The following is a 121,896-nucleotide window of genomic DNA, read 5'->3' as shown; positions in this document are numbered from 1 at the left end:
CTAGACTCTCTCCTACTACAATAAAAGTGTAGAGGAATGCATCAGAGCACTAGCGTTCTAGATGCAAATGTTGAACTCTACAGATGTTACAGGAATTTAGTTGTGAAAGATATGGAACACATTTTTCAGCCCCACAGGGTTTGTGGGGCTTGAATTTGCACTATCTTAGAATAGTTTATTCTGTCTGAGTGTTCATTCTATCAAACCTTACACAGTAGCATTACATTTAGGCAAAGAAATTTGAAAGACAAATGATTATGAGTTAATGATTCACTTTCTTTCAAAGAGACTGTTAGAACAGGGGTCAGCAAACATTTTCTTAAAGGACCAGATAGTAAATATTTTAGACTTGCAGTCCATCTAATTCTGCAGTTAGGGAAAGCAAACACAGATTAAACATAAATAATGGGTATGGTTTTGTTTCAGTAAAACTTTATTTACACAACAGGAGTCTGCCCATTGACTATACAGAGTTTGTGGACCCCTATGTTAAATGACTCCAATTTTAATGGGATAAACGAAATGGATGAGATAAATTTCAGGTAAATTTGGCAAATTTACCTCTTTCCTTTTAAAAACTTTTTTTTTTAACTATAGAAATATCCATATTTCTGTACTAATATAATGACTTAAGAAAATGACAAACTCTAGCATGCAAATTAAAACACATTTGGCTTTGTAATAAGCTGAACAACTTAAAAGAATCCTCGTATTTATTTTTTACACAGCACAAATGCAGGTGACACACAGTTAGTCCATATTTTCCCACAAAACTTATAAAATTAACAACTGAGAGTCTAAATTCTTATAATCTTCTGCATCGCTCCTAGCTATACACTGTATGGAATCCATTCCACAGCAGCAGAGGAGAACCTTAACTTTAAGCACCAAGCTTCCAGGCATTACTACAAATATCTTCTTTTCATTCCCTAGTACATGCAGTCAAACTGCCTATGAATAAATACCTGAATTACTTTAGTTTCAATGGAGAAAGGAAAACAGCTGGGAAGCCAACATTATTCTTAAGTCTAAAAGTGACTCCACCTCTTTACCTTCTATTTTCTTCCATAAACATTTTAACTTTTAATGTAGTTATATTAAAAAGGAACATAAATTTAATTATGAACATAATCCCTTTCAGATTCATCTAACAGTTTAGGATGTTCATAAATCCAGAGGAAAACAAAAAGATGATCTCTAATCTAGTATAATCTGGCAATTTTTATTTAAACTTAAATTTAGAATTTTATAGCAAAGAAATACAGTCTGTGTGTTCAAATTAAGATTTAAAAAATCCTTAATTTATGAATATTAAGATACAATGCGAACCCTAATACATTTCATAGAAGTGTGTGTTTTCTGAAGCAGGATTCAATGGGCATTTTTAGATTTTGCTCACATCAGCCCTATATACCCGAAGATTACTGGATCCACTAAATGGACAATGAAAACTGGTTGAGGCTGCTGCTTAATGCTTCAACAGGAATCTGATACACAGACACAGATTTCATTGTTATAGTCAATGCAACTGAAGTCTTCTTTAAAACTGTGCTCCTGATGGGCTGAAGATAGAGTAATGGACTGTTAGTTCTTTAAGCCAAAAATGCATGGATCTACTGTACAAAGGCTTCATTCTCTGCCTGTAGTTAGCAACTTGAGGGCCTTCTGTAGATTCTGCACAGCAGTGCTGACATCTTCATATTGCAAAGCACTGCCAGCATATTTGCAGTATTTCTGGGCTCTAGCAAAGTCCTCTGGAGTTAGACGGATATCCCCTAGAAGAAACACAGAGTCATTAAGATATTTGTAGGAATCTAAAAAGTATCCTGTTAGGTTAGCTAAATGCTTACATTTAAAATTATAGAAAATATTTAAGGTTATATAAAAACATGAAGATTTTTTTCAACCCTAGGTGTAAATATTTAAGTATTTTCATGCTTTTCACTTTTTTCCTTATTAACATAAACCATACATATGCCAATACTAATAACTTTTTTGAAAAGATTTTTAATCTGAAGTCAGACTAGAAGTCTTTCTATTTTGATAAATTAATAGCAAAAAAATTATAATCTGTGTAAAAAAAATGACAGTAGCTTTGGTGTTTATACTAGAATAGTTAAGCCTCTCTTTTCACACACAGACTAAACCATCTGACCCTCATCTGAGCCAGAATATAAATATAATTCTCCATGAAAAAAAATAAATAACATTATTTTTAAAAATTACATAAGTCATTTAGCTTTTTTAGCATGAAAATATTTTTTGTGCCCCCATATAAAAATCTCTACAGTTTAATTATCATTAATATAAAATTAAACACATGAACAACTTTTATAAATTATGTCCAAAATTTATTCTCAGCAAGTTTTCCAGTTACACATATGATTAATATGGGTAGACCCTGACTAAATAATCTGGGTAAAACAAAAAAACAACTTTACTTAAAGTTTGAATATATATTTCTAAAGATGAAATTAGAAACTGACTTTGTGTCCTGACTTTTGAAATACCATTTTCTTCAGAATTCTTTATAAGGATATTAAGAACTGATCAGAAGGCTGGGACACAGAATATAATAAACAAACAATATATTTCAAATTCTATTTCTATACATACATACATATATGTATGTATGTATATTTTTAAAGACTTTATTTATTTGACAGACAGATCACAAGTAGGCAGAGAGGTAGGCAGAGAGACAGGAGGAAGGAGGCTCCCCGCTGAGCAGAGAGCCCCATGCGGGGTTGGATCTCACGACCCTGGGATCATGACCTGAGCCAAAGACAGAGGCTCAGATAATATATTTTATATATTATTTTATATTTATTTTTAAAATACTATTTTTTAAAAGATTATTTTAAAATATTTTAAAAATATATTTATAATATATTTTAATTCAGTTTATAAGCATGTACTTATAAACAGACTATCTTTGTTTAGTTGCTTTTAATTTTGCTATTACCTAGGTAAGGATTTCAAAGTAGGTAATGTCTCCAGGTATCTAGACTCTAAATTCTGATCCAAATCATTATTTTCTAAAATTTTCAAGAGTTCTGAAACAATGCATCCTAAAGTTTCTAGGCCAATGCCAGGTACCTATAAGTACTGAGTAACTTTAATGAATGAAAATAAAAATGCTGTCTGTACATTATTTCCTATATTTTAAGACAGAGTTCATTCAGAATTAAACATCAATGAAATTTCAGATTTTAAGATGATACACATAGATCTACATTACAGTAATTAGACCAGTGTGTTACATAAAAAGTCTTCAAAAAGTTGTTGAGCATTATTAAAGATCATAATGGTTGGTTTTTACTGTTGTGAACTAAGAGGTTATATATTCCAACTTTGACAGACCTTGTTTCAATTTTCCTGCATTTCAGTTTGCTTAAAAAGCAAGAAATACAAATCAATAAACTAGTAAAATGCTATCATTGCAATCACCACATTGCATCACCACTGCAATGCAATCACCACAAATCTTAGTATTTTAGTGTCTTGGCATTTGTTACCCATTAAACCTAAAAAAAAAATTATCCTGTTGTTGTTCTGTTGAAAATTTAGTCAGGACACTTTAGGTTTTTTTTTTTTTTTTTATTGAAAATACCTACTAGATTCTTCAACGGTTTTTCCAAATACATTAAGCAAGGTTCCAGTCATGTAAAGCTATACACCCTATCTAGGTGAGGGAGACACCGTTGAAAATCGAGTTTACCCCACTACTCATTTTGTGCTTTAACAGCCTGTTTTCTTATCTCAGGGCAATCTTTAAATATATAGAGCAACCATACAGAATTTATTGGACCTGCTAGAAGAAGTCCCCATGGTTAGAACTCTTATTTTTATAGCATTAGCCTTAGCAATGTTTTGCTGACATGCCACTCATTTATTAATGAAATGTATGTAGTGGAAAGAACTCCATTACCATCTTAGTTTTTATAAACCAAACTTATCCACCAATGATAAAACTATTTTAAAACACAAATACTTCACTTTTCATGAAATAACAATTTCAATATTCAGAAAAAGTGAATGAAAATATTTTAACAGAAAAATATTAGATATGTAATACATATAATTTATAAACATGTATGAAATTATGTAACTATCATATAAAATATAACTAGATAATAACCAACGTAAAGACTCAGATACAAAATATAAGTTATAGATTTAAATAGAGATGCTAGACTTATTAATTAAAAATATAAAGAACTTAAAAAGCCATGTCAAATACTTGCGTTTGCTATTCTGTAACACTTTAGGTTTCCTTTCATTTAACAAATATCATCTAATTGGGTGCCTGGGTGGCTCAGTTGGTTAAGTAACTGCCTTCTGCTCAGGTCATGATCCCAGAGTCCCAGGATCCAGTCCCACATTGGGCTCCCAGCTCTATGGGGAGTCTGCTTCTCCCTCTGACCTTCTCCCCTCTCATGCTCTCTCTTACTCTCTCTCTCAAATACATAAATAAAATCTTTAAAAAAAAAAAACCCAAAACCAAATATCATCTAAGAGTCATTAATAATAAGACATGTGATTAAAATTTTAAATTAGGGGCGCCTGGGTGACTCAGTGGGTTAAAGCCTCTGCCTTTGGCTCAGGTCATGATCTCAGGGTCCTGGGATCGAGCCCCGCATCGGGCTCTCTGCTCAGCAGGGAGCCTGCTTCCCTTCCTCTCTCTCTCTGCCTGCCTCTCTGCCTACTTGTGATCTCTGTCTGTCAAATAAATAAATAAAATCTTAAAAATAAAATAAAATAAAATAAAATTTTAAATTAAATAAAAAGAAAATCTACTTAATTATGATTCTTTTAACTTAGCATTTGAAAACTAGATAGGGGTGCCTGGGGGGCTCAGTGGGTTAAAGCCTCTGCCTTCGGCTCAGGTCATGATCCCAGGGTCCTGGGATCGAGCCCCGCATCGGGCTCTCTGCTCGGTGGGGAGCCTGCTTCCCTCTCTCTCTGCCTGCCTCTCTGCCTACTTGTGATCTCTGTCTGTCAAATAAATAAATAAAATCTTCAAAAACTAGATAAATGGAAAATACATAAAAGGAGAAGAGAACAACTGTTCAATTTCAGTATATACAAAATAGTAAATACTGCTTAGTGCACCCAAATAAAAGCTGTTTTTTTATATTATTAAAATTTACTAGAGGCCATATCAGACAGACCAGAGAGCACACAGTGGACCTAAAAGGTGTCTGAAGGATTAAAGAGGTTGTCTAAAAGAATCTCTTTTCTGAACTCTAAGCTCAGTACAGTTGCCGATGGCTTCAGAGAAGACTCCTCATCACAGGGCTGCTTTTCTCCTCCGCAAGCAGTACAAGAAGGCAGAAGACAGCTAGAGCTATTAGTCAAGTTCCCATTCACAGCAGAAAGAGCCTGTGTCAGCACTGGATCAAAGATAATCTTTTTGGTTTTAAGAGAAATCCTTGCACATTCAGTAGACATAAGCATCCATTTCTAAGACTGATTTACCTAATGTCATGATAGATCACAGAATACTTAATTTTAAAAATTCCAAAATGGGTCCTTTGAGATTCCTACTTACCTAGGTAATTTTAAAAATTCATGTCAGGAACCTTGGATATCTGATCCTAGTGTACTCTACTGTCCTCTGACTTGAATGGAAAGCATGGGCAGAATCATTAGGGAATCACCTGATATGCAGTAAATCTTGTAGGTAAAGATAAAGCTCAGTACAGAACCCTTATATCCAGGCATTACCAAGATATGTTCCTTAGATATGGCAACACTAGAATGATTAGAGGTAGAATTTGATTAGGTCAGGCGCTGTGCTAAATACTTTTCAGATATTCCATTTAATTCTCAAAAAAATTCATGAGGTAAGTGGTTATTCATACTGTAATACTATATAGAGAGATGTAAGTTAAAAAAAGGAAATGTTCTCCTTCAAGTAATTTCATTCTCCTTTCCACAGTAAGCCACAAATTCACTACAGAAATGTTTAACATATTAATATTAACACACATACACTATGGGTATTAAAGGTGATAAGTACTAAGCACTAAAGAGAAAAATCTAACAGGAAAAGGATTCAGGAAGTATTTATTAGAGGTGGTGGTAAAGAGACAGTGATGGTTATGAAACGATTAGTTCTGATCGGAGTATCATCTAGAATTTTTCAATGTACTTAAACATATACATCCATGCAGGAAGATAATTTTAGTATTTTTTTCCTAAATAGGGTCATACTATACAAAATGTTCTGCAACCTGTTTTTTGTTTTTGTTTTTAACTTAATATGCTTAGGAGATCTTTTCATGTCAGGTACTATATTGTGTGTGTGTGTATGTGTGTGTATTTTAATATCTCCTCAGCAATCCATATGATGAATGAACCATAATATCCCAATAAGCACTTAAAAGATTATTTTCCACTATTACGATGATGTTGAAATAAAAGATCCTTGTAAATTTTGTGCCCATGTCTGAGTATTTTCTTAAGATGGTGGAAAATAGCAGGTTCAAAAAAATTACATTTGCAATTCTGACAGTGACCTAATACTGCTGAAAAAAACTTTACTAATGTACATTGCCCACCAACAGCATGCGAGAGTCATTCCTTAGGTCTTCAATGACACTATAAATTATTGATCCTTTAAAATATTTTTTTATCTATTGACATAAACCCAAATCATTCTAATTCTCAACTTCCCTAATTAATAATATGGTTGGGAAAACTTTCATGTGTTCACTGCATACCTGCATTACTGATCATATTCTCTGCCTGTTTTTTCCTACCGAATTGAGTTTCAGTTGTTCATTTGTAGGAGCTCTTCATATATGCTCTGGACATTACTTCTTTATTTTTAAATCTCAATTTCTCCTGGTTTATTAGTTGCATTCTGACAATGTAATGGGGAAGAAGGAGTATTCTGTGGTATGAATTTATCATTTTTCATTTGTCAAACCTGTTAAGATACAACTAAATCAGATACAAGTATTGAGAGATAGTATCTAATATATATTTTTTTCTCATAACCAATTTTTCTTTATTTTTTTTAAAGATCCTATTTGAGAGAGAAAGAGAGAAAGAATGAATGGGGAGAGAGGCAGAGGGAGACGCAGACGCAGACTCCACACTGAGCAGGGAGCCCAATGTGGGGCTTGATCCCAGAACCCTAAGATCATGACTCCAGCTGAAGTCAGACACTTAACTGACGGAGCCACCCAGGTGCCCTCTGGATAACCAATTGTTCTAACATCACTTTTGAATATATATTCTTGCCACACTGATCCAAACGCCACATTTATCATTAACTTAATTCCTATAACGTGTGGTCTACTTTCCAGAGTCCCTACTCTGTTTCACTGATCTATCTATTTCAGACATTTTCACATCAGATTTTAGGTGGATCTTTTAAAATTAGGTGGGACTCCAGAGGGGAGTCTGGAAACCAAGTTTAACAAAGAAACATAGTATCCATTGGGCAGGTTATTTGGCCTGTCTACTGATAAGATAAATATTTTCCACTATGTTCTTGGGTATTTTACCAGTTTGTAACAGGTTTCTTTTTGTTTTTGTTTTCAACTATGGTCAGTTCCTCTTTTTGGATAATCTAATCATTTAGTATAGATAAGGAAGATCATAATCATAAGACATGGTAATTTTGGACTAAAGTAATCTAGTATCAGCTTCCTGATAGCTTTAGCTATATGTTTGTGCCACTATATCCAGCAGTATACCACAAAAAAGGAACTGTAAAAAAAAAGGGGGAGAGGAAATGCCTTCAGATTTAGATATTTTTGATAATATGAAACAATCTTGGTTCACTGGAGAATCTAGTGAAAACAGACATTCAAAGAAATGTGTAAACATTCCACTATACAATACGTTTAAGGCATAATTAGAAAACAACACCCAAAACAAGAGATACAATATGTCTCAAAAAATCAGTCAGCTGACTTACCCTGGGAAACTGTACTGAACAGCGCAGGATCAACAGCCGGAACAGTCTGTGGAGTAGGCTGGATAGTGTTACTTGCTACACCTGCATCAGAAAACCACAAATGGGCATAAAAATTATACCTCTTAATTATACACTAGGAAAATATTTAAAAGGATCATGAAGGAATTTTCATTTCCTAATTACTTTTTTGAAATCTTAATGAATTTTAATCTGACATACTTATTTGATGTTGGAGCCTGGTAAAGAAAATATGCAGGAAAATATATTCTGAGTGTTTACATACACACATATCTAATGTAGACGGTGGCATGTCTGCATACTATATCATTTCATGCATTTTTCACTTACTAAGCTTTAGCAGTAATTCTCAATTAATGTTTCATATACACATGTGTATATATATACATATATATACACAAATTCATTTATAGAAAAAGTTAAAGAAGTGTAACTCCAAAGTCAGGTGACACACAAGTTTTAAACTGACCAATTCAATGACTATCTTTTGCTTGATTTTGGTAAGTGCTAACCAAATATACTAAAGGATCACCATCCAACATTAACTGTCCCCTCAAAACTTACTTTTAAAAAGACATAATTACATTAAAAAAAAATGGAATGCAAGATTTGAGAGGGATCTTCAGAGACTACCTAGTCAAGCCTAGTGCTTTGAAGGAGCTGTGCCTAAACCATAAGTAGGTGATGATATATTTCTCGTATAATGTTAAAAAAAAAAAAAAGTAAGTCTACAACCTGCTCACAGATCATTCTAGATATCAAGCCATCCCTTGCTAAGTAATTTGTGTTTCTGCCTAAATTAAAATTTTCGAACAAATCTCTTTCTCTATAGAAAAGGAGTAGTTTTATTGACCAGCGTATTGTATTAACTTTTTTTTTTTTTTAAGATTTTATTTATTTATTTGTCAGAGAGAGAGAGGGAGAGAGAGAGCAAGCACAGGCAGACAGAATGGCAGGCAGAGGCAGAGGGAGAAGCAGGCTCTCTGATGAGCAAGGAGCCCGATGTGGGACTCGATCCCATGACGCCGGGATCATGACCTGAGCCGAAGGCAGCCGCTTAACCAACTGAGCCACCCAGGCGTCCCTGTATTAACTTTTAAATGCTTATCAGTATATCTTCATATAATTAATTAAGTAGGCACTATTAATTAACAAGAACAAAACAGAATATGCAGAGAGAAAATTCAGTTATGTAGTAAAATTTTATTTGAGCAGTATTAAAAAAATAAGTAGTCCGTATTTTATCAAGAACTTCTCTGGTCACAGTCATTCAACTAAGGCTTGAACTGACAGCACAGGCTGCTAAACACGCCTCAAGCAGCAGTAAGAAGATGCTGCTTTCATCTGTCTTGATGCACATGAGCCAAGGCCTGTCCTTTCGGGAGCCATCATGACATGTTCCCATGGGGGCCTAGTGTACAGGCCCAACATAAGCTCATAAATACTTGTTAAATTCGTAAAAGTGGCTCTTAGTTAATGTTATTCATTTATTTTTTTAAGATGCCCAAATCTGTTTTTCTTTCTTTCTGGATCTGGAAAGGTATCATTTATCAATTCACAAGTGGACAGCAGCTCCGAAGACTGCAATATGTTGGGAGTGATGTGACCATAAAAACATTCACGTGGAAGAGTAGAACTGTGTTGGAAATTTCTTCCTTTCTATTATTTAACAAAAAAGAAGTGTCAAAAAATAACTTCTGGTTAACTTTTAAGAAGATGATTACATAGCCCATTAAATGGGATTAATACACATTCAAGAATTAAACATTACAAGATTTCTAATTAAGTGTCAAATTTAAATTGTTCTATAGTCTACATAGTCTGGGAATTTTGAAAAGGAAGAAATGGGTGTTGGTTAAAAAACTAGAGAAGATTATCCAGAATTATAATTAAAAAAGAACCCTTAAGGGAGTAGCATTTGGAGAGGCAGAGAAAAAGGGAGAAAGCCACACTATCTACAAGGAACACTATAAGCAAAGTCAAGAAAATAGGAGGACTGGGCTGAGTAAAACCTCGGTATAATATCAATGGAAAAGAGCGCTGACAGAAATGGTCAGGACGAAATATTAACAACTTTGGAAACTGTGTAGCAGGAAAACTCAAATGCAGTACTTCTCATACATAAAAGAATAGAAGAGCTAAGTTTTTGATCTACATATGATAAGCTGCATTTATAATCAAAAGGCCAGCATTAATTATAACATAATTCTAATATTTAACCTATTTAGGTTTATTACCGAGATCTTCTTCCTCAATATTTATAGGCTATAGAAAGCATGTGTTTCAAGAGAAAGGACAAACCGTCCATCCGATCATCCACAGTGGCTAAAGCACAGAGGCCAACACTCTGCCTGCTTCAACAATCGCTCTCGCTGCCCTCCTCGCAGCCCCTGTGCTTTTTTGTGGAAGAACTAAAAACCGTATATTAGTACATACTATTCTTTTCAGCTATCTTGAGGATTTCCCTTTGATAAAACTGCATCCTGGATCTTTATATGAGGGAAAGTAAATCAATCTTAAAGTGAAAAAGAGGGGAAACATCTGCTATATTTATAAACTAAAAATGTTATTTCATTTGCTATTAGCCAACTGAGAGCCTATTTTTTTAAACTGTTTTAAATATAATAGGAAAAAGTAGATGGTTACATAGCCCATGTTTTAAATGTAATAGAAATAAAAATCTGCCAGCTAAGAGGAGATTCCAATATCTCAAACCAATTTTAAGGGGCAAAATATTGTGACAAAAGTAGATTCTGATTTAACAGAGATTTAGTTTCTTGGAGGAAGAGACACAGAAAGGAGGTACCAAAAACACGAAATCAGAAAGATGTGGGTTCAAATTCTAGTTCTGTCACTAATAAATATGTTTATGTGCTTATTTTCATGGGATAACTGCTTAATTTCTTTCCAGTGTGTAAATTAGGGATAGCAATATCTAATATAGTTAATACAGTTGCTTAAAATTAATTTATAAAATAGCTATGATAATTTTGTAAATGCTAAGCCTGTAAGAGTGTACATAAAGTAACAAGACAGGACCTCACCCTAAAGAAGTTCCAAGGTTTTTGGTTTTATGTGCTCACTCAGAGGAACAAAAAAGAAAAAACAAAACAACAAAAAAAAAAACACAACAAGGCTCAAGCCAGAGTTAGCTGGAGCAAGATGAAATGTTCATGCCAGAAAACTTTCTAATAGAAGACTACCTCCTCAATATCTAAGTCTATGTACGTCAAGGATATTCTAAGCAGGACATACTGTCTGTTAGTGTGAACATATGAAACTACTAAGATGTTATCACTTATATAAAAGTAGCAATTTCATATTTTTTCACCCGAATACAGCCCTCCCAGAAGTAAGCTTTCTCTCTTCTATATACACACTGTATAACTATATATAAAATATATGTACATATGTGCTTGTACCAGAATTTTGCCCTACGATATGTTGTCTAACATGGTAGCACTTTTAGGCAACTTTTTTTTAAGGTCAATATCCTATCCCTAAAGGTGACACTTCCCTTGATTCACAAAATGATTTTAAGTGTTCATTAGCTTGCTCTTAAATACCCTGTATTTGGCACAGAGATAGGAAGGAAGAGAAAAAAAGGAAAAGGAAGCTAATTTGCTGAACACTGATTTTGTGATTAGGCACAGTTAGCAGTGAATTTTCAAACTTTTTCTCTAATAATTAAAATCACCATGAGAATATGATTTAATTTCATTTTAGAAAGAGGCAAAACCTAGCCTGAGAGGCTGCATAACATTGAGTTTGTGGTTTAGAAAGGAGCAGGAACTAATAACCAATACTGTTTGACTTCAAAGTGCATTTTATTCTCACTTTGCCCTTCTATAAATATGGTGTGTCAGAGGCTCCTGTTAGTGTTTAAATTCACTAGAAGAGAGTAGTATTTATCTAAGGCAAATGCATCTAAGTAGCTGGTATTGCTTATATTAATCTACACTGGAAATACTGAATATTTCTATAAGAAAATAAAATATAATAGTGTTCTGTGAAATTTTACTTACAAAACAAACTCAAATTGGTTTGTCTAATAAACTCATCATACAGACCATAAAGCAAAGCAAAGTCAGAGTAAAATATATAGAATGATGACACAAAAGAGATCAGTGTTAAAATAATCACATTCATCAATATTCTTTAAGACAAAAATAATAGTCATATTTGTAGATAATACAAAGTTAAAGGTTTGAAAATAGGAGGAAAGAAACAAATAAAAACTGGTGCTATGGTAGTTAAGTAGAAAACTTAAATGCTATTCAACTCATGCAAAATGACCTAAACTGAGGCTGAAAATTTCAAAGTCAATAATGGTGTGGTACTTAATAGAAACCTTAGAAATTAGGGCTCAAAGGATGATTTTCATCCTATGAATTAAATATTTTGAAATGTTTGTACAGTTTACTACCACAGATTACATTTATGCTGAGATAAAAGAAATATTTTAAGAACAATTTTTGGAAAAACTTCAAGATGCAAATTATGGCTTTAAATGCCCTTCTATTTGAAGGTAAGGGCAACACTTTGTCAATAATACAAGTAAATGGAACAGTATCTGCAGTTTTAAAAATTATCTTTTATTTACTGACACCAACTCATTACTAGAGACTAGTGTTGTTAGATCTTTTCCATGAGAAACAGATATACAATGCGGATTTATTCAAAGTAGCTATCACTTCCCTTTTTTCCTTCAGTCAAGTGTTTATAATATTAACCCACACCCACACCCCTTCTTTTCAGTTGTCTGTGATTCCACTGCTACTGAGATTGTGTGCCTCAATGTCTGCTCCCTTCATTAATAGTATCTATGTTGAGGGCAGAGATTGGGTCCTAAGGAAATAAGGCAAGAAAAATCAAATCTTGCTGACACAGTGGGACACTGATCAAAACATACTATAATAGGAGACCCGCATACCTCAGGGCTACTCTTGAACAGTGAAGGGCAAGGTAACAGACGGGAAGAAAGAGAAAATAGTACCACACATGAAAAGCACAGGAACTATTCTTAGTAAAAAAATATAAACTTTATAGTAATGTTTGTAAATGTTTGGTCACTTCTCAAAAAAACAAAAGGACAATTAACATTCAAACTTCAACAAAAAGGATGTAACATCGTTTTGTGGGCTCAAATAGAATTTAAAGATCTTACCATGCTTTATGACCATCATGCTTAGGCATAAACACACTATAAAGTGCGGTCCTCATTTATGAAAGGAGAGTTCAAAACTTGTTAAGCTTTAATTTCCTACCTGTACTGTGAGGCACTTCTGCCGGCGTATTAGCAGGAGCGTGCGCGCCGGGAGGAATCTGAATTCCAGTGAAGCTGCTTGACGGCATGCTGCTTGGATCATAAGCCGAAGATGATGGCTGAGGTGGCTGAGTTGGCAGGGATGTTGCTCCAGCATCTTCGTTTTCTTCAACGTCTACTGTATAATATATATGTACAGTTAAACTAGGTATTTTGAAAGAAAAACGCCAAACATTCTTATTTTGCTATACAGACATGACAAACAGATGTTTGGATGCAATTCTATTTAATGCAATTGATAAGTAGGCTCTAGCTCTTAAAATAATAGTTTTAATTGTTTTCTTTCCTTAAATCACTTAATTGTGCCTGACAATATGATTGTCACTTCAAGGTAACACTTTATAATTCTATAAAATCTTTTCTTTAAGCTTATGATAAATGATATTTTTGGCAAAACATGTCACATTTATACTATCCATAGCCTATTTTTCTGACAGCTGCCCTTCACTCTATTCATCATTCAACTAGCCATTAAATGATTACCTGTGTGTCTGCTGTTCAAAGTATTAGGTTAATCAACAAAAACAAAGAAATGAGATTTCACAGAGCTACCTGCACAGAAAGGAATAATAAGAGAATTTGTGTAGAATCACTTCTCGGCCTTTTGGCTAAGATTAAATGTAGAGACTTTGTGTTTTTAAGTTCTGAAATTCAGACTTAAAATATACTCTCTTATTAGCTGAATTTGAAAGCTACTCTGGGAAAATTAAATAGTGAGAGTCTATTTAAAATGACAGTCATTTTTGGGAATCCTCATAAATTAAAATGTAAGTGAGAGCAAGAGATTTCCGAAATCAATTTATTTCCTATCAAATTTTTAAATAAGTTTTTTTGTTTGATCATAATATATTACATATTCAATATGGATAATTTTAATCAACCAAAAAAAAACCTACCTATTCCGAGATACACATTTTACTAAGTAACCTTGTAGATGTATTTATACTTTATATACACTAAAATAATTTTCTCCTATATTAGAGAACTCTAACATTTCTATGTCCTGGGAAGGAGCCCCTCCCTCTACTTTTTAAAGGCATTAGAAAGTGACTAAAAGCTAGTAGAAACTAGAGTAAAGATGGCCCTTTGGAGAGAAAATCTCACCAGGTAAGGTTTGTTTTCATGTGGGTTTTCACCTGCACGCACTCAACAATCTGTGCAAAAGAAAGAGTTGCAGAGAAGTGAGCCTTGAAATGTGTGTATAAACCCCAACTAAATACTGTATGACCCTGAACTATGCATGCACACTCCAGGAAGATTCTAGAGGCTCCTGGTGAGAGCAATAGACTTAAAGCTGAAAGAAAGACAGGCAGTGTTTGAGTTCAGGCATGTTAACTTCCTGCTAGAACAAGAACCAAGAACTTGGAAGAGGAAGATGAGAAAATGCAGGGGAGCTACAAGATGTTATCAACAATAAAAATTAATAGAAACATGGGGTGGGTGGGTGGGAAGATTCTCAAATGACCTAGATATCAAAATTAGCAAAAAAAATCACATTAAAGTGGGTACTATAAATATGTTCAAGGACATAGAGAAAATTGTAGTCATAATGAAAGAGGAAAAACTAGTGGGACCTGGGTGGCTCAGCTGGTTAAGCAACTGCCTTCGGCTCAGGTCACGATCCTGGAGTCCCGGAATCAAGTCCCACATTAGACTCCCTGCTTGGTGGGGAGTCTTCTTTGACCTCTGACCTCTCCCCTCTCATGCTCTCTCTCTCTCTCCCCTTGCAAATAAATAAAATCTCAAAAAAAAAAAAAAAATCTTAAAAAAAAAGAAAGAAAGAGGAAAAACTCACCGGTGGGCGGGGGGACTGTAAGAGGAGACAAAAACAGATGGGACTAACAGAAGACAAATGATAAAAATAACAGAATAAATCTAGGATTAGCAATAATTACATTAAATGGACCAAACACTATTTTGAAGGCTGATGTTGATAGACTAAACAAACATATGAACAAAACCCAAATCAAGAAACACCTATATGCTTTAAGACTCAGACATGCTTATAGTAAAAGGATAAACTATTAAATACCAAGCAGACAAAAGCTGAAGTAGCTAAATCCAGTAACAGACACGTAACTGTCTCTCTTTGCAGATAACATGGTTATCTACAAAGAAACTCCCAAGAAATCTATAAAACCACCACCAGAATAGGTTAATTTAGCAAGGTTGTGCAATACAACATCATTATACAAAAATCAATTATATTTCATACACTAAAAGTAAACAAGGAAATGAAAAATGTCAAATACTTGGAAACAAATTCTAACCAAAGAGGCACAAAATCTCTACTTTGAAAAATACAAAATACTGTTGATACAAATTAATGAAGGCTTAATAAATGGAAAGATACACCATATTCATGTAATGAAAGACTCAATTTTGTTAAGGTATCCATTCTCCCTAAATTGATCTATAAATTCAGCGCAGTATCAAACCTAAGTTCAGCTGTTTTTTATTTTAATAGAAACTGAAAAACCTACTCCAAATTTATGTTGAAATCAAAGGCATAGAATAGCTAAGAACATCTTGAGAAAGAAGAGAAGAGTTGGAGAACTTATGCCACCTGACTCCAAGGTTTATTGTAAAAAGGTGGAGGGCCGTGTGCCATTGGTACCAACCAGAAAAACATACCAACGTAACTGAATAGAATCCAGAAACAGAATCACATTTAAAAGATTAATTGAATTTTTGACAGAGGAACCGAAGAAATTCAACAAGGAAAGAATCCTGAATCCAGCCTACCTCACACTGTATGCATGAAAAAATTTAAGGTCTTTCACAAACAAAAGTAATAGCTCCAATAATAAGTCTTCAGGATTAAAAATATGAAAGAATTTTTAAGGTAGAGATAGATAAAGATCTCATAAGAAGTAGCCATAAAAATTTTAAAATTATAAACTACATTTTGCCAGGATTAAAGATTTTTGGTAATTAAAAGAAGGTAAGAAAACAAGTAGGGAAGCAATAGAATGGTAGTAAATATGTGTAAAACATGCATCTAACAAAGAACTTCTATGCATAATTTGTAAATAATTCAATAATAAAATGACAGACAACCCTTGAAAAACGGGCAAGTTTGTTAATGGTCACAGTAGTACTCACAACAACTGAAAGGTAGAAACAACCAAAATGTTCTTCAATGGATGAATAAATACAATGTGTATAGGCATACAATGGAATATTATTCAGCCTTTGGGAAGAAATTCTAAAACATCTTGTAACATGGATGAACCCTGAAGACATTACAATAAATGAAATAAGCCATTCACAAAAGGACCGATACTGTCTGATTCCACGTACATGAGGTACCTAGAGACAAAGACAGAAAACAGAACAGTGGTGAACAGAGGCTAGGAATGGATAGGGTAAAGGGGACTTATAGTTTAATGGGTATAGAGTTTCAATTTGAGAAGATAAAAATATTCTGGAGTTAGATGGTGGTGACAGGCTGAATAATATGAATGTGCTTTTTATGACACTGAGCTGTACATTTAAATGATTAAAATAGTAAACTTTGTTATGTATAATTTACCACAACAAAAAAGAATGGGCAAAAGATTAAACAGACACTTCACAAATAAATATATATGAACATCCAGTAAACACATATAACAGAGTTCAGTATCATTTAGCCATTGGGGGAAAAATGCTAATTAAATCACAATGAAGAACTACTATATATGGATCAGAATGGCTAAATTTAAAAATACTGACAATACGAGGTGCTAGCAAGGATACAAAGGGACAGAAACTCTAATGCATGGCTGATGAAAGTATAAATGGTACACTGACTTTAGAAAAAAAAAAATATATATATATACACACAACCCAACAATTTTATTCTAGTTATTGACCCAGCATGATGAAACACATGCTACCTTTTTATATATAATGTGAAGTATGTCTAAAAACCAAATGCATTTAAATGTCAAGCAGCTTAATTCATCATAACCTCAAACTAGAAACAGCCACAATATTCATTGGCAGATGAGCTGATAAACAAATTATGGCATCCATACTACAAAATACTACTCAGCAGTAAAAAAGAGTGGACTATTGCTACGCAAGACACCAATGAATCTCACAGATACAGTGTTGAAAGAAGTTGGGTGCAAAACACCACCGTGGGATTCCATTTACACAATGTTCTCAATCAGACAGAACTAATTTTTTATTAAACAAACAACTAAATCAGTTGTTTCTCAAGGTGGGAATGGACTGGGAAAGAGTATGAGGTAATTTTGGGGGGTAATGGAAATATTTAGACGGTGTGCGTGTCAAAAGTCACTGAGTCACTGAACTATATACTAAGCAAACAGTAAACTTTAATTTGTATCAGTTAGATGTTAAAGACAGTGGGGTAATTTTTTATTAAAAACAGGGTATTTACATGGTCTCAAAGGGACTTATTCCCCAGTAACTTATTAGTAACACAAACAGCTTATTAGTAACAAAGGGAAAATCATTTTAAAGTGTAATGACCCAGAAAATACCACATTACTTGAGTGATCAGTTAATATCACCAATATTTCACCAATATTATACAACCTTCCAATGTTGACATAGGAGACAATCTCATCCTGGTGTATTTCTGCTAAGCATGTATAACTGTAATCTAATTATGAGGCAACATCAGGCAAACCCAAATTGAGGTACACTCTATAACTAACCTGTACTCTTCAAAACCACTGGGTCAAGAAACACCTAGAAAGGCTGAAGGACCATTCCAGGTTAAAGATAACTAAGGAGACATGAAAGTCAGATGCAGTGGTTAATCCTGGACTAGAGCCACAAAGGAGATTATTAAATCAACTGAACAGATTTGAATGAAGTACTGAGAAGCAAAAGAGCATATCTTCAACTCATTTTCAAATACTTCAGAAAGTGTATGTATGTAAAATTAAATCTTTTTATAGAGCCATAAACCATTTCTGAGGAAGTACTGTAAAAAGCTATGACATTAACACTAGATTAGGGAACTTTAAGATTACATTTTAGATGACTAATATATTGGCTTATTTTATATCTCCTATGTTCTCCAATTAGAGGTCTTAATTAGCAGCAAATATTTACTGAGACTAAAAAATGTTGAAGTTAACTGTATCTTAGGGCTTCCCCAAAGAGGGAAATTTTAAATTAGCAGAAATATGATAAAAGATATTACTTTTTTTATTGAATATAGGTTAATAACAACCACTTAAAAATAGCATCATTTTGTAGATACTGAGTTGACAGACATGCAAACCTAGAGTTTGAATGTTAACACAATTCCCTTCAGTTGAGCCTTTTTTTTTTCCTGGAACACTGTTTTTATACTAATCATATGGTTTCCTTATGTACTTTTTGATAATATGACTTAATTGCACACAGCAGTATTTTCAGAAGTACTTACTCTAAGGTGTAATATCCATTATTTTTTCTTACTCTAAGGTGTAATATCCATTATTTTTATGGTTTTACTAGAAATTTAATTCCAGAATAACAGAGAATTAGACTTTCGTTAAACATAATACATTTTACCCCTAGAGTTAATTTAAGAACACAAGAGAATATAACAGTATACTCGGAAAAGAAGAATCAAGGTTTTGAAGACTTTTCTCTTACACATTCAGATTTAAGGACATAAACCATTTAAGAGCCATAAACCATTTCTTTTTTTTTTCTTAAAGATTTTATTTATTTATTTATTTGAGAGAATGAGTGAGAGAGAGCATGAGAGAGGAGAAGGTCAGAGGGAGAAGCAGACTCCCCAAGGAGCTGGGAGTCCAATGCGGGACTCGATCCTGGAAGTCCGGGATCATGACCTGAACCGAAGGCAGTTGCTCAACCAACTGAGCCACCCAGACGCCCCCATAAACCATTTCTGAGCAGACACTGTTAGATGTTAGGACATTAACACTTGATTAAATTACCAGGTTACATTTTATTCTTTTGAAAAAGCATACAGTGAAAATATTCTCCTTTTTATTTTAAAGGATTATTGGTATTCTATAACTCCCAATTTTCTACTTAGAGGCTCTATAAAAACTGAATAAAAATAATGAAAGAAATTATAAGCTCCATGTAAGCTTAATTTTTGGAAAACATAACAAAAATTATATGCATCTAATTATCTAGTAAGTTAGTATTATAAAAAGCCTAAAACAACCATATCACAACAGAAGAGTTCATGATAATTATTAAAATGTATACTTTCAAGGACATAAGTTGAAAATGTTAGTATTAGAAGTCACTGAAAGAATATCTAGAAAAAATAACACTGATTATTTATTAGGAATATTAATATATCTAAAATGACACATCTGAAATGCTACTAAAGCCAAATATGTTTAAAACAAAAACATATTATTTGCATGGTGTATTTAAGAATATATGTATAACAACATACAAGAAGTATCTCCCAAATCAGATGTTAGAAGGTAATGATAAGTACAACATGATTATATTTACTACAAATACGTGTGTGTAAAGGTTACTTAAATATCATCAGGTAATAGAAGTGGTTCAGCTTCAATTTCCAATTTAATGTAATTACTGAATGTGAAGAAATGTTTCATCTTTGGCCTTAGTTCTTAAACTATCCATCCTCCCTGGGTGAAGAAACATTTTACTTTGGCTTCCTCTCTTGCTTTTAGGTTGACAACTCGAAAGTTCTTTTAGCCCAGAATTTTTTCCTGCAATCTTTAGATGAGTATGTAATTGGCAGCTGGGAGTTCTGCATGTAGTAATCAAATGAGCATCTCAGTATCTTTTCTTGATTTTTCCCATCAAACCTGCTACCTTGTATTAGTCATTTCTTTGAAAGGCTGGAAACTTAGGAATCATCATCCATTTCCTCCCTCATTAAAGTGTTCTAAGTTCTACTGATTACATTTCCTTCTCTTTATCCCCATGTCAATATCTCAACCAGGCTTTTGTTTCCTTATAATTTAGATCACTAATAGCCCCTGAATTCTTCTCACAATCGGCAGAATTATCTTTCTCCAATTCACTCTCAAAAATCACCCCCCCACACACACAGATTTTTACAGTCTTAGCCAAATCTCAATCTGCCTCCCTGCTGCTTTTGAAGTTTTTGTTTTGCTTTGTTTTTAAAAATTTGTACCATCCTTCCTTTTCATTTACCCAACTTAATTCAACTTCTCTTTTGAGACTCAGCTCAGGCACAATCTCTTATTACCATGTACTATAACTGCTTATTAAAACTTTTGTACCCCGTGAAGATGTAAGCTCTTATAAGGATCATGTCTTTTATTCATTCCTGGTACCTGGAAATGCTGAGAAAATGACATTAAAAAAATAAGTTTCTTTAAAAATGAATGAAAAACAATTACATTTTAAAAATGCAAGAATAAGGATATGTCCTGGGAAGTGGGAGTTCATTCCAAATTTAGGTCTATAAATCGTATCTGAAGCACAGAAATGTACCCCGTAATATTGGTACTATGGTCTCATGAGAATGTGAAATTAATAGTTTTAATGACTGGCTGAGAAATTTTCTTGTAAAACTGATTGAAGGGAAAAAATTCATCTGCTTAAATGCAGAACAAGAGCACAGACTTTAGAATTAGAAGGTCTGGGTTCAACTCCTGAGTTTCATTAACTAGTTATTAGAACTTGAACAGAAAATGCCCAGCTACCTTCAAAAGCTATGAGAACTAAATTAGCTAATAAATGTAAAATATTTAGCACAATGCCCGATAATACCGAGCGTTCCATAAATAACAAATATTAACATAAACTATGAAAGTACTTTACTAAGTGCTACATATTTTATAAGACTTCATATACATACATAAAATAGTTCTGCAGAAATTCAAAGGGGAAAACATCACAGATAGGCAGGATTCAGATAGGTAAAAAAAGATAAGCAATTTAGGAGGGAGGAATGGTTTTATAGTTAAAGAAAGAGATGAAGGTCTCTATTCATCCAGCTCTTAACATCTATGACTAAAATAAAGAGAATATATAGGTGCTATGAAATGAACTGTGTCCCCACAAAACTCATATGATCAAGCTCTAATCACCAATTTGACTATATTTGGAGATAAGCTCTTCAGAAGGTAACTAAGGTTAAATGAGTCATTAGAGTAGAGTCCTAATAGAATTGTGGCCTTATAAAAAGGAAAGATCTGTTTCTCTCTTGGTCATATGAGAACAAAGAGAAGGCTGATGTCTGAAAGCCAGGAAATGGGCACTCAAGAGCAAAAGAACTCTGCTCCACTTTGGTCTTGGACTTTTCAGCCTCTAGACCCCTGAGAAAATGAATGCTACCCCAGTCTATGGTGTTTTGTTATGGCAACCTGACCCACCCAAGACAATACAAGAGAGGAACAGAAAATAAAACTAGTAAAATAGGTTGATGCCACATTGTGGTGACTCTTGCTTAAAACCTGAAGATCTTGGGTATTTTCTTGTGGACACTTGTTAACAGTAGGACAGACATAAAACATTCCTGATTATGGTCAGTATTAAAGTAGGAAAGGAAGTATTTAAAAAACAGAGGCACTGGGTATAAAAAAAAAAAAATGAACAAAATACCAAAAAGAAACAGGACTCAGAATAAGAGGGCCAGGATTCAAGTTCTAGTTCTGTTCCATGATTCTATGTCCTTAGGCAGGCCCTAACCCATGTGGAATCTCAACTTACTCCTGTGTACAACAGTAATAACATAAACTATCCCCAAGGGATTTCCGAGGGTATGAATAAGTGGAAATGATTTGTAAGCTTTAAGGCACTATATGAATGCAAGGTATTTATTACAGAAAATGACTGTAAGAAAAATTCTATGTGAAAAAGACTGTTATATAACATTAGTTAAGGACATAACATGAAGTGTTTTTCACAAATAGATAAGAAAAAGTTAACTTGAAATGCCGTATGAAAGCTTGCATCTATAGAAGACAAACTGCAAAATAATTTAGAATATTCATATATAAAACTGTAGTGTACCTTTTTCACCAAATGGCATTGTAACATTTTAAATAGTCCTCTAAATAATAAACAGAACAAGAAGGTTTTCTTGTCTTCCTCACTTGTTCTCTCCTCCCATCTCCTTTGTCTTTTAAAGGCAGGTTTACTGAGGTATAATTTACATACAGTAAAATTCACACATCTTGGGTATACAGTTTTGACATAAAACTTATACAATGTATAACCACCACTTCTGGTCATCCCCAAGCCTTTCCCATGTTCCTTTGTATTAAGCCCCTCCCTCACCCCAAGTACTCAACTTACCTGATTTATGTCCCTAGAGCACCGCCTTCTCCAGAAAGTTATATGAATACAATCATATAATACATATGTAGCTTTCTGTGTTTGGCTTCTTTCACTTAGCATAATGCTTCTGAAATCAGTCCGTACCATATTGCTGAAAATATCAGTGGCTGATGGCATCTGAATTATTTCCACTTTTGGCAATTACAAATAAAGCTGCTGTTAAGTTATGTATAAGCCTTTGTATGGACATATGTCTGCATTTCTCTTGGGTAAAAAAATACCTTGAAGTGGGGCTGCCAGATATTGTGTCAACTGTATTTTTAATTTTATAAAAAACTGCCAAACTGTTTTCCTTTTCTTCTCCCATGAGTAATGTGTGAGAGTTCCAGCTACCTGGCTTTCTCATTAGCACTTGGGACTATCGGTTTGTTCAATTTTAGCCCTAAATTCTAGTAGGTATGATATAGCTTGCTATAGTCTTAATTTGTTTTTCCTTAATGACTAAAGATTTCAGCATCATTTCATGTGCATGCTTGCTACCCATTCATTCTTAACTGATCTATGGAAATACTCAACATAGCTGTTACATTTTGTTATAGATACTTAATATGTACCATATATTACTATGCAGAACTGCAATGTAACTGTCATTTGAAAAACTGTGAGGACAGCACATATATGTAGAAGTCACTAAAATGGCCCATAAGAACTAAATTATTAATTTCATCAGTGTACATTCATTTACTGGGCATTGAGAAAATTGAAAAAAAAATAATCTAAGAGGATTAATTCCCATGGAAGAGTAGTGCCAACAAGCCATCCCCAGAACCAGGAACAGCTGATTTCACGAAAAAATTTCTAGAAAACATTTAAGGGAAAGGAAATTCTAAGGTGATTCAAAATGTTCCAAAGCATAAAAAAAATACTAGAAATAATTCAGATTATACTTATGGAGTAAGCAGAACATTTACACCCCAAAGTAAAACTAGACCAGTCTTACTCATGAATGTCAATTCAAAAATCCTAAATATATAGTAGTGAACTGAATCCATCAATATAATAAAAAAAAAAAACCCAAAACCAAAAAACAGAGCCACATGAGGTTTATTACTCAATGTAAAGCTGGTAAGAATAGAGTAGTGAAATCAATCTATTAATATAAGCAGTAGTGAAATGAATCTATCAATATAGCAATTAAAAAAGCCCAAAACAGAGCCAAGTGAAGTTTATTAACATATGATGTATTATTTGTTTCAAGGGTACAGGTCTGTGATTCATCCGTCTTACACGATACACAGCGCCCAACTGAAGTTTATTACAAAATGTAGAGCTGGTTCAGCATTAGGAAATCTTTTAATAAATTCACTATAGAAACAGATCTAAGGATCTGGATTAGGCTGGTGTCAGCCAACTCTGGCCAACAGGTTGGCTGTCTGTTTTTGTTAAGTAAAGTTTTACTGGAACAGAGACATGCTCATTTGATTACATATTGCCTGTGGCTACCTCTGCACTGTAAGAGCAGCTGAGAAGTTGCCACAAGACCTCATGACCTAGAAACCTAAAATATTTATTATCTAACCCTTTAAGAAATGGTTTAAGAAACTCGCACATTGAATGACCATTTTCACAGATGCCTAAAATTTGTATAACAAAATACAAAGATCAGCTAGAACTTTAATGCAGATTACAGTGATTATTCTCCTAATAGTCAATTTCTTGTATGTCTAATCAATAAAAACAAGTGAAAAAGGTCCTTCCTTTTCTTTTCAATTACACACTAACTGAAAGGTGAAGTGAAATGGTAAGACCCTTATTTTTTCACAATTTAATTTTACAAAACTACTTATTATGTAATGGTGAATCTTTCATGCATTTATTAAGTCAAAACAAAACTCAGGTGCAGGGGCGCCTGGGTGGCTCAGTGGGTTAAAGCCTCTGCCTTCAGCTCAGGTCATGGTCCCAGGGTCCTGGGATCGAGGCCCACATCGGGCTCTCTGCTCAGCAGGGAGCCTGCTTCCTCCTCTCTCTCTCTGCCTGCCTCTCTGCGTACTTGTGATCTCTATCTGTCAAATAAATAAATAAAATCTTAAAAAAAAATTTACCAAAAAAAAAAAAAAAAAAAAAAAAACCAAACAAACCACCTCAGGTGCAGAAGTGTCTATATTACCAATAGTATAAAAAAAAGGAGGTTGTGTATTCCTATTTATTTATAAATTCATAAAAACCATCTGTTAAGGGACACAAAAAACTAAAACAATATAGTATTTATTTATCTGGGTTTGGTAGAATCTGGCCAAATGAGGGATGTGATGGAAATGAGAAATTCATTTCATATATTTTTTATATCCCCTATAAATTTTAAACCATGTGAATGTACTACCTACCCCTCGGACAAAAAAAAAAACACCTCACCTCAAATAGATACGTAAAAATTAATAGTGTCCTTTGTGGTTTGGGAATATTTTATAAATTATAAATGGATTACCTGTTCTATGTAAGAATGAAATCTGATTACAGGTAGGAGATGGCCAGGCCATCTTGTTGATAAAGACAGATATTAGAGCAGTTTGGCCTTAATCTCTCACTGTCCCTAAACTTATTTTACACCTAATTTTCATGGATTTTGGACCTGATGGAACAAAAGAAAATGTACTGTTTCTTCGAAAAATCATGGATAATATTCGGAACAATTATGATTCTACTAAGTCATTTTATTTAAATAAGTAAATACATACCATTATCTTCTTCAATTCCAACAGGCCCTGCTTGAGGAGTCTCTCCATTCTTTAAACAATTATGGATATATGTTGCCTTCCACCTTGCATATTTTCTGTGTTTCACATTCTAGAAGGAATATTTTTATATCAATATTAAATTTTGTATCAATATTAAATTCTAGTAAGAAGTCAAATAAAAAGATACATTTATGATAACCTATGGTATTTCTGAGATAAAACCCATTTTTACATGTTATATCTCTGAAACAATCTGGTAACCTCCCCATCCTACCACTGGATTCTACCAAATGTCTAGGGCTCAAAAGACCATAAAAAGCTATCTTCCTCAAGCACATACCTAGTTCTCGCTTATGATTCTGTACTTCAGAAAAGGTCTGCAATGGAAATATGAGAATGTCCATCAGCAAAACCTGTAAATCTTATGCACAGGGGAGAACTAGGCTAAATGAGGGAATTCCAAAATTAATATAAAGATATACAGTAGACTGAGCTATTTCCACCAAAGAGAGAAAAAATGGATCTGTACAAATCTATAAAAAAAATCTGTGAAAACAAAAGGAAAACTAAGATGATGCAGTGGCTAAAACAAACACTAGACAGATAGCTAAGCAAACTTGACCTTCTAACCCTATAGCATGCTACTTACCAGTTCTGAATCTCAGTTACCTCAATTCCAAAAAGGGGAAAATAATACCTCGTGGGGTTGTTGTAAGAACTGAAAATATCAGTAAAGAACCTGATAGTTGCCTTTTCTTCTTTTCTGCCTCGAAATTTATGCTACACACTATAAAATTAAGACAAAAATCTGCCTCAAAAATATAAAAAAGTAAATCTGTAAGAGTTTTGGAGAGGTAATTTTTAGTTTTATTTTTTAATTGACATTTATGATACTCAGGGACTGGTATCAACTGGCAACTTGTTAGAAATGCAGAATCTTTCAACACATCCCAGATCTCGTAAATCAGAATCTGGACTGCAACAAGATCCCCAGGTAATCTGTATGCACATTAGAGTTTTAGATAAGACACTTTTCATTATGTTGAAAACAACTGCAACGTGCCTTTTGCAAAGACCCACTAAGTCACTGGTAAGTACTAAAACAGCATACAGCACAGATACTTAGTTGAGTATCTGACGCAAAATTATCTAGATACTACTACAGATTGGTATATAGAAATCTAAAAGAATTAACCCCCAAATCTCAAATTACCGAATTTGTATCATATTTCCCTTTTTTTTTTTTTTTTTAAAATCAAACAATCCTCCATCTATGTTCTACTAAAAACAACTTTTCTACACTGATTACCATTTTCTTCCAGGTATGATTTTAATTTATTCTACTTTATAAAGAAACATTTTAGAAGTATCCACATTTAACTTTTCACTTCTTCACCAGTTGATTCACTCTAGAGAGAAAAAAGTTTCTTTTGTTTGATTTTCAGCACATAACAGGTCAGAGAATTTGAATGTGCCGTGCCTTTTAATGGCAGTGAGCCCACATGTACCAGCCCCCACCCCACTTAAGTTGTTAGTTCACTTAAGGAATGTGCTCAATGTCACCAACAGCCCTCTCCATGCTGGCAAATCCAACAGACACTTGTAGGTATTATCTTACCAAACCTCTCAGCAGCATACAAAAGATCGAATCATTCCAAACTCTGTGAAACACTGTCTATTACTGGTTTTTGTGACATTCTTGTTCTCCTGCTTTCCCTCCTGTCTTTGGCTACTAATCTTCCATCTCATCTCCAGATAAAATTACACACCCTGTACTAGCACATACTATAAATGGGTGGGCCCAATCAATGGATTAACATACAATTTTATTTTTATTTTATTTATTTTTTTAAATTTTATTTTACTTTTTCAGTGTTTTAAGATTCACTGTTTATGTACTACACCCAGTACTCCATGCAATACAATTTTAAATATGAATTATGTTTTTATATAATTAAATACTAGGAAAGCCACTTAACTAGTGAAGGGAATTACTTCAAGTTTTCAGTGATTTAAAGTTTCCCTATTTTTGGGAAAACCTAAGATAGAGATAATCTCAACATTTTTTACGCTTCATAAATAATTGCTTTTAGTTAAGACCTAAGATAGGCAAAAGGGAGATATAAAACAAGTCAATACACTGACTTCTGACCTTAGAGAGCTGATCATCTTGTTATGGATAGAGATTTAAAATACAAAACAATAGTACTATAAAAATATAGTAGGTAGAAAGTACTGAACTTGTTTCTTTGGTAAGTCCACAATAATGGACAGCTGATAAAGTAAAATGGTATGTTAGTTTGGTCTTGCGGGATGGGATGGAAAGTAGTAGTAAGACTATCGTGGAGAGAAGTAAAAGAACAAGCAAAGGAAGAAGGGCAGAAGTAAATGAAGTATTTAGAGAATGAAGGTGAAAAAGTAAATTTGCCACAGGTGGAAGACACCAGGGACCAGCTGAGTAAGTAAGATAAATCCAAGACAAGAGTAAAGTTGTGGACCAGCATGTTTATAGTACCTTACAGGCTCTAAAGCACTTACACATTTTTCTCTTAATTGGCCCTCATAATAACCTTGAAATTTAGGCAGGTCACAAGGCTCTGAGATATTAAAATACTGGGTCAATGAAGTAAATACAGTTTAACCTAGAAGTCAAGGCCTTCCACACTGTGGATACTGTTTCAGTCTACTCTACTTCCTACTATCTCCCCTCAATCCAGATGAGTTTCTTTCTCACCTGCAGTCTTCTCTCCTATTAGTCTTCCTATTAAACATGGTTTCCTCTTCCAACAAGAGTCTCCTTAGGCTCAGTTCAAATGTTTACTCTCTTAACAACTTCCCTACCAGCACATAAATTAATCATTTATTTAAGTCAGTTACAGATCCGAAGTGCTGGGGATAACACGATGAACAGGCAGGTCTGAACTTTGGAGTCCAAAATAAAAGGTAAGCAATAATTTCCATCACTGTACTATCTAAAGTCTATGATATTTTCTTCACCTTTCTCTCTTAGGATTGTGCAATCCAATATTATATATAGGAGCAAATGGCAGTACAAAAATAAATGACTTACCCAAAGTTGCACTATTTTGCAGTGAAGCCATCCACTCATTCAGGGCTACCTTAATATGCTACAATTAACACACTACAATTTTAACTCAGATGGGAATATATGAAATAAGGTAAAACTGGCTTTAAAAGGTCAGCTACTTAATGCATATTAATAGAGGCTATAATTTGGTATATATAAAGAGGACCCTTTTGAAAGAAAATGAATAAACTGCTTAGGAAAGTTTAATTTGCCTTCCTTTGGGACCTTTAAAAATAGGACAGATTTTTCTTGGCTCAAAATAATTTAACACCATCTAAAGACTAAGCTGGGTTAAGTTGTATTATGATAACTTTAGGAGGTTCCTTCATTCCTAATTTCACAGTAAAAAACAGGGTAAAGATGTATAAACCACGTTGAGTTCCTTCATTAGTATGTGAAGTTTAAAAACATTACTCTAACGTGAGATGGCTTCATTTTAGTAAATACATTTTACAAAATTTCCCCAGAGCAGATAAATCAATACAACCGTTTATTTTTTATTCCGTACTATTTTCAAGACACCACCACAAACTGGAACTTGTAATACTTCACAGAAAATTTTGGCAGTTGTACTCAAAATTAATTTGCTTTTTAATTTTGTTTTCTTTAAAATAAAGCATGCTAGATATCAAAGAATATTTGAAGAGGAAAATTTCAAGATGTCAATATTTTTGAGATCTTTTAACTCCTTTTGGCTGATTAGACATCCTTTCTGGGAAACAGGAATTACAAAAAGAACTTTTACTTTTGTCCCTGGCCTCTAAGTTCCTGTTTTGTAACTAGATTGATGAGAATCACTGACAACTGCAAATTTTGGCCACAAGAGTCAGTGGTGGTAAGAATTTTCATTTGATTTTTAAATCATGTGCATTTGCTATACTGAAGAATGACTGGTTAGCAAATGCCAACCAAAGGCTACAGCAGGGGTTCTCAAACCCAGTACATATAAAAATCACATGAGGATATAATAAAAAAATAAATTCTTAGTCCAAACTATGGAAAATCTGATAAAAATCATTTTCTATTATGCCAAAAAGCCACTTTGAAAGAGTATGCTCCCATTCTGTATCTTGGATTTTTGTTTTGAACCCACCTGGTCAAGTGTTTATTCCACTACAATTGCTTTTGTCAAGGTTACAGATTACTTCTCTCTTACAAAATCCAAAGTTTAGACATCATCCTACTTAACTCTATCAGCATGAAAGTTGAGCACTTCTTCCTCCTTGTAATGTCCTTTCACTGGCTTTCCTGGTTATCAAGGTCTGCTGGGTGTTTGTGTTTTTGTTTTGTTTGTTTGTTTTGTTTTTGCCTTGCTGGGTGCTCCTGATTCTTTTTATCTACAGAGTGGGGAACCCTCCACAGGCTTCAGTTCTTGGACTTTTCCTCTTCTCTTCTAACACTTTACCTGGATGATCTTGTTCAGTGTAATGGTTTTAAGTATCACCCTATGCTCCAAATCCTAAACTCATATTCTCTGCTCAGTTTTCTCTTGTAAACTTTCAATTCATCTCAACAATTTACTGTACACCTGATAGTTCAAAGCATTCAGAGTTCAACAGTAACTTCTGATCTTCTCCTACTAAATTTGTTCTTCCCCATGTCAGTACATGGCATTCTTGCAGTTGTTCAAGCCCAAATCACTGGAGTTATTTTTAGTCCTGTATTTCTCTTACAATCTACCAACAAATCTTTTAAAGTCTGTCCACTCTCCATTCAAAATATATTCAGAGTCCAACTACTTCTCACCACCTTTCCTACTGCAAATTTTGATCTCAGCCAGTATTACCTGTCACTTTATTTAAAAATGAACTAATGGGCCAACTTACTTCCATCCTTGACCACTAGAAATACTTTAATTAATTTATGAAATGCTTTAAAAATAGCACTTAAATTCCATCAATTCTAGCTGAACTCCTCCTCACCCTTACCTCCTATCAGTCTCCTCTCTCACTCCAGATTCAACTACACTATCTTCACTGATGCTTCTTAAACTTGAATAGACCCTCTTTACTACCTCAAAGGGTTTGCACTTTGTCCTACGAAGACAAAGATGTTCTCTTCTTGAACATCTTTACATTTCATTCTCTTATCTTCTTCAAGGGCATTGCTAAAATGCTGCTTCTCAGTGAAGCCATTCCCAACCACCCTACTGAAATGAACTTTCCTAACACTACCTTAAGTTTTGCTATGGCACTCATCATCTGACATACTAGACATTTTGATATATTAATTTGCTCACTGTCTCCACCAGAAGACTGGGATTCCCATGAGGGCAGGGATTTTACTCATTGCTGCATTACTTGTGCCTAGAACCATGCTTGATGTATAGCAGAGCTTGATATTTGATGATCAAGGAAAGGACAGCAGATTCTGGAATCCATGTTTTTTTTAAAATCAAATAGCCAAATGAATCTGAAGTTGGTTGTCTTGGAACCACACTTTGAAAAACACTGAACTAGAGTAAAACATTTTTGCTAATGAATAAATGTGAATATTATACTTGAGTACACAGTTTGACTTAGGCTTGCAAAGAAGGGTTAGTGGCCAGGGCAGAGGTTGTCAGTGAAACCCTCTGAATTATATGCAAAAATGCAATACATAAATGCATGGGAGAGAATCCATTAACATTTCAAAGCAGTTAATGATACAAAAGAAAGGAATTATCTCCAAATGGGTGGTAACATCAAAGATAATACTTAGATATTCTTAGTTCCTCAATTCTCCCAAATATAGTATATAAACAACAAGGGCTCTAACTCCCAAAACAATGGACAAAATACAATGAGAAATGCTTGAAAAATACATATTCGACAAATTTATTACCACAATGACTCCAATACTGAATTATATGTTGTCACAAATTACATGTATTTCCTATGGAGATTTATTGAACATTTAAAAAATATATAAAATAATACATACATACATATATATAGTTCTCTTCTCTCTCTCTATACATATAGTTCTGTGAAATAACTTTTTACGCAGTTTTATCAAGCTTAGGAAAGTTTTGCCATAAGTACAAGATACTCTCACATACCTATCACTTAGATTCCCCAAGTGTTTGCATTTTTATCTATCCATTAATACATACGTATTTATGCATATATTAATATGCAAATTGTATCACACTTTTTTTTCCTGTACCATTTAGGATTAAGTTGGAAGTCACTGTGCCTCTTATCCTTTCTTTACGCATTTTCTAAGATCGATGACCGTCTCATACACAATAGTTATTAAAATCGGGAAATTTAATACTTTATATAAGAGTATTCTATGACCTGCAGTCCGAACAACTTCTGTCAATTGTTCCAATTATGTCCCCCATAGTTACTACCTCCCTGGGTTTATATAATTTAAGAAGTTTGCATTATTTAGTTTTCATGTCTTTTTAGTCTTTATTTATTTATTTATTTATTTATTTTAAAGATTTTATTTATTTATTTGACAGAGAGAGATCACAAGCAGGCAGAGAGGCAGGTAGAGAGAGAGGAGGAAGCAGGCTCCCTGCCGAGCAGAGAGCCCGATGCGGGGCTCGATCCCAGGACCCCTGAGATCATGACCTGAGCCGAAGGCAGCGGCCTAACCCACTGAGCCACCCAGGCGCCCCTCTTTTTAGTCTTCAATTTGAACAGCCTTTGTTAATGTTTCTTGACCTTCATGTTTAAAAAAAAAAAAAAAATCAGCCCAATTGTAAAACGTCTATTTTTTAGGATTTGTCTGTTATTTCCTCGTGATTAGGTTCAGATTATGCATTTTTATCAGGATTAGCACTGAAGTGATATTTGTCTTTTTCACTTCATCTTACTAGAAAGCATATGGTATTGGTTGGTCCCGATACTGGTTGTGTCATGTTTGATGACTTGGTTAAAAGTGGTGTCAGACACCATGTTTCTCCATCAGAGACTTACTACTTCCTCCTTTAAAATAAGCAATTTGAGGGAATAGAGACTAAATATCCTGTTCTTCATCAAACTTCCCACCTATTAGTTTTAAACCTCATCAATGATTTCTACCTTTATCATTATTCTGTATTTATTAGAATTCTATTATAAAGGGCCTTCTGTTTTTCCATTATTCACTCATTCATTCACTCATCAATTCATTCATGTATTTCTCAGTATGTTTCAGTACAGACCCATCCATTCTTATTTTACTCGACTAGTTTTCATCTATTAATATCATTCTATTTTTTTTTTTAAAGATTTTATTTATTTATTTGACAGAGAGAGATCACAAGTAGGCAGAGAGGCAGGCAGAGAGAGAGAGAGGAGGAAGCAGGCTCCCCGCAGAGCAGAGAGCCCGATGCGGGGCTCGATCCCAGGACCCTGGGATCATGACCTGAGCCGAAGGCAGAGGCTTTAACCCACTGAGCCACCCAGGCGCCCCAATATCATTCTATTTTGATGCTCAAATTGTCCCTGACATGGACAGTGGAAACCCTTTCCAGCTGGTTCTGGATCCTTTTGACATGTCCCAAAGATCATAGGAAGATTTTACTTTCTGGCACAAGACAAAGGTGCAATTCATCTAACACCTTTCCTGACCCAGTCCTAAATTCAGCCTTTTCTGTAAGAGTCCTGGCTCTTTTCACAGATGAATGGTATTTGGAACCCAAAATAAGACACTGGGGTGTGCTTGCACTGCTATTTGGTGCACCTCTGCTTCCAGGTCCCTCTGATACAGACATATAAGAACTAAATTTTCTGTGCATGTATACACCCATCTATGAATGTATGCTCTATGTATATATACAAATATACATACTGTACATATATAGTTATAGTATACATATATACTACCTATACTACTACATAATCACTATACTACCACATGTATCTACTTTACTCTATCAAATATATTTAAAAGCATGAATAATATGGACATCTCCAATTCCAATCCAAAGCCATTAACACAACCTAGTCTTCTCCCACCCTAGTCTAACTTCTTTCCCCAGAAGTGAGAAACCTAGCTCTCTCAATATATTTGCTCATTAGCTCAATCGTAGAATACAGAGTAAGCAGTTTTAGAACTGCCAGCCCAACAGCATTAAGAACAATCAAATACCAACAACAGTTCAATATTTAGCTTTTTGCAGTAATATTGACATACCTTGAGATACATAAATCTTGTATATAATTTAGGTAGTTCTGACAAATAGATATACCTGTATAAAATATACTCCTATCAAAACATAACACTTTTGGTTTCCCAGAAGGTTCCTTTGTATTGGGAGGGAGACAAACCATAAGTGACTCTTAATCTCACAAAACAAACTGAGGGTTGATGGGGGGAGGGGTTTGGGAGGGGGGTGGGGTTATGGACACTGAGGAGGGTATGTGCTATGATGAGTGCTGTGAAGTGTGTAAACCTGGTGATTCACAGACCTGTACCCCTGGGGATAAAAATATATGTTTATAAAAAATAAAATTAATAATAAAAAAAATATATCTATCTACATACTATGTTCAGTGTACTTCTCGCCTTCCTCTAAGTCCAAGTTGCCACCTGTTATCATTTCCTTCAGCCTAAAAAACTTTGTTTCTGTGGTTCTTTAGTTCTTTAGCTCCTTAGAGCAGATTTGCTAGCAATGAATTAATTTGCTGAAAAGGTCTTTTATTTTACTTTCGTATTTCGAAGGATAGCTTTGTTCGAAATCTGAATTCACAGGTTTTTTTTTCTTTCTTTCAGTATTATACATGTCTATTTCATTATCTTTTTGCCACCACTTTTTTCAAAAAATGAGAAATCAACCACCCTTCAAAACAGTGTTACCTTGTATATAATGTATTGGTTGCCAAGACTGCTCTTTCAAGATTTTCTCTTCCACCACCCAACTTCACTGGTTTGCCTATATAATGTTCTCAGGTATGGTTTTTTATTTATCTTACTTGGGTTCACTGAACTTGTTGGATCCAATTTAGAAAATGTACGTTATTTCCTCAAATATCTTTTCTTCTACATTTACTTTCTGTTCTCTTTCTTGGGACTCCAACTGCACATGTTGGACCTCCATATATAGTAGTATATAGTATATAACACCCATCTATTTTTTAATAGATTCATGTTAAATAAATATATAAAACTGAGCTGTTTAGGATGGTTTCCATTAAATTTTTCATGTATTTGCTGATGCCCTTTGTAAATATAGCACAATAAAACATTAACCATCTAGCAGTAAAAGCAAGAACTTGTGTTTTTTAAGCATTTGCTATTTACTGAAGGCTTTACATACATTTCTCATTTGAAATTTAGGAGTATTTGACAAAACAGGTCACCACAATTTTCTTCACCTTATAGACAGGGGAACAGGCTTACATAATTCAAGTAATTGACCAAAGTCACACAGTTAATGAAGTTGCATATGGACTTTGGAGGCCAATGCCTATAGTATTCTTAGTCACATTATCCTAACACTGCATGCAAACACATACCATTCATTCACGATTAAGTGGTAATTATTAAACAGAAATGAATTCAAAGTATATGGAATTCCTACTCTAGTAAGAGAGATACTACCCTTATATTTTTCTGTTATTGTAAATGCTAAGAATGAGACTTTCAGTGTACATACAGTGAGAGCATGAAAACCTAAGGTATGGTGTATGTCCTGAACACATCCTTTCGTAAGCACATCATTTCTCCTGGTCTATCATGGTTTTCTAGGTTACCAATAAAATGTGGCTTAATTCAGAAAGGATGAATACGCAACTTTTGTAGCAACATGGACGGTACTGGAAGAGATTATGCTGAGTGAAATAAGTCAAGCAGAGAGAGTCAATTATCATACGGTTTCACTTATTTGTGGAGTAAAACAAATAGCATGGAGGACATGGGGAGTTAGGAGAAGGCAGTTGGGGGAAACTGGAAGGGGAGGTGAACAATGAGAGACTATGGACTCTGAAAAACAATCTGAAGGGTTTGAAGAGGTGGGGGGTGGGAGGTTGGGGGAACCAGGTGGTGGGTATTAGAGAGGGCACGGACTGCATGGAGCACTGGGTGTGGTACAAAAACAATGAATACTGTTATGCTGAAAAAAAAAAAAAAGATGTGGCTTAATTCAGAATCTTTCAGTACAAATGGATACTTTAAACAGATTACCTCTTTCCCAGCCTGCAATTCATGTATATAATCACTGCAGAGATGTTGCAAAGCTCTGTTTCTGAGCAGGGAGACTCAGATTGGTATGTAAACAGAATTCTCTGGGGGCTTCCAGAGAGGGCTCTAGATCAGTGCCGATCAAAATGTGGTCCCAGTTCCAGTGTCCAAACCGTTTATGAGTTTGTGACAAGACCATACAGAAACTAAAAGCCTTGAGGAAACCTATAACAAATTGGCTTGGATTTTACAGGTCTCCTTTTAAGTTTCACTTTTCTAGTAATTCAATAATTACTTGTATTTTACAAAACTGTTGGTTGCAACAGAATGGAAATTACAAAGGAAAAAAAAGGCTGGATGTTCATCACACAAAGTGATGTTCTGGGCCATAGCATGTGGGGACAAGTTACTTTTTTTTATTTTCCTGACTCTTGGTTTTCTTACTATAATTCAGAGTTGTAAAAGATGAAGTAAGGTATATCTAAATTGTTCAGGCATAGTGCCAGGCAAATGGCAGGAGTGAAATATCTTCCCTGTACTCTGTCATTACTATACCATAGGTCCTCATAATTAGCTATTTTGCTTCTCTTCCCACATTAGAACACAAGTTCTGTGAGGGCAGGAAAGCATACCATATTCATTTGATTCCCCTAAATCAGCAGAAACTCAGCAGATGAGAACAAGTATTATCTTTTACTTGTGATTTTTATGTTCTTCCTAAATTAGCAGTATTAAACCTAAACAAAAGACTTTGTTACAAAGAAAAAAGGCAAAATGCTCTCTGCTCCCGAACATGCTAAAAGTGAAACAAATCTAAAATACAATAAAAGTCTATCAACAGTATTGGCCATGAACAGACTGCACAAGATGCCATAGGAAGGAAACAAAATATTTGTTTTGAACATCCCTTGTTTTAAAATACAAAATTATAAATTTTACTATATATTCTGGTGATTTTATCCCTAAAACTGGGACACTGGTTTCTATATAGCTATAGAAATGCTAGAAGTTTATACAATAACATATTTAAATACTGAGATGGAAGTATAAAAGGCACAGTTAAAAGAGTTAAATAGATGGGGCGCCTGGGTGGCTCAGTGGGGTAAAGCCTCTGCCTTCGGCTCAGGTCATGATCCCAGGGTCCTGGGATCGAGCCCCGCATCAGACTCTCTGGTCCTCAGGGGGCCTGCTTCCTCCTCTCTCTCTGCCTGCCTCTCTGTCTACTTCTGATCTCTCTCTGTGTCAAACAAATAAAATCTTTAAAAAAAAAAGAGTTAAATAGGTGTAACTAAAACAGAGATAGGAGATGGCAGATAAAGTATCTTTAAAAAAGAGTTGTAGACTAAAGAAAATATAGATTTCATTTTTGTGCAACTATGAATAATGATGTGAAAAATATCAGGAAATAACCAAGAAAAATGCTGTGAGTAAAAGAGATCTATTAACATTTTAGAAGACTTAGGAAAGAATTTCTGTGTAAACAAATCTGAACATTATCTCCATCTACAGACAGAAAAATGAAAAGCTGAACTGCAGCAACATCTGAAATATCAACGATCAGCCATTGTTTTTTACCCTGAGATTTCACTCGGCAAAAATTTACATTTAATGCCAAAGAAGATGTAAGAGTAGAACGAGACAAAGTCCCCTCTTGAAGAGACTGCAGTATACTTTATTCCAAAAAATAATCCACAAAACTTAACGTAGTACGTTACACTATAATATTCACAGAGTTAAGACTCTTAACAGTTGAGAGAATAGGGAAATTCATGTAAGGGCAAGAGTAATGTAGCTGACTCAATGAGAAGGTAAGGCTTACACATGCAGGCTAAACACAACAGTTATCAATGGCAGAAACCGGACAGGCAGTAAGGGAGACCAGGCTGAAGAACATAAAAGAGGACTGGGAAGAAGTACCATAGATAGGAGCCTGGACTTGCAATGCCAGGAAGTGAACAGTCCCTGTTAGGTCCTTCAATAAAACAGTTAACAGAGGAAAATATGTTGTAGAGAAAAAGAACCCCAAATAGGAAAATAAATTAGGTAAACTGTAGTCATGTAGCTTGTGAACCAGTGGAATTTTTAAAAATGACTGGAACATTAGCTAAAAAGAATTTAATTAGAAGACTCAAAATCTTCACATACACGTCCTACAGATGGCCCCAGGTGTTCAGCTTGCCCACTCCCCATGTTGCAATATTAGCTTTCTTCTTCCTTCCTCCTACTAGAAATTTGTTTTGTGCTATCATATTTTCAGTGGGTCTTTTTCCTTTCATTTATATAACCTCCTAGAGTTTTCACCCCTCCTTTTGTAGATTCTAACCTAAAACTGTTTTTGCATCTCTCCTTTTCTTTTTCATCTTTGCTTTTTGTTCCTTTTTTTTCACCTCTCCCACATGTGGAACATACACTCCTAGAGACTGGTGGAGCTGCAGAGGACCTCAGAGACCTGCTCATCCAGGCTTCCCATTTTACAGAAGACAAAACAAGTCCAAAGAAGTAAAATGACTTCTTGGTTTAGAGTTCAGTGGGGCTTGCCTCTAATGACTACTATCTCTCTTAAAATAAATTCTCAGAGCTAATAGCAAAAAAATGTAGTATTTTAAAAATTTTAGAAAACATTAATGTAAAAACCATTGGGGAGGGTATGTGCTATGGTGAGCACTGTGAAATATGTAAGTCTGATGATTCACAGACCTGTACTCCTGGGGCAAATGATACATTATAAGTTAATAAAAAAAAAGTACAGTGTTATATTAAAAACCACCACTCCCTTGTTTATAAAGATGATAAAATTAAGAGAATTTTAAAATACACAAGTAAAAATTATGAGACAGTTATAATGCCTTTCTGCTCCCCATTTTCTGTTGTTAGAGATTTTAGTGTTTCTCAAAAGAGCATTCTTTTAGAAGCAAGGAAAACAACTATTTTTGAGGAAAGTTTTAGCTTTGTTAAAAAAGCTCTGGCATATTCTCTAGTTAAATGCAGCCCTGTACTTACCTTATCAATAAACAAATAAGTTAAAGAGTCCTGAACTATACCTACAGGAGGATATATAAAAAAAAAAAAATCTGCCTACCTGAAATCCTTAAACTCATTTTTTCCCACCTTTCTGATTCCTGTTTGTGTGTCTGCTAGTGTTTTCCAAGTACAGGATGTAACTACAGTGGAAGTGGAAAGGATGGAATGAGTTAAAACTGCTAAATGCTTTGAGTAGCCAGTTTATACCCATAGTTTTTAAAACAGCTCATCATCTTAATAGTTATTTTGAAATAAATGTTATAAGAGTTTGTGCCCTGTTTTGGGCACATCAGGCTTAAATCATAAGTAAATAAGTATAAGCCCCAGATTTTCTTAAGACAACAATGAGGACTTAGGGGAAAGGCTTGATAACAATCACCATACTGCTCATCTGTACTGATGACAAGCTGCTGAAGTCATAGCTAGAGTGGATTTCTCCCTATTTCACTAAGCCAGCGAAGCTTGGTTTACAATTATTTGACATTTCACACCATCATTCTGAAAAATCTAAATCTCAGTAATGACAATAAAGATGCCATTTCCAGACATGGAAAATGACGGAACAAAAAAACAACATTAAAAGTGAGCGAAAAGAATTTGTAACTACACTGATAAACTGGTTGGCCTAGGGATTATGTCAGTGGCAAATGAACAGTCTCACCCATATTCTCCTTTCCTTGTTGGCTGACTTTATGTATTTAGTGAACCTCAGTTAGTGGGCAAATATCAGTTCACAAGTCATATAAGGATAAGATCATTGTATGGTATTGAATATGCGAAACATCAGCACTGTGTGTCAAGCAGTTTGTGAATTTTGATATGCACAACTTTCCCTGAATTTCCAAATTCTGCAAGTTTTAACATGTGTAAGTTAGTGAAAAGCACCTACATGTAATTACACACTAATTGTGCATATACATATTTGTTGATTTAAATATGCATGACTGGGATTATATGACTGTTGATTTAAATATGCATGCTCAGTGGGTTAAAGCCTCTGCCTGAGGTCCTGGGATTGAACCCCACATCTCTCTGCTCAGGAGGGAGCCTGCTTCCTCTTTTCTCTCTCTGCCTGCCTCTCTGCCTACCTGTGGTCTCTGTCAAATAAATAAATAAAATCTTTAAATAAATATACATATATATAAATATATCTATATCTATATCTATATCTATATCTATATCTATATCTATATCTATATCTATATATATATATATGCATGCATGAATTACATGATGACTTACATGATGAAGGCCCAAGGAATAACCTCAGCCCAATAAAATAATAAGAACTTCCCTTTTAGGCTGGTCTTAGAATGCCTAACTTCTTTTCTCTGAGCCATTTCAGATCCTTCCAGCTAGCTGGGTCCTTTAACCACCAACACAGATGCCATTTCCTACTTTAGTCTAGTACCAGTGCAAGGCAGAAGAGGTCAGGTAGCAGGCTGCGTGTAAGACAGGAAAAGAAAAGAGTGCCAACATTCTAGGAAATGGCCCTTTATTCTGTTGCTACACATATTCGTTCGCATGCTCAGTCTCTACAATCTCCCCTACTCCTTTTGAAGCTCTCTTGTTTGCCCTATTCAGAGTCCCTGCCCTAGCTGCTATGTTCAAATAACTAAGGAAGTTGTTCTTTGTTAAGGACACCTAAATATAAACCGAGATTTTTTTTCTGAAATGCAGATGGACCTCATGCTAATTATGTGTGCAGGTTATGTATGTATCTTTAAATTTTTTTTTTTTTTTTAAACAAAACCTGCATTACTCACTTAAGACTTCTAGATATTTTGTTTTTCCTGTATCTATTACTTCACCTATTATCCGGGGTCCTCATGGTTGACACCTGTAAGTTCAAACAACTGTTATTCTTCCTTCTGAGATAGGGGAGCAGTTCCCCTAAGTAACAGCAGATGGGCGAGGCAGGGAGAGCCCTCTGGGAAGTACGGGGCAAATGGCCCTGCTAGTCTGGCGCTCCGCCGTACCATGATCTTTGCTGATCTCCTGAGTGTCTCCACTTCCTTATTTCTGTATTTGTTGTCTTCCTCTTGCATTTTCAATGTTAAGTATTTACCAGAATGTTTACTTGACCATCTTCTCTATCAAAACTATCCTCTAACGTGAGGGTGTGTCTAATCGAACTTCAACTGTCATCTCTGTTGTGCAGATTCCTTGTCTTCTTATTTCCAGGAGTCTTTTGCTGACTTATGTTTGTGCTGACAAAAATTTATAATAGGTCTGAACACATTATTTTTCCTCAAGTAAAGAACCTACCTTGTACAAAGTTCCACAATAATCATTAACTAGTTCTTTTGTCAAATGACTTGTAGTTCTTCCTCAGCCTAGTTCATTCCACAATTCCTACCATACAAAGCAAATCAGAGTACAGTTCTTCATTCAAAAAATCCACTAACTGAAGATGCCAGGCCTTTTATTGTCTGATCTGTCTTATGACTTATTTTTTAATCTGAACCCATTATTCTCCTTCACCCTACCTGGTACTTTCTAAAACCATACTGAATTCTCTAAAACTCTAAAAAGGACTAGTCCATCATCATGTTTAAACCAGTCTGTACCCTCAAGTAGCTAGTACAGTGCTGTACACAGAGGAAAAAGAACTCCAGATCAGCCATAACACAAGATGGGAGCAGAGAGGTTGCTAAACAGAGCAGATCCACAGAGCCTTCAGAACACAAAAAAAGGAATAACCACTGGGAAGCATTTTAGGTTTCATGCTTCAGGTCTCATTTTTCTCTTGTATTACTCTATCTCAAGGCAACTTGAAAACCTGACTTTTCGATGGGCACTGCCCCATACCCTAGAGGGCATTTTGGAAATATCTGGGGGTGGTTTCTGGTTAGTGGAATAATTGGGAAATGCTGTGTGGGCAAGGCCAGGGATGCCTGATGTTTTGAAATAAAAGGGACAATCCCACATAATAAAAAACTTCTATTCACCGGACATAACCTTGAAATGTTCTGCACTTTCACAGTAATGCAAAAATCTAACTTATAATCATCAATCTTTGTTTTAGATATAAAGAATTTTTTGCAGTTTTGCTATATTATTTTATGAAAATGTATACATCTTACAGATCATACTTTATTTTGTTTGGAATTTTACTATGAGCTGCTCATCATTTAGGAAAAAATCATGTCACAGAAAGCAATACTTTTCATAAATTTCAAATCATTAATATAACATACCTTTATCAGTTTCATTTGTAGCTCTTTTTTTCTTTTTCTATTTCTAGATTCGTATCTCCTCTCTCAAAAAACACATCTTCCATGCCAATGGCAAAGCGTGCTACCGTGAAACAACACTGAACTGACAGCAGTTAAGTTGTTGTCACTTAGCCTCAATTTGCTCATATATAAAATGAGTATATGATCTACTTATCTTAGAGGTTAAGAAAAACAAAATGCTAAAATGGATATGAAACATCTCAGAAGAGAACAAATCTGTGAAACAAATCATAATATTCCTGAATAAAAATGAAATATGAAAAAAAAACCCTAAAAGCCTCTGACTCCAGTATATGTACCAAATAACAGTGTAGAAATTTAATAGCAAGCAGGATTAGTAATATTTAAGCACTTAATAAAATCACATGCTAAACCCATGCTGCCCAACACAGCTGTGCATTTGCTCAACTGTAAAATTCACACTAGATTTAAGGAATTTACTACAAAAAGTAAATCATTAAAAATTATTTCATCTTCTTACTTTACAAATGTGGCCCGTAGGAAATTTAAAATTACATTTTTTATGCTTACACTACATTTCTGACAGGCCAAATGCAGTTACAACACTCATCGAGAGCAACAATACTGAGCTCAGGCTATTGAAGCAACAAAGAGTGTATATACTCACTTCATCCGTGAGTTCGCCAAACACAGTTATGACATCTATTAAAAGGCTTGCAGTATAGAAGGACTTGATCATGTTCCTAAAAGAGAAGAAAAAGCTGACTTAGTTAAATGAAAAACATTAAGCTGCAGAATTAGTCATGTAACCATAAGAAAAAAATAACTCCAGTGTTTATAAGAGTACTCTGAAATAAATGTTTTAAATAAAATTAGATTTCAAGAACACAATGAAGCTCCTTCTGTAATCTGTTATTAGGAGAAAGTACTAACATTCATATTACAAATAAATATACTACGGCAAGGTTTTATAGTATACTTTTTATTAAAAAATGCAATTATAGGGGTGCCTGGGTGACTCAGTTGATTGTCTATAACTCCTGATTTTGGCTCAGGTCATGAGCTCAGGGTTGAGAGATTGAGCCCCGCTCTGGGCATGGAGTCTGCTTAAGATTCTCTCTCTCCCGGGGCGCCTGGGTGGCTCAGTGGGTTAAAGCCTCTGCCTTCGGCTCAGGTCATGATCCCAGGGTCCTGGGATCAAGCCCCATATCGGGCTCTCTGCTCAGCGGGGAACCTGTTTCCCTTCCTCTCTTTCTGCCTGCCTCCCTGCCTAATTGTAATCTGTCAAATAAATAAAATATTTAAAAAAAAAAAAAAAAAGATTCTCTCTCTCCCTCTCCCTTTGCCTGCCCCCTCCAACCGCAACCCCCCCGCCCAACACATATACATGCTCTGGGGCGGGGAAGCGATTACAGTATTATCTGAATCTGTATCAAGCCATGTGTGTTTCTTTCCATTTAAGTATCATTACAATATAATGACAAATCATTTGAATTAGCAGGTTTTGTGACAATTTAAAAAAATCAGTATCACTGCACCAGGCTGTTGCTGGCTAAAATCAAATCTTAGATTTTACCAAATGTTAAAGAATGGCTGATTGGGGTACAATTACTGAAAAAAATAAATCTACCCTGGCTATTTTTCTATCAGCCATTTTCTCTAAAAAGACAGGCTTGTTTTCGTAATGCCAATCATTCTGATATTTTATAAGTAATTAAAAAAAATCTAAATCATTAATCAAGAAGTTTAAAAGTATCCAATGGATAACTGGGTAATTCCTCATACAGTAACTAAACTTACAATTTTAATTTTTCTCTTGCTTTACTTACTTGTGAAATCGTCCAGCACGATCTTCATTATCTGCATACAAAAACATTTTCAAAGCATAATTCTCCAAATGAGCAGAACCAACTATTTCTTGAGTAATAGCTTCATTATCACCCAACTGTTTCTTAAGCTAAAATTAAATCAGATACAAAGCTTAAGATTTTGGATTCACAGAAATGTATGCTTAAATACAAATAATCCTAAGCACCATTTTAGACTTTTAAAATTATTTTATATTCATTTCAGTAAAAGATGTATCAATGAAATCTTGCAAAAACTGCTCTGTCTCAGCCCAAGGTTTTTTAGAATAAAACCCAATGTTAACAAAATTTTGAAGACACACTCATGATAACCTGAAAGGCTAATTTAGCTCTAAAAATCAGAGTAACTAAGAATAAAAAGATAACACACCCAACTATCTATGTAAAGCATCAGACAAGTATTTCAAAATAACAGCCAATAAACTATCAGATGTCCTAAAAATGGAATTAGGAAATTCTCTAATCATGATTTAAAATTTGAATTTGTTGCCATTTCAATTTCTATCAAATATAAAAAAATATGATTACAGAAATCATTATATCCTGAAACAGTATCGCTTAGAGCATATTGTGTAAAACAGATCTAATTCTACAGTATGAGATCACAAACTCAGAAAAGGATTACAAAAGTTTTTAAAATTTAGACAAATATATAACTCGTTAACACAATTCACAACTGTAAACTTTCAGTCAGTATATCCTTTTCCTACACACATAATAATTTAAGATATTTTAAACACAACAAACTAAGTTCCTACTTATTCCGACTGCTGTACTAGAATGAAATGGCTTTTTGGAATATTAGATCTGAGCACCATACTAACTGTTTAAAAATGGCTTTTCTCAGAAACATTATAAAGTAAAAAATTAAATTTAAAAAAGGCTTCAGGATTCTTTATAAAAATCAGCAAAATAAATATTCTCATTGTTACAAAAGAATAACGTAAGTTCTAGAAGAGATTTAATGTTGGAATTTAAGGATGTTTTAGCTACAGCTATACTTACCCTGAACAAAAACGAGAAAAAACCCCACACGTAACACTAGTTTACTATATCCATGTTATAAAATGTTTTAATTGTAGATTTAATTCTAGAAAAAAACTGGGAATATGTCACTTTACCTCATCTTCAACATGAACTATCTGGCAGGAAAAACAAACAGTTTTCCAACTGTATTCTAAACATTACAGCATAGGCAGATGGGATAGACTCACCATAGAATAGATTTATTCTACCTGTTATTTAATTTAGATAATAATAAACTCCTGTTGAGTCCCTTTACAAATGTGATTTTATATTTTCCTTATTATAAAGAACTATTCTGAGTTCTGTTTTATCAATAAAATAGTTTAGTTATTACTGTTATACTGTGAAATTAATAAAGAGATATATTCTATACAAAGTCTGTTACCAATATGATTTTATAAATGTACTGCTATGCATGAGACACATTCTTCCTCTCACTCCCTAACCTCATCTTCAAAAAAAGAATACTCAAATTTTTCCTGTATCTACAGAAACCACTTTAGAAGTAGAAGGACGGACAGGCTTCAAGGGCAGCTGGATTCCCATCAGTGGCGCCACTAGATCCAATGGGTGGTTAACAGTAGCAATGACAGGGACTCTGGGTCAGAAAGCCAGACACCCATACCTAACCAAGTTAGAACCCTACTGCCCAGGGCTATTTAATGTAATTAGGTTTTGATCTCAGTAACTTTCAACATTTATAAAAGCTCTGGGATGACTATTACAAATGCTCTGATTTTTAAAATATCTAAAATTCTCTCTACAAACAATAATGCAACTAGTCAAATATTTAGGTTTCTAATTCTCTTGAGCAGGTCATATAACTAAGTAAATAAAAGGCTGCAGGCATTAATATAACAGCCTCTGAAAAAATAAATTACCAGAAGTAGACCCTGACACTGTTAAAAGAAAAGCCAGGACAGCTGGGCAAGGGAGGCACAGGGTGGAGTCCTGATTAAGTTGAATTAGTATAGCCATTCCTGTCTTCTTGCACTGATACCCAATCCAACTCATTCAATCTTCCCTGGATTGGTACTTCTATATGACCTGTGAAATTATATCATGGTTCAAGAAGATGACTCATCCATTAGTCACCTACCACATTTCTGCTAGCAGGGAAGAATGCCTGGACCATAAAACTATCTTCTCCTGGTACCAAGAGTGAGACAAAGAGACTATAGGCAATTGATACTATTTCCTTCGTTGTCCTTCACTAAATAAGTAGTCCATTTCATTATTGTAGGAGCAATTTAAGAATTCCCAAATCAATCATCCATTTAACTGTATGAAGTAGATTAGAAAGGGTTTGTCACTTATGAAAGAATGACTTGAAGGTCACCTACAATAACAAGATATAGTGGTATATGCAAAGACACTGAAATCTACTTTAATACAACTTACAACTCCCTTAGCAGTAAGATATGAATGAAAAAAATTGAGTCAGGGTGCCTAGGTGGTTCAGTTGGTTGAGTGTCTGCCTTCGGCACAGGTCATGATCCTGGGTCCTGGGCTCGAGCCCCGTGTCAGGCTCCCTGCTTTGTTTGGGGTGAGTCTGCTTCTCCCTCTCCCTTTGTTTGTTGCTCCCCTGCTTGTGCTCTCTCTGTCAAATAAATGAATAAAATCTTTGGAAAAAAAAAAAAAAGTGCCTAGTTTTTCCTCAGCTATAATGACATTACTTGATGGCTGCCAAGAGGAAGAACTAAAATGGCAAAATACACATAAGCAAATGTAATAAAATGCCACTTAAAACAATCAGAAAATAAATGATCAGTGTTTAACTTACAGCTTCTAATTGATCCATCAGCTTTGATAAAAATTTACGACAGTCAGGAGTTTTACTATCAATCTTCATTCCAGTTTGCATTGCATATAAACGACCTACAAAGAAAAGAAAAATGAGATGACCTGAACAACTTCCATTAGTGAATGTTTAAAATATACATTCTTAATAAATAATTTAAAATCTAAGCGAATTTAGAAATAAAACTTTAAAAATAAACTTTGGAAAAATAAACTTTAGTGATAAAACTCTGATTTATTATGGATCTTATTTACAAAAAAAAAAGAACACACAAATACTATCCAAAGAATGTAACAGATTCATGATAATAGCAATTTTTTTTAAATCAAGTAAAGTCTTCGCTTTTGGCACTATGTTAGAAAGAGAGAAAGGACAAAAAGAAAGAAAGGAGGAAAGGAGCAAAGGAGAAGGAGAAGAGAAAAAAAGACTAGGTCCTAAGCTGTTAAAAAGACCTGTAATTTAATTGGGAAGTTAAGGCAACCAGAAAAATCACATGTACAAGAGCACTCACCAAGTACCCGAAAGTGATACTAATAAAATATATAATATGAGCTAGAACACTGGGAAACACAACTTGAGTTGAGGCTAACAGGGAGAACTGTTTAAGTTACTTGTGTATATATATGTGTATATATATATATATATATATATATATATATATATATAAAAATACACACCCTTTTTAAAAAGTTAATAAAAACATTAGAGATAAGGCTAAACCTAAAAACAAAACAAAACAAAACAAAAAAACCAACTCTGACACCATGATCTTAATAGCTTTTCCAGTGACAGGAAAAGTGAAAGGTCTGGTGGTAATTGTTACCATTGGTGTGTACATACACCACCTGTAATTTACTCTTATATTCTCCAAATATGTCCTGGAAATCTGTGACAGCACTATGGATATATCATTCTTTTTTTTTTTTTTTTTTTTTTTTTTTTTTTTAAAGATTTTATTTATTTGACAGAGAGATCACAGGTAGGCAGAGAGGCAGGCAGAGAAGGGGGAGAAGTAGGCTCCCCGCTGAGCAGAGAGCCCGATGTGGGGCTCGATCCCAGGACCCTGGGATCATGACCTGAGCCAAAGGCAGAGGCTTAACCCACTGAGCCACCCAGGCGCCCCTGGATATATCATTCTAATGAAAGCACATTTAGGTGGTTCCCAGACGTTCATTACTACAAATCTTGTTACCATACCTTCTTGTGCTTGCATTCAGGACCCTGAGGCAAATAACCAAGAAGTGGAATACCCAGGTCATATACGTGTATCTTTTTCACCTTTGAGAGCTACTCTTAAATTGTCCTCCAAAACAGATTACCAAATACAGTTATAGTTCCAACATATGCAAGCACCATTTCCTCAAACCCACAAAAGCAAACAAACAAAAAAGCCTGGTATTATTGAACTTATCAGTGTCAAGATTTTACATGATATTTCATTTTCACTACTAAAAAAGTACTGCATATTTACTGGATAGCTCTATATCCACCTTCTTGAGTTAGTAGCTATCAAAACAAAAGAAAAAAAATGTGCCGAATTTCCACTGGGTTGTTTGCTTTTCAGCAAACTGTCTTGTGGCAGTTCTTTACACAGTATAAAGGAGGGAGAGGTTTCTCCCCTCAGATGGCATCTTATGAACACCATCCCCCTTCCCTGCTTTATTTTTCTTTCAGCACGTAATCATCTTCTACTTATTAATCCACCGTCTCTACTTCAACTCGAATTTAAACTCTGTGATGATGGCAATTTCAGTCTATTTGGTTTGCTGATGTACCCTTGGCATGTAGGATAGTGCTTGGCCTTCGATAAACATTTTCTGCATAGATAAATACATGGATGAAAGACTAGCTCATTCTGCCCCACTGATTTAAATGCCACTTTTATCATTCATTATCATATATTAAGCTTCCATGGGATAAAAAGGCCCAATTCTGTATATTGTCTATCCTGCTTCATTAGTCTACTGGCCTATCACTGCTTTATTTACTAGAGCTTTAAAACATAGCTTGGGTATCTGTTAGGTACTCTCAAGATTTCCAATTCAATTAAGGCTACTTGATGATATCTTCTTTAAGAATGTATTAAGATACATATGATATACAGTTATTTATTGTGTTTTTAATTTTAAAAGCTTTATCTGAAGAAACTACTTTTTAAATACTTAGGCTTTTAGAACTATCTCCTATTACAGAGTTTGGTGTTTAATTTGTTAATGCATTTATTTTCATGTTATCAAATTTCAGGGTTTGATCCATCTAGTTATTAACAAGAGAAAAAAAAAAGGAGTTCCAAAAGTACTGTACAGATTTACATTGCCACACAGTATAAAAAACAAGGTGCTTTTGTTTTCTCTGCACAACAGCCAGCACTGGGCATCACTGTGACCCAAAACCAAATTCTAATCTAAAAAACAAACAAAAAAATACTCATTTTAAATGTCTCTTGCTTTGATAACAAATGTGACCAAATTTTCTTTTTCTTTCTTCTACTTTTAACCAGTCATATATATATTTCTTTAAGCAACATGGCTAGGTCCTTTACCCATTTGTCTCTAAGGTTTTAATCATCGCCAACCCCCCAAACCCCATCCCACAGCTCCTAAAGCATGGCTGAATGCTCTCTCCTTTTATACCAGTCACATCTCTTTTGAGCTGTTTAAGATCTGTGCCTGTCTTAGCTTCTTTTCTTCTTGTAACTGACTGAACTCCCTAACACTTCTTCTTTGTGAGCTGTTCAGGTTTCTTCTCCCAGTGTTTTTGTTGCATTTCTTCTTTGACGGTGAATCACATGAGCTCTTTCGAAAGCAAACATACTGGCTGCAAATATCATGCCATCTTTCAATTTCTGAATGCTGTTTTAAAACAGAGATGTGAAATATCTATGTACTCAAAGTTATTATTTCCTCCCCCCACCCCCTCCCGCAAATTCCAAGCTTGGAAAAGTTCTTTTACCTTGAAGGGGCTAGATACTCAGTTACATGATTTTTCTAGTTTTTCCTATGGTTTTAATTTTCCAAATTTAACTCTTTAACTTGCATTTCCTCTCCTCCACAAGTTACTGGCACCTATCTCAAATACACAAAAAATGATGCAACCTTTCTCTAATGGTTTTGTGGTTCCCTCTTTAATATATTTTCACCTTTTAAAAAATCATTTTTAAAAAGACTATTTGAGAGAAAAGAGAAAAAGAGGGTATGCACATGCAAGGGGGGGGCGAGTAGTAGAGACGGGGGGACAAGTAGACTATACACTGAGCACGGAACCTGATGTTGGACTCGATCCCATGACCCTGAAATTATGACCTGTGATGAAATAAAGAGTCCGATACTTAACTGTCTGAGCCACCCAGTGCATATTTTTCCTTTTTATGTTTCCTGGTTATTTGATTTGCTGAGATCACAGATCAAATGCTACCTCTAGCACATGATACTATCTCTAACTGGTAATTCACTTTTTCTTCCTCCAAATTTACTCTGCTATGTCTTGCTGTATTACCAAAATTTTATCAAGAATTTTATGTGTTCTTGCTCGTATTTTTAAGAGGAAAGCTTCTGCTTCAGAGTAGGGATCAATTCCACGCCAGCTTGCTCATATTTCCCCTAACAGAGTCCCTACCCTATGCAACATTGAAACTGTGGCCTTTGGGACCCAGGGATTGGCAAGATAACTCACTAGAGTGTGGGAAAGAAAATCAGCATTTCTACTGATAATTTTTAATCATTCTTTAAAAAATTTCTGTTTTTGCATCTTTAATAATACAGGTAGTACTTTTATAATATAGTATTTGTACATTTACATAATTAGAGATTAATTTAACTCATATGGATAGGCGATCATAAGGTTAAAAATCACTACTCATTACATCCTTTCTCCTCTCATCTATAAACTATATTTTCTTATCCCAACCTAGCCCATACCTCTTCTACAGGGCCCCATTCTTTTACCATATCCCTGGAATTACTGCTTTATAATCAGCAAAATCCTGTGTATCTCCTCAGATTCCTTCTCCCTCTGCCTTAACTAAACCCTAGATACCACTGGAAGCAATCCTCTTATATTCTTTCTACATCAGGACTGACAAGCATGACTGTTTTTTTCTTTGCATCCCATTGCTACTTAATTTCTTTCAGTATCTTCTAAACATACTGGTCTAAAGCTCAAGCCCCTTTCTTCTACCTGATCTTGTTAATGCTTGTAACTGACCGAGAACCTCAGGGTCCTTCCTTGTCTTTACACCATCTTGAAAATTTGCTGTTCGCCTGGATAATTGATACTTGTGGTAGAGACTACTAACTGCCCACATTCTTTCTTCCTACCTTCTTTGCTAACGAGACCCCTACACTATTAAGGGGGATTGTAATGTACCTAGCCAAAATAGTACATTTCCCAGTATTCTTCAAAGCCAGATAAGGCCATTCAACTAAGACTGGTACCATGTTATCAGAAGTTGTTGGGAGAGAATTCTGGAAGTAATCTTAAAGGGGAAATGACAGCAGGGGTAAGATCTTACTGACCCTTTCCCTCTTCTTCCTGCTGCCTAAAGTAGACACGGTGTGACTGAAACACTAGTAGACATCTTAGACCACAAGGCAACCTTGGAAATGGTAATCATGTGTTTGCCTGTAGATCTGAAATTGGAAAGTACTTGGGTCCTTGATGACTTCGTGGAATTGACACGCTTTGGGTACTGCCAACATCGGACTTTGTTTTAAATGAGGGAGTTCTTATCTGACTTAGCTATTGTTATTTTGGATTTTCAGCAATAAGAAAGCAAATCTAATCCAAATTAATACACAAAACAATGTTCTCAATTCTTACTGACCCTAATAATTGTATGTACTCTCCCATACAAGCCACTCATTCCATGATTAAATCACAATCTCAAATTGCTCTACTTCCCAAATCAGTATATTAAGCACCAAATCTAAACACAATTTCCATTTTTTCCAACTTGAAACTCTGCCTATTACAACAGGTGGCCAGTTCACTGGTATCTATTTCTTTATTGCAATCAGTCTTTTCTCCTTTAACTTACCTCTGCAACCAGCTTTGATTTTGTATTTTTCTAGAACTTTACTGCCCTTACCCCTTAAGTTTTTTTTTTTACTATGTTCCTCTGGCAAAAGGACACTCATTATTTAAACCCATCTATCCTCTTTCTCTATGCCTATATATAAGCAATAGAGACCACTGGCAGATGAGCACCATTATAAATATCATAATTATCAACCTCAAATGAGCTTAATGCTTGCCTTCCCAACCTCCCAAATGACTATTTCAAACATACACCAATCTCTTTAAACAACCACCTCACCCAAAAACATGCACAGAAAATTTAATGGACGTTAATTAATTATTCAATACCTATATATACTGTTAGCCAACAGGATGTCATAATAATGTGAGGAAACAGTACAGTTTCATGTTCCTAGGAGGTCTTTCTCCTATCTTCCTAACAGAGTAGTGAATACTGTATGCATCCTACAGTCCATGGAGTGTAGGTTGTTGAGTGTAGCTGGTGAACCAACTTTGGAGATAGATGGCTATTCATCACAGACAGGTTGAAAAAAATGAGTCCAATTATTAGGATCACATTGGCTTTAGTGGAAGCTATCTAGGACTACAGAAATTAATCAGGCACTTTTCTTGTTACCATGAGAAAGTGATTTAAGTGACTTATTCACATGTAAAAAAAGTACAATTCTCGGTTTCTACTTCTCATTTTTAACTACTTCTATTGTTTACAACAAAAATGGAGATTATCTGTATCTACTTTGAAGCAAAAATCAAATTATTCCCAATTCATATCACCACAGCCATTATCATTCTTCCTCACAACACAAATGAAAACAAAGCTCAGCTCCCATCCTTTAAATGTTACCTTAACACAGATGGCTATTACCTGAAATACAATGTAATGATAATATAGTTAACTGGTTTCACCCACATACATTTTCTTTCTTGGTTTACATGCATATTTAGGTCTTTGCAATTACTAGGACATTATTACATAACACCTTTAATTGAAGAACTGGGAAGAAATCACCTCAGAACTGGAAATATTTAGGATGAAAATGGCCTGGCTGTAACAGTTTTTAATATCTCATGTGGTTTACTTGTTAAATACAGAAAATTATCTTCTGATATATTTTTAATATTAATAAAAGCAAAAAGGCCTTAAATCTACTTGTAAAAATTAATAAGTACACCAGAAGATCTTTCTGCCATAAAGGATGGAAAAAAAGAATCACTTTCATATAGAGCTCAAGACAAGTAATTCACTGTAGCAGTAGGAGGATGATGAAAAATTAATGTCTAACATGGAAAATTACCTACTAAAACAGAATAAATATGTAGCTAAAATCTTCTATAAGAAAATATATTTGATTTATTTCATCAAGGAAATGTGTTTATTTTTATGAATAAATGTTATTTGAAGATGAGTAATGAGGCACATTTGCAAAAGGATTAAATACTTTCCAACCTAACTTTAATTTAATGTGAGGCATTTAGGAGATAAATATTTACTAATCCTGAAGGTATGTATAATTCGAAGTTCCATAAAATCTAAACATTAACATTCTAACACATCCTTGCTTATACATAAGAAATATAAAACTATGAAATGCAAGCTATAAACACGCAAAAAAGATATATAGAAGCAATTATGAAGAGAGATGCTTTGATAGGTTAAATAAACAAGGCACTCAAATAGGAATCATTATGATTTCAACATGTTTAAAAGACTTTATTCCAACAAATAGAACTGAAAATACTACTCTATTCATAAGCATACTGTAAATACTTACTCTATGGTTAGTATTAACTTTTGTGAAGGGACTTCTGAATCAAAGATAAAAAGTAAACTGTGAATGAGTATCTACTAATAAAGGATATTTACATTGCTTATTCCTTCATTAAACAACTATTTTTGGAGCTCCTGTCGTAATATAGTAGCTTTAAGAAAAAGTGAGCTATTCCTGAATTCTTACTAAAAGATTATGCTGGTACAGAGCAAAAGCTAAGTGACTACTTGATTACTAAAATGAGACCAGATTCTAATTCTGGCCATGATGGAATAACTAGACTTGACATTCCACCATAAACAACAAAAAACTAGACAAAATGTATGAACCACTTTTTCACAAATAGAAATAGACGGGAAGACTATGACACCAGGAGAAAGGAAACAAATGAGATGACTACACCAATGATCAGTCCAGCATTTTTCCTGGAGGCACATTCTAAACTAAGGAGTCGGGGGGGGGGGGGGCTCAAAGAGAATACAGTTCAATAGAGCTGAGAAAACAGACTAAAGCTTAGAATGACTGAAGAAGCTCTAAGTGGAGGGGCAGAATTCTGAAGAAGAGAAGCCATGCAGAAGAGACATCCCAGACAGGGATAAACTAAAGGCTAAACTGAATACTACAAGATGCACACGTAGATCAGAACTCCACGAAGTCAGACAGAGTGAGTGGAGTTGTGAGCTGGACCGTCCCCAAAGCTGGGACGCATTCAAATTGCAACCAGGGTGAAGAGTTCTAAATGCCTACCCAAGATATTCAGTAGAGACCCCAAATGGTAGGGTATGCTTTAGTAGTAGGAGATTATCCTGTCCTTAAAGCTATGTTAGACTTGCCCCCAAACTAAAAACAAAGACATGAACATATCACACTTAACTGCAACTAACTTAATTGTTGGCCAGATCAAATCTGGTCAAAGGCTGTAATATCCAGACATTCAGGAACTTAAACTTCACTATGTCCTGCAACCAATAAAAAATGACTATAGATGGCAAATAAGCAAGAGAATGTGAACAGCCCAATTAAGACTGAACAATGACAAAATGACAGAAACAGCAGTGACATTAAATCACCTGGAAATCATGAACAAGTATTTAATGGAAACCATGAATAAAATGAGGAGAGAAACAAAACGTGCAAAGGAACACAAATGGGGCGCCTAGGTGGCTGAGTGGGTTAAAGCCTCTGCCTTTGGCTCAGGTCATGATCCCAGAGTCCTGGGATCAGGCTGGCATTGGGCTCTCTGCTCAGGAGGGAGCCTGCTTCCCTTCCTCTCTCTGCCTGCCTCTCTTCCTACTTGTGATCTCCATCTGTCAAATAAATAAAATCTTAAACAACAACAACAACAACAAAAGACAAAAACAAAGGAACACAAATGGAATGTCTGGATATGAAAAATTTCTGAAATGAAAAATTGACTGGACAGGACACCACAAAAGAATGATTTCAGAATGTAGCAACAGAAACTACTCAAAAAAAAAAAAAAAAGGATTGAAAAGAAATAGAAGATCAGAATCTCAGTGAGTTAGGAAAAAATATCAAAAAACAAAGAAAAGAAAAAAAATGCTGAGGAAAAATATAAAACAGAAAAATTAAAATTCCTTACCCAGCAAAACTATCTTTCAAAAATAAGTATGAAATAAAACTTGTTTCAAACAATAGAAATTGAAAGAATTCACTTGATTCAAGTGAATCAAGAATTCACTTGCAAAGCTCTTCAAAAGGACAGAAAAATGATACCAGATTATGTGGGAAAATATTTCAAATTTTATTTCATTTTATAAATTTCTTTTAAAAAATGACAACTAAAGAAATTAAAATGTAGATTAGGGCTTATGGGCTTATGACATACTGATAAGTAAAATGTGTGACAACAATAGCCAAAGGACAGGAGAGGAAAAAGAAAATAAAGTTTTTATGTTGAATGGGAGGTGTTATGTTATATGATGATAGGCTATGATAAGTTAGCATGAATGCTAAAGCAACCACTAAAAAAATAAAACAAAGAGGAATATCTAATAAGCCCACAGTGGAGGCACAACAGAATCTGAATTGCTTCCAAAGAGAAGCAGTAACTAAGGTTCAAAAACATCTAACAACCAAAAAACCTGGACAAGCCACAGAAAAATAAATGACAGACTGAATGAAAGCAGGAACTTAAGCAATGAAAATATCTCTTATATAGCAACATGCTGCTAGAGAGTCAGTTTTCACTTTGAACATCTAACATAATTGTCATAAAAAATGAACCTTACCAAAGATGCTTTAAATCTGCATGGAAGCCAAAGAAAGATAATGACGGTGAGGCCGAATTACTTGACACCACTGATCTGTCCCTTTAACCTTAGGGACAGGCTGAGAGTCTTAAAAACTCATTTACTTTACTCAAAAATAGGATTAACTATTAAAATGACCATTCTTTACAAAACAGAACTCATGTTCCCAGCATGTCTGCAAAAACAAATATAAGGTAAATAAATGGACTGTTAACAGATAAATCAGGTATCTAACCTTTTGTGTTTCCATTATTAACCTGTCACTGCTATAGTAAAGTATCCTGAGTCAGTCTATAATAAAAAAAAGTACTGCGACAACAGAACTATGGACTTCAATTAATCAGATTCAGAAAACAGTAAAAAAGTGGAAAATTGCTTATCTTTTATTGGTTTAGTTAAGTTTGTCTCCTTGGCTTTAAAAGATCCAATTTCTGTGTAATTAACTACAGAAAAAATAATAGGCAACTGATTATTAATCCTAAAAATCTATCTAACAACACATCCATTAAAAAAATCCAGTATTATTTAGCCTTTAAACTAAATTAACATTTTACACTGTAGGTCCTATAATATCTCAGAATTGAAATGGCCATACCTATTTACAACTTCCTGAATGACTGTATTTAATTTTCCAGTGATTATATAAACAAATGACCCTCAAAGAGCACTTACACACCTTCATTCAGTCTGTTAATTATACACTGTCACCCCCTAGAGGAAACTGAAAAATCACACTTGAAACTATGTTTAACTAAACATTTGGTTAAACCAAATCTCAATGGAAGGAATCTTTATGGGTTTAGCTTTATCTACACCAAACCTAACAGAATCAAAATATGTATCATACTGTGCCCATATTTAGCAGAGGCTCAAAAATATTCTGGCTTCATTAAAAGAAAAAAAAAGAGAGAGACACACATGTTGCTCAGTTATGTTAATAACTCGAGCCTATCCTCCTTTTCTACTCTTCACTTATTAGAAATCTCCCAGATTACTGCACTTCCTTTCTGCCCCCCCTTTCATTCTTCATCAGTTTGACTCGGTCCTTTACCCTCACTCACTCCATAATTGGTTTTCTAATTACTACTTACTGTCAACAATTTTCCATATAACTATTTCTCATCTAGCATTTGCCATTTGGTTCCTGGTTCCATTACTTACTAACAGAAGAACCAGGGTGACAGCGGGATTCAAATCAGATATGCCGAAAGAAAGCACTGTTACAAATGCCGAGAGCTACATGAATGTTAGTTGTCTGGTTTCTTTATTCAGTGACAACTGTGTGGCTATAGTTCCCTCTAGGGACCACTGCTGCCTTAAAATCCAGGTAATTTAACGAACATTTTTTTGAGCACCTTTTCTTTACTATGTATCTATCTCCAGTGGCCCAGCACTATAAGGCACAGTAAATAAATAAAAAGCCCTCAGAAGTGTGCAAGTCTGAAGTTTAAACTCTGGAAAAGATAGTAGATAAATGAAAAGCAATTAAGGTAGCCTTACAAGACACAATGAGGACACAAAAAGGAAGCACTTTTCCAAGTTTAGGAGAAGGCCTCCCTGAAAAGGTAACATTCAAGCTGGTGCCTAAGGATAAAGTGGAGTGGGGGTGGTGGGGAAGGAAACCGTTGTCAAGGCACAGGGAATACAATGTTGGAAGGCTTAAAGACAAGAGAAAATGAGCAAGGTTCCAGAAACAGTAAAATTCAGTTTGATTAGAACTGCTATAGATGATTCAGGGTTCAAATCACTAAGGGCACTTATATATGGAGCAACAATAGGTGGCTTTTAAAAATGAATCTGTCCTTAATAAAGCTTTTGTTTTTGCATTTTTTTATGACATGGAACATGTTCACTTAGAGAACAGAAAATAAACAAAAAAGACAATCAGAAGAAAACACTATCCATGAACCCAAAAGCCACAATATTTTTCTCCAACTATATACATATTAAAAAGTTCAATTCATATTATACATACAATTTTATATCCTGCATTTTCAAATAAACTTCTTCCCATGTTACAAAAGAGGACTTGTAATTCTTAACTGATTACATTACTTTCCACCCAATAGATCTGCTGTGACTTAATTAACCATTTCCACAATGACATATATTTTGGTTGTTTTGCATTTTTCACAAATGCATAAATAATCATCCAGAGGACTCCACATAAAACTCTCAGTATATTTGTGATTATTTCCTAAGCAAAAACTTTCCAAAACTAGAATTACTGAATTATATATATTTTTACAATTCCATTTTGCCAAAATACTTTCCAAAAGTTTGTACCAAGTCACACAGCCTTGTCAATGGAGATTTCACCACATATTCATCTACACTGAGTTACAATTTTACAACCAAAAAAGTAAGCGATTTTAATTTACATTACTCAATTATTAAGCTCAATGTTAATAATTAGCATTCCTTCCTTTAGTAGTTAAACATACATGCTCTTTGTCCCTTTATCTACAAGGATCTTATTTCTTATAAAACAGTTTTGTATGAGTGTTTTATATACAGGGATTCCAATCTCATCTACTGGAAATATTTTTCCTTGCAATGTTTTTTTAAATTAATACTGTTTGTGCCATACAGAATTTCTAAATGTTTCCAGACAACTCTATTATTCTTTTACTTTTTTTTTTTTTAAACTAAGCACTTAAAGTAGATCTTCCTAGCAGCTAAAGGGATTATCTGTTTGAAGTAGAAACTAGGAAGCTCTGTCAGTAATTGGGGATAAGATGAGGCCATGATATACCAAAGAAACTGAGTAGACAAGTAAAATTTTTAAAAATTTAATGACTGAGACATATGAGGGAATTGAGAAAGGTTAAATTTGTAATCTGGGGGACTTGGGTGGCTCAGATGGTTAGGTAACCAACCTTAATTTTGGCTCAGGTCCTAATCTCAGGGTTGTGGGGAGTCTGCTGCTCTCTCTCTTTCTCCCCTGCCTCTACTCCAGCTCATGCTCTCTTAAAAATTTTGTAATTTCTAGCTAATAAATTTTCACATCTGACAGAAATGGGAGATATTCCAGAAAATGTTATTTAATATATCAATACTAGGCCAAAAAATATTTCAAATTGAAGAAACTGATCAATATAAAAAATAATTTCCCCCCAAAAGCAGAAAGTTCTGCTTCATCAATTACTTTTCTTTAATCTAAAAAAAGAGATAAAGCTGTGTTTTAATCCACATCAGATATGAGAACCTTCATAACAATATTAAGGAAGCTAGCATGATATGGTTATTGAAAATCTGACAATGGTAACACATTAAAAAAAAAAGGGTGAATCAGTATTACTTAGGAACTCTTCTTGCAGGAGAAAAACAGGAAAAAATAGACGACATTAAGAAAAATACATGATATACAGAGTTTACACCAACAGCATGACTTTAGAAAAGAAAAACTGATAAACAGGGTACTACCAAAATTAAAACTGTGTCTGTGACACCCTGTTATGAATACAAAAGAGAAGCCACAGACTGGGAGAAAATATTTGCAAAACAAGGACTAGTAACTACAATATATTAAAAACTCTCAAAACCAAGTAAAAACAAAAAGGTGGGAGAGGCAAAACCAAACAATATGCTGAAGGTGATATACATATAGTAATAAACACAAGAAAAGATGTTAATTTCAGTAGCCATCAGGTAAATAAAATTAAAGCCATGATATCAACGTAACTATCAGAAGGACTAAAATAAAAAATAGTGACACACCAAATGCCAGGAGCGGGTGGCGTAGGGTTGAGGGATGGGTGTGGCTACAAGAAGATGGGTGTGGCTACAAAAAAGTAACAAGTGATTCTTGGGGAACTATTCTCTATCTTGACTATGGTGATATAGGAACCTATACCTGATAAACTGTTTAGAACTAAATAACACACACACAGGAACAAACATAAAACTGGGGAAGTATGAATAAGACTGGTGGATTTTATCAATGTCAATATTCTGGTCATAATATTTCAGTATAGATTTGCAAGTTACTACTACTAGAAGACACAGGGTAAAGCACATGATCTTTCTGTATATTTCTGACAAATTCATGTGGCTTTACAATTACTTCAAATTAATAAGTTTAATTAAAAAAAAAAAAAACTAACGGGATTCTTTCCAGGAATGGAGGGGTATTTCAAGTAGGAGGACATTTACTATTTTTTTATTACATACTACAATAATAAGTTCAAAGAAGTAAGCATAAGCGTACTAGTACTTGCACAAATAATGAAAAAAAGTAATTTGATACACATTTTAACATACATTCCTGATTTAAAAAGAAAACAAAAGACCAAACAAAGAAATATAGAAATATTAAGGTCATAATTAAAAAATGATGGAACACTGAGGCCAGGGATAAATCATTTTTGGAAATCATATAATTGAAATGGAGGCACAATGGGTACATCCTGAGAACATACCTATGACTTCATCTAAAACTCATTATAAACACAGTAGGGTAAGTTATAAAATACAGTGCACTGGGATTCTTTCCATTGCATTTCCTCACTGTAATCAGACATTTTAAAAAGCCATAAATTACTATAGTTACTATATAGTTCATCTATTCAATTTATAAAATTTACACACATCCACTGTGTCTTAGATATTAAGAGTTAGAAATTCAAAGATCATCAACATAAGATATACTTCTTACTCTCAAGAGCTTACACTCTAGTGAAATAATAGTAACATTTAGAGAGATGGCATGTATTAAATATTTTTGAATGTCAGTTATGTGCCAGAAAACACATAACTGGTTTATGTATGGTGAGAGAAAACAAGATATTAATCCCTCCCTGTCTTCCAGGAGAATCCAGAAGATTAAAAGGCAAATCAGTGTCTATAACACAATTTAATTAAAATGAGAGGCACACTGGAACTACTTCCAGACAAACCATCCCTATGAGGTAATGAAAAGCAGCTTACAAAAAGTGTAATTTGTACTGAATCAGTAAGAGTAAGCTAACCAGGTTAAGAAGAAGTCAAGGGATTCTAGGCAAAGAGCAGCAGCACACATGGAGCCTTAAAAGTAAAAGACAGTGTGGAGCTTTACCAGTCAGCAAGTACTTTAGCAAAATAATCTTGATTTTTTTTCTCACCAAAAATTCTTTGCTGTAGGAATTTAGAACACTGCACTAAGATTATAAAAATGTATCTCTTCACACATTTTTAAGTTGCTACTTACCACTTTTCATCAGTTTAAGTATAAAAGATGTAATTTCTGTACATCAAATACATACATCTAAAATTTCTATCATTCTTTCAACTGTATAACAATCTGATATAATTCTAAAACACACAAAGCTCTTTCTTTAAGCATCAAAAATAATACATTTTGTCTTTAACCTGTATTTCCATTTACATATCATAATGAATTTTATTACAAAAGAATGTATTTGTATGCTCAAAATCCTAACTTGATTATACTTCTCTACAACAACAAAAAAAATGTACAAAAATTGAAGTTTAAATTTATCAAAATTTCCTGTGAGATAAGATACTAAGTGTTAAAATTTTTCCTCTGGATTTCCTCTAAGCATTAAAATTACATAATAATTGTAATGCATAATTGATCAAAACATATCAATGTTACACATTTCAATTATCATTAAAAAGAAGGTAAATTTATTGGAAATGCATCTTACAATGAGCTAAACTGTGTATCTAGGAATCAATACGATTTACTATCATACAGAACCGGAGTAGAGCAAAGGTTCTGTTCCCACTTTCATATTTACAAATTTAAGATGAGAGAAAATTCATTCACATAAAACAGCAGATGAGAATGGAAGTTTTATCACATCAAAATAACTGAATTCTTTTAATTCCTTCTGGGTTATAGGCTAAAAAGCATATAATTACCTATCATCAAATATTATTTTTAATCATCTCTTACCTGACATTTCACATAGGTCAGCCTCAAAATTTGTTTTAAAATTAGAAAAGTACTTGTCACCCCTCATTAAAGTCATTCATTTTCTCAATTTTGTGAAGCAACACAAAAAAAATCTTACAGATTCATCATTTTCTTTCATGACATTGAGACAGGATTATTCTAAGACACTGACAGGATTAGGAAAACTGAAATACTGTTCATTTCAACATCCTCTGGCAAAGAAAACAAAACAAAACAAAGCAAAACAAAAACACTTGAAACCAATTTAAACGTCTTTCTCTTATCACTTGTTTTAAATGTATTTCTGAAGAAACAAAATACCTCAGAGCTGATGATTACACTCATTTAATTTGAGAATGTCTACCACAGAATATTAATGGCAAAACCTGCTGTTAACGGCAAACCAGCCAGCCAGTGGAGGCTTACTTTCTCAGAAAAATATCACATAATTTTCCAATTTGAATAAATATGTTAAGCCACGTCTGCTTTCACCTCATTTCATCTGAATTCTAATTTCAAAATTTCAGTAAGCCACAGATCCTTAAGTCACTTGGATGAAACAAGGCACTACCCACTTCAGCATTTCTCTTTGGTTTGGCTCTTAGATCAGGAATGATACTCTTTAAAATAATGAATACAAAATGTAAAGGTTAGGTCATTTCATGATAACTCTTACGTTTAGGGAATTCAGAACAATGCAACACAGCCTGGTTTTAACATGAGGCTCTACCCTTAACAGATATATTTGTAAGAGACTTTGGAAAAAGACTTTTCCAATGTGGTCCTTCCAGGTCCTCCTCCCCACAGTTAAACCTTCTCATACTCTCTTGTACATGACTCTGGTCCCAAACTGTTCCTCTCTACCCTTCTGGATAAAATCCCAAATGATCAAACAATGGCTACTAATATCTAAGGACAATTCCTTTTCTTCCCCCTTATAAAATGTTCTGTCCTCGTTCCCCAAATTAGAATGTTGCTTTGACATCCTTTCCCATGCCCTGCATTTTCAAATAAAGGTTTATTCTTGGCTCCAATTTTCTTCCATATAAAACAGGAAAGGAAAGGATGCTCTCCTTAATACCTTAATTAAGAGACTTCACTACACCATTAATTTGAATTGTCCTTTTTTCTGGACACCCTGGAAGGTTTTCCACACTCCTTCCCAGGGCAATATGCCATAAAAAATACTCATGATACATGAGAGCATGCTTTTCTTCTTTAAAGTAGAAGAGCATTTGTGAACAGGATGTGGGAAAAGAGAAGTAGCATACTACTTTGCTATCCTGATCAAAGGAGCTTTGTCAGAGAAGAAACAGAAGTTGAGAATTGCGGAGGTGATTCCTGTAGAATTCCTTCATACTGAGGTTTGAAGAACACTGGTTGGTACGTGTAGAGCACAAATCACAAGTTACCATGAGCGGTCTTCTGTTATACAACAGAAATCAGACCCACATATATGGCAGTTACAGGAATTACGAGAGAGCAAATTTAAACAAACTTTTTAAAGCATTTAAAGAAATAAGAGTGTTTAAGAAATATAGTAACAAAAGACTATCAGAAATGGCTACGCTGATTTAAAAACAACAAAAAAAGAGAACATCCAGAAATAAAAAAGGGAAACAGAAACTCAATATATGGATGATACAATAGGATATGTGGAGGTGAACACAGGCCTAAAGAAATTATACAGAATGTAGCACAGAGAGACAAAGGGATGCAAACTATGAAAACACTGAGACAAATAAAGGAGAAAAGTCCAACACGTCTAATCAAAATTTCAGTAGAGAATACTTAAACAGATAATAGTAGAGAATTCTTCAGAATTTATGAAAGATACCCATCTGTAAATCCAGGAAGCCAAAGTCAATCCTAAAGAAGACAGATGAAAAGAAATCAAGTCCTAGAAAATCAGAACATAAATTACAAGAGTGATAAATTGGCTATACTTTAAAATTAAGAACTTTTGAATACCAAAGGACTTCATGAATAGAGTGAAAAATCAAACTATGAACTTGGAGAAGACATATGCCATGCATGGAACAAAGGAATATTATCTACATTTAAGAAAAGACAAGCACTGAAATAAAAAAATGGACTAAAGCAATAAATAGGTATTTAAAAGGGGAATCACAAATGGTAATTAACATATGAAAAGATGCTCAACCTCATTAAGACTCAGTGAATTGCAAATTTAGCTTCAATTTCATGCTCACCAGATTGGTGAAAATTAAAAAGTCTAATAACTTCAAATATGGTGGGTACCTTGGTGTTCATTTTATTATTCCTTAAGCTGTATAAACACATTGTATGTGTTCTTTAATATGCATATGTATAATAACAAAAAATATTTTGTAAGTACCACTGGATTTAGCAATGAACATGTTTGTCTATGGCCCTGCCGAGAACAGTTTCAGTGAAATAAAGGGGATGAAAAGCAGGCTGCAATGAGCTGAAAAGGCTCTATGTGATAGGAAGGTTAAGACAACACAAACAACTATTTCAAGCTTAAATTTGAGGTTAGGCAGACAGAACTTGAACTTTAGGACAATGTCACAGTGAGAGCTTTTTTAAAATTTAATTTTTTAAATAAAGGAAACTGGGGCAAATTTAAAAAGAAATAGCAGAAGGAAGAGGACGATGACACCGAAAATAAAAGCCCCTGGCTATTCCCAAAGGTATATAATACAGAGCTTATGAATAGCAGTTAGTTTTAGACAGGAATAAGGGTTCCAACTTCACTGTTATAAAAAAGTACCTTTTTTTACCTTATCATATCGTTTCTCATCCCTCTAAACATTCCAGTTACAATGGGCTCCTTGATCCTCCTTCAAGCAAGCCCCTGCCTCATGACTTCTGCATACGTTATTCCCTCTATTGAGAATACTCTTTTCCAATGATGCAAAGCCTGCCTTTTACTCCTTTCAAGTCTTTGCTCAGATATGAACTCAGTGAAGTATTCCATGAGTACCTTAAAAGTGAAATCCCCTCCTCACCCCCTTCTACCCTATTCCTAGTACTCCTTATTCTTTTTCCCTGCTTTTTCTTCAAAACCGTCTAATATTCCATATAATATACTCATTTTATTGTTTAATTCCCTCTTCCCCACTCGTCTACAAGCTGCATGAACTATAGCCACAGCGCCTGGTAATGCTTGATACACAGGAAGAAACTCAATAAATACAAGGTGAATAAATGATTAATAGTCCCTACTCGAGGAACTGGAAGAACATATATAATGAAAACAGTACTGTATGACTTGAACAAAATGAAGCAGAGCCTAGAGAGTAATCAACGTACCGCCTACAGAAGAGATTACATTGGAGTTAGATCTTGAATCATGAGTTTGTGAAGTGGAAAAAAAAAGACAGACATTCCAAGGAACTAAAAACATGGAGGTTTAAAAGGGCCTTGTACACTTGAGAAATGAAAATGGGGTACTAGAGTATGACAGGGAAGACAGTAGACCAGATTTTAGCGAACCTTACGATGTTCACAGCAGAGGACACATTATACCGAGTTTTTCAACGCTAAAAACCCTTTATAGAAGATTATAGTTGCTTGGTCACTCTTTTTATTTGCAGTCAAGTTTAAAGTTTACATAGAACTACTGCAAAGAAAAAAGTTTGAACAACCTAATCTGTTCTCCAACTGCAGACTATGTCTCACAATCAACCACAGTATTCCTACTAATTGTCTCAAACTCAAGTATTATTCAAAGAAGTCAAGACAAAACATTCTCATTGGTGGGAAAATGGTCAAATTCAAGGGCTACTTCAATTCAAAGACTACTAGTCTCCATTTCACCATTTATGAGTTTTTTAATGGGCTTGCCTGTTGTCATACTTAACCTGCACTTATTACTATGTTTTCAATTGGTCTACCTTCCTTCTGTCCACATCATTACTGTCCTTGGGACACAGCTTCGTTTTAGCTCCAACACAATTACTTAACCATCCAGGTTATTTTCGATACAGGAGGCACTCTTGAGTACACACACAAAACCTTAAGACAGTGTGTTAGCTCAAGTGCCCAGGTAGCCAGTTTAGGAATACTTATGCACAAGACTAAAAAGGTGGCAAACACCAACTTTTAAGTTTTGCCTCTCTGGGGCCTGCGGCAGGAGAGGAGGGGAAGCACGTGAGATGGGGGAAACCGAGAAAAGGGCGGGGCTCCACTGTGTTCCCAGGGAAGGCCAGAGGTCAAAGCTCAGGTCTAAAGCTGAAGGGGCGGGGCCTGCCTTAAAAACCAAGGGGTGGTGTGTGGGTTCTGGAGGATAAGGAGGGACACGGCGACTCGGAAAGACTCACAGTAATAAGCCACCACAGGGTCCCGCTTGTCATGTTCCTGAGCCGTCCTCAGATGATGCTGTATGCTCTTAAACTGGGGGGGGAGTGGGGGCAGCGGAGCAAGCGCGGCCATCTCTATTCCAGAAATCACCACTTCCTACTCGCGCGCCACCGACACTTCCGCTTCCGTCTGGCAGGTCGCGCGCACGGACTCGAAAGGCAAATCCCGCCCACTCTCCCGTTGCTCAGCGACAGCAAGTCAACTACGGGCTCCCAACAGGGACAACCTCAGTGTACCTCGCTCTTGGTGGTTAGAACCCAAAGAAGGCTAAGCCGCTCCGCTTGAGGTGCGGTAGTGCGGCTTGTGGCACCAGCGCTCTCTGCTGGCTGCGGGTGGGAGGGAAAAGAGTTTTCGTTTTGTTTTACCTTGTCGTGTCCCTCCTGCCTTTTTTTCTTTTCTCCCCCCACTCCTTCTGTCCGTCCTTCCCTCCTTCTTTCCTTCCTCCCTTCCTCCTTCTTGCCCAATACAGAAGGTAGGAAGGGGAAAGCAAGAAGAGAATAATGTTTGTTGATGGGAGAAAGGGTAAAGGCGTGAATTGCCTTTAATATCATTCAGAAATTATCACTTCCAGTTTCTCAGATTATCTTAATAATGTCCTTAGAAGCTTTTCTGATTTTAGAAACTTTAAATTTAATTACTGTGGAGGATGAGAGGTAATTGAGTTCTTCTGTATTGACACATTGGGTAAAATAGCCAGACTCTTTTCAACTTAAATACCAAGCACATTAAGCTTAGAGAAAGTTGAATTTTTGTTCTGAACTGGTGAATGAATAATCTGAAGATCATTTATTTCTGGAGAATGATCAATAATTTACCAAATATATTGACTCATACCATTGTCGGCATCAACTTTTCCTTCTACCATCAGTGACTTCCGTTCTTTTTCTCTCTTCTCCATCCCATTCTGTCGTTTTCCAGGACTTTACACTTTATTGGCCTTGTCCAATAACCTTCCTCTTCATTGCTTTTTTTTCTCAGCTCCCAGTTTTGAGGGTTCATCTTAAAACTAGCTTTCACTGAAATCACACCATCTCCAAGGAAAAAGATCTGAACCTCTGAAATTTGTCATGCCTGCTATTCTGTCATCACCAAACCATCTTCCCCACTCCCCCACCCCTGCAGAAACTGCTCTGTGTCCTCATTATTACCCCTTACTCCACATCCTTTGTCTATTTCTGCTTGCAGAGCACATTACCTTACTGGGTCTGCCTTTTTTTTTTTCCTTTTTTTTTTACCCGACAAGAAACTGAGTTCTGTATTCTCCGCAATCTCAGTAACATTCACTACCACTTGACAATGTATGTGTTATAGACTGAATATTTGGGTCTCCTTAAAATTCATATGTTGAAACTTAATGCCCAATGTGATGGTACTAGGAGGTGGAGTTTCTGAGAGGTGATGAAGGCAGAGCCTTTATAAAATGGGATTAATACCTTTATAAAAGAGACCCTAGAGAGCTAGCTGGGCCTTCTCCCATGTGAGGAGGATAAGATACAAAAGCACCATTCTGCAACCTACAAGAGCGGTCCTCACTAGAACCTGACCATGCTGGACCCCAGATCTTCCAGTCAGAAGAGTGGATTGGTAGAGGAACTAAAGCAGAGTGGGATAAGCATAAATGCCATCTGTTTGTCCTTATGACTTCTCATTTATTCTTTTCCTATTCTTGATTGTCAACTGTGGTTATTCTTGAAGTTCACCTAAGAAGTTGTTGTTGTTTCCAAAGACCTATCTAGGTCTCACTCCCAGGCACCCCAATGTCAATGTCCTGGGTTGGAGCCTAAATAGCAGTAATTATAAAAGGGCTTCAGGAAGTTTTAATGGTTGAGGACCAGTGCCCAAATGAATCATCAATACATGGGTGATGTTTCAAGCCTTGTCCTCTCTCTTTAAGCTAGACTCTCTGTGGTGATTTCCTTGATTAGAACCTGCAATTCCTGCTATTGAGATTAAGGTCATGAGATATGAATTGTTTTACCCCACCTCTGCTACAACAAAGTAATAATAACTAGCTGGCGTTTGCTGAGCTTTCTATTACGAATCATGTAGGTTTCTAGGGACTTAGCATAAACTCATTTAACCTTTACCACACCCTATGAAGAACGTATTATCACTTTCATTATTTTATAGAAAAGAAAAATGGAGCAGTTAGGCATTATGTAACTTGCAGCAGATCACAGCCAGCAAATATGAGTGTTTGATATTAAAATCCATGTGCTTTGGTTTCAGAGCCTGTGGAATCTAACCTCTAATGACTTTAATGTCCCTCTATGCCAATATATCCTTGTATTTTATGTTTTTCCTATTGAATGATCCTATGTCTGAAAATTATGTGTTCTATTTCTAGTGAAGGCTCTACCTTCCTGTTATTCTCCAGATCTCTCCCTTTGGGACTGGAGATTGTTCAGGTCCCTTTCTCTTTTGCATGTGTTCTAGGAGAAAACAGACAAAATAAGCAAGTAAGTGAAATGGATTTTACGCCATCTGCTAAGACATGCTCTCTTCTTTCCAAGTACTGTACTCCCGTTGTGAAAGGACTATTGATATGGGGAAGAAAAGTAACAGCACATTAAAATTATGGTGTGAAAGAAAATAAATATTAATAACATGTGATTGTTTCTTCTTGATGTTTTATCATGAAGAAGTTACTATGAAGGAAGACCTAAACTCTCCATCCAGCTCTGAAGAGTTGCTGAAGGATTTCACATCCCCCTCCAGGTGGGGGCTTAAATCTTGGCTAGTTACGGGAGGGCATAGGTGGAATTAACCAGTCAAGCTCCCCGGGCCTGGCATTTTCTTTGTGGGAAGGCTTTTGGTTTTAAAGATTTTATTTATTTATTTATTTGACAGAGATCACAAGTAGGCAGAGAGGCAGGCAGAGAGAGAGAGAGGGAAAGCAGGCTCTGCGCTGAGCAGAGACCCCGATGCGTGGCTTAATCCCAGGACCCTGAGATCATGACCTGAGCTGAAGGCAGAGTCTTAACCCACTGAGCCACGCAGGCACCCCAGGCTTTTGATTTTAAATGTTATTTCTTTAATAAATATAAAGATACTCATATTTCCTGTTTAATTGTTAAGTTTTTAGTAATATGTGCCTTTCTAGGAATGTGTTCATTTTATGTAAGTATCAAACTTATTGACATAACATTGTTCATGACGTTTCTTTATGAACATTTAAATACTCCATTGTGATGTCCCTCTTTTTCATTTATGATCTGGGTCATTTTCTTTTTCCCTTTTATTATCCCAATCTGTCTAGTGAGAAATGTATTGGTTTTACTAATCTTTGCAAAGAAACACTTTTTATTTCCTTGATTTTTTTTTCTATTGTCATTCAGTTTTCTACAGTTTTTTACAGTTTTCAGGTTTTGTGTTTTTTATCTCTCTTCTATTTAATTTCTATTTAAATTCTTTTTATAATTTCCTAAGTTGAGAGGTTTAAGTCATCTTATAACTTAATTTTTTTTCTAATTGAGTATTTATTTATTTATTTATTTTAAAGATTTTATTTATTTATTTGACAGAGAGAGAGATCACACGTAGGCAGAGAGGCAGGCAGAGAGAGGGGGAAGCAGGCTCCCTGCTGAGCAGAGAGCTGGATGCGGGGCTCGATCCCAGGACCCTGGATCATGACCTGACCCAAAGACAGAGGCTTAACCCACTGAGCCACCCAGGCGCCCCTCTAATAGAATATTTACAACTTCTAATATTGTTGATTACTCTTCTAGCTGCTTTCCACAAATTTTGAGAAACTGTGTTTGCATTAGTATTTGTTTACTGTAGTTTTCAATTTTCCACATAATTTCTTCCTCGAACTATGGATTAATAGAATGATATTGCTAGTTTCTCAAATACTTGTGCATATTCCTGACCTGATATCTTATTTTTATTAACTTCTAGTTTAATTCCATTGTGACCAGCTCCCATACTCCATATGATTTCATTCCTTCAGACTTTCTTATGACCCAGCAAAGAGTCCCTCTTGGTGAATGTTCCACATGCACATGAAAAAAAAAATGTATAATCCGCTGGTAAGGTGAAGTGTTCTCTAAATATCAATAAGGGCAAGTCAGTTATTAGTAACGTGTAAGTACTCCCTCTCCTTTCTGATGTTCTTTATACTTTGTCTTTTGATTAGTGAGAGAGGGGTGTTGAAATCTCTAATTTTAACTGAATTTATTTCTCTTTTGAATTTTGTCAGGTTTTGCCTCATATATTTTGTTACTCTTTAACTGGTGACATAACATTTAGAAGGTTTCCTAATGAAATTATCCTTTAATCATTATTAAATGTTTCTTTTATCCCTGTCATTCTCCTTTACCCTGAAATTTACTTGGGTTTCCTCATATTGTGGCGAATTCAGCTCTCTTATGCTTTTGCATTATAAATCCTTTTCCAGGGGTGCCTGGGTGGCTCAGTGGATTAAGCCGCTGCCTTCAGCTCAGATCATGATCTCAGAGTCCTGGGATCGAGCTCCGCATCGGGCTCTCTGCTCGGCAGGGAGCCTGCTTCCTCCTCTCTCTCTGCCTGCCTCTCTGCCTACTTGTGATCTCTCTGTCAAATAAATAAATAAAAATTTAAAAAAAAATAAATAAATCCTTTTCCATTTTTTTATCTATTTGTAAAATATTTGAACGGTCTAAATAATAAATCTTTAAATATTAAAAAATATTTAAAGTGGTGTTCTTGTTAATTGGTCTAGCTTCTAAAAAAATGCATCCGGACAATCTTTGCTTTTGTTTAAGTGTGCAAAAACCTTTTATATTTATTGTTACTATTGATATTTTTAGATTTAGATACTGCCTTGTTATTGCTTTCAATTTGCCCCATCATTTTTTGTTTCCTTTTCATCTTCTGGATTAATTGAATGTTAATTAACTAATTTATGATTTTATTTAGCTTCCTTTGTTAGCTTTTTAGCCCAAATTTTGTTGTTTTGCTTTACCAGTTATCTTATAGATTAAAGTATATATCTTTAAATTATCACAGTATACTTCAGGTGATAACATACAACTTTACATGTAAGAATCTTATAATAGTATATTTCTTTTTTTTTAAATTTTATTTATTTATTTGACAGATAGAGATCACAAGTAGGCAGAGAGGCAGGCAGAGGGAGGAGGAAGCAGGCTCCCTGCTGAGCAGAGAGCCCGATGTGGGGCTCAATCCCAGGACCCTGGGATCATGACCTGATCCGAAGGCAGAGGCTTAATCCACTGAGCCACCCAGGTGCCCCATAATAGTATATTTCATACTTACTTTGATTCACCAAATTTTCTATTTTATTATTATTTTCCTTTACTATTTTGTATTTATAGTTTATGTTTTTTATGTTTGTTTTTGAATTTATTAACTGTATTCTCTACCTTTATTCTTATTAGAGTATTTTTGTATTTTTTAGTTTTATTTTGAAGTTCTTTTCTTTTACTTTTTAAACTACATTTACTATTTCTTTTTAATAATAAATGTATTTTCAACTGTCGATTTTCTGTGTATTACAGACTTGGTCCTATACCATGGGTTTTAATATGTAGTATTCTGACTGTTATTCATTTATAAATACAGAAGAACTACAGTTTAAATTACCTTTTTTGATCCATGAGCTTTTAATGAAATATTGACAGTCTTAATAATTTTTACTATTTTTACATTTTGGTTAGAAAAGTCAGTTTTTATAAACATTTCATATTTACACTGCATAAATGTCATATTTATATATATAGTTATTATTCATGAGTATGTAGCTGTGCTAACAATACTGATATAGTTACCAACAAAATGAAATCATAAAATAGTGGATCAGTAAGGAATTAAAAAGATTATCCAAATCAGCTTTCTCACTGGATCTGTATCTTTAACCATAACAACATGTACTGTTTGCTGAAAAGAAGCAGAGGTAAGCAGGGTTTCTGTGGTGACTTAGAAATGCCATCATCGCCTGTCCCACGAGGAGATAGAGTCCAGGGGGCAAGGAGACTGTATCTTGCAGGACAGAGTATCTTGTGCCGGAGACCTGTAAAGCTCCAGAGCTCCAGAGATCTGCAAAGGGTCTCCAACTGAATCCTGCTCGGTGTAACATCTTTAAATATCTTTTAAGGAAAGAACTGCTGATAAGATTGAAAGAAACACTATCCAAGATTCACACATGATTGAGACTAGTTGCGTTGCACAACAGCCAAGGTAAAAAAATCTCTTTACAAACAGTCATAATTGGGGCACCTGGGTGGCTCAGTGGGTTAAAGCCTCTGCCTTCAGCTCAGGTCATGATCCCAGGGTCCTGGGATTGAGCCCCACATTGGGCTCTCTGCTCAACAGGAAGCCTGCTTCCCTCTCTCTCTCTGCCTGCCTCTCTGCCTCCTTGTAATCTCTGTCTGTCAAATAAATAAATAAAATCTTAAAAAAAAAAGTCATAATTTGGGGGCGCCTGGGTGGCTCAGTTGTTAAGCGTCTGCCTTTGGCTCAGGTTATGATCCCAGGGTCCTAGGACTGAGTCCCACAGTGGGCTCCCTGCTTGGTGGGAAGCCTGCTTCTCCCTCTACCCCTCCACCTGCTTGTGTTCCCTCTCTCTCTCTCTGTCAAATAAATAATAAAATCTTTAAAAAAACAACAACAGGGACGCCTGGGTGACTCAGTGGGTTAAGCCCCAGCCTTTGGCTCGGGTCATGATCTCAGGGTCCTGGGATAGAGCCCCACATCAGGCTCTCTGCTCAGCAGGGATCCTGCTTCCCCCTGCTTCTCTCTGCCTGCTTTTGATCTGTCTGTCAAATAAATAAATAAAATCTTAAAAAAATAAAAATAAAAATAAACAACAACAACAAAAGAGTCATACTTTGACAGGGTATTGGAGGATGAATTAGAATAAGAATAAATCATTGTTTCTCTATGAGTGGGCAATGGTTTTAAGAGGAAGCCTATTGGTTTTTGAGGGCCAGGGGAGAAAAAAAGATCTTCCCTGGGAAAAATCCTAAGAGGCAAACCAGGAGAATGTCCTGTACTACTTCTCCCTTCTTTCTTTGAGAAATACAGACCTATTTCTTGCAGCTACAGCAATTTATATAGCAACCATGAGTGCAATAAACTGAGTGTTTATGTCCCCCCTAAAATTCATATTTTAGAATCCTAACACCTAATGTGATGGTATTAGGAGGTCAGAACTTTGGGTAGGACCCTCTTGAATGGGATTAGTGCCCTGAGAAAAGGAACTCCAGAGAGTTCCCTCACCTTCTTTCTACCATATGAGGATGCAGGACAAGTCTATAACTCAGAAGAGGGATCTCTCCCAAACTTGACTGTCCTGTGCTAAATAAATAAATAAATAAATAAAATCAACCAGCTTGAAGATAGAATTTTGAGAGTGGTGGAAAGATAGCATTTCCAAAATACCAAAGGATCATCTGCTAGAGTCCTCAGAAAGGGTTTGCCTCAGTAAGAGCTACACTGGTTCCATCTAACAAAACAAAAGGAAGTGCAGAGGATCAGCCATTTCCAAGAAACTGAACCATGCCCCAGAATAAAGTTTAAGAATATTTATGGGAAGCCAAAAATATCCTGCATCCAACAAGGTAAAACACACCTTCTCTGGCACCAAATAAAAAAATTACTTCCAAAGGTGCAGGAGAATAGATCCAAGATGAACATGTTTATGTTGATGGGAGGATTGGTGAAAGCAATACATAGGCAATAAAAGGTGGGCTATCTACAGAGAATTTGACAATAATAATAAAGGGGACTAATCCTTGTTGCTGTTTCTTAGTACATAGGGCCAGTGATTCTAAACAAAGACAGTGAATAAATACTCCTTCTTTTCAGGGTGGGCTCTTCCCACAGCATTCACTCTTTAAGATGCCACTGGACCACTCACTAAATATAAAGGTACTAAATCTTGGCTATCTTTGTCTAGGAACTCTTACTACAGTACATGTTCAATAATAGATACTTAGCTCTTTGTTGAATGAAAATAAGTTGGCTCTTCTCCTGTGCTTTGTATGCAGAAAAAGCCTCAATGATTTAAGATCCTGAATCTAGAATTCATGACATTAAACATAGGCTGAACAATGCTTAAGAAAAGTTTGAAAACCTCAGTATTTGACTGACTATACTCTCTTTGCTAATAAGGCGTCAATATAAGGCAGTCATATATAAAGATTTTTTTTTCTAAGATTTTTATTTATTTATTTGACAGACAGAGATCACAAGTAGGCAGAGAGGTAGGCAGAGAGAGAGGAGGGGAAGCAGGCTCCCCACTGAGGAGAGAGCCCATTGAGGGGCTCGATCCCAGCTCCCTGGGACCATGATTTGAGCCAAAGGCAGAGGCTTTAACCCACTGAGCCACCCAGGCACCCCCATATATAAAGATTTTAAATGATGTCAAATAAAGGTGATTATTGGTAAGACAGGCAGATAAAAAGAATACACTGAGCTGGTATAAATTTCTCTGAAATGATTTCATAGCACTTCAGGAAGTCTAACTTAATATAAATATATTTTTCTAGTTCCATAATCTTGAACATAAAAGCTATAGTTACCAGGATATCTATAAGAGGTGTTTTCTTTATTTTCCAACAAGAAACAAGGAAACCGTTCACAATATTTGCCATAGCATTTTAAATTTATTTGGTGGCTATATTACCATATCATTTAATGTTAAAATGGCCAGGAAAACAATATAATATTAAAAATGTAATTACTCCATCTCTTTAAGTTAGTGATCAAACTATAGAATGACTTTTAATCATTAATTTACAACTTTTGTGCTTAGACAAGTTACATTTTATATGAATGCAAATATAATTATACCCTCAAAGTTTAGCCAAAAGGATTCAGCCTTTACATTTAGGAGATCTGAATTCTAACGTGGTTATATGACTTTGGGCATATACATTAACCTCTCTGAGACTCAATTCTCCACTTTGTGTAAAAGAGATAATAAAAGTTTCTCTGGCCACAAAATACTGTGATTATTTGTGTGAGAGAACTCTGTAAAGATTTTATTTTAAAAAGTTAACATTAGTTCTGCGTATATTTTCTAGTAGGTGACAAAATTAAGATAGAATGAAATGTTTCTTCAGGAATACCTGCCTCAGAACTTAGTATAATGTTTTATATTAGACATGAAGTTCAGACACACTGAGATAAGTTTAAAATTATGTTTGAAATTGAGACACTCACTGAATAAGATGAAATTGACTAAAAATGATTGGTAAAGAATTGTGGCATGAGAGTAAGTAATTACCCTTTTCGTCATTGCCTGATTAGAAAGCAAAATCTTCTAAATATGATCTCAAAAACTTCAGCAACACATAATACTACTGTAATCATAGTAAATGCATACATTGCAATGAGAAAAATGGTCTTCTCAAAGTGTTCTGGAACCATGCATTTTATAATAGTAAACTTTTTCCAAAGAGATCCAGCATCACACAAGTAGAGGGGTTTAACTTGGAAACCAAAGAGGTGAATCTGAAGCCAAAATGCTATCACCTCTAGACTGATTCTTAATAAAACAGAGAGGATATAAATCACAGTGTAGACAGGCTTTTGAAGAATGCATTCTTGAGTGATGCTTTTACATGCAGCATAAAGATGGAAAATAGCTCCAGGAACCAGGACAATCACTAGTTGTAATGCCCAGAACACCTAAAGTATGTCAGAAATATCTTAGTCAAATCAGTCGACCTATTACCAAAAACACATGAAAAAGACTGACTCTTAACAGAGGCAATCTTAACAATTCTAAGTTTCATAAGTTTTATGAGGAGTAAAAATAATATAAGGAAATAGTGATGACCATCTTTAATTACTAAGATGTAGTCCTATTTTGCTGTCATCACCTACCAATTACAAATAATAATGAAGTATTTTATTTTAGTAACTACCCAATTTCCATTTTCTGATTACAGGGCTAGGGTATAATTATAACATCAATAGATAACAGAATTCTGGAGATGAAGGAAACTCTTGACCAACTCAAATTCACCTGAAACATAGAACAAGTTAGAGAACAAGTAATAATTCTAGAAATAATATCTGTTAGGGTATTCTTCATCTTATGATTTTTTTTTACATTTAAAAAGGAAACAGTTTTTATCTGGTGTAGAGGAAGGTTTACATGCACACAGAAAAACTTTTGTGGAGTGATTGGCCTAAACTGGTTATAACAGAAGAGATTTATTTCTCTTTTGTCTGGATCACAACTGAAGTGCAAAGCCTCATTGCCATAGACCGCAAAGCCTAACACCCCAAGGAAGAACATTCTTACTGATCCAAAGAAAAGGGTGTGGAATTGACTGATCACAGTTGGAGGCTTCACCTGTTAACGGTTTTAGGAGAGAAAGATGGTTTGAAAACAAACATTAAAGAAGTACATTTTAAAATAAATAAAACAGCCAAAAAAAAAAAAAAAAAAAAAAAAAAGAAGTACATTTTAAAGGATGCTTTCATTATCACATTTTAAAATATTTAAGATTCATGAATTTTTGAAGCAAGATAGAATTTCAGACCTCATTAAGCCCCATGCAAATTCTGTATCATGAGCTTGCTCACCCCTTTGCACTCCAAAAATATGAAATGCTAACAGTCAAATAAAGACATGTTGCTGATCAAATGTATGATCTTGGAAATATTTAAAAAGCTCTAAATTCAATGACTGTCCTTCCTATCCCTGTAATCCTTTTGCAATAAAACCAAGAGAATCTTAGAATATCTAGGACTGCTTTTAGAAAATTAGATAATAAATTTAATATTAAACTCATTAGTATGCACAATATCTCAACAACCAAATGATGTTTATTTAATTGTCATTACAGCTTATTTTCCACTTCTTAATTATCAGATTGAGAAGAGAGTGGCTACTTTAAATCACTAACAGCTGAAAGTAGTTCCTGAATTATTCTAATTATAGTTTCAAATTCAGAATATTCTGAAGCATACAGTTGATATTTATATTATTCTCCATATATGTAGAGGTTCTTACTCATCAACACTTAATGCAAATCAGGTTAAAATACAAGACAAGACTCCAACAATTGTTTTTCATTTGTTTGTTTGTATAATACTTACACATCCCTCATAGAAGTTTTTGATGTAACTCAAAGACATGTCTCAGAAGTTGTTAGCCTGGCATCCCTGTGGGTTAATTCTTGACCCACATTGCCACTTCATGTCTGCCAGAGTCAAACTCATATTCTCTCATGACTCTTACAGCAGAAAACACTTACCACTGCAAATTTCTCTCCCCTCCTCTTTTTCTTTCCTTTTTCTTTTTTTTTTTTTTTTTTTAGATCTCTGGGGCCCCAGTCAACTTTCCTATCTCTGTCCCAAAACAAAACAAAACAAAAACAAAAAAAAGCGGAGGGCATGTGGCCAATGTAATAATCCCTTGACTCACACTGTCAGCAGAGCCAGCCAGCCAGACAGGAGTACTAGCAAAGCAAGAGGCCAGTCTAACAAGAGCTTTGAACCCTCAATGCCTCTCAATTACCTGAGAATCGCCTATGTTAATAGGTGGATTTTTAAAAAAGATTTTATTTATTTATTTGACAGAGAGATCACAAGTAGGCAGGGAGGCAGGCAGAGAGGGAGGGGGAAGCAGTCTCCCCACTGAGCAGAGAGCCTGATGCGGGGCTTGATCCCCAGACTCTGAGATCATGACCTGATCCGAAAGCAGAGGCTTTAACCCACTGAACCATCCAGGCGCCCCTAATCGGTGGATTCTTAAGCTTAGAGTTTTCTCCAAAATGTTTAGTGATCCTCCCCCCTGCCTCCATTTAGGTATGTTTGAAAAGAAAATTACATGGGAGATCTTCCTGATTCTTGTTTACTTTCATGGAATAGGATTAATTTCTGGGACATTTAAGAAATCATATCACAGGGGCGCCTGGGTGGCTTTGACTTCTACTGACTGCTTTGACTTCTACCATTTGCAATAATGGATGTGTTTGTTTAGACCATCAAACACTAGGGTCAAACATTTAAAATCATCAAAGTCTTCCTGTGTTTTTTCAGAGATGAACAGAATTAGCTTGAACCTTAATTGCATGTGTAGATGGTAGAAACACAGTTTTATTTTCATTGTTGGGATCTATGAGTGACCAGATAAATAATACTGCTCTTCCCCTTATAGCTTATGATCCAATCGAGCCATAAGACGAAAGTATAAAGCGCATAGAGGCCAAAATGTCAACCTTATTATACTCTTATTACCATAAGTATTGTGCTGGAAGAGGGACATGGTTTATCTCCTCAGGAAAGTGTGATTCTTAGGCAGACACAGGTGCAGGCCTCATCAATGCTGTATCCTGGCTGCCTTTCCCACATGAAGTGCCTTCCTGCCTCTCTAAGATTTATGCATGAGAAGAGCAGAGCAAAACTGCTGATTTCTGTGGACAACTGGCTTCCAAAGGGAAAATGTTAAGAAATAAATGATGAATGCTCAGTTTTATCTTCCAAATGTGAGGTCAACTCACCAGCTAAGACAGTGGCTGTAGTGACTCTGGCCTCATGTTTGGCAATTGATAGGAATATTAATTAGGATGACAACCTGAACTTCTTTACATGCTTACAGCTGACAGTACTAGAAGCAGCAAAAGAGGGCAATCCCCAATGTGCAAGCATTATTTAGTCCTCAGCTTGCTTCATGTTTGCTAATGTTCCATTAGATACAGCAAGTTACACTGTCAGCCCAAATTCAAGAAATAGTTACTACCTGTCAATTGATCTGCAGTCAGATTGCAGAGGTATGGGTACAGAGATAGGAATAATTTGTGACTGATTTTATGTTCTACAACAATATGCCCTCTGATGACACATATTCATGTCTCTCCCACATATCTTCACCTCATTTCAGCATTGTAAAATCTCATCCAATCATAACATTAAGGTTGAAGTCTAAGGTTTTGTGATTTGCATCACGTGAAAATCTGGATGTGGCTGATATGTGGCTCCTTAGGAGCCAGAATCTAAAGAAAGAAAAGCAAAAGTTATCTTCCACACAACGTTAATGCACAATAGTGATACAGGGATGGAAGGACTCTGACACCTTCACTTGCAACGTGGGAGAAGAGGAGGCACACTGCTATTACTGGTCCATAACAATTTTGATATTTTGCATAGGACATAATGCCAGTTCTCCCTATTCTGAAGGCACTGAATATCCCTTGATTAAGCCATAGTACTACTTTTGAAAGATGCTCCCCAGTCTATTGTACAGTACTTCTTGATCAAAGTGGTTTCCTGGTGCACTGTTGTCAAAATCTGTGGCTCCATCCTCTGTGTTCCTAGCTGAAAACATCTAACCTTTTTCATTAAAAAATGGTTGCATTTGAAACTGAGTAACTTTCTTAGACTGCCCCCTGATAGAAATGTGGAGGACCAGAAGGCTTTTTTACAGTTTGACTAATATTATCCATTTGATTGAAACTAGTAGTTGTTTTTCTTTTGTTTGTTTTGTTTTGTTTTGTTTGTTGGTACAACTCTCTTAATCACTTTTTTAGTTTCCAATGTATCAGTTTTAATGCACTTAGTTTGAAAAAGAGTTATACCCTCAATTATTTTAAAGAAAGGATAAAACGTCTCTGAGACCATGCTTTTAAAGATTTCTAGAAAACTTCTGTCTAATGAGATTTTAACTAGTCATGTCTTAAATATTTTGAGTTTTATCCAAGAATGTTATAGTCATACTATTGATTTGCTTTTTAGTCTTACATCAGGAATTTTTACTTGCCAGGGACACTAGAAATGAAAACAAAACAAAACAAAACAAAAAGAATTCCCATGTAGCAAGTCCTGATCCCTCTATATTTTCCCCAAATTTTGCCTGCAATTTCATCTCTAGGTCCCTTCACTAGTTCATCAGTCTCTTCTTATACCTTATTAAATGTGGCTAGGAAAAAAACAAAACGAAACAAACAAACAAAAATGTGGCTAGGAGTACCAACCTGTTACTTTTAGAGTTCTTTCTGGATTTCTTCTTAGCCAAATCCAGATTTTCATTAGTATGTTTTTTTTATCTTCCATGTTATTTCAGGTGACTATTGTGCTGATTGTCTTCATATTATAAGAGTCACCATATTTCGGGCCTGCTACAGTTATTTTCTCAATGCTTTTCCAGCTTCCACTAATAGTTTCACTTTGCTTTTCTTGCCTTTGGTAATAGTTTCTTTGTTACTTTTCCACTTTCTGCCTACTGAAGATGTTACTGCATTTTTAGGGTTTGTTCTTGTAGTGTCTGACCTTTTTTATTTTTTTTAAGATTTTATTTATTTATTTGACACAGAGAGAGAGAGCACAGCAGGCAGGGGGGTGGGGAGTAGGTTCCCTGCTGAGCAGAGAGCCCCATGTGGGGCTCCATCCCAGGACCCTGAGATCATGACCTGAGCCAAAGGCAGAGGCTTTAACCCACTGAGCCACCCAGGCGCCCCGTGTGTGACCTTTTGTACCAATATCTCCAATATCTGTATTAGTTGAGACTTTTTTCATAGCAAGTCACTCTCAAATTTAATAGCCAAAATAGAAAGTATTTATTTCACTCGTGGTTTAGGAGACTATTTCACCCAGCCTGGACTGGTTTAGTAATCTCTACTGAGTTCTTGCATGCATATATGGTTAGTCAACAGGTCAGCTGCCAGGTGGATTATCCAGGGTGACTTAACTCACATGTCTGGAGGTTGGCAGACTTGGGCCAGAGTGATTTGGGTGACTAAGGCACATGTCTCTTGTCTTTCTGAAGATTGGCCCAGACTTCTACTTGTGGTGGGGATTATAGAGTTTCTAAAACAGAGAGTTGAAAAGGCCAAAAGTGCAAGAACTTGTCAAGCCTCTGCTTGCTTCAGAGTTGCTAATGTCCCACCAGCCAAAGCAAGGCTCATGGCAACTTTGGATGGATTCCAGCTTTTAGTAAGAAGATCTGAAGTTATATTCCAGTGGCAGGGATGTGGAGAGGTGAAGAATGTATAGTGATTTTACAATCAATCCCATGACTGGGGGCATTGAGTGAGAAAATATAATATTCAAGAATCTTGTTTGTTTCAAAATGCAATTTGGGAATCAAAGATATGTACATTCTTCCTAGAGAATCAATTAATGAAAACTAAAGTTTGGGACCATGGTTGTATGCTGTCCACTGAGCCTTTCTTTCCTGATGTGAAAAGCATATGAGAAGAACTAGAGTAGATGGGAAAAAACTCTCTTATAATAATATATTAGCCTATGGGATGGTTTCTATCTGCTATTAAGTATTTTTTTTTAAGATTTTTTTTTTTTTAATTTGACAGAGATCACAGGTAGGCAGCGAGGCAGGCAGAGAGAGAGAGGAGGAAGCGGGCTCCCTGCCGAGCAGAGAGCCCGACGTGGGGCTCGATCCCAGGACCCTGGGATCATGACCTGAGCTGAAGGCAGAGGCTTTAACCCACTGAGCCACCCAGGCGCCCCTGCTATTAAGTATTTTTAAAAAATTATCTCCCCAGAGTTCTTACAACTCTGTGAGATATGTTCTCTTACACGTCTATTTTACAGGTGAAGCCCAGAGAGTGTAAGTAATCTACCCAAAGTTACAGTTAGTAGATGGCAAAACCAAGGGGTGAAAGATAGTGAATGAAATGCTTTTTGTTAACTGGTGAGCTGTAGGCACATGAGAATATTATTGGGGTGATTGTTAGGACCCTGAAACATGAGGAATTAAGGGGAAATAAGTCCGGACTTTCCTATTTTCTCCTGCAAAAAACTCAGGTGTTATTAGTTCTGTGAAGGTTGGCCATTTTCCCATTCCCCTGGCCTGTTCTCAATGTGAAGAGGAAAAGCCAAGCAGAGAACTAACACAGTGTAATATGTGCCAAGGGAGTACTTGAGAAATTGAATGACTCCCCAGAAATGATGTCAGCTAAATTCCTTTCTCATTTGGTATCCGTGTGAGGAGGAAGGACACATGGGCTCTGGAATGAGAAAACCTATGTTTGGACCCTCCTTTCACCACTCGGTTAGATCTGAGATCTCGGGAAAAGTATTTACCATCTCTGAGTCTCAGTTTCTCTAACTGAGGTTGATGGTGGTATTTACTTCACAGGGTTGTTGTATGAAGATTATTAAAAGTATTTGGGAAAACATTCCTCCTGTGTTTAATGAGACCCTGAATCATCTTTTTTTTTCTATTATTTTTTTTTAGTTTTTCAGACTACGAATGTTGTTCATTATTCCTTTTAAGAAAGGAAGAGTCACTGCTTTCTTCAACATAAAGAACGTTTGTATTGGCCATGAAGAACATTTTTGGGAAGAATGGATAACATGCAAATCCCACTTTTTAAAAAAATTTTGTTGAGGTATAACTGACATATAACATTAGGTTGGTTTCAGGTTACAATGTAATGATTTAATATTTGTATATATTTCAATATGATTACCACAATAAATCTACTTAACATTTGTTACCATACATAGTTACAAAAATTTTTTTTCTTGTGATAAGAACTTTTAAGATTTATTTTTTCAGTAACTTTGAAATATGTATGTTTATTTTCAATGTCTTTCCTCTGTCTCTGTTTGATCTTTTTTGGGAGGGTGTGTCTCTTCCTTTAGAGTCTACTAAGATGCCAAGACAAGTGGGACTGAAGCCCAGGGAAGCTTTGAGTAAATTTAATTACTAAAACATACCTCTGCTCTCCCAGCTCCAAAGATTTTAAAATGAACAGGTCACCTCCATCAATTTCCTGAGTAAATGGCCCCGAATTTGAAACTGTAGTACCAGCTTGCTAGCTTAAATTTGCTTAAAGCTTTTCATTTTAGCAGAGGAGTGAAAACAGGTTCACATCTTTTTCTACGTCTACGGTTACTACTACTAGTGCTTTCACACACACATACACACTCCACGCACAGATGCATGCACAAACTGCTGACACTTATTGATTACTGCTATCCTCTGGCACTGCTCTAAACTGTGGGAATCATGGGTAATCTTCTGCCAGATATTCTTGGAGTCCTAAAATTTCTGAGATTAAAAACATTGAGGACCTGTGTGGTCTAGCCCAGAAAGGGGGAAAACCTCTAATTTTGCACACAACTCAAGATAGGACCAAGTGAAATAACTGTAGAAAAGCACTGGTCAGGATGGCTAACACATAAGAGCCCATAAGTATTTTTCATTATTACTATTTACAATCTGCTCTAAATTAATACTGTAAATCAAGTCACAGGTATTGCTTTAGAGCTATGCTTTTCTACATATTTGTGCTTATTCATTTTCATTTTTTTTCATTCACCCAGTAAATATTGAATACCTAGAATATCAGCTGCTATGTACATTGTTATGTGTTATGTGTGAGAATAATAGAGCCCCCGCCTTCATTGGGCTTATAGTATAGTAGAGCATGTGCGCTTGTGCATATATATATATATATGCATGTGTGTGTATAAATGTATGTGATTGACATGTATAGTGCTCAATATGCTTAAAATAAAGCATGATTTATATTTAATCCTTCAGAGTATGGTCACAAACTACCTCGGCTTATTTCACATCTGTCAAACAAGGAGAAATAATCTCTTCATAAGTTTCCTCTCTAGCATCCTTTGAGTCTCAGAGTTTTGCATTGGGTTACAGTAATTTACTGTCCTCCTCATGAGATATCCAATGACTGTTGAATGGGATAAAATAGAGATCAATTTAGGTTCTCCCAGTAGTAGATTTCACAGAAGGACAGCTGAGATAAGGCAATCCGGACAGCTGCCTCAATTCATAAATCACAATCCTTAACCAATTCACATCTCACTGAAATCTCTGACCTGCCAAAATTGGGTTTGTCTTTCTGCATGAATAATTTATATTCTCTGGAATGGAACTGGGGATGCCATAGTGGAAAGGGTCAATAACCAATCATGTTATTTTAGGCAAATGATTTAACTTGCTGGGTTGCATTTCCGTGTCTCTGAAAGGAATAGACTGGATTCCACAATCTGTAAATAATTTCACATATGGTTTTATGATTCTAAGTCTTATAACCATACTTGGAGCTATTGTACTTGCTGTGAGAACTATTGTGAGTAATTTGTATGTTACCAGTAATTGCTTGACCTACTGGTTAAATCGAAAGCCTCATTTTTCTTCTACATCAACAAGTTTGTACATTTCATATTTCCAATATGCCTATATTGCACAGTTTCTAGTTATATTACACAATGCCTTATTTCTTTTTCAGATGCTCTAGCCATACAGTCAAGCCCCTAGAAGAATACAGTCTATAAGTCCAGAAGACCTGAATTTGTGTCCTTTTCTACCATTATGGTTGTTGTTTACACATTTTGTGTTAACTCTACAAGTTTTAGTTTTTCTAATTGTACAGTGCGGAAAATAACTCTTACCCAAAAGATGTTATAATTAATAAGAGAATATACGAAGTAATTTCTAGCACAATGTCTGACAAGTGGTTGATTTCTCAGTAAATACCATTTTTGCTCTTGTTATGGAGACTAGACTCATTGTATCAAACTTGAGAGGAAGTATATCAAATAGGTAAAAACTTGGGTTCTTGAATCAGTGAATGTAGAATTTGAATCACAGCTTGCGATTGAAAATGCCTCAGGAAAACTAGCTAATGACTCAAAACCTCATTCTCCTCAGCCACTGGGATTTGTAGAGTTCTCTGGATCTATGGATTTGTTTTCAACAAATTTGGGGGAAAAAATCAGCCATTATCTCTTCAAACATTTTTTTTGTCCTTTTCCCCTCTTTTTCTGGGACTCCAATTACATAGATGCTAGAGTGCTTAATATGGTATCTGATCCTCTCTCTGAATGTTGCTTCTCATTGTGAATAGTTATTATGTTAATGTCACTGATATTTTCTTCTACAGAGTCTCAACAGAAGTTAATCCTGCCCAGGACATTTTTCATCTGGGATACTGTATATTTATATCTAGGACAAGGGTCAATGAACTGTAGCACCTGGATCAGCCACTGTTTTTGTAAAATAAAGTTTTATAGCAACATAGCCATGCCCATTCATTTATGTATTGTCTGTGGTTGCTTTTGTGTTACAAGATCATAGTAGTTGCAACAGAAATCATATGGCCCATAAACCTAAAATATTTACCATCTGGCCATTTAAGAAAAAAACATGCCAACCTTTCTAGGGCCAATCCTGCTCTAGAAGTTGAATATGGGGGGCGCCCGGGTGGCTCAGCGGGTTAAAGCCTCTGCCTTCGGCTCAGGTCATGATCCCAGGGTCCTGGGATCGAGCCCCGCATCAGACAGTCTCCTCAGCAGGGAGCCTGCTTCCTCCTCTGTCTCTGCCTGTCTCTCTGCCTGTTTGTGATCTCTGTCTGTCAAATAAATAAATAAAATCTTTTAAAAAAGTTGAATATGGGTCTTTTAAAATTTTTATTTTTTAATGGATTGATTTTATTTATTTGAGAAAGAGTGAGAGAGAGCACAAACAGGGGGAGGGGAAGAGGGAAAAGCAGACCCCACTGAGCAGGGAGTCTGGGCTGGGGCTCCATCTCAGGACCCCAACATCATGACATGAGTAGAAAGCAGCTGCTTAACTGATTCAGCCACCCAGGCACCCCTTACCCCCCCCCACCCTTTTTAAGATTTGGGTCTTTTTTTAATCTTCCATTTCTCAAATCATCATGTTAATATTTTTCTGTACCATTTTAAAGGTAGATGGGATATATTTTAATAGCTGTTTTGTGTCCTTGTTTGTCTATTCTAATGATCAGTTTTTTTCCTCATTATGGTTTATAAGTTCCTGTTTTTTGTATGCCTCTCAATTTTTAACTGAATTGCTGACATTTTGTTGGTTGCTGTATTTTGTTGATTTCCTTTCAATGGTGTTAGAATTTGTCCTGGCATGCAGGTAGGTTACTCAAATCAGCTGGATACCTTTCAGGCTTGATTTTAGCATGTTAAGATGGGTTGGGGTTAGCTTGCAGTCAGGCATATCTAGACTCACAACTAAAGAAGTATGTATGTATCGTACATACATGTGTATTCTACAAGATACACATTGCATTAAAAGTCTTTCCATGCTGGGTGTGGAAACACAAACTATTCTCAACTCAGTTTGCACTTTAGCTGTTTATGGGTGGTTTTCTCTGACCTTGGGAAGTTTCATCTATGCATGAGCAGATTTGTACTCAGTCAAAGCCTCAAATGGAACCCCCTCTAGAGTTCTCTGTTTAGCTCCTGGCTCTACAGTACTCTGCCCTCCAAATTCTAGCCATCTTTGTCTCTTCAAACACTGATTTTTGATTCCTCCATCAGTGAGGCCACTGAGCAATGTTAGGGTTTCCATTTTCTGAATGTGGGGGAGAGGGATCACTGAATGACCTCTAGGGTATAAGCTGGGCTTGCAAGTTTTATCTCTCTCCTCTCGGTACTTCAATCTGTGCTGATTGTTTTCCAATGGCTGCCCTAAATTTTAACAATGATTGTTACTTTTTTGGGGTCCAGTTTTCTTGTTGTTTAAAGCAGAAAGCAGAAAAAACATCCAATTTGTATCACTTTATTTCTACCATAAAACAAAAGCACTTAAACCTAGTTTCATCGTTCTCAATAATGTTCTAAAGAGTAAAGATCATGGGATCTCTGAGTAAATATAATTTCAATTTTGCAGTATTTGTAATATAGTAGATCTTATTTACACTTGAAATTAAGAAGTCAACAGAATCCTATCCAAGTGTCAAGTAGTATAGGGTCAGCAATAAGTCAAGCTGTGTTGATAGTTTAGTACAGTTGCTTAGAATGAAGGAGTCTGAAATGTTTCATTTCAAGTTCTGTGACTGACCAGTTCTGTCCTATTAGATACGTTTCTGTTTTTTATCCTGGGTTTCAAATTCCCATCTATAACAAAAAATAATAATACACACCACATAGGGTTGCTGTTAGGACTGAATGTGATAGATTATTTATTTAACATGATATCTAGCACTGTAATTTCCAAATTAACATAAACATTATTGTGTTGTTGTTGATATGATTGTTTTTGAGAAGTTGTTCTTTTGTTGTACTGAAGATGAGTCTGTAAGACTTTAAGTGCCCACCATGCTAGAGTCCTTGGAAATTCTTTGCACTTTACCATTTGGATGAAAGTAGACCAATGAATTTGGCTGCAACTGACCGCTCTTAGGGCACCAGCCAAAGCCTTCCATGAATCGGCTTGATTTAGAAGGCTAAGCCTGATAAGGTCTTCTTATTTAGATGGGGTTAGCCTGATTGAGTCACATCTCCCTTTGTGGTGTGATAAAGGCTATGGTGCTTTTCCTACATACCAACCCCTGGCTGCTAGGAATATTGGCTGCTGGCAAAGCACAACTATATTCTTCGCTGAGCATAGCTGTCTGCTGCAGGGAAATGTCTCACCTGAGCCTGTGTTCCTTCCCAGAGGGTGACATGCAGCCAGAAACTGGCCGATGCAGAACTAAATGGTCTGCTCCCATTCTGTTTTAGAACAACTCTGAAGGGCATCCAGCTTTTGGGACGATGGAAACTTCAGGTGCAACCACTTTGCAGGAATTTCTTCATCTGCTCAGTCCTGCCTTCCTTATTTCCTTCTGGGGTCAATTCCTAAAAGCATTCTTCAATAAACCTCCTGCATACACATCGTCATCTCAGAATTTCTTTCTTTCTTTTATTTTTTTTTTAAAGATTTTATTTATTTATTTGACAGACAGAAATCACAAGTAGACAGAGAGGCAGATGGGGGGGAGGAAGCAGGCTCCCTGCTGAGCAGAGAGCCTGATGCGGGCCTCAATCCCAGGACCCTGAGATGATGACCTGAGCCGAAGGCGGAGGCTTTAACCCACTGAGCCACCCGGGCACCCTCAGAATTTATTTCTATGGAACCCAGCCTAAGACGCTTGGGTAACATTAGTATGAAATACACACAAATGAGAAATGTTGTATTCTCAATGCAGAAAACCCATTGCTCTGGCCCTTTCTGAGACCTGACATAGGCATCTGAATTGGGAGTGTTGAGAGCAAGGGTTATAGCTCAGATAGTTCCTATGCCTCCCTGCCCTGTGATTCTTAACTACAATATTCTGCCTCTCAAATGAATGTGGAAATGTTTCACCTTTTAAAATTGAACATGTTTGAGTGGGAGGAGTCAAGATGGTGGAGAAGTAGCAGGCTGAGACTCTTCAGGTAGAGGGAGATCAGCTAGATAGCTTATCTAAAGATTGCAAACACCTACAAATCCAATGGGAGATTGAAGAGAAGAAGAACAACAATTCTAGAAACAGAAAATCAACCACTATCTGAAAGAACTCTACGGAAAGCACTCAGGGAACAAAAGCTCCCGAAAGCAAACCCAGCAAACCCGAGTGGATTACTCAGCCCGGCCCCCGGTAAGGGCTGTGCAACTCTGCCTGGGGCAAAGACGCTTGAGAATCACTACAACAGGCCCCTCCCCCAGAAGATCAACGAGAAACCCAGCCAGGACCAAGTTCACCTACCAAGGAGTGCAGTTTCAATACCAAGGAGAGCGGCGGAATTCCAGAGGAGGAGAAAGCAAAGCACGGAACTCATGGCTTTCTCCCCATGATTTTTTAGCCTTGCAGTTAATTTAATTTTTTTTCTTTTTCAATTTTTTTCTCTTCTTCTGCTAAATTTTTTTAACTTTTACCGTTTTCTTTTTTAACGTTTTTAAAATAGTTTATCTAATATATATATATATATATATATATATATATATATATATATATAGTTTCCTTTTTATATTTTTTATCGGCTTTCTTTTTTTAATAGTTTCTTTTTTTTTTTTCTTTCTGAACGCCGTTTTATCCCCTTTCTCCCCCCTCACGATTTGGGATCTCTTCTGATTTGGCTAAAGCATATTTTCCTGGGGTTGTTGCCACCCTTTTAGTATTTTATTGCTCCTTCATATACTCTTATCTGGACAAAATGACAAGGCGGAAAAATTCACCACAAAAAAAAAAAAAAAAAAAAAAAAAAAAAAAAAAAAAAAACAAGAGGCAGTACCAAAGGCTAGGGACCTAATCAATACAGACATTGGTAATATGTCAGATCCAGAGTTCAGAATGACGATTCTCAAGGTTCTAGCCAGGCTCGAAAAAGGCATGGAAGATATTAGAGAAACCCTCTCGGGAGATATAAAAGCCCTTTCTGGAGAAATAAAAGAACTAAAATCTAAACAAGTTGAAATCAAAAAAGCTATTAATGAGGTGCAAACAAAAATGGAGGCTCTGACGGCTAGGATAAATGAGGCAGAAGAAAGAATTAGCGATATAGAAGACCAAATGACAGAGAATAAAGAAGCTGAGCAAAAGAGGGACAAACAGCTACTGGACCACGAGGGGAGAATTCGAGAGATAAGTGACACCATAAGACGAAACAACATTAGAATAATTGGGATTCCAGAAGAAGAGGAAACAGAGAGGGGAGCAGAAGGTATATTGGAGAGAATTATTGGAGAGAATTTCCCCAATATGGCAAAGGGAACAAGATCAAAATCCAGGAGGTTCAGAGAACCCCCCTCAAGATCAATAAGAATAGGTCCACACCCCGGCACCTAATAGTAAAATTGACAAGTCTTAGTGACAGAGAGAAGATCCTGAAAGCAGCCAGGGAAAAGAAGTCTGTAACGTACAATGGTAAAAATATTAGATTGGCAGCAGACTTATCCACAGAGACCTGGCAGGCCAGAAAGAGCTGGCATGATATATTCAGAGTACTAAGCGAGAAAAACATGCAGCCAAGAATACTATATCCAGCTAGGCTATCATTGAAAATAGAAGGAGAGATTAAAAGCTTCCAGGACAAACAAAAACTGAAAGAATTTGCAAATACCAAACCAGCTCTACAGGAAATATTGAAAGGGGTCCTCTAAGCAAAGAGAGACCCTAAAAGTAGTAGATCAGAAAAAAACAAAGACAATATACAACAACAGTCACCTTACAGGCAATACAATGGCACTAAATTCATATCTCTCAATACTTACCCTGAATCTTAATGGGCTAAATGCCCCAATCAAAAGACACCGGGTATCAGAATGGATAAAAAAACAAAACCCATCTATATGTTGCCTACAAGAAACTCATCTTAAACCCGAAGACACCTCCAGGTTTAAAGTGAGGGGGTGGAAAAGAATTTACCATGCTAATGGACATCAGAAGAAAGCAGGAGTGGCAATCCTTATAGCAGATCAATTAGATTTTAAGCCAAAGACTATAATAAGAGATGAGGAAGGACACTATATCATATTCAAAGGAACTGTCCAACAAGAAGATCTAACAATTTTAAATATCTATGCCCCTAACGTGGGAGCAGCCAACTATATAAACCAATTAATAACAAAATCAAAGAAACACATCGACAAGAATACAATAATAGTAGGGGATTTTAACACTCCCCTCACTGAAATGGACAGATCATCCAAGCAAAAGATCAACAAGGAAATCAAGGCCTTAAATGACACACTGGACCAGATGGACATCACAGATATATTCAGAACATTTCATCCCAAAGCAACAGAATACACATTCTTCTCTAGTGCACATGGAACATTCTCCAGAATAGATCACATTCTTGGTCCTAAATCAAGTCTCAACCGGTATCAAAAGATTGGGATCATTCCCTGCATATTTTCAGACCACAATGCTCTAAAGCTAGAACTCAATAACAAGAGGAAATTTGGAAAGAACCCAAATACATGGAGACTAAACAGCATCCTTCTAAAGAAGGAATGGGTCAACCAGGAAATTAAAGAAGAATTGAAAAAATTCATGGAAACAAATGATAATGAAAACACAACGGTTCAGAATCTGTGGGACACAACAAAGGCAGTCCTGAGAGGAAAATATATAGCGGTACAAGCCTTTCTCAAGAAACAAGAAAGGTCTCAGGTACACAACCTAACCCTACACCTAAAGGAGCTGGAGAAAGAACAAGAAAGAAACCCTAAACCCAGCAGGAGAAGAGAAATCATAAAGATTAGAGCAGAAATCAATGAAATAGAAACCAAAAAAACAATAGAACAAAAGAACGAAACTAGGAGCTGGTTCTTTGAAAGAATTAATAAGATTGATAAACCCCTGGCCAGACTTATCAAAAAGAAAAGAGAAAGGACCCAAATCAATAAAATCATGAATGAAAGAGGAGAGATCACAACAAACACCAAAGAAATACAGACAATTATAAGAACATACTATGAGCAACTCTACGCCAACAAATTTGACAATCTGGAAGAAATGGATGCATTCCTAGAGACATATAAACTACCACAACTGAACCAGGAAGAAATAGAAAGCCTCAACAGACCCATAAGCAGTAAGGAGATTGAAACAGTCATCAAAAATCTCCAAACAAACAAAAGCCCAGGGCCAGACGGCTTCCCGGGGGAATTTTACCAAACATTTAAAGAAGAACTAATTCCTATTCTCCTGAAACTGTTCCAAAACATAGAAATAGAAGGAAAACTTCCAAACTCATTTCATGAGGCCAGCATCACCTTGATCCCAAAACCAGACAAGGATCCCAACAAAAAAGAGAACTACAGACCAATATCCTTGATGAACACAGATGCAAAAATTCTCGCGAAAATACTAGACAATAGGATTCAACAGTACATTAAAAGGATTATTCACCACGACCAAGTGGGATTTATTCCAGGGCTGCAAGGCTGGTTCAACATCCGCAAATCAATCAGTGTGATACAACACATTAATAAAAGAAAGAACAAGAACCATATGATACTCTCCATAGATGCTGAAAAAGCATTTGATAAAGTACAGCATCCCTTCCTGATCAAAACTCTTCAAGTGTAGGGATAGAGGGCACATACCTCAATATTATCAAAGCCATCTATGAAAAACCCACTGCAAATATCATTCTCAATGGAGAAAAACTGAAAGCTTTTCCGCTAAGGTCAGGAACACGGCAGGGATGTCCGTTATCACCACTGCTATTCAACATAGTACTAGAAGTCCTAGCCTCAGCAATCAGACAACAAAAGGAAATTAAAGGCATCCATATCAGCAAAGAAGAAGTCAAACTATCACTCTTTGCAGATGATATGATACTATATGTGGAAAACCCAAAAGACTCCACTCCAAAACTGCCAGAACTTGTACAGGAATTCAGTAAAGTGTCAGGATATAAAATCAATGCACAGAAATCAGTTGCATTTCTCTACACCAACAACAAGACAGAAGAAAGAGCAATTAAGGAGTCCATCCCATTTACAATTGCACCCAAAACTATAAGATACCTGGGAATAAACCTAACCAAAGAGACTAAGAATCTATAAACAGAATACTATAAAGTACTCATGAGAGAAATTGAGGAAGACACAAAGAAATGGAAAAATGTTCCATGCTCCTGGATTGGAAGAATAAATATTGTGAAAATGTCTATGCTTCCTAAAGCAATCTACACATTTAATGCAATTCCTATCAAAGTACCATCCATTTTTTTCAAAGAAATGGAACAAACAATCCTAAAATTTATATGGAACCAGAAAAGACCTCGAATAGCCAAAGCAATACTGAAAAAGAAAGCCAAAGTTGGTGGCATCACAATTCCGGACTTCAAGCTCTATTACAAAGCTGTCATCATCAAGACAGCATGGTACTGGCACAAAAACAGACACATAGATCAATGGAACAGAATAGAGAGCCCAGAAATAGACCCTCAACTCTATGGTCAACTCATCTTCGACAAAGCAGGAAAGAATGTCCAATGGAAAAAAGACAGTCTCTTCAATAAATGGTGTTGGGAAAATTGGACAGCCACATGCAGAAAAATGAAATTGGATCATTTCCTTACACCACACACGAAAATAGACTCAAAATGGATGAAGGATCTCAATTTGAGAAAGGAATCCATCAAAATCCTTGAGGAGAACACAGGCAGCAACCTCTTTGACCTCAGCCGCAGCAACATCTTCCTAGGAACATCACCAAAGGCAAGGGAAGCAAGGGCAAAAATGAACTATTGGGATTTTATCAAGATCAAAAGCTTTTGCACAGCAAAGGAAACAGTGAACAAAACCAAAAGACAACTGACAGAATGGGAGAAGATATTTGCAAATGACATATCAGATAAAGGGCTAGTGTCCAAAATCTATAAAGAACTTAGCAAACTCAACACCCAAAGAACAAATAATCCAATCAAGAAATGGGCAGAGGACATGAACAGACATTTCTGCAAAGAAGACATCCAGATGGCCAACAGACACATGAAAAAGTGCTCCACATCACTCGGAATCAGGGAAATACAAATCAAAACCACAATGAGATATCACCTCACACCAGTCAGAATGGCTAAAATTAACAAGTCAGGAAATGACAGATGCTGGCGAGGATGTGGAGTAAGGGGAACCCTCCTACACTGTTGGTGGGAATGCAAGCTGGTGCAATCACTCTGGAAAACAGCATGAGGTTCCTCAAAATGTTGAAAATAGAACTACCCTATGATCCAGCAATTGCACTGCTGGGTATTTACCCTAAAGATACAAATGTAGTGATCCGAAGGGGCACGTGCACCCAAATGTTTATAGCAGCAATGTCTACAATAGCCAAACTATGGAAAGAACCTAGATGTCCATCAACAGACGAATGGATAAAGAAGAAGTGGTATATATACACAATGGAATACTATGCAGCCATCAAAAGAAATGAAATCTTGCCATTTGCGACGACGTGGATGGAACTAGAGGATATCATGCTTAGCGAAATAAGTCAGTCGGAGAAAGACAATTATCATATGATCTCCCTGATATGAGGGAGAGGAGATGCAACATGAGGGGTTAAGGGTGTAGGAGAAGAATAAATGAAACAAGATGGGATTGGGAGGGAGACAAACCATAAGTGACTCTTAATCTCACAAAACAAACTGAGGGTTGATAGGGGGAGGGGGGTTGGAGAGGGGGGTGGGGCTATGGATATTGGGGAGGGTATGTGCTATGGTGAGTGCTGTGAAGTGTGTAAACCTGGCGATTCGCAGACCTGTACCCCTGGGGATAAAAATATATGTTTATAAAATTGAACATGTTTTCCTGAATACATCTTAAGCCTGATGTACCTGACCTTAAAGAGGAATAAAGTATATGGAGAAAATGTAGAAGGGGATGCAGTAGTTAGAACTACTCGTTCCCTGACATTAAAATAATAATAATAATAATAATAATAATGCTGTAGGCACCCTATGTGTTTCTCCCTCAGCTGTGCCGGAAGATGGAATATTTTTTGACCATCAGATTCACATTAACCTCCCAAAAGCTTCTAGGCCCCATGACACTTTTTAAATAGTAATTATATCCCAAAAGATCTTTAGTCATAGGCATTTCTCCTAAGAATGATTCCTAAATAAACCTGAAGGGATATTATGATAATTTGTCAATGAATAAATTCTTCATTATGAAATAACCTGCATCTTACAAACATGATTTTGGAGGGCTCTTATCTGAAGTTACCACAAATTGCCATCAGCAAATGAAAAACTTTAGCATCAGGATTGGCTATGTGCCCATGATTAATATTCTTGGTAATGATTTAGTGATGACTACAAATATAGATATATTAGCATAACCTTTCAACATGTTCAGGTTTTCATGTGATTTCAAATTATTTTAATGCTAAAAGAGTTAGTGAACATTATGACCTTGTAACTCGATGCTTTAGATTTATTACTTGGACGGTTATTTTCATCTTTCTGAAAAATACTGAATTATTAAATTTGTGCAAGCCAAGTTTCATTTTTTTATTTTTTGTGAACCAGGTATCTGTGGGGAGGTCCATACCTGACAGCAAATGGTTTTTATAAAATTATTTGCTATGGAGTCAAACTCAGAAAGCTCATGCTTAATACTACCCTTTGTTGGTGCTTATCCCTGATTTCACTCAATTTTCATCAACAGAAGTTCCATAAGTCATCAATTTGTTGTTCTTTGCACTGTTGGACATACTGAGAAATTGTAAATACTTCTATCGTAAGCTTCAAAATGGGAAAAATTAATGACTGTATATTTGGTATGGTAGGGTACTCTAACTGCTGCTTAATTTTAGTTTATGTTATATCATATTTTGTATTTTTGAAACACATTGCATTCTTTTAATTTATGAAATGCTTATAGAATCAAACTTCCATGCATATATTCAGTCTTATGTGCACAAACTCCAGATTACTGAATTAAAACCTTGTGCTAAATTGTTGGGCTATCATTAGAATTTCCATTCCTTATTCCCTTTGTGACATGTTACCAGGGAAAATTCATTGCTTTGAATAATAATGAGCTTGAGACAAATTTAGCTTTTGAAAGCTGATTAATGCCTTTTTCTGTTTTGAACACCTAATATATAAACCACCTCTGCTTCTTTTTATAAAGAAAATTTAATGGCCATTTTTCTATGAATTCCTACTTATTAAGTATTGGAATGTGCTAATTTATCTTTAAAATGTTAATATAGATGCTGGGATGGAAATGTACTGGAGCTAGTAAAATATGAAACCATATGTGAGATGACATTATTAATATGCTACTAACTATAATTATTTGAGTTTTATGAGTCATATGAACTAAAACCATTGCATATTCTCTGATAGTTTCAGAAGGAGTGATTTTTCCAACTTTGTATGTTAGGGGTATAAACTTCTCAAGAAGTATTAAAAGATCCTATGAATATCTAATGATCTTGTCATCACTAGCATTCTTGGACACTCCAGTGAATGGAAACCAATACCATTTTTTATTGTTACTGGGATACAAATAGTCTAAGATGAGTTTGTGTGGCTGTAAGTTTCTAATAGCACTTTTTATCTGTAAAGTTAAAAAGGGATTTCTTATTTTGGGTGAGGTAACAGGTTTCTAGTAATATTAATCATGATAATGTTAGAAGTTAATTTATTAAAAGCAATTATATTAAGGACAAGGATAATGATTATGGGGTTATTTGGCTAACAGTGATTAAAATTTACAGTAACAATAAGCTGAAAGATGATTTTCTGCCAACAGAGCTGTTAAAAATATGTAACACTGAATTATGAATAGAAACATAAATGGATAAGAAAATAAAAGAATAGCTCATAATACTGAGTGGAAAATTGCTCATCAGTTATCAAATGACACATAAAGGTCTGGTGAAAAGCAAGACCTTGCTGAGGTAAATTCCCTGGAGTCAGTAGACAGAGCAATTTGCAACTGAATGGTATCACAGATACGCTATAGAGACCTTTCATGGATTGCTGATTTTTTGGAACTGAAAAGCATCAACACCCTATTAGGGTTTCAAGACTTTAAGTAGATGTATGGTTCCAGTAATTTATCCTTGAGTCCATTATAAAAGGCTCTATGGATAGAAATCCTTGAAGTTCTCCATTTTCAAAAAAGATTTTTAATAACTCTTCACACCCCCTTGGAGCCAAATATGCTATGTACAGCTTCTTATAATAATTGTAGGCTGAAGATGTATTTTTGGGTAGATGTGTATATGTGTTTGGGTAAATGTAGTTTTTTTGTGAGTTTAAGGAACTGCGGAGAGCAACGGGTATTGAAGTTCTTTCTTTGATTTAACATTTCTGTGAAAGTCCAATTCAAGATCTTTGGATAATTTTTCGCAATCATTGCCCCTATGTCAAATTCCAAAAGAGCTCAGAGTTTTAACTTGATGCTTACAAGAAAAAGTGCTGGAAGTAAGAAATTTTAAAAAAGGAGGTCATAGGAAGAAAGAACAATAATGCTTTTCTAGTGATTGATTATCTCTCCTCTCCTGTTCCTCTGCTTCTACAAGTGTAGTTCCGGTCTGGTATTCATCGTTTGATACTGTCTTCTTATTGTCATATTACCAGCTCAAGTGCTTCTATACCCAATGCTGGAGTAATTGTTCTATGTATGGTTTTGTTGATTCCCTCCAAAACCGTCTTTGCTTTCCCAATTTTAGTGACCATAGTCTACACACCTTAATTTAGGGTTTTGAGTATTTCACAAGTCGGCCTTTTCAGTCTGTTCTCCCATTCTTTTAGAAAAATCCATGCTTCAGCCACTTCAGACCATCTCCAATACCTCAGATGTGACTTATTTCCTTTCCATATGTAGATCCTTTCCAAAAGTGCTCTATTTTATCTTCCCACCATACTGTTTATTTTCCCCACTAAGGTCCTATCCATTTGGGGGGGCTACATTTAAATTTCTTACGTCTATGATTCCATCCCTGACCAACCGAACCAACAGAGAAATTTCTAACTGAACTTTTAAAACATTTCACAATGCACAGGGCTAATACTAGGCCCCTTGATATATCTTTGAACAAATTAGAAAAACCCATTCTCTTTGGAAAGACAGTCCCATAAGTGCACAGCATGTTGAGCAGACTATGACTCTAAGTGAAGCAGGAAAAAGCAGATGGAGCTCTTTCCCAGAATGTGGGGCTTAATGAAGAGATTCACCAGGCTTCAGCTCTCTTTTCTGTCACTGTGTAGCTGGCTGACCTTGGGTATATTATTTTACTTCTCTAGATTTTGTTTTCTTCCCTGAAAAAGGAATAATAGTATGAAATTCATACTATTGCTAAGAATAATAATAGAGATAATGAACATAGATTTTCTAGCTGGATATTTGGCATATAAACCTTAATTGGTAAATTGTAATGATCTTTATAATTATTATGTTTTACACCACCGTCCTTAATTTCAGGGCTAGTCTGTTTTTCTCCTTGAATTAAAGTTTCAGGTATGGAAATTAAATATCTTTGTAGACACAAATGCATTTTTAGTTTTTTTGACTGAAATGTTTACTGATGATCATTATCAGATCAGTACCACCCAAAAAAATATTAACAAGACTACATTTCTTGAACCAAGATGTTATTTTCTCTTGCTGTTGACATTACTCGATACATATGGAAATATAAGACCAGAGACAGAAAATAAATATGAGGAAGTAACAGTCTTATTAATACACTGATCTTGATTTAAAGTTATGATACATTTTGAGAAAGACATTTGTTAGTTTGATCAAACATTCCCACTCAACTAATGAGAACACTTTACATTTTCTGAAAGACAATTTGTGAAAAAATATCAGATTACTGACCACAAAAATGTCAAAACCACCTAGTTATCTGGAAAAAACAGTGATAGAGATGATTCTCCATGCAACACCAAAGAGAAAGACCTTAGCCTTGACCCATGGAGATTGCCTTTAAGGCGACAAAGTAATTTATTTTCCAACCTAGACTCATTCAAATTCTTGTCTTCTCTGGTAATATTGCTGCAGGTTATATGCAGTGGGCCAAATTCATATCAGTCTTTTAACCTCTCCAGAGCTCTTTGTAACTGCATGGTGTATTGGTTTTGATGGAACTTTTCCTACTTCGTAATTGGGCTCTTCATGCTGAGAAACCTCTGGGGGATCTGGAGGGACAGCAGGGAAGATGTGCATGTAGGAGGGAATCGGGCCAAAGGAATGTACCTGTTAAACATTCATATATGTCCATTTGGGGAGTGTATGTGGCTTTAATATTTGGGCTATGTTTATATATATAAAATATGAAAACCTCCATGTGAAAGGGAAACATTCAAATAAAGATGAACAATTCAGGCAAAAATGACAAACCTTTGAATGTTTAGAGATTTTTGGATGCTTCCAAATTCAGTTGGCTGCTTGTTATGTAATTGGAGGCTGTGGAAAAGAAAATTAGCAACATTAGCATTGTTTGATACCTCAGTCCTGGGTTCTACCTATACTATGTATATAGTTGAAAAAAAAATGAATGTAATGAATTCATTTAATCAGACATATGGAATTATTTCATTTTTATTTTGATAATTATGATTTGATAGTGTTTTGGCTTTTATTATGATTTTATTACTTCAGACATGATCCACAGGTAGATGGTAATAGATGGTAAAAGAACTAAAGTTTGTGAGAGGAACTTCTCTTGCAGGAAGTCATTCTATTCCATGAAACTCACCAACTGTCAAAAGTCAATGAACTTGATACATAACGAACAGTAAGTCCTTCATGTGCTTCATGACTCAGCAGTTGTAGCAAAATCAGAAGTTTGAATCACCAACTCCATTTTCAATAATGAATTCTTCTTGTGCGTATTTAGTGTATGAGATTCAATGCATTTTCAGAATTGAAAATTAAATATGGCTTTAGACTATAAGATTCACTCTTTTACTTTTGTTTTTTAAAAGTGACAAGATAGAAGAAAGGAATTCCAAACCATCAAATGTAGGAAATCTCTTTCCAGCAAAACAAAGTATTTCAGTTTTTCCAAATGCTTAAATCAAGTGAACCTAAAGTAGTAGCCTAGCTTGTATCATAAATTCAGCTATGGCATTTTTAAAATTTTGGAAAAAAATTAAAAATAAAACTGGAGGGGCACCTGGGTGGCTCAGTGGGTTAAGGCCTCTGCCTTCAGCTCAGGTCATGATCCCAGGGTCCTGGGATCAAGCCCTGCATCGGGCTCTCTGCTCAGCAGGGAGCCTGCTTCCTCCTCTCTGTCTGCCTGCCTCTCTGCCTACTTGTGATCTCTGTCTGTCAAATAAATAAATAAAATGTTAAAAAAAAAAACTGGAAATGCCATCCCATTATGAGTTAAAATCATATAGAATGTTTTGCATTGTTAATGTTTTGTGGTTTGCAAATATTTTTTGCATGCATTATTTTGATATAATTTACATTATAAATTCATGACATGGGTAAGTCAGCTTTGGCCAAGGTGAAGCCTCTATTAGTCAAATTAAGTATTATACTCATATAAATAAAATTTAAAGCTGATTCTTTTTCTGACCTGACATTCACTGCTCTTGCTATTGAACCTACACTCAAGTAGCTCAGATGGAAAGAAGATGCTGGAAATATAATAATTCTATTGTCATTCTTTTGTTATTTTGATTTTGTTCTTTTTGTGTTTACAACACCCGATTTGTAACTAAGATTTACAAAATGTGAGCAGCACTCAGCAGGTGGCGCTAGTGAGACACAAAATATTGAATCCTCGCCTCCTACAGACGGAGATTAAGTAGTTTAGGTATTAAGAATGTTGGGGTTTAAGAACAGCCTGGTCGCATTGTTTCTCATCTGAGCAGTGCTGACGCCACATCAAATCATTTTAGAGATTTATGCGATCCCTTCTTTATACTGAGTTTGAAGGTAATATTTATGCTTTCTTGTCTACTTCATAATATTTACATAAAAATAGAGAAACTTCTTTCACCTAGTCATTTGCCCCTATGAACTTTCTGCCATTCATACGCTGGAGGAATGGGAAAAAAATGAATTTATTGTGGTTATTTTTTTAAGCACAGAATATGGAATTCAAAAGAGATTTTTAGGAGCTACTAACTCCCAAGAAATTATAATCCTATTTATCTCTGAGGCACACTTGGCAGATTATTTACCAGATCAACGTTTAGGCCCAGTGTTCCAAGGTGGAAAGTTCCTTTTGTTTTGTGGCTCTACTAAACATTCAGTATGAAAACTGGACATAATGTGGCATTAAATGAAAAATGAATTTTTCAGAAAAAGGAAATTTAACTAGAGGATGAAATTATTTGCTTATTTTGTCAATTTAGCAATTAAGCTATACAAATAACATCTGCTCATGTATTAGGAAGTGCCTTGCTGGCTTCTGACCACGTTATTTGAGAGGTATCTCACCAGGAAAGACAGAGTTGAATTTTAAATGGAGAATTCAGCAGAGTTTACTAGGAACATACTAGTGTGTGTTCTCTGAAGTCACATTTCTACACAGGTTATATGGTCATTGACATTTCCGGTATCTTAAGTTTTTCAAAGCTCAATTTTCTTCCAATAAAAACCAATCTCATCCCAAGTCTATGTTCTAATTTGAATAAGGTGATCAATTTCACATTTTTGTGAATCATATTTGAAACTAGCCACGCATAAAACTAACTTCAAAAAACTTCCATCGAAATGTCTAAGGTTTAAGAGACTTCTACGTAAAGGAAAATTGAGTTATTCTTTTTGTAAGTAACATTAATGATTGGAAACTCATAGAAATCACATTATTATATATTGTGGTGATGGTTACACAATTGTGACTATATTAATAATTGTACAATTAATTTAGGGGGTCCGTAGATTTTTTATATATGCTTAAACATTAAACGTGATAAGCTACTGAAAAACCTCCTCTACATTCTCCTCTTCTTTCTTCAAATCAGAGATTATGACTGTTGTATTCATTGCCCTTTCTCAACAAAAATGACCTCTTCCCAGGTACCAGATTTTGTTGTGTGTAATGATGTAAACTAAAGGCCACGCAGCAGTGAATTCAAGTATTTTGTGGGCATAACCAGGATCTTTGATCATGTTACAGGATCAAGTTTCCCAATGGGAGGAGTCTGCTAAGATAACCAATTAACTTCTTAGTAGGATTATTTGAGAATAATTTAATCTATTTCCTGCCTCCACAAGTTCCCTAACTGAGCATGATTTATTTTAATCTATCCATAGGAGCAAAGTTGTTAAGAAGACGGATGTGAATTATGATGTGGGAAAAAAGGCAGAAGAAAAATTTCCTTACTACCTGTAGCCCATTGACAAGTCCTTGAAACAGGCAGAGTGACATTCCTCTAGGGACTCAACTGCCTCAATGATAATACTTTGGTACCGGCAAAAGGCAATCCTAGACTGACTCCCTGCCCTATCCCTGCCGCTGCCTCCGCACCGCACCCCCCCCCCCCCCCGTCGCCGCCACAGGATCCTGTAAGTCTCATTTAGTGTATAAAAATTCCTTTGGAGGGGCGCCTGGGTGGCTCAGTGGGTTAAGCCGCTGCCTTCGGCTCAGGTCATGATCTCAGGGTCCTGGGATCGAGTCCCACATCGGGCTCTCTGCTCAGCAAGAAGCCTGCTTCCCTCTCTCTCTCTCTCTCTCTCTGCCTTCCTCTCCGTCTACTTGTGATCTCTCTCTGTCAAATAAATAAATAAAAATCTTAAAAAAAAAAATAAAAAAAAATTCCTTTGGAAACTTCGTTTATCTCTAAACTCCCCAAGATATGTGCTGGCAATCATCCCCCAAGCATATGGCCGACTGATATCCATCTGAAGGGTCTCATGACTAAGGTTTTATTAGATGGTAATAAATGACCTTTTACTAATGAAAACTAGCCCCCTCAAGGTCCTGGAAACCTTGCTTCCAAAAAAAGAGACTTACGCTATCCTTAACCCTCTCCCAACTTGAGAGTATATAATGGGTTACTCATGACCCCCGTGCTGCTCTTTCTGCCCATGGGTCCTGTCCCCATGCTTTAATAAAACCACCTTTTTTGCACCAAAGACATCTCCAAGAGTTCTTTCTTCACTGTTGGTTTTGAACCCTAATGTCTTTCCTACATCAAATTACTTGCCCTATTTAGAAATGTTCATAACTTATGGGGTCCATAGATTTTCTATACATGCTTAAGCATTAAACATGATAAGCTACTGAGGAACCTTCTTTACTTTTTCCTCTTCTTTCTTCATTGTCTTCTTAACATCTTTATTGGTATCTAATTCTCTGCATATCGTTCGTCCATTTACAGTGTACAATTAAATTATTAATATATTCATGGTGTGTGACCATCGCCACAATCAATTTGAAAATATCTCGTCACCCTCAAAACAAACCCCATATCCATTAACCTTTTCCCACATCTTCTCCCAGCCCCTTCCCTCTAACTCCTGAGTCCTAGATAACCACTAAACTGTTTTCTATCCCTATAGATTTGTCCATTCTGGACACTGCATATAAATTTTATACATTTCATTTCATTTATAAATGGAATCATACATACAGTATGTGCTCTTCTGTGATTGGCTTTACTTAGCATAATATTTTCAAGGTTCATCCACACTGTGGCATGTATCAGTACTTGATTTCTTTTTAATGCCAAACAATATTCCATTGTATGGATATATTATATTGTATTTATCCATTTATCAGTTGAGGGACATTTAGGTTGTTTCCACATTTTGGCCATTATGAGTAATGCTGTGATCACAAAGGGTTTGTGTAATATATAATTTTTTGGGGTAAATACTTAGGAGTGGATTGCTTAGTAATATGTACTTTTGGTACCCTTTTGAGGAACAGCCTGACTGTTTTCCACAGTGACTGTACCATTTTTCATTTTTACAAGCAATGTATAAGCATTTGAATTTCTCGACATTTTTGCCAAACTTGTTTTTGTTGTCTTTTTGATTATGACTATTCCAGCAGGTACAAAGTGGTATCTCCTTGTATTTTGATTTGCATTTCCCCACTGGCTGATAATATTGAGCTTCTCTTCATGTGCTGATTGACCATTTTTATATCTTCTTTGGAGAACTCTTTGGATTTATATATCTTCTTTGGGTTTATTTAGATCTTTTGTGTATTTCTATATATTGAGGTATCTTTTGTTGTAAGAGCTTTTTATATAGTCTAGATATATGATTTATAAATTCTATTCTGTGTATCCTCTTTCCACCTTTTTGATGGTGTTCTGGAAAGCCCAAAAATGAAGACCTTCTTTCATACTTGATTTTAGCAGTTTGAGTTTTCTCTTGTTCTTGGTCAGTCTAACTAAAGTTTTATCAAGCTTTGATCTCGTCAAATAATGAAGTTTTAATGTTACTGATTTTCGCTTTCATTTTTCTGTTCTCCATTTGATTAGTGTCTGCTCTAATTTTTATTATTTCCTTCCATCGGCTTGATTAGTTTAAGTTGTTCTTTTCATTGCTTTAAGATGAAAGATTAGGATATTAAATTGAGATTTTTCTTCTTTTTTAATATAGGTGTTTAGAGCCATACATTTCTTTCTAAACACTGATTTGGTTGCATTTTGGTAATTGTGGTTTGTTGTATCTTTGTTTTCATCTTAAAATATTTTCTAATTTCCATTGTCATTTCTTTTTTTTTTTAAAGATTTTATTTATTTATTTGACAGAGAGAGAGATCACAAGTAGCCAGAGAGGCAGGCAGAGGGGGAGGGGGAAACAGGCTTCGCCCCCCCAAGCAAAGATCCCAGGACCCTGAGATCATGACCTGAGGCGAAGGCAGAGGCATAACCCACTAAGCCAGCCAGGCGCCCCTCCATTGTGATTTCTTATTTGACACACTGGATACTAAGAGATATGTTGTTTAATTTCCACATATTTGTGAATTTCCTAAATTTTTTGTTACTGATTTAGAATTTTATTCCATGGTGGTCAGAAAACATTTATGTTTTTAATTATTTTAATAATCGTACATTCATTGACGGTTATTTTATGGCTAACCTATGATCTATCCTGGAGAATGTTTCATATGTACTTGAGAAGAATATGTATTTTCCAGTTGCTGAGTAGATTGTTCTAATGATGTCTGTTAGGTCTAGTTGGTTTACAGTTCCTTGCTGCCACTCTGTCTAGTTGTTCTAGCCATTACTGAAAGTGAGATATTAATATCTCCAACTATTACTATTGAATCTTCAGTTTTTCCCTTAACTTCTGTCAATATTCGCTTCACATATTTTGAGACTTCATTGTTACATAAAAATGTGTTTAGAATTCTTGATAAATTGACCCCCTTATTGTTATAAAATGTCCCTCTTTATCCCTAGTAACCCCTTTGGTTTAAAAGCTATTTTGTCTGATACTAGTGTAGAACTCTAGCTCTCTCATGGCTGCTGCTTGCATATTTCTTTTTCCATTCTTTCCCTTTCAACCTATGTATACCTTTGAATCTAAAGTGTGCCTGTCTTATGCAGAGTTAGATTTTTAAAAAATTTTTATTTATTTATTTGAGAGAGGGAGAGAGAGCACAAGCAGGGAGAGGGGCAGAGGAGAGAGAAAAGCAGACTCCTTGCTGTACAGGAAGCCTGATATGGGTGGGGCTCCATCCCAGGATCCTGAGATCATGACCTGAGCCAAAGACAGATGCTTAACCACATGAGCCACCCAGATGCCCCGATCTTGTATTTTAATACACTCAGCCAATCTCTGCCTTTTATTTGGCTTGTTTAATCCACTTACCTTTTATGTTATTACTGATGTAGTTGAATTTTGTGTGACAGTTTTTTGTTTTTTGCATCTCATACTTTTTTGTTCTTCTGTTCTTTTATTGCTCTCTTCTGAATGAAGTAAAATTTTCTAGTTTAACATTTTAATTCTTTAAATAATGATGCAGGAGAGGTGGGTTCTTGTCTCACAGACTGGAAGAATGAATCTCAAGGACAAAGGAGAGTAAAGGGATAGAAGTTTATTAAGTGAAAATATAGGAAAAGCTTTCAAGAGTGATAGGGGTTCTGACAGGGTTGACACTGAGGGCCTTTAGGGTTGGTCTTTTATAGAAAGCTGACCTGGGGACTTGAATCCTTTTAACATTGCTGTTGATATCACCATTGAGCAAGGACTAGTGATAACACCTTTAATGGCTTTCTCACTTTTTAGGTCTGGTTATTCTTTGTTGGTCTCAGGTGATTATCATAAAAAAGACACACACCCTACATGCCTGGGGCAGGGTGGACTGGTTTGTTCCCTCATCTCTGGTTTCTCCACATCTTCACATTTTTGGGATTTCTGTGAGCCTGATCACAGAGCCCCCTATCTGTCTTTATCGACCTAACCCAGTCTGTCCCTTACTCAATAATTTTTTTACTATTGTTTTGTGTTATTTTCTTAGTGGTTGCTCTAGGCCTTACCATATATATCTTATCAGAATCTACTTCACATTTATACTAAATTAATACCAGTTTATGTGTAGTAAAAGCCCAATAATACATTGTTCTAATTATTACTTTATATAATTATTCCTTTTAAAGATGCTGGGAGAAGAAAAAAGGGCAAATATGTATTTATTGTTTGTTAGAGTAACTTTCCTATTTACCATTCTTGGTTCTTTTCATTTGTTCTTGTGGATTCTCTTTATTTGTTCTTATGGATTCCTCTAGTGTCTTTTTCTTACTCCTGTGTAGTTCTGTTTCCACCCACCTACTTTGTGCATTAATTGTCAAATATTATTATATTCGTATATATTATAGGCTCAATGATACAATTTTATGCATATAGTTTTATACAATTGCTTATTAAAATAAGTTAAAAGAAGAAAAAGGAAGAAATATGCACATACTCTCTTTTCTAATTAAATTTGCCCACATTCTTTGATTTTTCATGAGGATTTGAACTACTGTCAGGGTCACTTTCTTTGTTTCATTGTCTTTCCCAGTGTCTTTCAGCTTGAACTTCCTCATACTCTGTTCCTGATACAGTAATTTCCCTTAGCGAGAGCATTCGAGCTCCACTTTCATAGTTTATCTCTTCCTTGTGCAAAATCTTTTTCTTATTGAATGTTGCTTTGGTTATGATGTACCTTGGTACAATTTTTTTTAAGCCATAGGTGGAATTTATTTAAAAAACCAAAAACAATCCCAAACAAGACTTCTTTTGACATCAAATTATAGAACAGATAATTCTATCCAGGAGTTCTTATGGATATAAATATCTAGGTTAAATGCAACACCTTGTAAAAAAATATGATTTTATTCTATTTATCTTTTTGAAACTATATTTAGAGTATTTTTTTAATATTTATTTTATTTTAGAGAGAGAGAGAGGGAAGATGGGCAGAGGGAGAGAGAGAATCTCAAGAAGTCTCCCGCTGAGCGTGGATTCCCCACACAGGGCTCTATCTCATGACCCTAGAGATCACAATGTATGAGATCACAACCTGAGCTGAAATCCACAGTGGGAAACTCAACCAAATGAGCCACCCAGGAGCCTCCTTTATAGAGATTTTTAAGTGGTTTTAGGTTCACACACAAAAAATGAAAGTTATAGAGATTTTCTCTATATCCCCTCCTCTCATCTGTGCACAGCCTCACTATCAACATCATGCAAAGGTTGGTACATTTGTTGTAATTAATAAACATATGTTTACAGATTATTATCACCCAGAGTTCATAATTTACATTATAGTTCACCCTTGGTGTTGCATTTACTATGTCTTTTGACAACTGTATAGTGGCATGCATCTGCCATTTTGATACCATGCAAAGTAGTTTCACTGTCCTAAAAAGTCTCTGTGCAGTGCTTCTTTTCTTCTGCATCCTCTCTAAGGTAACCTTTGGTGACTACTGATCCTTCTACTGTCTCCATACTTTTGTGTTTCCCAGAATATCATATAGTTGGAATCAGGAAATGTATAGCCTTTTCAGATTTGTTTCTTTCACTTTGGTTACATCCATTTACGTTTCCTCCAGGTCTTTTCCTGGCTTGATAGCTACCTTTTTGGTGCTAAATAATATCACATTGTCTGCATATACTATAGTTTATATGTCCACTTACTGAAGGACAACTGGGTTACTTCCAAGTTTTTGCAATTATGAACTAAGTTGCTATAAACTTCCTACACAGGAATTTGTGTGGATGTTATGTTTTCAATTCATTTGAGTGACTACTAAGAAGCACAACTGATACATTTTATAAGAACATACTTAATTTTGTAAGAAAGTCCAAACTGTATTCCAAAGTAGCTTATCATTTCACATTTCCAGAAGCAATAAGTGAGAGTTCCTGTTGTTCTGTATCCTCATTAGTATTTGGCATTATCAGTATTTTGGATTTTGGCCATTCCAGTAGGTGTGTGGTGGTATCTCATTGTTGTTGCTGCTGTTTTGAATTTAAGTGCTTTTTATTTTTTGACCCCTACATGACATGATTTTTTGTTTTTGTTTTTGTTTTTGTTTTTCCTTAAAAACAATGCCCCCACACCAAATAAATCTAGGTCAAAATAAATGAAGAGCTCAAGATGACTTTGTCTAAGTCCTGATGTTGTGTGGATGAAAAGCGGCAGCCAGTTATGACAACAGGTGATAACCAAAATCATAGCCAAATGTGTTAACATATTTTTACATTTAAATCAGCCTTGGGCGCCTGGGTGGCTCAGTGGGTTAAGCTGCTGCCTTCGGCTCAGGTCATGATCCCAGGTCCTGGGTTTGAGCCCCACATCGGGCTTTCTGCTCAGCAGGGAGCCTGCTTCCTCCTCTCTCTCTGCCTGCCTCTCTGCCTACTTGTGATTTCTCTCTGTCAAATAAATAAATAAAATCTTTAAAAAAAAATAAATCAGCCTTAAAGTAAATCATATATGGGGTCACACCATCCTCATTGTAGTTCAGGATAACAACCATGTTATCTGGATTCATGTATTCACCAATGAAGAACGGGTACTTGGTGAAATTAGCAAGGATGTGCTTGATTTATCCTATAGCCCCTGCCATGAAAGGTTTTACTCTTTCTGGCCTCTGTTCTTTAAATTTACCTTTGATTGATTTCATATAATCCTTGATGTATTTCTCGTGGGTTTCTTTTGTGAATCTGATTTCTTGCAGGTGATGGTTCATGGCAATATCAACATCACTGATTACTGTGTTTTGAGTCCCTTTGTCCTTGGGACCTTCTGTAAAGGCATTTTCACCAATGAGCACCTTACCAATGTTACCCTATGTCTTATTGGCCATATTCCCCTCCACCTCAGGCACAACCCAGCTCATCATGGCTGATGAGATCCCAGTAGATGATCATGACAATGGCTAGAAAGAGTCTACGGTAGTGCTAGCCTTGTAGGAGTCCAGAGCTGGAAGTAAGTGGGATACAGCCAGAAAGACATGCTGGGGGAAGGGATAGTGGGTAGAAAAGTTCTCTGTTCAGATTTTTTTTTGCTTATTTTTTAGTAGGGTTTTTTGTTTTTTTTATTGTTGAGTATTGTGTTTATATTTTTGGACAACAGTCATTTACCAGCTATTGTCTTAGAAATATTTTTTCCCATTTTGTGGTTTGTCTACTCATTTTCTTCACTGTATTTTTGCAGAGCAGAAGTATATGATTTTGACTCATTAATTTAATCAAGCTTATCAATTATTTCTTTATACATTGGGCTTTTCATATTATATGTAAAAAAATATTGCCATCCAAGGTCATCTAGGTTTTCTCCTGTTATCTTCTAGGAGTTTTATTGTTTTATGTTCTACACTTAGGTTGATGGTTAATTTGGGGTAAGATATAAGGTCTGAGTCACAATTCTCTTTTTTTTCTTTTCTCTTTCTTTTTTTTTTTGCATGTGAATTTTTTTTTCTAGCACAATTTGCTAAAAGACAATCTTTGCTCCATAGTATTACCTTTGCTTTGTCAGAAATTAGTTGGCTATGTTTATGTGAATCTATTTCTGTACTCTTTATTCTGTCCCATTGATGTATTTGTTTATTCTTTTGCTAATACCATACTGTCTTGATTACTGTAGCTCTATAGTGAATCTTGAAGTCAGGTAGTGTACATTCTCTATGTTCTTTTTCAATATTGTGTTGGATATTTTGGGTCTTTGGCTTTACCATATAAACTTTAGATTCACTTTGTCAATATCCACAAATTAACTTAAGATTTTAATTGATATATCATTATAGATCAAGCGGGGGAAAAAGTGAGATCTTAAAAATATTGAGTCTTCCTATCCGTGAGTATGGATTATCTCTCCATTTATTTCATTCCCTTATTTATGTGATTTCTTTTATCAGCGGTTTATAGCTTTCCTCATATAACTCTTGTATATATTTTTCCAGATTTGTACACATATTTTATTTTGGGAGTGCTCATGTATATGGTATCATGTTTTTAATTTCAAATTCCACTTATTCATTGCTGCTATATAAAAAAGCAATTGGCTTTTATATATTAACCTCGTATCCTACAATCTTGCCATAATCACTTTTTAGTTGCAAGTTTTTTTGTTGAATTTTTTGGATTGTCTCCATAATCATGCCACTTTTGAACAGTGACGATTTTATTCCTCCTTCTTAATCAGTATGCCTTTCATTTCCTTTTCTTGTCCTATTGCATTGCTAAGACTTCCAGTACAATGTGAAATAAAAGTGGTGAAAGAGAACATCCCTTCTCTGTTCCCAATCTTATTTTTTTTAAAGATTTTATTTATTTATTTGACAGACAGAGATCACAAGTAGGCAGAGAGACAGACAGAGAAAAGGAGGAAGCAGGCTCCCTGCTGAGCAGATAGCCCGATGCGGGGCTTGATCCCAGGACCCTGGGACCATGACCTGAGCCAAAGGCAGAGGTTTTAACCCACTGAGCCACCCAGGTGCCCCTGTTCCCAATCTTAGAGGGAGTTTTCAGTATTTTTCTTCGTAGAATTTCCTTTATGTTTCTTCTGCTTGGGATTTGCTTTCATCAAATTTGAAAAAATCCTGGGCCACTATTTTAATTTTTCTTTCTCTCCTGTCCTTCAGGGACCTAATTACAGAAAGATTAGGCCACTGAATTCTTTCCACAGTGTATTGATACACTGTTCTTTTTTTTTTTCTTTCAGTTTTTTTTTCTCTCAGTATTTTATTTTGGATAATTCTTGTTATTATATTTCAAGTTCACTGATCTCTTTTGCAGTGTTTGATCTACTCTTAATCTTATAAAATTTATTTCCCATCACATTGTTTTTTCCTCTGTAGAAATTGAATATGTCTTTTTATATTCACCATTTCTCTATGTTAATGCTAATGTTTTCTTCTTCCTTCTCAAACACAAGGTTTAAGGTTTTAGTACATTTTTGACATCTTTATCTATTTATTGTATCATCTGATACAATTGTTTGTGTCATCTGACAAATTGTTTCTTTTCTTTTCTTTTTCTTCTGTTTTCTTTTTTTGGTTGAGATTTCCAGTTTATTTGCATGAATTTTAAAAAACAAAGAATGTTTACATATACTTCTGAATAGATTTTGTTCAGTTTAGGGCAATGAAATGTATTACATATATTTTATAAACATTGAAAACTTAAGTATTAAAAATGTGTGCTTCAATTACATAGAAATTACATTTTTTCATGCAATTTTATTCTCTTGGAACAATGAGATACAGTGGACTTTGAAGTCAAATACATTAGACTTCAAAATACAGTTTTACTAAAGTCTTTAGGAAATTAAGCAAGTTATCTTGCCTTTATGAGTTTTGATCATCTCATATGTCAAATTAAGACTCACATATGTACCTCATAGAACACTTAAAACATTAAATTAGATGTTACTTTAAGGCACCTAATGTGATGTATAGAACATTGATGTATAGAACTTTTTTAATAAAAAAAAATATTTTTAATAAAAAAATTTGTCCCTTTGGTAGATGTTTATTCTGATGTGTACTGATTCTATACATATGAGATAATACCCATGCACCTATATGCAATTTGGTAATATATCTAAATACATACATAATTATAATAATTTTATAATATTTTAATAAAATACCAGTAAGGTTATTATTATTAAAGCATTCATTATCTCTCCAATTTCATGAACCTAAGACCTTAGGTAATTACATATGGATTCACTCAAAATGCAAAAATTCAATTCTAGATGCCTCATTTCTGTAATGTCAGGCAATTGGATATTTATCAATCCAGCTTTTAGACTAAACATTTTTCTCATCTAAATGCTTAACATCATCAGACACAGTCAGAAAAGAGTGCGTATATTCATACAGCGATTTGTTTTCACATAAAAAAGGTTAGAATGGAATAGTTGCAGTTTAAAAGTGAGAGATTTCTTAATGTAGAAGATTGCTTTGGTAGTTAATTTATTTTGCATAATAAGACTGGATGATAAAAGATAAAGTTTAAATAACTTTGAAGATAAAATTCCTAGAGACATTCTCAACTTATATGTAATATTAATTGCCTTGATATATATGACATATAAAAGTGATTTATATACATACACATTTATATACATTATATACATTCAAACTGATTTTATTTAGCCAACCTTAACCTAATAACAAATTAAGTAATGAAATCCAAGAAGAATATGATAAGGACTTGTAATCAAGTTAGAAAACATGAAATTGAGTACAGAGCAAATGTTTATCTTGGCTAATGAAACTATGATAATTAAATGCTGTTACTGATCAGAAATATTTGAACAATTGCTTACATTTTAGAAATGGGTTGGCACATTTCATCAGCTTATGGCTAGATCATTGTAGATAGTTCTTGACTAATTTTCTTTTTATCACACAATTTTATTCTTTAGTAACCAAGAACCAGCCTAATGTCATTTCTAATAAAGAGTGTTATTTAGCTAACTTCAGAACTGTGCCACTTCTGAGAAATTTACATTAAACTCAGATGGTGTTGATTTGGAAAGTCATTTTGGTTTTGGGAATACACTATTTAAAATAGCGTTATTGGGGGCCTGGGTGGCTCAGTAGGTTACGCCTCTGTCTTTGGCTCAGGTCATGATCTCAGGGGTCCTGGCCCCCACATCTGGCTTTCTGCTCAGCAGGGAGCCTGCTTCCTCTCTCTCTCTGCCTGCTGCTCTGCCTACTTGTGAGCTCTCTCTGTCAAATAAGTAAATAAAATCTTTAAAAACTAAACTAAAATAAAATAAAATAGCGTTTTCAAGGTAATGGGGATTAAAGAGTACACTTATCATGAGCACTGAGTTATGTATGGAACTGCTGAATCACTCTCTTGTATAACTGAGACTGAAAAATAGTGTATTATATGTGTACTGAGTGTATATTTAGGGGAAGCATTGCTCAGTCATAGGCATTCGTATGTTCAACCTTAGTAGATATTGTCCAGCAAGTTTCCAAAAGAAAAAAAAAGTTAGAATTCACTTTGAAAATTGTTCATTTCTGCTAAAGTTGAACATATTCAACCATTGTGATCTAAAAAAAAATCTACACCTGATATTCAAATGTGCATCAGAAGACAGGCAAAGAATATTAATGGAAACATTGTCCAAATTAGCTAAAATCATAAAGAATACAAATGTCAACATTAGAAGGGGTAAATACAGTGGCATGTTTATATTGGAATACTCTGTGGCAATGAAAAAATGCTACACACAAAATCACAAGGGGGTCTCACTGATATAATCTTGAGAGAAAGAAACTGGACACAAGATTAAATACTTTATGGTTCAGTTTATAACATGCTCAAAAGCAGCAAACTAATCTTAGATGCTAAAAGTTAGAATAAATAGCAGTCACTGCGAGGGATAATGGTTACATTGTAGGTTCTGAGCGGTGGTTAGATTAAGCTGTACATTTAGGAATCGTGGACTTATGCATACCATATTTCAATAAAATATGTTGTAAACTAATACGCCAGCTGTTGGAAAGAGCTTCCTTATTTGGGGTGAAAAAAATGGGCCAAGAAAGAAGAGTGGGGAAGGAATTCCATTCTTTGCTCCATCCTTTGTCACTCATTCTCTTTCCTAAATTGAGTGTTGCGATGCCAGGGACCTTGCCAGCTCAGCTCCTGAATTCGCAGTTTGGCAACGGTCTGGGGCTCCTCCCGCTCGGAGGCGGGTAAGGATGGAACTATGTAGGGGCGCGAGTGAAAGAGAGGACTCAGATCCCTTCCAGTTCCACACATTTCAGTAGGAACTGCAGAACAAGAGCAAAGCTGTGGAAAGAGCAAAGTGCCCGCCGCCCGTCTGCTATTCCCACCGTCTCAGCTGCCGTTCGCTGGGCAGCGGCAGGAGGACTTCCTCCCGTCCCCGCGAACTGTTGGGCAGGTACTTTTATTAATTCCCGACGGATAAATCTTTGTTCACAGCAGGACTGTTCTCCGCTAGCTATAAAGGAAAATAAACCACTGAGGATTAGAACAAAGACGCAACTGCTTTGCCTTTTTCTCTTTTTTTTAAATTTGGAGCCAGCAGGCTCCGGTGTGCCCCTTCCAGAAGTGAAGCACCTGAGCGTGGACAGACTTCTCACCAAGGCCCGGTCCTCTTTGGGACGTGGCAGTGTGACTCGCTCTCCTCAGGCAGTAAACTTGCCCCTGTGAGAGGGAAATTGATTAAGCCCAAGTGTGTGGTGCACTTGTCAGGGCACCAGGGCGCATGGAAACTCCAGTGGACTCTCCCGGAAAGGAGAACATGCCCCCCAAGTCTCTTTGCAACCTCTCCGAGACCGCGGAGGAGAATCCGGGAGACTTGGTCCCCGGAGTGTCGGAGAGAGACTTCCTGCCACCCTCCGACGGGACCAGCGCCAAGTTCGCAATCCGCTGCGTGATCCCGTCCCTCTACCTGCTCATCATCACCGTGGGCTTGCTGGGCAACATCATGCTGGTGAAGATCTTTATCACGAACAGCGCCATGAGGAGCGCCCCCAACATCTTCATCTCTAATCTGGCCGCCGGGGACTTGCTGCTGCTGCTCACCTGCGTCCCAGTGGATGCCTCGCGCTACTTCTTTGACGAGTGGATGTTCGGGAAGGTGGGCTGCAAACTGATCCCGGTGATCCAGCTCACCTCCGTGGGAGTTTCCGTGTTCACTCTCACTGCCCTCAGCGCCGACAGGTGAGGACGCAGGTGGTGGTGGTGTGGCCTGGAAAAGAGGTGGAGAGGAGGAGGAGTGCCCCTTGGCGGGGGGGGGGGGTGGGGGGGGTGGGGGGGTGGGGTGGTGTTGGAATGGCTGGGGATGGGCAAGGAGAGAAGGAGAGTGTATCTGGGAATTAGAGTAAAAGGAGTTAACGCGAACTGAGCTGTGAAGCTTGAAAAAATGTATATAACAAAATTATTACTTTTAAAATAATTAACATTGCATTAGTTTGAAAGTAGTTTTAAAAGTGCATATCCTGGTCTTCCTCCTCCCCTGCAAACACTTTGGAAATCTTTATTATCTATTTCGTAGAAAAGCTATAGAATAATTGGGCAACAGTGAAACTACCATGTAGAAGCTTTTCTGTGTGCCCAAATTAATAACCTGATAGGTAAGAATGTCTGACCTAATATTAGGGAAATGTTTGATTTTGAGGTTTTTTCAAATATGGGGAAATATCGTTTACACTTATTAATTAAATCCTGTTATTTATTTGAAGTCAAACAACTACAATAGTAAGTGCTCTTCAGACAGATGACTACACATTTTTGATTTAATACCTCAAGTCAAGTGATTTACCCCCTCATTCCCAACAGGTAGGTACCAAATTTTAGTGTCTTAAAATGGTGCTGTAAAAATAGATTTTTGATATCAAATCTATTTTTCACATATTTTAATTGTGGGGAAGTGACCATTATTCTACCTTGCAGATCAGCTAAGTTCAACCGTGTCATTCTCTAGGTGAAGATTCTGAGGCCCAGGGAATGTAAATTTCACTGGCAGAACAGAGAGAAGAATCCAGGTCAGCTGACTCCTGGTTCAGTGCCCCTACCTCAGTCTCTCTATGATTATGCTTTCAGGCATTTAAGCAGGAAGGATGTCTGGATGAGGATGGTGATGAAATGTCCAATTAGGCAACTATGCGTGGAACCCTGGTCTAATTCCCTTGAGGATAGGATATGGACTTATGCTATTTAGACAAACAATTGGACTTGGATGATTAAGGTGTTTACTCTCCTCTTCTTTAATTTACATCTTGTTATTAATGGAAAATGAGTCCATCTAAATATCTTGGTATTTGCAATAATACCCCTCCATCCCTCTGGCATTGAAGAGCTCTTCTTCACTGAAGGAAAGACAATAATCACTGGAGAGTTGAGAGCTCCTGTCTTTTTTTTTTTTTTTTTTTTAAAGATTTTATTTATTTATTTATTTGACAGACAGAGATCACAAGCAGGCAGAGAGGCAGGCAGAGAGAGAGGAGGAAGCAGGCTCCCTGCTGAGCAGAGAGCCCGATGCGGGGCTCGATCCCAGGACCCTGAGATCATGACCTGAGCCGAAGGCAGCGGCTTAACCCACTGAGCCACCCAGGCGCCCCAAGAGAGCTCCTGTCTTTTTAAACCAAATATTATTGACTTTTTGGGTTGTGTCATATTCTTTTTAAAACCACATTCCTATAAAAATAGGTGCCTTCGGGTAAATTATGCACCTCATCTTGCTAATAGGACACCATTTCTATTACCTTTTATGAAGTTTTCTTTGACTCCTATAATTAAAATGTGACTTTTTCATTTAGGTGCCCTTCCTTATCAGACCTATTTTAATTAGAAAGTTAAAAAAGTTCTACTTAATGATTAGAATAAAACTTAATGAATAGCTATCATTACAATAGTTAAAATTACTATCATTGTGCTTTTATTTCCATAAGTAGCAAAATCCAAGGCTTGAGTATATTTCATGCCATTTTTCTCAACCTATTATCATGGAGACCCACAGGTAAATTGGCTCTGACTGAGCTGAGCTATTCCTCACGTACTTACTGACTTTTTCAGTTTGTTATGTGTGGCAGGTACTCTGTAAATGAAGCGCAACGACTTATACTAAGGATAATTAAAAGTGGGTCACCTTTTCTACTTGGTCCAGGTTCTACTTTGCCTTTTAGTGCTTGTTTGGGAAATATAAACTAAATAACTGAAATCACTAGTGATGAAATGACCCATACATTCCAATATTCAATTAAAGTGGTTTGGAAATGTTTTGCTGGATATTGTCTACATGTGTACTTTTCTTCCAGAACATAGTAATCACATGTTGATAAGTACTTCATCTCCTCATATTTTATTTAAGCAAATGTTTTGATTTCCTGTACAATTTGATTACAAATAGAATACTAATCTCCCTTAGCACTGTACTTTTTGTGTGTGAGTTTATTACCCTCACAACACTATGAAGTAGGTATTAATATTATTACTATTTTATTTTTTTAATATTTTATTTATTTATTAGACAGAGAGAGAGATCACAAGTAGGCAGAGAGGCAGGCAGAGAGAGAGAGGAAGCAGGCTTCCTGGTGAGCAGAGAGCCCGATGCGGGGCTCGATCCCAGGAACCTGGGATCATGACCTGAGCTGAAGGCAGAGGCTTAATCCACTTAGCCACCCAGGCGCCCCTATTATTACTATTTTAAACTAAAGAAAAATAAGTCTTGAAATTAAGCAACACTTTCATGATCTGATAATAAGATGGATCTAGCATTTGAGCTCAATTCAAAGCCCATACTCTTCACATTAAGCCATGTTATTGCTTTTCTTTTTTTTTTAATTTTTAAAAAAGATTTTATTTATTTATTTGACAGAGATCATAAGTAGGCAGAGAAGCAGGCAGAGAGAGAGGAGGAAGCAGACTCTCTGCTTGAGCAGAGAGCCTGATGCGGGCTCGATCCCAGGACCCTGAGATTATGACCTGAGCCAAAAAGCAAAGGCTTTAAACCTCTGAGCCACCCAGGCGCCCCTGTTATTGCTTTTCTAATAGTAAGAAATTATTAATGATCTTTCCTAAATAGTTGGAAAAATTCAGTTTGAAACAAAGCACCCAAGAGTAAAAAAGGAAATGTGATTGCAAAAGCTGATTCATTAGATTCAACAAAAGCAACAGAACATCATAAATGTGATTGTAAAATAAATGTCTCAAAGTCAAAATTAAAGAGTAGTTGTAGCAACAGGAACATTAAAACAAAGAAAAAACAAAACACACACATACACACAAAACTCAAAACCCTGTTAGTAGGGTTTTTAGACAAGTTTTAAATTCAATTGTTTGTTAAACCAGATATCCTATTTTCATGAGATGGCTTGAATGTCTTTGCTTAGAAAAGAGAGAAGAGTTTAGAAGTAGAGATCACAGTGATGTAGAAAAAGGAAGAGAAAGATAATTCTATTTCAGAAAGCATACTGAATGTGATGTGGACTTCAGTGTTCTAGAGCAGAGACTGACATAAGAAATATAATTCTTATGAGTCTACCTTGGTGCCTAAATCACCTTGATCACTAGGGCCAAAGGGTTGTGTGGGTGACACTTTTGGTACTCAAGATTATTTCCTTGGCTTTCCAAACTTTTATGAGAAGTTTCAACTGATTCATCCTTTGGAAAGTTCCTTTCTGTCCACTGTAGATGTGCTTCAGAGCCATATCACAGCCAGAGTGGGTCAAGGAGATAACAGTATGATCCAGGAGGGTGAGAGTGGTGACTTTTGTTTGGTTTCTACTTTTATCTTGATGAATTTTTTTGTATTTTGGAAATGTACTTGTTTGCTTGCTCATATTAAATAGTTAATTACAGACACTTGCATAGTCTCTCTGTGGTATTATATTTTTAACAGTTTTACACACACACACACACACACACACACACACACACTCTCTCTCTCACACACACTTACATGTGTGCTGTGACACTGAGTAGTTTGAGTTTCATAAATGTACTTTGCTTATGGCTGGCATTGTAGAACTCTCCTTCACTATCTAATACAGTAGCTTCATTTCCAAGCTTAGAATGTAATTTCTGTGATTCTTGAAGACCTTTCGGCCTCTAAAGGCCCTAATTAAAATGCAAATAGCTTTTAAGAATGAGTTCTTTTTCTTTTACAGGAAAAATTTCTCAGATTCCTAGTGCTGAACTGCAAACTTTATAATTTTATGTATTTACAAATGTAAAACTAGACAATTCTTATTCTTTTTTTATGTGTTAACTAAAATGCATTTATAAATTAAATATTAAAAATCTATAAAATAATAAAGGTGAGATTAATATTAATTTAATGTATTGGATTATGTTGTTTTTCTAATATTAAATAGCCAATATTGGATTGAAAGCAAAAGTAATTTTGCACCAAATCTGACTAAAGTGTTAAAATATTCATGATTTCAGGGGCGCCTGGGTGGCTCAGTGGGTTAAGCCACTGCCTTCAGCTCAGGTCATGATCTCAGGGTCCTGGAATCAAGTCCCGCATCGGGCTCTCTGCTCAGCAGGGAGCCTGCTTCCCTCTCTCTCTCTCTCTGCCTGCCTCTCCATCTACTTGTGATCTCTCTCTGTCAAATAAATAAATAAAATCTTTAAAAAAATACTCATGATTTCAAACTTCTGTTTGCTTGTTGAAATAATCATATTTAATTCCATAACTGAGCTGGTCTGTTAGGTATGAACCTTGAATCATTAACATTATTTGGATATTTTACCAATGCAAACAGATATTCTCTTCATTATAATTATTTGTTAAGATAGTGGAACAGATCAAATGTAGGTTCTGGATCTATACTCCCTAGGCTGTAAGAAACATTTTTAGTGGTCTCAATCCAGTGATGGGGCAGGGGAGGGGGTTGGAGAGTGGGGGGAGGAATGCCATAATCTGTTTGCTGGGACCAAAGCTCAGATACTCATTAACCAGTTGGCCGGCCTGCAGATGCTTTCCCCTTTGGTCTGGAGCCCTGGGTAGCATGTGATCCTTTGGTCTGGAGTCCTGGGTAGCATGTGAGAAGCCCTTTCTTCTCTGCACTGACATTATATATTTCTTAGTGTATTTCTAAACTCTTCTGGAGAGTTCAGATTCCCCACTTGCCCTGATAACCCATTTTATCAGAGTGAGGGCTTTCTTATTGTCAAGTTGTTCCAAAAGAATTTAAGGGAGCTTAAAAATAAAGATACAAACAACATACAACAGAAATAAAAATGGGAGGAAACCCAGGTAGAGGAAAAATAAAAAGTTGAAGACTATATGGTGACTTATACTACCACAAAATGTGAGTCACATGTTTGTCTGCAAGCTTTCTGGCTGCCAATGCAAAAAGGACATTTTTTTTTTTCCATTACAAGTGCTCAGTGTTATTTTTATATAGTCATAAAACAGGATAAATTATAACCTGCACTTAATTTATTGGTTTTTAATTTGAATATTTTTTTTTGTTAAACAAAAGTTGCTATATTGGACTCCAATAAGTCAAATATTTGACTCCAATAAGTCAAATGCTTCTATCTTATGTCCTTTTTCCCTTCTCTTTAGAAAGACTCTAAATACCACATTGGAGGTACTGGATAATTTTTACAATATTCACACTATTGCCATAATTTATACATGACTTTATAGTTTTTGAAGATTATTTTGAAGCTATTCATCCACCTCGATCTGAAATGTTTGGGACACACTGTAAATACGAAGGAACGCACCAGGCATGTGGGTGCTAGTCCTACATCTGTTAGGTTCAAATGTTCTAGTTGGAGAAGATGATAAAATAGTGCAAAACACATGCTCATAATGCAGTTATTTTCTTCATTTGCAAATTAAGAATAATGTCTTCAATGGTAGGGCTGAGGGACTACAGCTAGGATCCTATTATTTCCCTACCTGGGTTTTGAGCAGAGAAAGACCAAAAGAGGAGAAGGGACACTTATATTAGTGAGGCAGCTGGATGATGAGTTCTGTCTCTGAGGGTCTACCCATTCTGCTACTCCATGTTGCAACATCTCAGACAAGTCTTCAGTTAAAAATTTACACTGATTCTGTTTGGCCCACTTATCAGTGGAAATAAAGATGCTCTAAGATGTACCTGTCAGTCTTTTGCCTGTGATGTTACGTTTAAATAGGGGCCCATCTGCTCTGGCTAAGCCAAGAGGTCAGACAATGAAGTTCAACAACACTTTCCTTATTATTATTTGTCCCAGCCTTACAGTTCCTGTTTGTGTATTCCCGGAATGAAAATAACAATATACTTTGGTTCTTCCAGTTGCTGATTCCTCAGGAGGGTTGACCAGTCTCTAAGGTCTTTAAAATTTTTAATTGCGTTTTTATTTTCTCATTTTCGAGTTCTTTTTTTTTTTTTAATTAAAATGAGTATAGTTGACATACAATGTTATATTAGTTTTAGGTGTATAATATAGTGAGTCAGCTTCTCTATTATTCTATGCTCATCACAAGTGTAGCTACCATCAGTCACAATGTAACACTATTACGATAACATTGATTATATTTCCTATGCTGTTCCTTTTATTCTTATGACATTCACCATGTAACTGGAAGCCTGTATCTGCCACCCTCCTTCACCCATTTTCTCATCCCCTCACCTCCCTTCCCTTTGACAACCATTAGCTAATTTTCTGTATTTGTAGATCTGCTTCTACTTTTTTATTGTTTTATTCATTTGTTTTGCTTTTCAGGATCCACACATGAAAGAAATCATATGGTATTTATCTTTCTCAATCTGACTTATTTCTCATAGCATAATACCTTCTATGTCCATCCATGTTGTCACAAATGGCATGATATCATCCTTTATTGTGGTTGTATAATATTCCATTCAATAAGTTCTTAAAGTTTTTTAGTTAATCCTGACTTGTTTATTTATTGTATTTCTAGAAAAGTTGATATTGGTGTGAGGTGTAGACAGATGATTCTCTTCTGGAAAGAGTTGATTCAATATTCAGTACAAGATATATGCTATATTTGTGTATTTACTTTCCATTATTATGTTTACTTTTGAATCAATATATAGATTTTAGATAACATTTATGTAGCCAGTATATTATTTTTAGTTCTTTTTTTTTTTAAAGATTTTATTTATTTATTTGACAGACAGAGTTTACAAGTAGACAGACAGGCAGAGAGAGAGGAAGGGAAGCAAGCTCCCTGCTGAGCAGAGAGCCCGACACGGGGCTCGATCCCAGGACCCTGGGATCATGACCTGAGCCGAAGGCAGAGGCTTTAACCTACTGAGCCACCCAGGCGCCCCATATTATTTTTAGTTCTATGGAGAACTCTACCCACATCCCAAATATACTGACAACTGGTATTTGGAAAGTTCATTTGTTTATTTTCTATATAAAATAATACATATCTTCATTACATTTCCTTTTTTATTGTTGTTTTTGTTCCCGTATTATTATTTGTTTTTGTATGATCAATGTTATTTTCAGTTTTAATCCAGGCTCCAAAGTGATGAACCAGCTTAATATTGCTAGGTTCAAACTTAATGAGCTGTCTCTTAACTTATTGTTTTAATTACTGATACAAAATACTCATTGTTATTAGGTTCATAGTCTATCTTTGTGAATGCCACTGATTTATTGAGGTTCTGGGCAGTATTTTCTATTTCCAGTTACTCATGGATCTTCAATGGGAACAAGAATAAATGCTAACCATTTATTTATCCCTAGCCTTTCCCTTGATTTATCTATTTGCCATTAGGTTTTGATTGTTGTCTTCTGCAGATTTTCATTAAGAATATTTTTTTCAACTTTCAGTGTAGACCTTCCTTACTTTTATTGTTTGTGGAAATTTGGGGGGAATATTTTGAAAATGAAAATTTTAATAATTGTGATTTACTTTAAATTAATTTTTGGAAGAGAATCACATTTTAAGGGACAACCAAGCATTAAACATCTCACGAGAAACCAGTTTTAGATTTTTAGACCATGACCTAGAGATGACTGTAAGTATTTACATTGATTTGATGAAAGCACAGTTTTTAGAGATGACTCAAGAAATATGAAATGGGGGCACCTGTGTGGCTCAGATAATTAAGTGTCTGCCTTCAGCTCAGGTCATGATCCCAAGGTCCTGGGATCAAGCCCCATGTCATTTGGATCCCTGCTCAGTAGAGAGCCTC

General features: G+C 35.7%; 3 protein-coding genes and 1 pseudogene across 4 annotated transcripts in view; 1 reads left to right on the top strand and 3 right to left on the bottom strand.

The window, feature by feature from the left end:
• Nucleotides 1-410: 410 nt before the first annotated feature.
• VTA1 (vesicle trafficking 1) lies at nt 411-65,778 on the bottom strand. 2 transcript variants are annotated; one of them, XM_047734318.1, is made up of 8 exons: nt 65,625-65,778; nt 46,322-46,416; nt 43,474-43,601; nt 42,312-42,387; nt 25,238-25,346; nt 13,222-13,398; nt 7,937-8,017; nt 411-1,775 (listed from the first exon to the last, which is right to left on the bottom strand). In XM_047734318.1, the coding sequence occupies exons 1-8, from the start codon at nt 65,734-65,736 to the stop codon at nt 1,630-1,632; spliced, it is 924 nt and encodes a 307-aa protein (XP_047590274.1). In that variant the 5' UTR covers nt 65,737-65,778; the 3' UTR covers nt 411-1,629. The 2 variants fall into 2 exon arrangements, with proteins under 2 accessions (XP_047590274.1, XP_047590275.1); XM_047734319.1 differs by having other exon boundaries at nt 13,222-13,395; nt 65,625-65,777.
• A 9,126-nt stretch (nt 65,779-74,904) lies between these two features.
• GJE1 (gap junction protein epsilon 1) lies at nt 74,905-76,761 on the bottom strand. Its single transcript, XM_047732625.1, has 3 exons — nt 76,723-76,761; nt 75,779-75,973; nt 74,905-75,300 (listed from the first exon to the last, which is right to left on the bottom strand). The coding sequence occupies exons 1-3, from the start codon at nt 76,759-76,761 to the stop codon at nt 74,905-74,907; spliced, it is 630 nt and encodes a 209-aa protein (XP_047588581.1).
• A 21,139-nt stretch (nt 76,762-97,900) lies between these two features.
• On the bottom strand, nt 97,901-108,093 carry LOC125101634 (translationally-controlled tumor protein-like; annotated as a pseudogene).
• Nucleotides 108,094-112,726: 4,633 nt separating this feature from the next.
• The window catches only part of NMBR (neuromedin B receptor), a 20,669-nt gene continuing 11,499 nt past the window's right edge, over nt 112,727-121,896 (top strand). Inside the window, exon 1 of the mRNA XM_047734315.1 lies at nt 112,727-113,941. Within this exon, the coding sequence (XP_047590271.1) occupies nt 113,484-113,941 (458 nt within the window). The 5' untranslated portion in view covers nt 112,727-113,483. The remainder of the gene's footprint in view (nt 113,942-121,896) is intronic.

The sequence above is a fragment of the Lutra lutra genome, chromosome 6 (genome assembly GCF_902655055.1).
Source record: "Lutra lutra chromosome 6, mLutLut1.2, whole genome shotgun sequence".
NCBI lineage: Eukaryota > Metazoa > Chordata > Mammalia > Carnivora > Mustelidae > Lutra > Lutra lutra.
The sequence above is the reverse complement of the archived record's forward strand: the minus strand, read 5'-3'. Positions and strand labels throughout refer to the sequence as shown.

Coding starts and splice junctions, on each gene's coding strand:
- VTA1 (XM_047734318.1), bottom strand. CDS start 65,736: ATGGCCGCGCTTGCTCCGCTGCCCCCACTCCCCCCCCAGTTTAAGAGC. Junction 42,388..43,473: donor CGTGCTGGACGATTTCACAA/GTAAGTAAAGCA, acceptor CTTCTCTTTTAG/GAACATGATCAAGTCCTTCT. Junction 25,347..42,311: donor TTGGCGAACTCACGGATGAA/GTGAGTATATAC, acceptor TATTCCTTCTAG/AATGTGAAACACAGAAAATA.
- GJE1 (XM_047732625.1), bottom strand. CDS start 76,761: ATGTCTTTGAGTTACATCAAAAACTTCTATGAGGGATGT. Junction 75,974..76,722: donor AAAACTTCTATGAGGGATGT/GTAAGTATTATA, acceptor AACCGTTAACAG/GTGAAGCCTCCAACTGTGAT. Junction 75,301..75,778: donor CTCCACAAAAGTTTTTCTGT/GTGCATGTAAAC, acceptor GACATACTTTAG/GTGTTCTGGGCATTACAACT.